General features: G+C 41.8%; 11 protein-coding genes across 41 annotated transcripts in view; 3 read left to right on the top strand and 8 right to left on the bottom strand.

Annotated features, from left to right (window-relative positions):
* LOC311266944 (cullin-3-like) overlaps positions 1-3096 on the bottom strand; it is a 9453-nt gene extending 6357 nt beyond the window's left edge. The window contains exon 1 of the mRNA XM_084369641.1: positions 2840-3096. Coding sequence (XP_084225767.1) covers positions 2840-2899 — 60 coding nt within the window. The 5' untranslated portion in view covers positions 2900-3096. The remainder of the gene's footprint in view (positions 1-2839) is intronic.
* A 240-nt stretch (positions 3097-3336) lies between these two features.
* Positions 3337-3893, bottom strand: LOC311266948 (uncharacterized protein; the record flags this gene model as incomplete). The annotated part of the gene is made up of 2 exons (XM_084369672.1): positions 3337-3508; positions 3671-3893. The coding sequence occupies 2 exons, from the start codon at positions 3891-3893 to the stop codon at positions 3417-3419; spliced, it is 315 nt and encodes a 104-aa protein (XP_084225798.1). The 3' UTR covers positions 3337-3416.
* On the top strand, positions 3811-58179 carry mbnl1 (muscleblind-like splicing regulator 1). Of its 28 annotated transcripts, none has more exons than XM_084369664.1 (17): positions 3811-3902; positions 11336-11430; positions 12288-12402; positions 12760-13004; positions 13475-13615; positions 14173-14331; positions 27207-28196; positions 46058-46273; positions 46453-46680; positions 48263-48502; positions 49538-49591; positions 50744-50897; positions 51775-51810; positions 53149-53240; positions 53628-53672; positions 54383-54454; positions 54648-58179. In XM_084369664.1, exons 7-16 carry the CDS (start codon positions 28023-28025, stop codon positions 54437-54439), a joined length of 1296 nt encoding a protein of 431 aa, XP_084225790.1. In that variant the 5' UTR covers positions 3811-3902; positions 11336-11430; positions 12288-12402; positions 12760-13004; positions 13475-13615; positions 14173-14331; positions 27207-28022; the 3' UTR covers positions 54440-54454; positions 54648-58179. The 28 variants fall into 28 exon arrangements, with proteins under 28 accessions (XP_084225790.1, XP_084225779.1, XP_084225789.1 ...); XM_084369653.1 differs by having other exon boundaries at positions 14114-14331; XM_084369663.1 differs by lacking the exon at positions 13475-13615 and having other exon boundaries at positions 12292-12402; positions 14114-14331.
* A 1724-nt stretch (positions 58180-59903) lies between these two features.
* On the top strand, positions 59904-61259 carry LOC311267014 (ras-related protein Rap-2a-like). The gene has a single exon (XM_084369801.1). It carries the CDS (start codon positions 60320-60322, stop codon positions 60866-60868), a length of 549 nt encoding a protein of 182 aa, XP_084225927.1. The 5' UTR covers positions 59904-60319; the 3' UTR covers positions 60869-61259.
* A 5577-nt stretch (positions 61260-66836) lies between these two features.
* On the bottom strand, positions 66837-68124 carry LOC311266002 (complement C1q-like protein 4). Its single transcript, XM_084368193.1, has 3 exons — positions 67820-68124; positions 67555-67677; positions 66837-67443 (listed from the first exon to the last, which is right to left on the bottom strand). Exons 1-3 carry the CDS (start codon positions 68058-68060, stop codon positions 67160-67162), a joined length of 648 nt encoding a protein of 215 aa, XP_084224319.1. The 5' UTR covers positions 68061-68124; the 3' UTR covers positions 66837-67159.
* Positions 68125-68766: 642 nt separating this feature from the next.
* On the bottom strand, positions 68767-69872 carry LOC311266261 (cerebellin-4-like). Its single transcript, XM_084368546.1, has 3 exons — positions 69593-69872; positions 69331-69453; positions 68767-69218 (listed from the first exon to the last, which is right to left on the bottom strand). Exons 1-3 carry the CDS (start codon positions 69831-69833, stop codon positions 68926-68928), a joined length of 657 nt encoding a protein of 218 aa, XP_084224672.1. The 5' UTR covers positions 69834-69872; the 3' UTR covers positions 68767-68925.
* Positions 69873-71057: 1185 nt separating this feature from the next.
* On the bottom strand, positions 71058-71951 carry LOC311266043 (complement C1q-like protein 2; the record flags this gene model as incomplete). Its single annotated transcript, XM_084368228.1, has 3 exons — positions 71058-71338; positions 71451-71573; positions 71714-71951. The coding sequence occupies 3 exons, from the start codon at positions 71949-71951 to the stop codon at positions 71058-71060; spliced, it is 642 nt and encodes a 213-aa protein (XP_084224354.1).
* A 6879-nt stretch (positions 71952-78830) lies between these two features.
* On the bottom strand, positions 78831-84887 carry LOC311266042 (complement C1q tumor necrosis factor-related protein 4-like; the record flags this gene model as incomplete). The annotated part of the gene is made up of 6 exons (XM_084368227.1): positions 78831-79111; positions 79223-79345; positions 79485-79668; positions 84147-84337; positions 84449-84571; positions 84731-84887. The coding sequence occupies 6 exons, from the start codon at positions 84885-84887 to the stop codon at positions 78831-78833; spliced, it is 1059 nt and encodes a 352-aa protein (XP_084224353.1).
* Positions 84888-90547: 5660 nt separating this feature from the next.
* LOC311266041 (complement C1q-like protein 4) lies at positions 90548-91222 on the bottom strand (the record flags this gene model as incomplete). Its single annotated transcript, XM_084368226.1, has 2 exons — positions 90548-90828; positions 90940-91222. The coding sequence occupies 2 exons, from the start codon at positions 91220-91222 to the stop codon at positions 90548-90550; spliced, it is 564 nt and encodes a 187-aa protein (XP_084224352.1).
* A 3332-nt stretch (positions 91223-94554) lies between these two features.
* On the bottom strand, positions 94555-112441 carry LOC311267113 (complement C1q subcomponent subunit B-like). Of its 2 annotated transcripts, XM_084369974.1 has the most exons (4): positions 112357-112441; positions 95536-95636; positions 95259-95381; positions 94555-95147 (listed from the first exon to the last, which is right to left on the bottom strand). In XM_084369974.1, the coding sequence occupies exons 2-4, from the start codon at positions 95597-95599 to the stop codon at positions 94867-94869; spliced, it is 468 nt and encodes a 155-aa protein (XP_084226100.1). In that variant the 5' UTR covers positions 95600-95636; positions 112357-112441; the 3' UTR covers positions 94555-94866. The 2 variants fall into 2 exon arrangements, with proteins under 2 accessions (XP_084226100.1, XP_084226099.1); XM_084369973.1 differs by lacking the exon at positions 112357-112441 and having other exon boundaries at positions 95536-95966.
* kcnab1b (potassium voltage-gated channel subfamily A regulatory beta subunit 1b) lies at positions 98608-140647 on the top strand. 3 transcript variants are annotated; one of them, XM_084369972.1, is made up of 15 exons: positions 104177-104661; positions 105444-105960; positions 118324-118367; positions 121425-121462; positions 122183-122262; positions 122748-122792; positions 124449-124493; positions 126584-126627; positions 131795-131881; positions 137566-137651; positions 138236-138356; positions 138462-138556; positions 138641-138761; positions 138883-138971; positions 139066-140647. In XM_084369972.1, the coding sequence occupies exons 2-15, from the start codon at positions 105746-105748 to the stop codon at positions 139153-139155; spliced, it is 1200 nt and encodes a 399-aa protein (XP_084226098.1). In that variant the 5' UTR covers positions 104177-104661; positions 105444-105745; the 3' UTR covers positions 139156-140647. The 3 variants fall into 3 exon arrangements, with proteins under 3 accessions (XP_084226096.1, XP_084226097.1, XP_084226098.1); XM_084369971.1 differs by lacking the exons at positions 104177-104661; positions 105444-105960 and adding an exon at positions 98621-99022; XM_084369970.1 differs by lacking the exons at positions 104177-104661; positions 105444-105960 and adding an exon at positions 98608-99022 and having other exon boundaries at positions 138236-138556.
* The last annotated feature ends 2181 nt before the right edge of the window (positions 140648-142828 follow it).

The following is a 142828-nucleotide window of genomic DNA, read 5'->3' as shown; positions in this document are numbered from 1 at the left end:
ATACTACATTTCTGAAGTATTTCTGAAGTCTCTGCTGGTGCTTTCACAAAATAATAACACAATGACATTTTTGATGGACAACCATCAGTAATGTGGATATAATCACTAAGTGGGTAAAGATGTATTAGAAGTAGAACAGTCTGGTAAGTTCTTAAAAATATGTACACTGTAATGCAGCCTTAGAAAACAGGAAAAGACAACACTTTTGCCAGAGTGGTATATAGTGATGGCAAAAATCTAAGATGATATATAGTCTTGTGTCACAATATCAATATCATATTGATATCTTGCTCAGCCCTAGTTCCAATCAATCCAAACTAAGCAAGTACGCCGAAGACAGCTTTTTGAGAGCGCAGATGTTTGACTGATCTATCCATCTATCTATCTTGATGACTTTTACAGCCGAGCTTTGGCACTATGTGTAGAAGCAATGTAAACAAGCTACATTTCTGTGTCTTACAATTCTCTTTTTGATACAATGCAGGCGATGCCTAGTGACCCTGGATGATTCTGTCTGCAGTCAGATAACTTTGCAATCATATAAAAGCAATTTGATCAGGCATTGAAATGCAGCAGCAGCTGCAGCACAGGAGCTGTTTTGCTGAACAATGAGCCATGATCAAATCACCATTTTATAACTCTGTTGTCGTACATCAACAGCACCAGGGAGATCTATCATTGATATAATCTCTGTCAATCATGTGGCAGAAATGGAGCCAAAGTAGTAGCAAGAAGAAAGTGAGATATACACATGGCGTAGTTTAGGTTGTGATCCAAATCAATCACAACATGCCTTTGGTTTGGTTTCTGCAGACAATAAAATAATAGAAGGAGAGTGAGAAACGAGTGTACCGTCAGCATCAAGCATCAGCCAAGAAGCATCACAGCATTTCTGGCAGTGCTGCGATAATTTGGCAATTAATATTCAAGCGAAAACGAAACAATGTGCATTATAAATTTTGTGGAAGACTACCATCGACTTGAGCACGCTGCAAGAAAAGATCTACAATTCCAAAGACAAGCAACTACTGCCAGACTCCAGCAAACAAGTAACTAAACACCCAGGCAACAGATGACTGTCTTTTTCTCTGTGTGTGTCCCTGATAAAGGATTAAAAATGTAATTAAAGTCAGTAAATCAAGAGATTAAGAGCTTGGGTGTTAACATTTCTCTCAAACTGTACCTCCAAAGCTCAGAGAAGGTAGAGAAGAAGCCCAGAAGTGTGTCTAATCTCTCTACAAACCTTTGATGTGTTCAACTGAAAATAAAATACTTGTAACCGCAGTTAATCTTCCACTATATTCAATTTTAATTTGAAGAGCAAAAGGTAAGCAAGACATTCAAATTCTTATCTTGATTATTGCCATTTTCTTGCCAACTGCAAAGCTACTACTAGAGGTCACTTTCTGATAATCTGACTGTATAACTAATGAGGAACAGGAGCTTGATCAGAACCTGTGTTTTCTGCAACTCACAGAAATCTAATAAGAAGTACGGATGCACATATCAGTGGCAATACCAACTTTATGAAGCTGATCAGGTGTCAGCCTGGTGTGACTAATCCACATTAAATACTGTTTATTTGTCAATGGCATTACACAATTCAGTGTTTTATCCAACAGTTACATTCATTGGCTCGCACTGGGATGCCAACTCAGTTTTTGGCCTCATCTTACTTTATATAATAATGATGCTGATTAGTCCTGTGCAGGAGGTATATACAGATTTTTAATTTGTGAAAAACAGAGCGATCAACAAAACCAGTATCAGGAGAGGAAATGTTGGATAGATGATTGTAGAGAAAGGTAACTCTAGCACGACTGCTAACCTGAGTTTTCAGACCACAGGACGAGCATGACTCAATAGCCACACAATACAAGGGCTGTAATATGATCAATTCCTATTAACCTCTTAATTTATGTATCTTACTACATTCACTAATACCACCGGTAGGTTAGACTGTGGACTAACTGGCTGGTCTTGCATTTACATGAAAGACTAACATTTGAGCAAGGGTTAACTGTGTTCACTCACTCATCTGCTCACTGACTCATTCTGGCAGGCAGACACCCACTCATAAACCTGAATATCCAGAAGAAATAGCATTTGTCTGTGTTTCACACTAACAATCCCCACAAGAAATGGAAGGATGCTGCAGAGGCTAACTAACGTAGATAGCATATCCCACAAAAAATGACAACTGTGCTCACAACCACTATTAACCAAGTATATGAGTCCTGTGATCACAGGATGTCATTGAAATCATTGTGTGACAGTAATACCGGTAGCAGGTAGCCGGGTTGTCAACAACATTAAGTAACCCCACTCAAGTTACCCAAGGCTTGTTTACTGGAGTCTCACGTTAGCATGAAGTTGCGTTAGCTCTCGGGCTAACACTAAATGATAATGTGTTAATTGTCATGTACAACAGCCAAGATAGCTTGCCGTCACCATAGCGTAATGATACTTGCTGACTGACTGCAACTTAGCTGGCGTCAAGTCTGCTAACATTACCAGGCCTGCTACCTAGCTAGCTATTTGCTAGTATGTCACTGAGGAAGTTTCCTTACATATGCTAGCATCAACTTAGCTCGTGTCAGCGGACGGCAGCATATTCAATTCAAGAAGATAGCTAAGGTTAAATTAAATTAACTCTGAACATAGCTAATGCGCTCCGGGTTATTTGTCCAGCTAGTACCCGTTTTCATATCACAATGTACATGTTTTTCTCGTTTGACCAGCTAGCTAGCAAGCAGTTGCTAGCATAAAAACCTGTCATCCCCGGTACTCGAGTCTCATAGTTAGCGTCTCAGCGCTCACAGAGCCGGCAAAGACTTACAGGAAAGGCTCGTATCCTCATCTTGGTGTCCTTCTTGGTGCCGACTTTGAGGTTGGACATGATTAGTTAGAACGACTTTCGTTTCTAAGTTGACCTAAAGACTACATGAAAGGCAGCTGCTAGTTTGCTTTCTACGCCAGGAAAGCGGCAGGGAAACTCAGTGACCTCCCCTTTGGGAATTAGGTCGGTCTGTATGTCTGTTATGTTGTTGTCACTGGCTCTCTTCTCAGTGCTTTTTGGCTAATGTTAGCTTGTATGCAGTGATGGCGGACGCCTGTACTACACTGCGCAACGCCGAAATCTCGCGAGAGTTAAGTCACTCGACTGACAGGTGCATTCCACAGGTTGATGACCGCTCACTCATATCACAGCGGTCACATTAGCATCCCTTTTGATTTTTTTAGCTAATATTTCGACGAAAAGCTGTAAGTATACGAGAGCTTTTAGCGACAAAAGAGCTGGTTTAACTCATAAAGAATGAACGAGAGCGCACCGAGGGCAGATAAAAAGACTTTATTTGTTGACAGTGTCAGATACAATTTGACGGAATGCTTTTTATTTTATCCATTTTGTGTTTTCATCTTTGCTGTCGTCCAGTCCACCGCTCACTTTTAGCATTGACCAACGGCTGGAAGATGGAGTATCTCCTCACCGTCATGACGACGCTCTCTGGATGAGAGGAAGAAAAATAAACACAACATCAAATAGGTGAGTGAAAACAAGTGAAATAGAGGTATTAACTACACAGTAAAGCCATAAATAAACTCAAAACTACCTATCGCATGCACACATTTTACCGACTAATTAAGTCTTTTGGTATTATTTGTCTACCTCTGCATTGTGCTGTCATGATGGGAACTGTTGCATTCTTCCGGAGCCGAGCTCCAGCTCTCCTCCTCAGGCCCATGTTCTCCAGCTCCAGCTTTCTGATTTCCAGACGCATCGCGCTGATCACCTGGATGATCCTCTGTTCGCTGTCCATGGTGCTGACCACGCACATCTCCACCCTGCCTGCATCCCCCTCCAAGGCATCTAACCCATCACACGACCCCATCTGACCCCGGTAAACACGCAGTCTGTATGCAGACAGTAGGTCCCCCTTTTTTTGTCCATTCAAGGCTGATTTCAAAGCTCAACTAGTTGGGCCAAGGAGGACATAAAGCAGCCAATCAAGAGAAGCAATCTAGTCTTTCATCAGAGCATTGATAGTCTGGTCACATGATGGGAAGAGTGTTATTTTCTTCTTAGTGATCTGATGCCTACCACTTTCCCTCCTCCTGTTAAATATTCATCTAGTCTGTCAACATAAAGCCACAATAGGTACTTGGGAGAGGCGTAGCATTTGGTCTGACAGCCTGTGTCATGGTGATAGGGTGAACTACTTCTCCTTTAAACTCACACTACTTCTCAATTTGGCTAAATTGCATAAAGAAGATATTTGGTTTAACACCTTTTTTTTAAAAAACAAAACAAAACGTAATATCTAACCCTTCTGCTTCTTCTTTCTTCCCCATATTTGTTTACTACGTGAGCTGAGTCAAAACAGACCTCTCAATTTCACACAGATAGCCGCATTATAAAGGCTATTGCAGACAGCTTTGCTGCATTCACACACACATATTAAATCTGAACACACAAACACATACTCATAAATATTTATTTTATCTCTACTGTAAGAACACTTATACATCATTTATACATATATATAGTATCTTGTGAAGATGCTATGAGTCAGTGAGTGACGGTCGGTGCTGCTCTGCTGCTCTCTAGTGTCCGAGCATCATGTTTAAATAGTCACCTATCTCCAAGCAGAAAAACCTTTTTCTTTTTACTGACCTCTTCTGGTTGAAATTGTCATATCAGTAGGAATGAGTGGCATGGATACTGGTGCAGACTAGCAGACATCAAAAACATAAATAACGTAATAGCAATGATAGTTGATGCACTGAGGGGAATTGCAGATGAAGTTAGTACTGTTGGAAATATAATGCTATATATACAGACAAATGTGAAAGAGCATATTGTTGCAAGGACTCTTGCTAGATCTTCTGGGCAGATGGATAGCATCACACACTAACTGTAGATTCATCTTTCTGAATTCATTTATGAGGCTCAGTGGAACAGGGTTCTCTGTGCATCTTCAAGCAGTATATGCAGCTGAATCAGCTGCTTCTTAGTCGGAGGACAGCAGTCTTTCTGGAGCAAGATCATTTGTTTGCAGTCTTTAATTGTGCAAACAGACGTCCATGTCTTCATCTGAGTCAGAATGAACAAAGACACATACAGTACAGTCAGCCCCGAACTTGTGAACAATTGTCATTGGATAATCGGTTGAACATGATTTCTGATGTATTGGATAGTGGATCCAAAGATGGGAGTAGCAATAGTCAATGTTCAAGTACCACATCGTATGCATTAATACCACATCAGAGACTAAAGAACATTGATTAAGTGAAAAAGATAGTACAGAAAGTACAAGCACCAGAGCAATCATGACAAATTCATTTCTCAGTTCAGGCCAAAGGGCTCCACTGTGTTAAGAGTGTGAAGCTAATATGTCTCTCTGCAGAGCAGTGAGTTGCTAATGTCTCCGCCTGTAGAATAGGGTGAGATTTTTTCTATTCTTCCTGACTTTAATGATGCTGCAGAGCCGTGGTTAGCCTTTGCATAATGCAGAACAATACTGCCCTACAAAACCAGAGCACAGTAACTACAATTTTGGTCTATATTGAGATATGACTGAAATTGAACTTTTAAATGTCTGTTTAGTCTCGTGACTAAGTTTCTAAGTTATTGCTCTCTCTAAAAAGGATGTAAAAATTGGAGTTACAACAAAATCCAACCAAAAACCCAAGCAGACCGCTTTTTACTTTAGTTACTGCACACTGCCTTAGTTTTTATGAGTTTTGGCCACAGTTACTGCAGTCTGTGACAGCTGTCTATGAAGACAGGGACTAGATTGTATCGTATGAGAACATAAAAGTCTACAAACAGGTTTCCATACACTTTACAATGACACTAAATATATTAAGTCATCTTAATGGCTTAAACCTCATAAAATGTTATTTGAGGATTGCTTGAATTTTTCTTAAACATGCAAACATTAAAACAATTAAATGCGGATATAACGTAATAAAAAGTCATATTAAAATAGCAAAACATGTTTTGCATGCATATTGCAGTTTTGTGTACAGACATGCAAATCTTCATGCCTCTTTTAGTTTGTCACTATAAAGCAGACCACAGGGAACATTCCTGCACGCAGACAACATGTACGCTGTTGCAAATTATGAAGGATTTTTATTGTATGTATATGTACCAGTACATGGATGTGTGAAGTACTTAGTGTCTGATGAGTTAGAACATTGTGCACAGCAGCCAGACTAGAAAAACCTTGAGGTTGATTAGACAGCCGGGAGACAGTGATAAAAGTTTTATAGTGTCAAAATGAACCAAAGTATTAGTATGAGAAAATGTTGTGCGTTTCCTTTTTTTGGTGGTTTTGACACCGGAAGTGCTGTGTTCATACGTGTGGAGGGTGACCTCTATGTTGACCTATCACTTTGTAAATTCAGCGTGTCAGTTGTAGTGCATCTAATTGAGCACATTTCATTTCATGTAGAAAGTACACATTAGCTGATCCTATAGAGGCAGGATAAAAAACATCTATATCTTATATTTGGTGATGTGTGGAGTCCTCATTTTGTTTGATGACATTGCAAAAAGACAGCTGTGACACATACGAGCTTAAGTGTAGCATAATATCAAGTCGCCTGCTTGCTTGTGTGGTGTTTTGACTTGGCATTACATACTCTAAGTTCCACCCATTTCACAGTGTGGTATGTCAGCTGTTTGTCTGCTGATAACAACCCGCTCAGCGACGGATAGATAAACTCCACACGCTGCGGTACAGACAGCTACCATGAGACTCTGACAGGCTGCGTGACAGAAATGTATTGTGACTGTGGAAATGGGGTCTCCGCTGGGTCAAAGATGTCCCTGTGAAGTGATGTTAAATTGAATGACTGGGAGGCAGTATGTCTTCCATTTCAACAGCAATAACAAACGCATTAATAAAGAAATATATTAAACATTTACTTTTGTTTACAACATATCATACCCAGGATCCCCAGCAGGTGGCGTGTGCTTTGGTGTGAGTCTAACAAAATTAGGCCTAATGTACTGAAGCTTCACTCCATGTGCAAACACATGACATCCTCCAGCAGCAGGGTAGACCCAAAGGACAACAGTATAAAGTGGTGCATTCGAAAGCAGAGGTAATTGATTTTTTTTTGCAAGTGATTACAGAGGCAGAATTTAATACACTGCTTTTGATTTCAGCTCTTTTCATCGCTGCTACTTGCTTTGCAAACATGACACCAGAGGCTCAGGACAAACGCAGCTCCCTTCAGAATCCCGCACTCATCATTTTAGCCAAGTCGCTGTTGACCCGGCGCCAACACCACAAAACAGGACAAGTAATTTAATTTGCCACTGCTGCCGACCTTGAAGCAGGGAATGTAGGCTACCAGAATCCCAATAGGGAGGCTTGAAGAAAACGTCCTGGGAGCTGAGAGAGGGGTCACACTGTTGTGCCTGTAGCATCACGCAGTCTCCTCACTTCGACAGGAATACTTTTGTCCTTCAGATTTGCATAAACGGACTGAAGAGATTTATCTATTCTGACAGATGGATCAATCAATTACTTATTTTTACTGTAAATATAGTTAGAAGATCCTGTGAATGATATAACCTTATAATAATATTAAGATCCTAATGATACAGTCAAAAAAATCTTGATTTAAAGGTCAGTACTGTGCACTAAATCTGGCCCTTCTCATGGCCTAAAATCTGAAAAATGACAGGTATGCAGTGGAAAAGAGTGCAGCTGTTGTCAGAGAGTTAAAGAAGTATTTTACCACTGGAAGGATGCCCCTTGCTTAAGGCTGGCTGGCTGGCTGTGCAGCAGAAAGACACAAATAATTTTGAAATTGGTGCTACATGACCAGAGAAAAAGGGCTGTGGCGGAAATGGCAGTGTGGTGGTGCTTGATTGTTGTCCATTTTGAAACAGAAAACAGTTTGGCGGCTGGATGGTGACAAAAAATATTGTATTACAGCTAAACAGTCCACTAAAATATGTTTTTGAAAACATAGGAGAAAAATAGATAATGAACAAGATTGTGGTTCATATTTGATCAGCACTGCCTTGTTTCTTGATCAGAATTTTTTTCAAACTCAGTTTTCACAATACAGGAAAAATATGGTGCCTCTTCTAGTTCACAACCTTTTGCTATTGCAGCTAGAGAGTACACTGAAGATATGTTTCTGAAAGCGTTTTAAGCCAGAAATAGGCAGTGCGGTAACAGAATCTTGGTTTATAGTTTGTCAACTCTGCCAAGTTTAGACATTTGATCAGAGTTTAATGAGACGCCCCTCACTCAATCCAAGAGAGAGAGAGAGAGGAGGGCAGCTCCCTATGTTGATCCAACCACACTCTTGGTGTCCCTGGACATACAAAAATCTGGAAGTACAATCTGTACTTGATACAACAGCCCTAAAATCTGTTAGATGACGTCTTTTGTGTCATTTGGCGTTTTTTTTTTCCCGGCAAGAGTGGGGAGCTCTGGGTGCATGCAACGTGGAGAGAAGTATCATTTTTTTATTGCCATGTACTACAAAGGCTGTAGTGATACAAAGCTGGTTGAAAATTGGCAAAGTTCCTGTTTAACACCATCATGGCAACATATAAAATGCCTGGGTGAAACATTCAGTTAAAGGCTAATACTGATCTAATCCCAGTCAAGATGTGCACTGACGTCATCTTTATATTTCACAAACAGGGAAAAGATTATGACTCAGGATATGTCACGCTGAAGTCTAGAAAGTGTCAACTCCCCATAGGAGAGGCGCTAAATAAAACAAATAGCATAGGATCGCAGGAGAAATTAGGTCACATCTGCTTTTATTATGTGATACATGCCAAGGATGTCTCATGGTACTTCTATCAGTCATGTTTACATATCTCTGGAGATATGTAACAAGATGACATATTTTGATTCATTGGCATCTCTGCTGATAAAATCACATACCTTAAAAAACTGAGTGTGTGTGTCAAAAAGCCTTGCTGCTAGATAAAAATGACACTGATGTTTCACAAGCCACTCAGTCATTGTGTACCCATCTTGTCATTGTGACTTGTCACCACAATGACAATGATGAGATGACATTAAAAGGTTAGATAAATTGTCAAATCCCTTAAGTAAAACATGTGCTGTTACTTTCTATCATGTTAGCGATGTCGTCTGTGCAGACACATTCCTAATCCCATCTCTCATCACCCACAGGGAACAAACGTCCTCTTCCAGCCATGTGATGTCATGTGATCTGATCGTAATTGCGCCCATAACTTGTTGCCCCATCGAGGTGACACCTTAAATCACCCTGGTGGAAATATCTTGGGTCAGAATTCAATATTGGTCGTTAAATCTAAATATAAGGCCCTGGAGACTAAGCTGTTTCACAGAGCGCTGCGGTAGCTGTCTGGCAAAAACACACAAGGGGTAATAAGGCTTGAAAGTGGAGCCACTGCCGCTTACAAGGAAGCTTCTGCCATTGAGATTATTAGTGTAATATTTGTGAAATGGTGTAATAACTTTAAAGAAGCCGGTTGAAAGGACTTCCTGCTATGCGTCCTTGTCTTCCAGCATGCCAGCATTTCAAATAGAGACCTGCAGGTTTTCCAGCCACTCGGCACCGTCTCTTAATGACATAGCTCATAGCCACAGTCCCATCCAACAGCCTTCATTATGACTCAGTAATCACAGGCTACATTTGTTTTTCTTTTCCTCTCTCCTCTCTCTATCTCTCTCTCTTTCACTCTGTCTTTTTGTAAACCTATAGGCCGCTCTCTCCTCCCCCACCCTGTTTGTCCCCGTCTGAGCAAGACGAATCCAGTAGTGAGCAAGAAGCGCCGCTACTGGAGAAAGTGTTTGTTGACTTTTCGGCACAGACTGGTGCTCTGTAGGGGAGCAGCCTGTTATTTATGGCTCAGGCTTATGTGATTGGCTGAAGAGAGATATAATTATGTCTGGCGCAGAGCTAAGCTAGTTTTAGAATTACAATAGGTGCCATGTTGAGTTCGCCAGTTGCTATGTTACTAAGTGGATGGTCTTGTACTATATAGAAAATTGTTTTGATTTCGACCTACATGTATACGTCTGGCTGTTGAACCCTTTTTCTGTACTTACTTTCAGCCGAGTGAGCCATAGTTAATGTGATAATACATTACTGATTTTGTAATACGATAATAAACGCTGTCTGGGATTTTGTTTGTGTTCAAGGATGGCTTTTAGTATCACACTGAGCAAGGCCTCTTTGAATTTTTAAGGGATGTTTAAAGGCTAGTAAGAACAGGAGGAATGATGACAGCAGTAAACTATTTTGAATGTTAATTCGGGAGCCAGACGTTTGCTTTAAGACAGACTTGAATAATTGTGAACCTATCCTTTAATGTGTTGATATAGCATAGATGTTTCGTTTAACCCAAAGGGTGCATTGCACACAACAGTTACAGGGGAATTAAATGGCCTACAGTGTACAGTAGCTGTCATTTATCACACCTCAGAATTTGTCAATAAATAACTTTGTCATTCTCAAAATTATTGTCACAGTATAATTTGACTGATATTTAATCAACCCTGCGTATTTGATATTTGACTCATAGTTAAACATGGGACAAAGTAAAACTTTTTTGATGAAAAAAATTGCGATTCACAATATTATCCCGACAATTATCAAAGTACGCTTCAAACTCATAGACTGAAACAAATAGACTGTTTGATGAACAGAGCTGGGTGGTGGTCATGAAGATGGTAGTGCAAATTGGAGATGTTGGTTCGTGCTGCAGACACCTTCCTCTGGAAGGTTCTGCAGGTGAGAACCTCATCTCCCATCTTGATTTAGTTTGCAATCCATCCATTTGGAATGAGTTCAAAGTTGCTGGATCTCCCTTGTGGCAATGACAAATACATCAGGAAACTCTAGGACTGCTTGTGACAAACTAGACAGCTTTTTTTTAGTCACTCGTGTGTAGGATATTCATGATTATCCTATCGCAGTCCCAGATAAAATCTTTCATTGTTCCATCCCTACTCATAGTCCTGCTCTCTTTCATGTATAAAAGCAAACAACTGCAGCTAATAAGACATAATGGAACCCAGGTTTGCATTTGAATATTTAGCAAAGAAGTTGGATGACTGATACAGAGCTAAACAACCCACTTTTGTGAACAACCCACTTGGCTTCCCGATTTGTTGTTTATCATTAATTCACTTGTGTACCACTGAATGACTCACTGAATGACTGGCTGTTATCTGAAGGTGCAACTTAAATACCATGAGAAGACTGTAATTTAATGTTTTATTGATGTCACTTGTCACTTAATTGCCTCTAGTTATGAAGTTCCTTATCTAATTGCATGTTGGGGCGATGACAGACGCTGAGCTCATCGTTCACATAAATGATGTTGAATGCTAGAAGGATTTTCCAAGGAGCTGCGAAGATTTCCAGAGAACTGCACTATATATGGAGGTGAGAAGACTGGAGTCAGATGGAGGCAGGATAAACAAGTCTCAACAGCCATCTTAATAGTTTGTGAAGGGGTTGACTAACAGCCAAAGATTTGTTAAAACATTCAGATGGTTCTTAAAACAGTGCAAGGAGAGATTAATTGAATTAATAGTTGTCCATGACACAAAAAGCATGAATAATTCTCTTTATAAAAACAGTTACTAATGGTAATTGCCCTAGTAGCCTTTATCTCCTCATTATACAGGCTGGTCAGACAGGGACCTTGAATCGACTAATGGGATTATGTCAGTTTGAATCGTTATTCCACACACTTGCAGTAAAGCGGCTGCGATGTATTTGTGTGCTCCCTATAGGAGGTGGGAGGTGAAGATGAGACTTCATCTCTCCACCACAGTTAATCCTATTGTGTGTTCCATACCATGGCTTATGTGATCACTGACTTCAATAATACATGTGCAGTCATATCACAAGTAGAAGACACAAGGATGGGGCGGCTCAATGAGTAATCCTCATCTAATCCATTTATTTTAAATACACTGGCTGCCACGGTTGATAAATAGTGACATGTCTATCATCTTCATGAGTACTGCTGCTTTGCCCAGTGTCTTTTTACTTTTTAGTCCTTAAAGAAAACTCTCACCAACATGTCGAGTTTCAATTTGCTGTTATAATGTGTGTTTTTAAGCATGTCTGGATAATCTTTGAGATTATGTGACAACCAAATGTATTTATTCAAAGATTTATTTATACCAAACAAATGTTTAAACAACTTTAACACACAAAAATATGTATCTTATGTAAGTGAAAGTTGAGCACCTTCTGTCTCTCTCTCTCTCTCTGTGTCACATGAAAATCAGCCAGATCACGATGGAGAAAAAATGCGCTCTTAGCCCGGCAGCATCTAGTTACATCCTGGACCGGGGTTATTAAAGATTGTATGACACAGTGTCAGGGCCTGGCTCAGTGGATAGTGTAAGTATAGACCCTCTGATTAGTCCTATTTTCACACCTTATTACTGGTGTGATTTTATAGCAAGCTATTGTGCCAGTGGGCGATGAGTTTCAGACGTTTACAGCACCAAGCTGCCTTTATATCTACTGAAGGTGGTGTGAAGATAAGATGATTGTAAAAGAGTTCAAACTGGCAGTTTAATATGCTCACGGTGTGAGTAATGTCAATAAATACGAGCTTTGCTCACATATTTACACACTTCCCTCCATGCAAGATTATGACTTTTAGACCTACATCGTCATTTAAATGATGAATTAAAAATCAAAATAATTGACTGTCATCTCTCTCTCTCTCTCTCTCTCTCTCTCTCTGTCCAGCTCCTTAGTGTAGCTAGGAATGCAGTAGTGCCACTTGCAGACTGCAGTGTCAAGAGAGCCCTAAAAAGGGAAGGAGTCTCACTCTGATTCCTGGCAGCTTGTGGAGCAGCGGAGGCTAAATTAGGCCTGGTTTCATTGACTACCAATCCCCCGGGTCCCAGCAGCCCTGCAGCCCAGAGGAGGGGAGGCCGTCTGGTGCTCAGGGCCTCTGATGCTTCCTCAGAGCGTCTGCAGACACTGTTGGGGTAAGTTAAAGTGTCAGATGGAGAGATGATATGTCTAGAAACCTCGAGATGAGAGGCTGCGTCTCTTGGTAAATTATAAGTGAGTGGGAAAAGAAACATGAATAACATTAAAGATTCCGCGATGTTTAACATTTTAACATCAATACATATTTAACAGATTCACTTTAGTCAACATAACAAGCTCTGTTGTTTTTTTTGCATAAATACATCTGATATGATGCTGTATGGCAGTTCCAACTTTTTTGGTCTATGACCCCTTAAAATTAGGTTTGTACTTGTGACCTCACATGACAGACTATGGCCTGAGTGTGGAATAAATATGAATTTGATTTAATTTAAATTATAAGAGATTTGATGGGGAATAAGTATCCAGTAATTCACAAGAAAACATTTAATCAAATTAGTGAAACACACTAAAAACTTTTGTGCTTTTTTTTTTTCTTTTTTTTAATCATCTTGTGATCCTTCAGATTCTTATTGGGGCCCTTCAGGCCTTTCAGACCACTAGATTGGAACCACCGCTTTATGGAACAAAAAGAAAATTGCATCATGGTGGGACAGAAGGAAGTCTGCTAATCTTTCAGGAAATGAAACATCAAAAGATTGTGCAGGTGTTACTTCATTGCAACTATATGTAAATAGATGTTCAACCGCAAATTGAATTGCAAAATATCACTGAATAGTGCAGATGCACTTGTTTAACTACATTTTTATTCTTGTTTTGTGCAAAGAAAGTCACCATAATCCTAGAAATAAGGTTTATGATGTTTCACATGGAAGATCCCTTCATCTTCGTTTTCTCTAAAAAGACTGTATATCCAGTGTATTGTTATTAGTATCTTCAAATATATTTGCAACATCAGGCAACATGCAGACTTTTTGAAATAAGTGGTCTCATATTAGGCTGCTACTTGTCTTGACCTTTTTGTTAATGGCAAATTTGCCAATATATTACAATTAATTTAATAAGGATATATTCTGCTTAACAAATGTAGTTTTCTAATCATCCTGTTATGTGTTGTGCAATGCACATACCATGCAACCTGCTCAGTATGTTTTTTTTTTTCCTGCTGATAAAATGCTTGTCTTCCTCCCACTCTCCTCTGCAGTTTCCCCTTTGCTGTGCTGTCCAGTGTGATTGACCGTGTCTCTTTCTCTGCGCTGGCAGTCGGAGACAGGTGCTGAGTGCTGCTGAGTGTTGCTGTGTGTGTGGGCTCCAGGGGCCTGCTTCAACATTCCAGCGATAGTTTGATAGACACACTCCTTGGGGGAGGAAGAGGAGGAGGCCAAATGCCCGCGCCAACCTCGCAGAAGAAGAACCTAGGGGGTAAGTGAAATGCTTTGACGATGTACCTGCCATGGGAGGATTTAGATAACATAATGAAAGTCGCCTTTCTTTTTTTAAGTCCCTCAACAGCAGTCTTTACAACACCCCTCTTCCTGATTTACAAAAGCGGTTTCACTGCTTATCTCTCAAGCTGCAAACTGGTCTAATGTCACAGTCACTTCCCCTTTTCACTCGCAGCGCGCTCGTGTATACATCAGACACAAAGAGCGTGCGCACCGTTGTGAAAATGGAGGGAAAGAGGAAGTTATAAAAAAAGGGGATGCGGAGAGAGGCGGGGACAATAACAAGGTGACCATATTTGGCTTCAGTAGATAATGCAAGCAGAAGATGCAAATTAGATAAGGAGTGGTTGTCATGGAGACTTGATGTTGCGCAGTGATGGTTCGCTGTAAACCTGACCACATTTGCGGTATGGCCGTTGCCAAGCAGAAGGTGCTATTATGAGAGCGAGAGATGAGAGTGAGAGAAGTAGAGGAAGAGAGATGTGAAGATGTTGGTTCATCCCACAATGCACTGCGGCAGCGTGACCTGCGTTGAAGTGACTTCGTCTACCCCAGTGGCACGTCAGCGATAGACAGACACGCAGGTAAGCTCACTGGTTGTAAAATCGGTCGTAGGTCTATTGATAACTTTAAAAAAGTTTGGTATTATAAAGTGTTTGTTGATTATTTCATAAGACTTTATAATTGTGTGATTGGTGATGATTCTCTCTTTTTCAAGAGTCTCTGATACTTTGAAAAGATGGAAAGCTTCACTGTAACATTTGCAGTGTTTTCCTCTCTATAGAACTTTGTCTGTTTGTCTGTACTGTGAAGTGTTTACAGAAAGTTTGTGGCGTAAGGAGAGTTCATTTAATGCCTGCAGCCGTGTATCTGCAGGCTACATTTCGACAGAAAAAGCTGGAGTGAAAGCCCTCTTTGCAAAGGGTGTTTCCATTCGTTTTCATTTTATCTCCAAGATAAGCTTCGAGCTCGAATGGTGCATACACACACACACTCACGCAGACACGAACACACACACACACACACACACACACACACACACACACACACACACACACACACACACACACAATAGTGTCAGATGGGGACAAGACACTGTGCTATTTCCTCTCTCTATATTTCAAACTCGACAGCTTGAATTGCACCTGCTTCCCCTCACTGCGTCAAAGTGGAAAGTAGTTAAGAGAAAACCACAAAATATGCAGCAGAGACACATGACTGCAGATTCACACCAGAAAAGAGGTATTTGTCAGCATACACACATTTACAACTTGTCCCACTTTCATATACATTTTTAGAAATGCGTAGCATATTTACAACCTCTTTGTTTGAGGGAGAACTTCATGTATTCTAAACTAAATCATAACGCAGATGTTGTTTTTTTAAGCGTAATATAAGCGATAATTAAACAGCCGACATTGAATGCAGCTCCCAGCTGTGGGCCTTTCTGCAAGACTGTGTACCGTTGCTGTTGTTGCTGTGATGGTCTGTAATGGGAGTGTAATGTGTATTTGCGGCCTCGGTGATAGATGAGCCGTCAGAGTTTGGCACACAAAAGCTCTGGGACATTTCCTCAGTGGAGTGAGAGTTCACATCAGCCAGCCAGTGTCATTTACAGAGGGCTGGGAAATAGCAGAGCGCTGAGATGATAGGGAAGCTTAAGGTGGAAAGTTGCGTTCATCAGGGAGGAGGGAGAGTAGAGAGTCGACAAAGGTGAAGGGTTAGGATTTGATGGTTTGACAGAGGCACATGGGGTCACACATGCCAGACTGTGTTGACTTAGGGTTAAAGGGGCTCTATGGAACAATTTGTAGCAATTTACAAGTATCAATCACTTTTTCATTGGCCACATGTGAGCAGATTGTAACTTGACGGGAATAATGAGAACTTCTCTGTGTCTCTCGGTTGCCTATACAAGCCTGTGGACGATTTCTTTAAGTTGTTTAACGCTGTTAGACTGTAGATTTCTTTGTGAAGAACTCACGCCGGATTTTCCGCAACAGTCCAAACGATGTGACTTTATGCACGCTCTTGAGAGCCTCGTCAACATGCTTTTCTCCACATCATTAACAGAGGGCAACAGTAGCTAAAAAATGTAATAATATAAACTAACAACCAGCTTCTCAGACAACACAGAAGTCACACAGAGCCCCTTTAATGTGATTGGTTATTGAAAATTAGACTGGAGGGAGTTTCTAGAATATTCTGCACTTCCTTGTAAAACAGCTTTTTCACTCCGCTCTTTCACAATTTAGTACTTCACTTTCATACATTAGTTGGACTTTCAAAAGACAGATACAAAAAGAAAAAAGAAGAACAAAATCTATCCTGCAGCAGAGAATCCTACAATTCCCATAACGCAACTGGATGATGAAATTACTAGTGTTATTTTCTCAGACTTGACAAAGCTCCCTGCAGGGCCACTGAAGAAGACATTATTATAACTGTTTTCACATGCTGAGTAGCATAAGTAGTTCACTGATCTTAATGTGTAAAATCGGTGGTTTTCCCCTGCAACACGCGCACACACACTCACACACACACACACACACACACAAACACCAACACACACCTCTTCCTGTTTTCAGTTGGTTAACATTAGTATGTGTGTGAACAGTTTGCTCAACCCCAGCACGTTGATTGCTGGTGCTCTTTGCTCATACTTAAACAGCTGTACCGCCTCATTGATCTCCTCGAGCAAACAACGGTCACACGATTCTCTTGTCTATGAGGCATGTGGAGCAGGAAGTTAAAATACACGTCTGATTTCAATTTAGTCCAAAAAAAGAAAAAAAAAATGAACCAGAAAAGGAGAAATAGGCTCCTGTCGTAAATTATATGCAGAATACAATTTCAGTTCTACAACTGAATGAGCAAACCATCTGGCTTGCACTTCTAATTGGACCAAGGGAATATGGATCTGCAAGTTGTGACACAATAGACACGTGGTTGTGGTTGTTTCGGGGGCACCTTTAGGGGAATTAAGCTTTAGTCATAAGTGACAGAAAGTGACGAAAATACAGACTCAAATAAAGAATGATAATGAATAGGAAATATGGCCTTGCAGGGCAGAGGAAGGATGCAGAGACAGAAAGCAGCAGAGGCACTGGCATGCGCTCAGCTGCAGCAGAAGAGGGGAAATTCCACGTCAGTGTCTGAGTTTAGCAGAGAGACCAGATCTTTGGAGGCGCTGCTAATGTGTCTCCTATTGAGTCAGAGCAACACCAATCACCATGTTTCTTCATTATGGGTCAAGAAAATCTCCATGTGGAGGTTGGAGGGACCTGCTGCTTTCATTGATCAGCAGTCAAAACAGATTGCTTGGCTAATCTTAAGGGCGTGCTGTATGTGTTTGAGCAGGGCTGTTTCCATGGTTGGAAATAGATCTCCTTCCATCACTCGTGAATGATGGTTGGAAATGGATGAAGGCATGCACTTTAGTGGTGTAGCTAATAATGCACCGTCTATGAATACTTCATCGTCTCAGAAAAATAGGCATCTACTTTTTGTTTTTACTGAAGCATACAACATGTGTCCTGTTCGCTCTGAGCACATTGGAACAGTGCACTGGAATATTGGCTAGGTAAAGAGGTTAACACTGAAGCTAGGGCTCTACCACAGATTGTCACCTGGGGTTTAAGGGCCGGCTGTGTAAATTAGAGATGACTTATCACCAGCTTTGTATCAAACAGAGCGTTGCAGCAGTAGAAACTGGTCCAGCGAGCGGAGGACGGGGTGGAACAGAAAGACAGGCGTGACAGTTTCACATAGGAGAGCCAGTGGGACAGTATTAGACATGAAACAAGAAAGGGTTTACACATCTCCCTACAAATGTTGGTGCAGGATTTAGCTGCAGTGTATGGAGTTTGCTTTCTCTGTCAGTGATAATACATTTCAAAGCTATTCTTAATATTTCAATAGGCAGCGTTATGAATGCACGATCTCCACGATCACAATCAAATGAAGTGAGTCACAGACAATATGCGAGATCAGTGAGAAAACTTGGCGTCAGCACATGGCTCCAAATCTGTAAAGATTCCTGCAGATGCCAAGGCCACTATCTCCATGGCTACCGGATATTGCAGCATCAGGTCCAAATCAAATTCTTGGAGGCTCCTTTTCGCCTCTCTGGCTTTCCCCTGGATGCAAGGGGTTGTGGCGGCAGAAGCCTTGAGTCAACAACAATACAGGAGAGTTGGCAGCAGCAGTTGCCTCTGTGTTGTCTTAGTTATCTGTTTTTATTATATGTTGCAGACCTGCAACCAAACTGCACTGGTCAGCATCTTTACGAGCAGTCGTATTTACACGCTCTGCGTTGCTCTGGATGTATAATCGCTCACTAGCGTAGTCCAGCTCGATTTAGTGCAGTTCAGTGTGTCCTGCTTTTTTAAGTGTGGGCAAGAGCTGTAAGTGTGAGGCTGAGCTGAGGTGTCTGGGGGTTGCATGCCACGGCAGAAGGGCAGGATGAAAGAGAGAAGGCGATCCACACAGAAGCCAGGCCTAATCTGTCGCAAACTCCCTGTAAATTTCTTTCCACACCCCTCAAACTATTCATTCTTTCCAGCTGCTGTTTTTCTCCTTGTCCTTCCTAACCTCATTAAATCCATTGTTTTATACTCTTTTGCTCTATTCTCTCTGTCTGTGACTTTCCCAGCTTTTACTTCTAAAACCCTTCATCACTCTGCTTGGCCTCTCGTAGTTTCTATGTTAATCATTTTCCCCTTCATTATCTTCTTGCTGTGTTTTCCCAGTGTTTCCTTCCTCCCTCCCTCTCTCCTTCCTCAGCTTCATCGGAAAGGCAAGGGCAGTGTTGCTGTAACTGAAGCAGCACTTCCTGGTGTTGTGTTAGAGGGGGTGGGGGGTGGGGGGCGTGGCCAGCCTTCAGCGAGGAAGAGAGGGAGGGAGGGAGAGGGGACTGCAGGATCTGTATGCCCGGTGCAGTCAGGGCTCCCTCCTCGTCCTCTTCTTCTTCCTCCTCCTCCTCCTCCTCCTCCACCTCCACAGCTGTTGCTACTGCCACCCAGCGAGCGCCACTTTCCTCGGGCAGCAGACAGCCGATCCAGAGGCTGGAGAGTCAGTAGAGACACAGCCCAGCCCGTCTTAGCACAGCTCAGCACAGCCCAGCTCAGCCACTTCAAGAGGCAGGGGAGGGGAGACACTAGCGCACACAGCCAACGCTGCAACACGCACATACACACACACACACAATCACACAGACAAACAGTCCTCCTCTCTCTCTCTCTCTCTCTCTCTCTCTCTCTCTCTCCTTCTCTCTCTCTCTCTCTCTCTCTCTCTCTCTCTCTCTGGTGCTCGGCTCCGCACAGCTCCTCCACTCATTCGCTGCTGATTCACTCGCTCACTCGCTTGCCTCTCTCCTGCCAGTCGCTCTGCCTTGCTGCGCTCTGCCTGCCTGCCTGAGAATGGTCCAGCCGGTGCCTGGGGGTCTGCTGTCGCGGCCTGTCTGAACACACGCATAAACACAAGAGTCAATCGACAGGCGGAAGCGCACGCACACACACACAAACTGGAGAGCAATGTGAGAGGTAAGAGCTTGGTTTCGTAGCCCTCCTCCCTTGTCTCATTGCTTTATCTAGATCTTTCCTCCAGTGTGTGCTGCAGTCTGTACTTTCCAAAGTAAGAGCCCGTGCATGGGAGCATAGGTAGAGAGACGGGGATTGTTTGCCTTAGTGTCTGCTGTGTGTCAGTGTGTGTGTGTTCAGTATGTGGGCCACAGGGTTGACATCTATTTGTTACGTCTTGTTTTATAGATATGGACACACGCATACTTGCACGTACACACACTGACACACACAGTAAGACACATTCTTGGCTCAAAGCAGAGAGTCACACAATAGCTACTTCCTGAGGGTAGCGCTAGTTAGCAAGAAAATTTGCTGGTGTGTGTGCGTGTGTGTGTGTGTGTGTGTGTTTGGAGGGCCGTGGTTGTTCCAGGAAGCAGTGGAGAGGATCAATAGATCGCCCACTCAGCTTTCATTCCGTCCGTCTGACTCAACATTGGACATGTTGGGAGTTATCCTGCAGGGCTTGGTTAACAAGGAGAATGGTAAAATTTGATTCTCTCTTACCTCCTTGCTGCGTCAGCCTAAAGGGGGAAGCATGGCTTTGCATGTGCGTATGTGTGTGTTTCTGTGTGTGTGAGTGCACTGTGTAGGGCAAACTCCCGCCCCGCCGCATGTAAATTACGTGTGACATGTGAAGCTGCTGCTACCTTATATGGTGAGCACAGTATTTCAGTACAGTTGGATCTTGCCAAGCATTCCGGGTCGCGGGAGGAGAGAGTGTGTGTGAGAGGGTGACTCTGTCTGTGGGAGTGTGTGTATGTGTGTCTGACTAAGTGAGTGTTTTCATGCGTCTGACAGAGGGGGAGTAACTGCAAGAGAGGAAGAAAGTTGAAGAGAGAAGGAAAGAGGGGCAAGAACGAGATTGAGACAGGGAGAAGGAGACCCTGTAAATGGAGGGATTTAACTTGTCGATGTTTAAACTGGAGTGAAAGTAAGTAGTTTCTCGCTTAATGAAGGCTTTTGGGAGATAACGCGAGGTTAGCCTGTAATGTTTTTCTTTCTTTCAGGAGTTAAGTTTTTCCCGTGTGGATCATACTAAGGTAAACAGACTGAAAGCGTTTTCTTACGTGCGTTTATATCTGGCTAATTTGTCCGATTCAAATACAGGAAATTCAAAGTTTTTTGCAGGCGTTCATTCTTTCTGAGAGTCCAGAAACTGTCCGAACAACGGCAGGACATGATTCTGATAAAATACATATGGTATGCGAAAGCCAGAGGATCATCAGGGCTTTAAACTCTAGCCTTCTTTCCCTCCTCTCCCCTCTTTGTCCCTCTCCTCACCACCACCTCTGCCCACCCCTCCTCGCCTCGCCTCTCTGGGTTTCCTCTTGGTGGTGTGTCCGTGGTTGGGGCGATGATGAGGAATGTTGTTGTTGTGACTTAGAGGGATTCAGGGTGGCTCAGACAGTAGCACACACACAAGTGTATACACACATGCAAGCATGAGCAACATAGCCAGATGTGGAGCAGATTGCATTGTTGAGACTCTGTAAAATCCCCATGGTGGCACTGCTGCAGGTAGACTGTCAATTTCTGCCTAGCAAAGGTGTGAGGAACATGCTGTTTTTGTCAGTATTATATATATTCTGTGGCTAATTATGTCAAAGGTATCACTTTTTGTGTATTATTGTGTGTGTGTGTGTGTGTGTGTGTGTGTGTGTGTGTGTGTGTGTGTGTGTGTGTGTGTGTGTGTGTGTGTGTGCGCGTGTGTGTGTGTGAGAAGTCAGGTGCAAATTGCTCTGCATTTATTTGCGTTGGTAATGATCTAGGATCTGCCCTACAGACAGGATTATGTGCATGGCTGAATCTGTGCTGACAGGTTAAGCCTTTATTACTAGAGGGCTTCTCTGTATGTTCCTACTGTGTTATGACCACATTTCAACCCCTCTGAGTAACAGTTAGACTCAGCTTCGGTTGAGTAAGACACCATCCACTTAAGCCATCATCCACGCTAAGCTAAACAAATTGATTTCAATGTTCGAGGCGCTGCTGAGTGTCAAATATTTATGTATTTCTGTTCTTTTCAGGTAGCCAGTGATAATTGTTTACTAGAAAACACATCATCTACCTGTATCCTGTATGAACAGTGCTAACAAGCAGTGTGTTAAAGCTGTTGTTGGTGGAGCTAGTAATAAGTATCTAGTTAGTTCTTTATGGTTCTGTCCAGAGGTACACGTATCATCATCATCAACACAAGCCTATCCTTGTTTTTCTTCACCCCAGTTGCATCAGTTCCTGCTTACGGCCTTGACATCTTAAGCCTCCCCATCTCTGGAGCCGAGACAGACGGCTATAACATTTAATAACATACTCCTGCCCCAGTAGTCTCATTCTCTCACTCAGTTTCTTTCTAGCTGCCTCACTACCCAGCTTTTCTTTATTTCATTGTGACAGCGCTGGCTCTGTTTGCCTCGGTATGTTAGAAGCAGGCCTCAACACAAGCCAGTGGACGTTGGTGCATTAGCATGGCCCGTCCTCCATGGAAATGATTGATGAAATGAAAATGATACAGATAAGTAATGCAGAAGATAAAATTGGTCACTGGCATAGAATGTTTGCATGTAATATGCTGATAAAGAAGCTGAACGTGCACCGTGTGCACCTTGTGGAAATACATGATTAGACACTGTATGCATAGAAGTCTGAATGTAAATCTATAAAAGACACTTTACCATGTCAGACAGTTTGTGCAACTTTCAGTTAATTTTAATTACACAAAACGGCTATAATGTTAACATGATGGGTTTTGAAAAGACAGGAAGTCACTGCAATAATTATCTTAAACATATTTTTCATCGGTTTGATGTTTATGTTTAAGTCTGTGCACGTCTTCCTATTTGTTCTAGGGATTACAACAGAGTAAAGCAGTGCCAGTATTCATACATATGTGTGCACATAAAATGCGGGGAAAAAAACTGTAAAGACTGGTAAAGACTTCACTCTAAACTCCGCTGGAGGTTCACCATCATCTAATATACCTGTCCAAAATCTCCCACAGCTGTCCTGTTGGGATTTATTCATACTTTCCTTTATTTTGTCACTGTCTATACGTGCGGAAATCAGCCTGACAATGTCTCAGCACACAGACAACGTAAATGTGAGCCAATGAGCCACTCATTAAACCATAAGGCTAGCCATTATCCTCCTCACTGTCCGTTGACTTCACCACATCCTTACACACACACACACATGCACACACAAAGATGCAGTGTTGCAGACAGTCAGATATTCACCACAGCTTAAGAGCACTCTGTGCCAGGACACATAGCGTTTTTTTTGTGTTTTGTAAGGTTCGCATTTGTGTGTCTTGTCAGTGTGTGTTTGTGTGCTTGCATAGCTCTGTCCATGTATGCTAAACAAGAGATCTAATTGTCTCCAGAGGTTCGCTCTCAGAGGAATCAATAGGCATTGTTTGTTATGCGTTCCTAGCCTAAGACTCACTTTCAGAACCACGTTATTTAATCTGATGACATATAAGCCAGTTAAACCAGTAGTTGTGAGGAGATGATGACTTCATGCTGACGACGATGAGGTCGGTCGGTAACGATACCAGCTATGGTGAGCAAGATTCTTGCTCAGATTAGCAAGAAATTACTATTTTTGCAGTATCCCGTTGAGCATGTGAGCTGTTTTCATCTATAATCACTATTCATAACAAACCAAACTGATGCAAAAAGTATGAATACATTTCATTTCTTTTTAATGCAATGTGCTGTTGCCCTTCAACTCATTTTATGCAGACCTTCCTCTGCGCGATCTCTCAGCCAACATGAAAGGTTCCATCATCAAAAGAAATGCAGTTTACTCAGGGATGCATGTGGTATAGAGCAGTAGCCTGACAGTATGTGTGTGTGTGTGTGTCAGTATGAAACAGATCAAGAGACAGTGAGGAGAACACGCTCACGTGTCCATAAATGCATTAGTGTGTACGTGTTCACGTAAAGGTCAGTGAGGGCAGTATTGACATGCTATATTCTGAGCACATGGAGCCGCAGCAGGAGCGAGGCCTGGGGTGTTGCATTTCCTCCAGCGTCCTCCGCTGTGATGACCTGCCTCAGCACACTGTCACCCTGACTCCACCTCTGTCAATATGCTGAAACCACTCCTTTTAGCGAGCAGCAGCAAACCTAAAGAGATGAACGCCTCTTTCTCTGCAGTCAAAGCTGGAAAAGCAGGAGCTCGGGGCTTACAGCCTCATTTTGTTCTCTAGTTTTTCAGAACAGATGTTCACCAGTTATTTCATAGAGCATCCATTAAGTCCTGTCCTTTGTTGTTGGGCGATGCCAAACTGGGCTTATAATGTGCCATTCACACCCTCTTTTTTGTTGTTTCTAGCAGTTAGTCACAGTGACAACTTCAAGACCAGCCCTGGTTAGCAACATGCTTTAATTGCTCTAAGTTCAGTGAGTTAAGACATGCCTAAATTACAAAACCTCTTTGTGTGTTCAAGAAAACCTCATGACGTGTCCGTTGGGCAAATCATTGGCAGGTTTTAAGCATATTTTGCGCTTTTCGGCAGGGGTGAAGGGTGGTTTCGACAGCATTGAGAACAGATTTGTTTTGTGACTCATAACCAAGAGAAAGTAAAAGATGCACAGGCATGCTTTTCATGTCAGAAACTGTTCTGTTTAGGCATATGCTGGTATCACATGACCATGAGCTGATGGTGATATCGAAGACAGGCTTCCTCTCCTTACAGCCACGTAACACTGCCGCCACGTGTCCAAAAGAGTGATAGGAAGCACGCGGCTTCTCTCGCTCGCGCTCTTTCGCCATCTTTCCTTCCACCAGTGCGATTGACCTTGCACCAGCTCGCAAGACCTTGGAGTCTGGGGGAGTGCTGCTGAGGATGCTGGAAGAGAACGCAAGCCAGACAGTCACATTGAGGGCACAACGGCAGAGGAAAGGATGAAGCTGGGGAGGGACGAGGCGCACCAGAATGGAGGAGGATCCACTGGTTAAAGCAGTATAAATTCTGTGGTTAGAGCAGAGAAGTAGATCATATTAAACGGTCATGAAATGGATGCCTTGGAGAGAAAGAGCACTGACAGTTAAAGTGGAATTAGATAGAAGGAGTGGCATACTGACAAGAAAAACCATAGACATGAAGAAAATCAATAGGGGAAGGACAGCCATGTCCAGACATGATGGATCATAATGAGCGCTCATTATCACTCTGGCACTGTCTTACAGCAGACTACATCGTCTGTCTCTCTTTCTCAGATATGTACTGTAATAGAAACCATAGAAACAGATAAGGCAGCCAGACAGAACGCAGGGGGCGTCAGCTTTTCATGCTTCAAGTCATCACATTCTCTCATTTGACTGAATACGGCCCCTGGCGCCTTCAGTAAAAAAAAAAATTAAAATAGATGCCTCTGTTCATTAGATCACGTCCAGCTGCGACTTGAGTTCAGTGTGATGAGTTCAGAGGTAATCCTCCCTCACCTGAACATAACTTATTGCAAAGTTTATTTTGAGAGTAAAAGTGTGTTGCCATCAGCTACATCAGGCTGAGATGGAGCAATAAATTCATGTAACATCAACGTTATGTGATATGAAGTCTTGGGGCATACAGGGTTACACAGAAATATTAGACTTGGCTGACTTGACATTTTCAAATGCTTGGGAATAAAAACATGCCCTTAGTAATGTAAACAAAAGAATGGCACTGCGTATGTTGGATCAGTTTCATTACAAAACATTTAGTCCAGTCACTCTTGGCCAAAATGTTTTTTGGCATTAAAATAATGAAAAATAAAGAAAGATTACTCATGAAGAAATAGCAGTGTTTAATAAATTGTTAGTATTTGCCATTTGAGCAGTCAGGTAATATATTTTTTTTGTTTGTGTTGTATCGGAAAATTCATTTATCAAAGTCTCCTCTCTAAAGTGCATGATATGGAAGATAATCTGCTGTGTTTGTGAGTGTGTGTGTGTGTGTGTGTGGGGGGGGGGGGGTGTTGAGTGTTATGATTATGCTAGCGCTCCAAAGGTCGTTTTGTAGCAGTAATGCTACTTCTGCTATCGCAGGGGTCATCCAAGGTGAGCCTGAGCAGTTTCCTCCTTCACTCTCTCTTTTCTCTGTAACATATATCCATGTTGCTGGGTCATCATGACCCGGGCTGCACTGCTGCAGCGCTCTGATATGGCGCGTTGCAGTGTTGCAGTGCTGTAAAGTTAGCAGCGGTTCGTGGCATTGCTGAACGTGCACACGCAGTTCTGGGAAAAGCGATTTCTCTACACAGGGTGTGGTGAGCTACCCTGCCTGTGCGATAAGAGCAGAACGGGCCCCCGGGAGCCCAGTCATTCAAATTCCCCGAGCAAACCCCCGTACAATGGATTCACCAAAAATAGAAATCAACTGGCAACGCAACACAACTCTGATAAGAAATAACACTTTGCAACCCTCTGATCTCTTTTGTTTGTCATGAAAGGGGAATTTGGTTTATGAGTTGAATAATAAACATGATGTTATCGCGAGTTCACATCTGTGTGAGATGATAATGGTACTTTTTATTTAGAAATCCGTCAGTTCAGAAAAGAATATTATCTGTGACATTTATCATCTGTTCACAAAAAATCAGGTAGCCATAGAAATAGTGAGCAGAGTTCAGTCTGCCTCTCTCTCTCTCTCTCTCTCTCTCTCTAGCAGCAGGCAGGTCAGCCTCCTCGTTGCTCCTCCCCCCTGCTCTCACCTGGCGCTCAGCCCAGAATGTTGCTGCAACTCTGCTCGCTCTCATTGGTCCCCACTCTCACACCGCTTCGCAAGAAGGGAAATGACTAACCTCTTCTCCCTCATGCCCTGCCTCGACTTCCCCTCCGCTTTCACTCTCTTCCTCTCTTTCACCTCTAAACTCATTTGCAATGGCCGGCTCTGCTGTACTCGACTGTAAGTGATACACGGTTTGATCAGATTTTCCTGCGTCAACCAGAAGAGGTGGAAAGTTGTGAATGGCTGCTTTGTGCATTTGTGTGTGTATGTGTGTGTGTGTGTGTGTGTGTTTGTGTGTGTGTGGCGTGATGACCGTGTGTGCGCACCATGTGTGTTTAGAGCGCAGGGCGGGTGAAAGTTTTATTTGTTTTAGCTGACACCCCTGCATTTCTGACATTTTTACATATTATTCATTCCCACAGCTGCATATCTAAGCAGAGCGCTGCCTACGAAAGAGAAATGAAAGAGAAAAATAAACTTGAAAGTTTTCTTTGGATGTGTTTATCACTAATCTCTCTTTCTGTCTTTCCCTCTCTTCTATCTCTCTCTCCCCAGAGGAAGTGCCTTCCCTGATGTCTGCTGCAGCTTTGACCTGCTTCTACAGCTGAAGCTCCACCCTCCCCCGCCCCCCGCCTCGCTCGCTTGCTGCCACAGTAACACGAGTATAAGGACAGCGACCACACCCTCCTCGTGGCCCACGCTCCGACCTGCTCGTCCATCAACACCATCCACTCCTCGCGGCCTCAGCTCTCCTCAACAGACGCTGCCAACTGCTCTCTACCAGCTGACCAGCCTTACCACAGCAGCCCTACACATCACCAGGCCCACGCAGCATCTCACCCACCTTGCCTTCAACCTTCGCCTTCAACCCTCTAAGCCTCCACTTGGTCTACAGTGTCCTTAACCTTCCTGTAGTGGGCTACACCCAGACTATCACCTTTGTTGCCTGCTTCACTGCATCTAACCAGAGGGCTCTCGGTTCGGCCTGTTCATCTTTTGCCTTCTTGGCTTCTGAATGTTGTAGATGAGACCGCTTGGCAAGCAACAGTGAGGGAGAAAAGTTGAGCCAAGTGCGGTAACTTAACTGTTAGGCTAAGCCGTTTCCTGGATATAAAATCTGTGGAAAATTATCCAATAACATTCACAGCCAAACATCGTCCTGCAACATTTCACTTTGGAAAAGGAGCCCTCTCAATCAATAGGAACTTTATTTTGAATATTTCATTTCAACTTTATGCACACGTATCACAGACTTTAACAACAAATCAACATAAATAATAAGACCTTAAAGTTGTGGATTAAAACACTAGAGGTACTTTACTTGCGCCTGAACAGATTACAGCTCGGAATACTTTTTGCCAAACTGTTGCCATGGCGTTGAACATGGCACACATGCGCGACACAAAGTGGCTGACACTTGAGGTATGCAGGGAGTTCCAGAGGGGCACGTGCTCACGGTCCGACCAGGAGTGCAAGTTTGCACATCCGGCCAAGAGCTGTCAGGTGGACAACGGACGGGTCATCGCATGCTTCGACTCACTCAAGGTAAGAAAGGAGAGGCGGCGAAACAGAAAGTCTGGAGGTCAGATCTCAGGTCACAGATAAGAGGCTGAGCAGCACATTTAGTCTGAGGGAATATATGTAGTTACAAACTACATCATGCTCGAGGGCACCATCTGGCCAAGACATGTGCTCTCTTTTTTGGTCCCACCTATTTCTGGTCAGGTGACTGCATCATGTGAACAAAAGCACAGAGAGGAGGAGGGCCAGGGAGTTTCAGCTTTTTAGATTCAGGAAGCAGAAGTCAGGCCATTTGTAACACTGCACTGTGGAATTTTCTAGAACAGGGCAGTGTTTACTGACCTTATTTCAAACAGGAGTCATTTAGGAGTGAGGAGTCACATTTCCGACTGATTTCGCTGTGCACAAACATTGTTGCATGAATTTACTCCGTCAACACAGTCCTTCTGGAGGTGATAAACGATGCTGTGTGCCAGCTTCTGAATGGGAAAACACATGAATAGGCTGTCACATGTACAGACTCATATGGGTGCTCTGAGCACAACACGTTTCAACAGCTAGAGAGCAACAAGGCGATAGCGTCATCATAGATCTCACTCAGTCAAACCACTTCCTGTGCAGAGGCCTTGGGGCAGTTAGAGGGGGTTTGTGTCTGTGTGTCTGTTTCTGTGTGGTTTAGAGTAAAGTTGGGGGCAGATTTGGGGCACTGTATGCAGTAATTTTCCATTTTTAGGCAGCAACAGGAAAGCAGAAAAGCAAACACCTCTTTTTTCTCTCTCTCATTCTCTCTCTGTCTTTCACAATCTGTCTTTTATCGGAGCAACATGATCTCTAGAGATGGGCGGACCTCAGCCCAAAGTTTCCAGCATTGACACACACCCGCATACGGTTGGCTGTCTGTGCTTTTTTTCTACCCCTGTTTGTGTTCTGCCCCTGCAGACATCGGTGACTCGTGGTCATTGGCAGTGTGTGATCAGGGCAGGGTTAGGATGAGGACAGCGTGTGTGAGTCGACTCACAGAACAGTGTTTATAACCAGATGTGGACAGAGGAACATTGTCAAGCCCAAGCTGAACTCTTCCCAAGTTTCCTCACGATTCGCTAATCCCTGTGTGTGTGTGTGTGTGCGTGCGTGTGTGTGTGTGTGTGTGTGTGTGTGTGTGTGTGTGTGTGTGTGTGTGTGTGTGCGTGCGTGCGTGCGTATGCATGTGCGTGTGAGTGATTGTCAAAACTCCAAGCTAAATTAAATCATCCTTGTTTATTACATCTTGAGTCATAATTTCATAGTTTTGGCCATCATTCCTAGAGATAGAGATTGGCACCATCAATCCCACTAATCTCCTGATGTCTTCCAGTTTAATTGAAATATCTTGGCACATGGCAACTTTGCTAAAAATATGTCAGATATGGCAAGAAACACAAGCAGTCACACATAAAAGCAGGTTTTAAATCTACAGGTTAACTAAACTGATTAGGAAGAGAAAACAAACAAGGAAAATGATTACTCAAACTGTCTGTTGTGATAATCCATCGCAGTTAACGGATCCACTTCCTGGTTCAAGTTTGATGTATCATACTTACCATAGCACGGCTAGCATGTCTGCTGTGCTCATTTATCTCCTCATAAAGAGGTCTACAACTTTGTTGAAGCGATGTCGCCGTGTTCCAAGATCTCAGAAATTATTTGGATGGGTATTAATGCCAGATTGGGTGTTAATACACATTTAGAGCAAATTTACATTTACATAAAACCAGCAGAAATGGTGACCAAGACAACAAAAACACAACCCAAGCTGTAAGAAACTGAAATCCCAGCAACAGCAATGTAACTACTAAAAATATATACATATAATAATGTGACATAATTAGGTTTTTTATATAATGTTGAATTGATATTTCTACAGCAATGCATCGTATTCTATAAGATCATCAGCTTTTTGTAGCGCCGCTGTCCTTTGAGAATCACTTATCTCTAAAATGTCTTTTCATGAGTTTTCAGCTTTTTGACAATTCATTTCACAGCTATTGAGCTTAAGAAGTAGGGAAATTATCTGGACCCATAAAGAAAAAATGTAATCCTTAAGTTTATCAGAAAAATTCATATTCAGAATCATAAAGTTTGTAGATTTATGAGATTTTATTGGAAGTTAATTAAAGTAAAAGTACCTCAAATGTATACAGTACTTGATTAACTGTACTTTGTTGCATTCCACCGCTGCAGACAACACAGTGGAGCTTTTATCTACGGACGGAAGGATCTCGATACCTGAACAAATGTTTAAATTGTCATTTACACTCAGGGAAAGGTCAGCCGCTGGAAAGGAGTAGCTGGCACATATATGGAGGCAGTTTAAAGGAACCGAGGGGCCTATTTTAGTCGTTTGGACTCATTTTCCACTAGGACCTGTGTATTAATGGAGATGGGTGATACTTATTTTAACTCTTCGCCCCATTTTTTCCACTGGTAATGAAAAACAGAGCAGGTCTCTAAAAACCCACAGTGGAAACAGCAGGAGAAAGCTAAAGAGAGAGAGGGAGAGAGCAAAAGAGGATAGAGGAAATCAGAAGCGAAGGTTGTTGATTCGTTTGTCGCATTTCTAATACACATATAGGCGCAGACGCATTCGCCACATTAAGGGTTTCCTCTTACGCCGACCTGCCGAAAAGTCACACGTCCTACTTCACTTTCACTCAGATTGAGTGGTTGAAATAGGGCAAATTCTCAGTTTAGTTGTGTTACATGAAGCCGCACCGCTCCCCAGCACTAGTCTTGCAACCCCTACACCCACACACACACACACACACACGCACACACACACACACACACACTCTTGGACACATGTGCACACACTTTCTGCCCATGAGAGAGGATCGGCCTTCTTCTTGAGAGGTGTATAATTAGAACAGGTCTCACATGATCACCAGTGCATAGCTGAGCAGGTCACACCCAAACCCAGTCATTTTCCCCAACAGCCACTCTCTCTCTCTCTCTCTCTGACCTCCTTTTTACATGGTGCACGCACACACACACACATGCACATACAGACATAGGATCACACACACAAAAAACATGTGTCCTGTGCCAGATCACGCATGTAGAGTCCATGCTGAGGGAATTAGAGCAAGGAATGTATTAGTACCAGAAATAGTAAAAAGATTAAATCGCAGTTTTTCATGGGAAGATGTTCATGGATGATATGCCCCAGAGCAAGACAATCAATCAGAACAGAAGTTTTCATCGAGGCCAAAGAATTAAAACCAAGTCATACTATGTGTGTGTGTGTGAACTTGTACTATACATGCATGCGTGGGTGTTCTCTGGCCTTAGACTTGGCCTTAACCTCAGAGCGCAGCCCTCTCTGTTGCCTGTGTATCTGCCTAGTGCAGCAAAGACAGCTCAGCTATGTGGAAGCAGGGTAAATATTTGGAGAAGGATAATGGCTGCCACAACTCCCTGATTTAAAGTCAGCATTGTAACTTTGGCTATTAATGATTAACTACTGGGCAGGCAGGTTAGCTTCTAAATCTGTATACACGATCCTTATTCGGGACTAAATATTTAGATCTGCTCTATAACTCGACGAGACAGGTGGAGAATTGTAGCAGCTTGTGCTGATGTTCGCTGCACGTTATCTGACAGAAAACGCAGTTTCTAAAACGTGTGTGATATGTAGAGGAAGTAACCTATTTTAACCTTCAGTCGTTAATGCTTCACTTAAGCATTCTTATCAGATTGGAGTATAACAGTCAGCTCAGGTTGCAGAAGCAAGTGAGCTAACGCCGGCTTTGTTATTAGTTTATACTAGAATGAGTCTGAAATAAAGTAGGTTACTCGCTACAGTAAATGAACTGTAATGCCGCAGCTCCACCACACCCACACAGGGGTAATCTGCCAGCTTATTTTGAGTGCGGTACCATCCTACTTTCATTAGATGCAAGCCTATTCTAGTCCACTTCTCCTTCGCTCGTGTTCCCTTACTCCTTACTTGTTTTCATTCTCCTCCCATCTTGGTAACTCCTTTGACTTGATTTCCCGCTTAGTCTGGTTTTTTGACTCATTTACTTCAGGCCACACCCATCGCTGGATGGTTCACATTACACCCTGGTAGCCCCCACTCCACACACGCACGCGCACAAACACACACATAAACCTATGTGGTGTGAGGTGAGGGCGACATCAGCCACGACCTTGTCTAAACCCAAGAGCGGCAGCAGGTCCTGGTTTACCCCCTGACACTGCTGGCCATGTCATAAAAAAAGGAGTGGTAACCGTCTACCATGAGAACAGTTTGAATACACACACACACACACACACACACTTGCACACAGCATAGACCTTGTACTTTGTCTACCTGCCAGCCTGACACACCCACTGTCATCATGTCTGAGTTCTGAGAAAAAGAGACTAAGTGCGCATGCACGTGTGTGTGTGTGTGTGTGTGTGTGTGTGTGTGTGTGTGTGTGTGTGTGTGTATTTGTGTGTGTGCGTGCGTGCGTGCGTGCGTGCGTGCGTGTGTTGTATCTGTATTAGTAGTGCTGTTGCAGCGGGTTTCTTTGTGTTACAACACTGTTGTGAGCCAAGATTACATTCCTGCAGAGCAGAGGGCGGGTAAATACCTCTTATTTATCTCTCTGTCTCTATCGCTCTGACTGCTGTCTGTGTCTCTATCTGTCTTTACTCTGATTTTGCTGACCATATTTTGACAGCATGTTTACATCCAGTGGTTAGATGGAACAGTCAGGTTAAACACGCACACACACACACACACACACTGAGAGGTGCTCGACCAGACAGACATGTGGGGTAAATATTAGCTGCGTTGCTAGTCGACAGTGGGGTTTTTTTTATGATTTCAAACAAATTATCCAGCCAATCTCTGGGCAGTAAAGTCAACATGTCATGCTCTGCATGTCTGTGTGTCAGCATATGAATTCAGAAGGCTAATGTGTATTTAACAGTGCAGTCACACTGCACAGTAACTTAAAAGACACAGCACATGACCATGTGCAGGCAACAGTTTGTGGCTAGTGATGAACTAATAAAAAGCAGAGAAAAGAAGTACCATTAAGCGATGAAACATACTACAAAGAACTTTTAACTGGCTATGAAACAGTCTCGGTTTCATAAAAATGCCTCTAAAGCTGCTCTGTAGTCTGATGATGCATCCTGCAAAAAGCTGTTTTTAATGAAACAATACATAAGAATTTTAATTGAAAACATTCAAAAATGAACTAAAATAGAATTACAGTTTTGATGTGTATGTATTATATTGAACAGATATGTATTGAAGTTACTGTAGCATGCTAACCAGCTAGCCCCAGTCTGTCCCAGTCCAAAGCCACCACGCTAGCAGTGTAAGCCCCCAACACTCCCCCGGTGCTCCAAGCTCACATCTCAAAGCACTACCTCCACTGCTGTCTGAGCTAGCTAACTAACTACCAGCAGCTACATTTAGCAGCAATTAGTGGTTACTCTGGTTATATGCTGTCTCCTATTTGTTTTGAATATAAATTCGACAGGTGGCCAGTTCTTATATATTGTACCTTTTAAAAAAGAATAATAGTGTTAAAAATACATTTCTTTCACTTGCTTCCAGAAGAAATGCACAAGCCAGCCAGATGAAGATCCTCATGACAGAAAGCTGTGGTGTTCATAATGCTTTTGTCCATAGGCTGCCAGTATCAACAAAAAAATGAAAGTTCCTTGTAGCTACTTTAATTCATCATGACATAGTTTTATTTTGATCCTAATTTAAACATATACTATGCAGGATTTTTCCTAAACTCAATACAACATATATCCTCAAAAAATTAATCCTTCCCACTCATCACTTATGAGCCACTAAAAGTACATGGGACTCTGCCCTCTGCCTGCATTTTCTTATTTTCTTAAAATTTTGATTCAAGAGGAAGAAAATTTGCCAAATCTTTCTTACAAGCAGCAAATGACACATCCTGCATACTGTGCCTTTAAAACTTGTTTTTATTCACATGCTGTTACAGTGTGCCTCGTGGTTGCACAGTCTTTATCTAGTTTTTTGTTTTCTCAATGCTGCAAAACATATTAATCATGAGTGTGAATAAACCTGATCTGGTTTGTTAAACCATCTACGTTATTTGACAAAAACATGTCCAGCTCCTCCTTGGATGCTGTCTAAATACATCTGTGTCACATTCAGACACAATCCAAATACACTGTTTATCTGCTCGAAAGCCGCAGATGGGCGTGTGATCCTCACATTGCTTGCTTCACTGGCTCCTCGCCAAAGCCCAAAGAAAGCACTGAGAAGAAAAGGAAATGGGACACCTGTGCGCTGAGTTATAATGTCAGAATCTGACCAAGACAAATGTGTTTTCAGGATGAAGGTTTCAATACACCTGTGATCAGACAGATTTGTTTTCAGTCGTGTGCTAATCTCCAGACAAACGTACTGCAGTGATGCCATAATTCAGACTGTTTTCTGGATCCATATGGCTCTCTCTCCTCTGCAGTCGGCGCGTGGTATCTCCATCCTAATTGGATTTTTAATGGGATATCTGTGGGCGCATCCACAATGAAAATTTCTCTCCTTTAAATTAACAAGGCTGGGATTCAGCCACCCATAGGATCCAGCTTTTACAAGAGGAGAGCTGTTAATAACCCAGCGCCGTCCGACTGGCCATGCTCAATCTTCTGTGTAGCTGATTAAACCAAAGCAGGTTTCACTAGATAAGAGTCACATGACCGGAGCTTTTAGTTTTAGTAAGTGGGATCTTTTACGTCTCCGTCTCCTGCTGTTGATGGTGTTTATTCATACGTCTTTCTCACTTTCATGCCAGAGAGAGATTTGTGTTTGGACCAGTCTAATCCAGGCCAATACACACACACACACACTCACACTTCTACACACACACACACACAGAGACATTCTTCGGTCTGCTCATACCATGGTGTGTGCATTCTTGTCAGATCAGCGCGGCTGTGCGTCTTCTCTGTGAGCTTATGTGACGGAAGATCAGCGACAACAGCCTGTCTTTTCTTCTCAGTGTCAGCCGTCCCTGTCCCTCCATCACACTGGGCCCCTTTATCACACCACTGATACAATGATTACTTCTCTCTCCTCCCTCTCTCTCATTCAGTCTCGCTCTGTCTTCAACATACAGACATACCATAAAACCTCAGATAGCCTGAGGGTTTGTTTGCTTCACCAGTTTACAAATATTGACAGCTCGAAGCCAAGACTGCAGTGTTACAAAATACAATCATATATATTTCTAACAGGTACAGGTGTTGTCTTTTGGCTTGCTTAGTGAATTTATGTCCAGGAGTTTATAGGATCCAGGTATTTATTGGTTAAAATGTACTATTCATGGAAGAAAGCTACATCAGAGCAAACATTTATTCCATATCTGACACTATAAATTATAAAGCTATAGTGAGGAATCAGCCCTTATCGTGCCTTATCTTTTTTTTTTATAAAAGCTTCATACAAACCAGTTTAGAATTGGCCCAGGTATCAACTTTATATGCCTGTGAGAGGAATTTCAAGCTAGAAACATGCCTGATATTTTTCATTAAGATCCATGCATTATTCCCTGAGAAATTAACGTAGATTTGTGTTATACCTGCGGACAAGCCAACCAACCAACAAAACAAACGGACACGGGTGAAAACATGACCTCCTTGGAGGAGGTAATTACTGAATGTGAATTCTTTTGATTGCAGAAACAATGTCGACCCAGATAGTATCAAAAATGAGGCTTGATTTCACCTAAATCTAAGGGATTATAACTTTGAAGCTACTTAAGGGGAAATAAATGGGGAAAATAGGTTTTAATCTGGCTTTTCCTAATTACTGTACCTCTATCCACTCTCTATTTCTCTTTTCCTTCTCAGCATTTTTCAAACTTCTTACTTGCACACAGTCACATATCCAGCTCTGCCATTATCCTCCCATTAGACAGGTGAGCGAGGAGCTTGAGGGCACAGCCACTCACTTAGACTCATCTCTCTCAACACCTTTTTGCGCTCTGTCCCTCCCTCTCGCCAGCTGTTAGGTCCATCAGTCACATTTGCCGTGCCTCTTATCTCTGTGTTTATGCCAAAAAGTGAAAGAGAAGCTGCACCTTGAAATGCCCGCTGGTGGTGGTTGCAGAGGCACGAGAATGTTAGGCAGCAAGGAAAAACATAGTTAATGTCTGTCCATCTGTTTTTCTCTCGCTCAGTTGGTTTCCCAGTCTATCTTGTTTGTGCATTCCTTGCCAGAATCACAGTGTCTGGGCCTCTCAAACCCGTGACATCGGTCTTAATTACTTTCTCCCTTTCTCTGAGTCAGTGTCCCCGATTCCTCTCAATGATCTTGAGAGGACAGCGAAAAACCGTATCACGGAACGTCCCGGACTTCGGCCGCAAAATCGCAAAACGTTTTTTGGTGTGACATTCAGCCAAAACTCTGAGAAGTGAAGCCAACCAGGATCATCAACATCCTCACACATCAGTATCCATCATGTGTCCTTGTTTTTTGACCTGAATCAGTGGCACCACCTGAGGTCCAATTAGTATTAGCCCTGATTAGTTTTGTGTGACACGCACAGACTGCTTGAGTCTATGTTTACACTGCACACTCTACATTGTCTATGACTCATACTGGCAGCAGATACATATTAAACTGCTGTATACCGTAAGGGACAAGACATAAGCATTACTGGCACTGACAATAATGATCACAACTAATCTCCTATCTTTATCTTTATTTTCTCCATATTTTCTTTGTCATGCTGGTTTAGTGCTTTTGCATTTTTTCTGGATTATTTACACTATTCACAATTTCAAAGTCTGGGTTTTTTGACTGGACTTTGTGCTGATTTGTTGGTTGAATAGCCGTCATTGGTTACCATAACTACTCTCAGTTCAGTTATATGGGATTCAGACTATTTATTTATTGAACACTGTACATAGATACAGGTGTGCCACTGCAGAGCTGTTGCCACAGACAATCTACTGTGCTGCAAGATACAGGGAGATTCATCTGGAGGATATAGGCTTAATCAGCAACGTGTGAACTCGTTTGGCAAAGGCTCGAATGTCAAAGACGTTCGTTTGTGTGCTAAAATCCCACAATCCAGCTTTAAGAAGCTTGCAGTACCTTTATAGAATGGAAAATAGTGGAATAGAATCCCACTCGATGCCTTTTCCAGACCATTTATTGCAGGACATCAGCACCTGTACAGAATTTGTGAGACAAATTGAATCATTTTACTCCGCTGTCAATACTGAAATAACTCAAAGTATTCATGAGTGGCAATATCACATTTTTAAACTGCAATAAGAGAGAGAGAAAGAGGCTGAAAGCATCCTGCTTGCGCTCGTGCCAAGTCCAAAGGAGATAATCGCACGCGGAAACAGGATTATGCCAGTTGACAGTGGGATTAGAGCAGTGGATAGGATTACAGTCTGTGAGATCAGATTAGCGTAATACATTCCAGATTAAATCTGTTAGTGCAAACTAAATTAATCATCTGCACTGGTGGTTGTTTCTTGGTGGAGACGTTTCCTGCGTGTTTCTACAATCCAGGTGTCACAGAACCGAGGAGGAATTGAGCCCTGTGCAGATAATGGTGGGTAGCAATGAGGGTTAGAAAGGGAGAATAGACAGACGGGATCAAAGAAAGGTATATAAAAGGGAGAAGGATAAGTGACATATCTCTAAACTTCTTTTTTTCTGCTTTTGAAGTTTTAAGATGCAACACAAAGCTGACACTCTGAAGAGGTCGAAACAAAGATGTAGACTGCATTAAAGAGATGGAAAGACACTTTATTCAGGACTGTTATAGTAGGCCAACCCTTTTCTTATAGCATGCATCTACAATGACTTAACGTATAAACATATGTATGGTAGGGCATCATGAAAGTACATGCAGATGCTCTTTAATGAGAAGTGTCTGCTAAAAAGAGCTAAGGCACTAGAAGCAGTGCTTCCAAGTGTAACCATTCATATCACATGTCACCTAATTACTCATCTCACAAGTTTTGAAATGGCTCATTAAGATAAACGGCAGGCGTTGATCCTCCCCCTGTGAGGCCCGCAGACACTGAGAAAAGAGCACACCTCAGTCATTTCACAAACAACAGTGTCGTTATTGACGCCTCGCTGCCTCGCCTGGACCTTGTGATTTCTGCGCAGTGACTCCTCTTTCTCTCTCCCACTTGGAAGCGTAGCTCGGAGATGATTAAATGAGCGTTCCCGGGCCCGCCTCGCGTACTCACACAGCGAGTACTGGATGACTTTCATAAAGTGCTGCTGCTCAAATCAATACCTGCGTGATTGCTCTGTTATTACTGATAATGAAAAGTACGGGGCTAACCTTGTTAGGCCTTACAGGAGAAGGAGCAGCACCGCAGCGAACAGGGACTTTAGAGAGAAACTGGGGTAAATAAAGTCACATGAAGTCGTGTTTGTGTGAAAACAGATAGAAAGAGATAGCAGGAGAGTGGAGGAAGGGGGCATGTCAGGGAAAACAGAGAGGTCTAAGTTTGGATCCAGGGCTCCTGTGTACGTGACATCTGACCTGAGGCATTTCTGAGAACCAACACCCTCTCAAGTGTGAATAACTCATTGCTGTGTGTGTGTATGTCTTTTTGTGTCTATATAAATCGGCTGCGACTGCATCTGACACATGTGTGTTTATGTTTGAACCAGTCTCAACCCAATTCAGGTGGAATAAGTACTCAGATCTTATGTTTGAGTAAAAGCAGCAACACTACTTCGTAGACATATCTGCTACAAGCAAAAGTCATTTCTTTAATTTGTTACTTTAAAAGTATAAAAGCAACATAATTTACATCGGTGATGTCTATTAACAGCATTTCTCAGATGACGAGCTTTTATTGTGAAGATGCCGACAATATTATCACCATCTTGTTGCTGCCGTTTACAACCCCCTGGATGTAAATTTAAAGAAATGCACTACAGAATTATTTCCTGCTTGTGTACATTTTAATTGTATATCATAAAAAACAAACATGAAAATACACTTAAAGATACATAATGTTGCTTTAAGCTAAATCTGCAAAGTAACTCATAACTAAAGTTGTCCGATAAATGCAGTGAAGTAGAAAGTACAGTGTTCGCCTCTGAATTGTTGTGGAGTCAAAGTAAAAAGTAGCAGAAAATGGAAATGATCAAGTAAAGTACAAATACCTCCAAAGTTCTCCTGAGTAAATGTACAATACTTTAACCACTGTTTAAAATATATACTAAAACTTGTCTAAAATCCTCACAGAAACTCATCTGCCTTACTCTCTGTGTGGTCTGTGTTGTAGCTCGACTTGCAGACTATAATCCCTTTCTCTGCGTCGTTGTTTGGTGAGGTTGGTAATGCGTCACCGGGGGCATATTGTAACTATTATCATAGATTAACACTCCCTCCCTCCTCCATATCTCCGTAAGCTCTGCTGGTCACATCGGCTCCCTGACCGCTAAGCTGTGCGGCGTGTATCACTGTGTACATTGAGTCCCAGCAGGGAGATATAAACATAATCACAAGGGGTGCCCGTGTGTGTTCATGGGCTGATATAGAAATGCAAGCCGCCGTGTAGACCCACAACATCTTCTTCAGTCACTTCAAAAACTTTACTGTTAATTTAATGCTGGGTTAAGTGGCTAAAACAAAAAGAAAATCAATTGTGCTCTACTGTAAAAGGGTACTATTGATTGTGTTGCTGCTTTTTTGGTAGCAAGATAAGACCACACCAGCACTTCTGAATATCCTCCATTTAGGATCAGCTACATTGCCAGTAATTTTGCATGCAGCTTCACTGACCGTCAGAAAAACTCATCATCTCATCATGTAAGAGGATCTGCACACAGTCAGCGTGTTGGCCGAGTTGATACGCTTTATATTTCGTGCCACATTCGAGTGCAAACAGTAGACAAAGAGAACAACCACTGGGCTCGGCCCTTTGAGTCTCCGCTGCCGTCCAGCAAAACAAAGCTTCATTCACAGTGTGTGTGAGGAGAAAGGGCTTTCATCTCTGTGTGTGTTTAGACAGAAGTCACTGGAACGCGGGGCAGAGAACAGCGTAGCGTCACACCAGAAGCCATAACATCACACCACAACTCCGCAGCATCAAAGATAAGAGGGAAAGTAGGTTTGGATTTTTACTGCATTATGACATGCAGGATATATTCACAGGTGATGCTGCAAGTCAGTGATACAAAACAGATATAAAGTAGCTGTGGTTTTCCAAGTTTTTAGTTCCTCAAAATTTAACCGTAACCCTAAACCCCGGGGAGATTTAGATTGCTGGCTTGTTGAAATAATCCCCCAAAGGATCCTAAGATAAAAAGAAAGAGACATAGTATATATACAAGTATATTGACATGCTGACATACAAATGTTTCCCTTTTGTTTAATTTTTTGTAGCGCTGCAAAGATAAGTCAATCAAGAGAAAACTAATTTTGCTAATCGATTAATTAATTGTTTAATTACTTTTTCATGCAAACATGAAGTAAACAATTAATTGTGAATATTATCACCAGGTTAATCAGAAAATAATCGTTAGTTGCAGCCATTCATTTTTGTGTTTTTTTTACACATACTACTACACAGTTTCACCTCTCCAGGCCTCCATAAATAATTCAAATAAAACAATCTGAGATGGAAGGACCCGTTTTTGGCTGGGCTGATCACAACTTGTTGACATTTATGGTAGCTCAAGGCAAGTTTATTTGCATAGCACCTCTCAACACTCATCAAAAAGGCAATTTGAAGTGATTTGCATAATACATAACAGACATTAAGACAAGATATAAAAGCAACACAAGGCAGAGAACAACAGAGAAGTTCAAATAGGACTCTAGTGTTCTGGAGAGTTGTTCCGTGTGGTGCATAAAAGCTGAACGCTGCAACACCATGTTTTGTTTTGGCCCTGTGGACAGTAAACAGACCCGTCCCAGACGACCTGAGAGGTTCGGCGGTTCATAACGTGGCAGCAGATCAGAGATGTATTTGGGCCGTAAACCATCGTGTTTGTTTAACAGACAGTTTTGAGGCGTTGCAGTCAAAAAGTTTAGGGTACAGCAGTTTATAAGATATACCTTTTACTCTAACCTTAAGTAAAAGCTGGATTTTCTTCACCTCTCCACCGTTTCACTCTCCTCTCTCTCTCACACACACGTGCATATTAACACATCTTGCCACATGCTTCGTCGTTTCTCCTCAGAAGGATGAGATGCGGCCCCACCCAGCATTCTTTATAAATTGGTTCACTGTTTGTTTAAGTCCTGCACAGTCACAAAAGCAGGGTGTGTGTCTGCGGGTGAGAGACGGAGAGTTGGAGTGATCAGGGTGGGACGTGTTATTGCAACCTATCATCAATCAGAGTGTACGGTAGCCAATGGGATTATTGTTCCCTGTTTGGCCCGGAGAGTGGCAAGACTGATCTCACCAGGAAAAACACAGAGTCCCCCTTCTAATACAAAAACCGCACTGAAGTTAGAAGAAGGCACAGGAAGTTCATGTTGTGCTGCAGGAGCATGATGAGAAAAACAAGGCTCACTTTGCTGGATGTGTGACAGCATCCCCCATAAAATTAGAGCCCTTTTAAACATGTTGGAGATCTATTGGTATCAGCATATATGTTCCCAATGAACATATGAAATTTATTTTTACAGATCACAGCACAGAAAAAGATGCTTGGGGTATTTTCTTTTTTCCTTTTCTATTTTTGATCATATTTTGGTGATACTTAATACGAAATGAGATCTGAGTTAGTCTGCTATTTACTTAATTATCCAGGAATAAAGTGTATTGTAGAAAAGCAGTTATTATTTTGTTCTTCAGACATTTTGTTCAACTTGTTCACATTAGTAGTCACGTTTATTCAACAAAAATATGCTTGTAATGGCCTAAAGCTGCAGCTCTGGAACAGTTCAAGAAAAACTGATCATCCGAAGTGGAAAAACAAAAACATTCCTGAAATGAACAATAATGATAATAATAATGTGGATGAATCATTCTGAAGCTGCTCACTTCCTAATTTCTGGCATATGCGCAGAGCAGTGACACATCAGTTGACTCACTAATCCCGTTTTCGTCAGATTTTTCTTATTGTGCCATGAAAAATGCAATTTGAAGCCTTCTATGGGTCTCCATAGCACATCCTTTTTTTCTTTTATTTTAAATTTGCATAATTACCTTTGAATTATTTCATTTGGTGAGATAATGTAATTCTCTGCTCCAGTTCTGAATCCCTTAATGGAGACAAAGGAGCCGTTCGGCGATAAGACATGTTAAAGATGATATCTGCAGTGAGAATCAGCTCTTTCATGATGTATTAGCAGTACAGACACATACAAAAAAAAAAAAAGGCCAGAACACAGAAAAGAGAGGGGTGGTGACTGAATGCCCTCTCCTCTTGGAATAGTTGTTGCTTCAGGGCCGGCTGTATCTGTCGTCTTTGCTTTGCTGAGTTCCTGTATCTGCCAGCAGTGGGGAAGCTTCCAGGAATCGCTGTGTTGTTAGAGCAGGAGTGTCTGGCTGCTCTGTTGCTGTGGACACCGTCTCTAGCTGCTCCTCAAGGCCGCTGATGTCACAATAACAGCCACAAACATGATGTGAGAGGGGCGAAGCCTTCCTCCTCCTCCCCCGTCCCTCTCTCCCTGTATCTTCATTTCTCTCCACACACTAATCACTTCTTCTGCAAGTTCTAAAATTTCCCTGACGCAGCGCAGCTTTCGCCATACAGCCACCGTGACTCTCTCTCTCTCTCTCTCTCTCTCTCTCTCTCTCTTTCACTGTGCTGCCTGACGTTTCCTCTCCGGGGACCTGATCTTTTATTCAAAATGGCTGCCGATGCAGGTTGACGGCTATTTTTTTCCTTCACATGATTCGGCAGAATGGCGAATGTATTTGGCTAAAGTCAAAGCCACATTCTCAAACGTTACTCTTTCACCTTCACATGCACCTGCCTAAGCACTGCTGAAGTCGTAAAAGTCCTAGGGGTCGACAGACAGGGTCATACGGGGTGAACGCAACACGATCCTCCGTTGCCTTTGCGACCCCCCTCCGCACACACCCTCGACCTCACGTAACACAAATACACGCTATCTCTCCACACGCTCTCACCCTGCCCAGGCCGCATGCCATTGTCACTCTCTGGATGAGTGCTGTTAGAACCTGCTTTCAGCTCCTCTCGTCTCGCACACACACTCGTCCACTTTCCCCACACACACACACCTCTCAGTGTTGTCAGTGTCAGAAATCTTCTGAATGCCAGCTCAGCTTGTGTGTGCACACTTCAACTCAGCATGGAAAGTTATGTGTCTATTGAAGTAGTCTATAGAGCAGTAGGGAGTCAAACAAAAATAATCTCTCTCAAACGTCTCTTATGACCCACTACAAATGTTTGCCCTTTGCCTGTATTTTATAAATATTTTGCTGCATTTGGGATGTTTCTGGTTGTATCCATGTTGCATGGTCGCCATCTCCCTCCTCTGCTCTCGGCCTGTTATGGATGTATGAAGAGCTGGAGGTCTGTGTGTCTGTTTGTCCGAGGGTGAGCTGAGCTTCACACACATACAGGCAGAGCAGAGAGGTACACAGCGGACATGATCGAGCGTGCGCCCTCAGATAAAATCTGCAGGGTTTTGCCAAGGTTCGGGCACGTTTATTTGTGCTTTAGAAAGTAACCGTCCTTTTAAATGGGATTACAGTAACTTAATGACAAAATTTTACTCCATATTATACCAAAACTGTGTCATATTCCTCCCGCGCTTCTTTATTTGATTATTTTACGGTTTACCGCACACTGCGAGTTGTTTTCATATCCTGGTGTGTCATTTTTATGGCTGTACATCTATGTGTTTGTGTTTGCTTTTGTGATTACGGACATTTTCATCGACAGTATTTTAGCACAGAAATCTTTGAAAACATAAAAATCTCAACTTGCATCTTGGGACAAGGATTTAAAGGAAGCCTAACCTATAAGATGTCCTCTTATTTAATTTCTTGCATCAGTTAGCCCTTCTCTCAAGATTTTATAAAGACGCTGACCACTGACAAACCACGTGCTAAGCAAATAAATGAAACATGGCTTAATCCTGCTCCATTCATTCTATATTCACCTACCTTGTGCAACAAAATCTGAAATGATTTTTAAAAGGCCACCCAATGAGAACTTGAGAGCGCAACTTTAGACAAGTGGACAAAACAAAATATCTTAGAGATCCCCCTCTTGCCATTTAGGTGTCCTCATTTTGTGCCCCTTATCTCCCCCCTTTTCCTTCGCACCTGTCTGGTGCTCCAGTGTCGTTGAAAGTGAAGGAGATGGGAAAGGGGCCTGAAGTCATGTCGGGGTATATGAGATGCATCCCAGCGGGGATAGCTCTGTCAGCGAGGGAAAGCACAAGCTGCAACCATCGGCTCAGCTGTGCCAAAGGGCTGAAAGTAAATACACGTCCTTCCTAAACTGTGGACGTGTTTGCGTGTGCGTGACGCGTATCTGCCACCTGTTATGGGAACATGACCCCGACGTGCGCGCTTTAATGTGTATGCATTCTTGCTTGCATAAGAGTGTGTGTGTGTGTGTGAGTGTGTCAAACTCCTTCTAGACTCCTCCAGACTGAATGTATAATTGGATACTCAGAGCAGGCAGCAAAAAAAGGGATCCCTGTCTTAGATAATGACACAAAGACTTTGACGTGTGACCTCCGGATGACTGCTGATACAATATATAGGGATCATATGAGTGGACAGTATTTATAGCATTAGTCGGACATGTAGCTAAGCGGGACCTCATGACCCCCTTGGGCTAGCACACACACACACACATAGACATGGACACCCTGCTGAGACTGATAAAAATAGCAAGTTGTTAACAATAAGTGTTCGACTCAGCTCAGACCTAATGTCAATTTCAGTATTTACACCAGTCACAACCAGCTACATGGAAATGTTGTAGAGCAGTTCAACTAATTTGAAAAGGTAGATTTTCTGACTTGCTAATGTCGTGGCTAATGATTAAATGCTAACGTCAGCGTGCTAACACGCTCACAATGACAATGATAACATGCTGATGTTTAGCAAGTATTTTTACCATGTTAACTGTCTATGTTTAGCATGCTTATATTCTAATGTTAGCTAATTAGCTCTAAACAGAAAGTGTGTACAGCTAATGGGAATTCGTTTAGCAGGTATTTGGTCATAAATTAAAGTATTGGACATTGAGATTATGATACTAGATGAAAAATCAGGGGATCACCAAAGTTACAGCTCATACTGAAGTAGGGTGACCATATTTTTAAACCCCTAAACCAAGCCTTTACCACATTTTCATGCACACACACTTGTATGCGCATATACATGCACTGTAGAGATGGGGTGCTGGGTAAGCCTCCTGGAGCTCTTTAGAAAAATCATACTCTCTCTTCTGCATGACAGCTAACTGTTAGTATACTGACAGGTTCTGTCAGAAAGAGCTGCAAGCCTCATAGCCTCGACGCTTGCCTATGACTCACAGGCTAGAAACAGCCTTGACAACTCCAAAATGTTTGATTGAAACACATATAAACAAATCGGGATCCCCACTCATCACCCAGTGTCCCGTTTTCAACGCTGTACTGAAGGAATGTCTGTACCAAATTTTGTTTAAAAATTTCATTCAAAACCGCAGATCTCATTGTGGCGCCAGAGGAAAAATCATGATATAACCAAAGTCAGTTGGATTCAGCGTCTGAGAACCATGGATGCTTGCACAAAATGTTTTGCCAATCCATGTAATAGCAGTCGAGTGATTTCAGTGTGTAAAGACACTCTATTTCCAATGTGGATGCAGCCTAACCTACCGTATATGCATCATTCTGACTCTGTTGTTTCATTTTGTCACCTCTTCGTACCTCCTTCAGGGTCGTTGTTCCAGGGAGAACTGCAAGTATCTGCACCCTCCTCCCCACCTAAAGACCCAGCTTGAGATCAATGGCAGGAACAACCTGATCCAGCAGAAGAACATGGCCATGCTGGCCCAGCAGATGCAGCTCGCCAATGCCATGATTCCTGGCACGCAGCTACCACCTATGGTGAGAGGACACACACGTATGAACATACCACAGCTACTGCCCACGGTGAGACCGCATACATGTAAAAGCTCGAACATTTACGTACAGCTCCTTCACTCTCTGTGTGGCTCTTTTCAGTCTTTCCGTCAGTCCCTCTCTTTTCCCGTACAAAAGGCTCACAGTTTGTGGTTCATGTTTTGTCCACAGTCATTTTACCCCTCTGCTTTCTTTTTGCTCTCGTCCAGCCCATGTTCTCGGTGTCGCCAGGCCTGGCCACCAATGCCAGCGCAGCAGCAGCAGCAGCAGCAGCCGCGGCCTTTAATCCCTACCTGAGCCCTGTGTCACCAGGCCTGATGCCCCAAGAGATCATGCCCAGCACCCCTGTCCTCATGGCTTCCAGCCCCAACGTCAGCCAAGTCCCCAACGCTGCTGCTGCTGCAGCCCAGAAACTGCTGAGAACGGACAGACTTGAGGTAATACACTTGCTCCGATGAACAGAAACAGAAACAGTCTCAACATTTTGTTTTGGGGGCGTTGATGCATTATATATCGTGGCATCATCCAGAGTTCCAGGAAAAACTCTACTCTAATAAACTCTACTTCATGATGTGTCTCTTTCTAAGTGGGAGTGGAGTCACCCGGGGTGATAATGAGCCTGTAAGCAAAACAAGCATTGTTAACAAGTGGTTTAACAAGCATATGAATAACGACACCCTTTATTGGACTTGTTTCTGAAGCTGCATTCTAATATTAATAGCAGGTACCATTATGCAAAGTAGAAGCGAAATAAAAGAAAATTTAGAAAAACATCAAAGGTTCATAAACTGTAATATATGATCAGTTTGTGATGTTAAGTGGTTTCCAAGAGTTGTTTTTGTAAGAGTTGTTTCCTTTTCAATGAACCCACTCTCACTCGCTCGCTTAATCTGCCTCGTATAATTCCAGCACACGTTGTGCTTTCGTACAGTACGCTTCACAAACAGCATTAGACAAGCAGCACGGATGAGCCTGAACTTGTTGAATATTTATTTAGGTGGAAAGAGCACTAACAATTTCAATAGCAACGCTGATAGTATTGCAACAGCAAAGGAACACATTCGATCTTGTCAAGAATAACTTTCGTCACGGTAGCTTTGCATTCTGGCGTATCGAGGCTTCTGCCGGATGAGATATCGCATCTTCCTCCTCTACCGTGTCAGGTGGTTTGAAGAAGAACGAGGCCTTTACTCTCTGTTTCTGAGGGACTTCCACCGAAATTAAACTTGAAATATCTGAAATACCTCAATATCACTTTAACTCACCGCATCTTTTAATGTTTATGAATTAAAAAAACACATAATAGACTCAAAAATGCAAGGCACGTCCTTAAAAAAAGCTGTTTGGTAGAGTGTTAATGTTGCAGAGTGAGTTTCCTCTTTGGGAAGTGAGTCAGGGACATTTATAAAAGTGAAGTCAAAATGCAACTGCTATCTTTAACGTCTTTATCTGAGTTCAACCACACACTGCTGATACACTCAGAGCAGAAAAACAGAGTAGATAGCAGATGAGTGTGTTCATGATACCTCAAATGTAAAAGAAGGTGCTGCCCTCTGGTGTCTCACATATAGACTTTTGAAAATACCTGAGACTCACAACGCAGCTCTTTATAAAGAGACTCTTTATCATAAGATTAAAGGTTTATTGTGTTAAAGTGTAAACGCGTCTGCATAACCTGGACCTTCCTCAGTACAATGTGTTTTCAGGAACTCTGTGTCTAACATTTCTAGTAAAACAGGAAGTATGAGAAGGAAGGCTGAGAAAATGTTTTACGCAGCAAGAAACATGATCTGACAGAGCATTTTAATCTATTTATCAGACTGCAGATCTCATGCATTTTTAAGTTTAATGGATGTTTGTAACTATACACCCTCTTTAAAGACGAAGTAAAGGCTTGATGAGTCATACTTGATCTATCCTTTCTGTACATTCCTCTTTCCTGTATATTCTTCCTATATTCTTCTTCCGACTGTTCTTACGCTGTGTTACATTTCTTCGTCCTCTCGTGTTTTACTCCAGGTGTGTCGGGAATATCAGAGAGGCAACTGTTCTCGGGGGGAGAACGACTGCCGCTTCGCCCACCCTGCAGACAGCACCATGATCGACACCAACGACAACACCGTCACCGTGTGCATGGACTACATCAAGGGCCGGTGCTCCCGGGAAAAGTGCAAGTACTTCCACCCGCCGGCCCACCTGCAGGCCAAAATCAAGGCTGCCCAGCACCAGGTGAACCAGGCCACAGCCGCCGCGGCCATGGTGAGCAATCCGTAACGAGCGCGGCCACACTCATTCACACCTACACGGCAGGCTAAAGGAGCAATTTTTGGGGAAGCTATCATGCAGTAGGAAATACAGTATGTTGTTTGAAAGTGTGTCACCATTCTGGTTGGTGTTTTGTAGCTTCTTTCAGTTCTGCTTTTGCCAGGTCACATTTTTAAAGGTCTGCAAGTTTGATTGGGTGAAATCTGCTCTGAACCGGATGATATGAAGAAGGATCGGACAATGGTGCACTATTCTGTGCACTCAGCTGTTTTCTTCCTAATACAAAATATAACAAAATGATTGTCTTGTTCCTTTTTCATCTCAACCAAGAACAAAAAGCAGACAGAGTCAGTTCCTCTCTCTCTCCCTCTCTCTCTCTGTCTCTCTCTCTCTCTGATGGCCTGGTCTTATTTATGACACCATTGTTCCTGTGCTTCCTATCTATTACTTCTCTTCCTCTTGACATTATTATTTAAAAAAAAAAAAAAAAAAAAATCATTGTGCTTTCAGTCCCGTCTCCCAGAAACAGCTCCTGTGAATATGATAGTTCAGCCACACTTGTCTTGTGTTTTCTACATGCTCTTATTGACATACAGCGAGGGCTGTGGGGTGAATCACTGTAATGTGACACTGACTACGATGTGCACAGTGAATTGTGCTCCCATATCATTTTCTGTCCAATACGATTACTGAGACTTCAAGTAATGATTGAATAATATATTCTCATCGCTATTTTCATCCATCTCTGTTCGACGATAACTAATGTAGATTGGTAGTTATCATTGATTATTGATGATCATTTAACTGTGTAGCAGTAGAGCTAGTGTCCATACTGTGCATGCCTTAGTCCTGTTATCCCCTTGTATATTGCATTCCAATGATTTGTTTTTTTATTTGTTTTTGTTTTTTCTCACCTATACCCAAACTGCACTGCTGCCCCCATGATGCACCTCTGCTTGCTGGTTTATGTTAATGCGCTTGAACCCCATTGGCCCATTGCCATCATGTGCTCGCTGCCTGCTAATTAAGACTCAGTCGGCTGTCAAATCACTGAAGCGACCCCTCGACGCAACCTTTGACCTGGTACTATGACCTTTCACCTTTTAGCTTGGCATGTGGCTTTGTTGTAGAGCAGTGTTTTAACCAAAAGATACCTAGCTATTTTTGTTGTCGTTGTCTCAGTGCAATGTCTGTTTTTTTTCCTCCTGTTGATCTGTCATTATTGCCTGTGATAAAATGATTGTGGCTTGCATCGAACACCAAACAACTCATGTAGAAATCACCTCCGACACGAATTCAAAAGTGGAATTTGTGATGAAGGAGCCACAATCAATTCATCACCTATAAGCCTATTTAACAAAAGTCAGTGAGGTCTAGGGAAGTAGAGCTTCTATAACGGTGGCATGGCTTTCAGTCTTACGTCCAGAGTCAGTGTTCAGTGTCGTAAAGCAGCTCAATCAAATGTTTGCATGTGTGTCTGTGTTACTAGTGCATGTCAGATGGATAAGGGTGGGGCTAAGAGGAACAGTCAGGAGTGATCCCGCCATAACAGATGATTACAGTTCAAATGATAGTTCACTCCATCATCAGATCTTGTCACGGATATTCAGACCTCCGGGGTGGCCTCATGCCAAGACAAAATCCCCCTACATAGCGTGTTTTATGGTGAAAATGTTGTGTTATCTGACTCATGTCGCTTGGCCTGAGACCACTCCTGACATTTGTCTGAGAGTGAACCATCACTTAAACATGGCTTACACAGTTTATCATGGAGCTAGCAGTGCAGCCTCCCTTTCTCTGTGCTTCCTACCTGTTCCACCTCTTGTTAGCAGCCTTATTGTTTTAATAGTTAATGCTTGCTTATGTTGCCTTCAGTTAGCCATAGGACTACAGAGTTAATAATCCAAGTGAGCTTCCTGATAAAACAATGTATATATGAATGCTTGTTAGCCAGTAGCTCCAGTAGGCACCATGCTCCTGCTTGTGTAGTACTTGTGTCAGACTGCTGCTTGCTTGCTACTGATGATATGATGATATTGTTGTTGTACACACAAGGATGTTGTGATGCTGTTCATATGATGTCCTCTAACGTATGTATCTTTTTTTGTTTTCTTTCCCGTTTTTTCCAACACACCCTCTCTCTCTCTTCACCACGCACCTCTCTCTCTCTTTCTGTCTCTCTTTTTTTTATTTTATTTTCTGTCTGACTGATCTCCCTCACGTCTGGCTGGGCAGGGCATCGCCCCTAATGTCATGGCTCCCCTGCCCAAGCGGGCAGCCCTGGAGAAGGCCAACGGGGCCTCTGCCATGTTTAACACCGGCATGCTCCAGTACCAACAGGCCCTGGCCAGCATGCAGTTTCAGCAGCAGGCTGCTTTCCTCCCATCAGGTATGGCTCCAAAAGCAACCACCACTAGTGCTCTGAGCACCCAGAGGAGGCCTGGATCAGTGTAACCCGGCTCCTGCTTGGCTGGTGGTAGATTGCAGAACAGAGCAGTTTGGTTGTGGACTATTTATGAACAGTACTTATAGAGATATCCAAACATAAAAGATCTCATTAAATTCATTCTGGGCCAGTGAGGTTCAAACTTTTGTGTCTCAGTGCAAAAAACTGCTACAAATGCTTCAACAAATTTGTGCTTTGTATGGCATTGCATGGCCACTAGGTGTTAAGAATGGGTTAGATTGCTACTAATTGCCTAAATGTAATTGAAAATAGCTACCAGCATGGATGTTTGTCAGAGAAAGGACAGATCTTGTTTACTAGATTCAAGTGTCCTTGGTGTGATCAATCGTATTTTGATGACATACCATTGCTGGGGCTTTGGCTTGGGCTGGGATGATCGGGGCTGGATGGGTTGGTTAAAGGTACCTCACGCCTCGGTTTGGCATCAAACAGCAGGCTGAAGAGTCTGGCTCCTGTACTCTATCTGCTGTTCTCCTCACTTCTGTCTCGAGTGTGTCTACAATGTTTAATACTTGATAGTTACAATCATAACCGCACTATCGCTCTTGTTGTATTAGACATTCATTCGCAATGCACCTCAGACAAAAGTTTAGATTCACTCTCTTCATTTGATTAACAGATTTCCTTACGATAAGTTCACCACTTCGCCTTTTCCAATCACTGATGACTGTGTCCAAGAGATATTAACCTTTTTTTCCCACCTTATCTCTCCCCTACTACTCTAACGAACCTTGTGATGGGCTGTTTTGATTTCTCCTCCCTATCCAATCCACTTCCTGTTGCACTGCATGATGGGCAGGCTCAATATTGTGCATGACACCTGCAGCCAGCGTTGGTAGGTTCCAGCTTTCCTTCTCCAGTTGTCTGTAACCTCATGTCTGTGACTCGTACGTCATCAAAATTGAACCGCTCAGTGAAATTTTACTGTATTGCATTTACAGTATGCTTTATTCATTTTTGTGATTTTTTAAGTGAGATTTTGGTGACCTGGGAGTCGCTGTTTAGGTTGCGTGAAGATACTGTTTGTGATTTGAAGCATAAGCAAGAGTCCACATAAGAAAAGACAAATATTGTGACATTTAAATGTTGTTTGTGATCTGTATGACAGCTGTGATTGTTAATGATATCAATTTAACTGACTTTTATTTTGTTAATTTCTCTGTGAACACCTTCTGTATATTGCTTGAACGCTCTCGTTCTCACGCTCATTCTAAACTTGGCTTCTGGCTGGTCTAACCTGAAACCTATTGAAGCCCTTTTAAAAACATTTAAAAAAACTGAGGGAGTTCAATTATAACCATCCCCTTATCTCCTCTGCCTGAATGACTCTTATTCTTAAATGGACCCTTCAACCTAAAATAAAAAATACATATTTTCCTATACCTGTTGTGCTATTTATCCATTTGAAATGTTTTGATGTGAGTTGATGGGATTTGAAGATATAAGCGGTCAAATGCAACGAGGCAGACAGGTTCAACAATGAAAAAGCGAGCTTTAATGATGAGCTCAGAACAAGAACTAAGGGCAAGAAACAAAAAAGCTGGCAACAAAAAAGCAAAAAGGAGAATCTATGAAACAGTAATACAAAAATGGAGAACACAACAATAAAGCCATGGGGGACAAAGTCCTTGTTGTTACAAACCTTCCATCAGTAGATGCACGCTTCCTTCTGCACGTTTATACAGTCGGTGGGTGCCGACATCTCTGCAGACGATATTTCCAAAACTTTACATCTCACACCAAAATAATCTAGATGGATGAATAGTGCTACACTTAAGAGGATAAATATGTATTTTTGATTCAATGGTGCACTGTCCCCTTAAGACGCATGTGACAGCATTTTTATTTATGTCATTTTTTTTTTAAAACTCTCGATCTGGTGTTTGCCAGGAAAGCTCCATTTTGTTCTTTTTTATGACTAATAATACAGTCAAATGTGGAAGTAAGTCTCCGCTGCACTTTGTGTCACATCAAGCTTTCAAATCACAAGACCTGTAATCAGCGTCGGCAGAGGGAAGAAAGGGAACCAGTTAAATCGAATCCCTCTCTGACTCCCTCTCTCCTCCTCCTCCTCCTCCTCCTCCTCCTCCTCCTCCCCTCATTTGCCTGGTGTGTATGTGGCTCCACTGCTCCTCTGTGTAATTTTGCTTACATGATTTTCCCTCCAAAAAAGTTCCCATGATGCACGGTGGTAGTCCAGCCACTGTGTCTGCAGCCACCACATCTGCCACAAGCGTTCCCTTCGCAACTGCCTCCACCAATCAGGTTTGCACCTACACCACCTATCTCTCTCTCTCTCTCTCTCTCTCTTTCTCTCTCTCTCTCTATCCCTCTCTCTCTCCCTCCCTCTCTCTCTCTCTCTCTCTCTCACACTCTTTCAATGCACCTGGATGATCTGGGGATGCTTGTGTCTTACAGCAGGGGGGTGGGTTGGGTTAAAGGCGGTACTCCCTCTTGTTGGCCTACACTAGAGTCCAACATGTGTACACATATCATACTGTGAGACTTTTACAACATTTATTTCCATTTTAACTATAACTACAACATTACCTTTCTTAGATTATCTATCTGTCTTTCTGAAAAAAATAACTGTATTGCTTTAAAATGTTTGTCCTCATTGTAACCCCGATTTTTGTCCTTTCCCATTTTGAGGACTCTTCCTTATCAAAGTTGACTACCAACGAATACATGCAATTGGTATGTATGAGGTAGTTTTTATCACAGTTTTAGAGCAATTCGCACCGCTTGTGCAACAGTCGCTATCTGTGCCCTTTGGTGCTTTGCTTTTTTTCCCCTTTTTTTTCCTCTTTTTTTTTTCGCTGCTGCTTCAAGCACGTAAAGCAAAGCTTGACCATGTTTTCCTCGTGTTTAAAAATCATCACTAAAGTGAGAAAAAGTTCCAAAACCAGTCTGTAGGAAGATTTTGATTTCAGTTCTGTTGAAAAGCATTTTGTCAGCAGTCAGCTGCAGCGCATTGCACAAATTCATAACACCAGTGAAAAGACTTACGAAAGCGTAGGGTGAATCATCATGTTGCTAGTCTTGACCCAGTTTTCCGCATTGTATCGATGTGTGCAGGTCAACAACATGGAGGACTTAGATTTGCATGGGGGAGCCACCTCACTGACAGTTTCCCTTTGCCCCCCTCATCTGTCCCTTCCCCTCAACCCTCCTCTTCCCCTCCCTTGCTGTCCACAAAGTGTCTGTTAGCGTCACTTCTGAATGAATTCTGCCACAACTGTAGCCAAATTGCTTTTTCTGTCTTCGTCCTTTTCCGGCAATGAGCTCATGTTAATTAACGTGGATAAGAAAAAATGTGTTGATCTGTGTTTTGTCGGCCAGCGTCCTCTTTGAGTGTTTTCAGTTTGGGATGCTTCATCGGATCTCTGTCTGTTTTCTACCCCCAGATTCCAATAATATCTGCAGATCATCTGAGTAGTCACAAGTACTTGACTCAAATGTAGTTCCTCTCGAGAACAGTGAGTTCCTATTTAAATCCTCACATTCCATCTATTCAACACAAAGTTTGTTTACCTCGTCTTAAATCGTTTTAGCTCTGGTTTACCCAATTTTGTGTGCACTTAGATAAGTTTGTATACGCCGTCTGTCTCGTTCAGTAGCAAAAACTTTTAAATGCAGCCTTTTTCAAGTGCAATCCGTCATGTCTTGCAGATCAAATGAATGTGTGCTGGCACCGTCCAAGCCAAAAGAGTTCAGCCTTTATGTACATAACCTTCAGAATGTCAAGCAATGGGACAAGGAGGGTCTGCCATCTCTCAGCCGGTCCACGACGATGGGTCTCATCACACGACTAAACATCAAGGGTGCAACACATGATCTGTGCCATCTTCCCACATATCAACATCAAGGAGAATTTGTTGTCAAATTCAACGTCCAGCCGTGGAGAAGAGGACATCTTGGTGCCGGGGTCAGTGTGTCTCTCCCTCTGCGGGGAACCTTCACATTACACCTCTGTGTCTGACTAAAAATCATCGCACTCAATTTGTTCTAATTATTATCATTACTGCACGCACACAAGGTCAGGAGCGTGGTTGCAATAAGCAACATCCAGTGCTGGTACGTTAGTAGACCAAGATCTTTCTTTCCTTTTTTATTTGTTCTGCTTTATTATTATTATTTTTTTTTAATTGATAGCCATATTTCATAGTTTACAAGTGAAATGCAAACATGCACCTTGAATTTGAATTGAAATCTGAAAGGCACAATGATTTTAACAGGAATTTTATTCGCCAAAAGAATTAGGCATGTACAGTATTGTGTTTTTACGGCTACTAGTGAAACTAGATGTTGAAATGAGGGTCTTGGACATATGAATGTTCTGGGTAAACCAACATACCTGTGTACCTTGAAAGCACAGCCAGGCTAGCTTTTTCTCACCTTGTCATGTGCCATCAAGGCCATACAGCTAAAACCAGAGTGTTATCTCAGCAGTGTTATTTGTTTACCGAAGGTAAAAGTTTTGTATGGCTCTTTTTGTATCGTTTGTTTTCAGAATCTCCATTGTGAGTGTTTTGTTTTTTTTTAACTTTTTTTTTTCTTTTCTCTAATTAATCAGTTTTAGAAGTGGGTTTCTTTGCCAATTTTTTTTGTTAATTCTGATGTTTTTTTCTTTCAAAAATCAAAAATGGAGGGTTTTTTCTAAAGTTTGTCATACCTCTTTTCATAGAGTAGTTGTTTTTTTGTTTGTTGGGATTATGTTGTTGCTCAAGTCCCTTGACTCTAAAGCCTGGTGAAGTAGAGGGTGTAGCTTCAATCGACATTGTGTTACCTTGTTCTCCGTCTTTTAAAGAGGAGCGACTCTAAAACTGTGTCTCCAAGAAGAAGCACTGTTGAGCCATGTGTTGATGGGAATTTAAAAAACAACAGACCCTGAAGGTCTATTAGGTCATTTAAACCACATGTGCACTTGAATGATTGTTTGTCTGGTCACCATGTTTTAATTTCAAAACTCATCTTAGGTGAACTTTCACTTTTGAGGAAAGGCAACGCGTCACGTGTTGGTCTTTCCACGCAAAACATGAAGGTCTTCACTCATTTGTAGATGTGACTACAGAAACCAAAGCACAGTTTTTTCCTCTCAATCACATTCACAAAGGGTTACAGAAGCATCTCTCAAGAGGCTTACACAATTAAGGAATTATCACCTCTCATTCATCAGTCCATTTATGATCACATCCCTTTTCTGTTTTCACAGGTGCGTGTAGTGTGTCTTTACCGATTGTAATGTACCTAACAAAGCCTTAGATTACAATTAATGGGTCTCGGCCCAATCAAATGTACTTCAATCACCATGCAGGTAAAGAACACCAATGATGTTTTATTGTTCTCTCACATGCCGCTTATGATCTTTTTTTTTTGTTCTCTCTCTCTATGTAGAAGTAACAATTACTCTCTTAAATTTCATTGAACTTATGTGTTATGTACTACTTAAGGATTTGAATCTATTTGAGGTATGTAGTTGTAGATTTTTCTTTTTTTGCCTTACTATATATTACTTGACAACATTGATATAGCCGTTGTAGATTTTGAGGTAGTATGACATTCATAACTTTTTCAAACCATATAAATGATAATGTGTTGAGTCAGTTTTAAATATTCACTTCATTCATATAGCTGGATGTCTTTTTTCATTTGATGTTACATTATCAGTTAATTTTGTTGATGAAAGACTTTTGTGATACAAGGAACGAGATCAATTAAATCTCCGAGTAGACAAAGAAAAAACTAATGTTTTAACCAACTTAAATTTTCCTTGTAACATGTAAAGATCATGTTTGAAAATATATTATATTGAAATATAGATCCATGTTTTAGAGTAAAAATTATTTTCTACTGTATCCATTTCAAAAAGATATGTACTTTTGTTTGAATATTTCTTAAGTTTGCCCTGAATGTCAGGCCAAAACGAGCAGTGAGATTGACGGGTGTTCGGATGTTTTCGGAGGATAGCGAGATTAGGAGCGAGAAAGCGAAGACTTTTTTCCGCGCCGGAGAAGTCTGAAATGCTGCAGATGATGAGTTCTAACCTAAGGGACGAAGGTTGACTTTTTGCACTTCTGTATATAGTCAAATGAACAGAGAAAAAAATGTGTATCATATTGAGATATTATTTTGAATAAAAAAAGATCTATAATTATAAGGAATTTTGCTAGATTAATTTAAATTCTTAAATTAGAAGACCAGCTAAAAAAAAAATTGCTTGCAAAGAAGGGCACTAGTTTCTTGGCCAATGCATTCAGAGAAAGCTATGCGCTTTTTGTCTTATTTTATCAGTGGCTAGTATCGCCAGGGAATGTTGTAGGGGAATACATATCCCCATGTCATGCTAACTCCACCTCCTCCTGTAGGATGACGTCTCCAATAATGTCCATATATCATTTGTTGGACTTGGTCATGCAGTATTGCTGCTCCCATGGTACAGTCGATACATAAACCTATCGAAATTTATATTCTATTATAGTTTGATTTGACTGCATGTAAAAGTACAAACATGTAAACAAAAGAAACTGCGTAGTTATGTAAAGAACGATAACACATTCAGATTTACAGAATACACAATAATATGTTCGTTTTCTTTCAAATTATACATACAGTAGATAACATCCACAGTGGGGAGAAATAATACTTCAAAAACAAGTCATCTTACTCTTGTGTGATACAATATTTTCCAAGCAAACATGTTATTTAAAGAATGGTGAAATATTAGCACTCATCCACCCCAGATACTTTCTCATAGCCATATAATAATTACAGTGGACACTGACTCACAGGGAAGCTGTTCCTGCTATCATAGCTGTGCACTCAGCAGGTGAAGGCTCACCAAATGCGTATTTGGCAAATTAGTCTCTCAAATGAATGTAACAGTCACCGGTCAACATGTTTTCTGACTCGAGGCTGCTGTATAGTCGCTACAGAACCAAAGCACCATTTTTCTCCAAACCACATGTTCAGTCTGACGGCTGCAACCGAGGTTTTCTCTTCCCTGCTGAGGGCACATGTACACTTTGACTGCTTTTTACTTGTAAGTGCAACCACCGATTACGTATTTGCTAACAGTTGCCACACGATAATGTACTATTCTGTCTTCAGATTTGTTTATGCACATTTTATTGTTGCCATAATTGACTCTTGCTGTATGGATGAAAAAAATCTGAATAAAACAATATTTGATTTGCTCATGCAACACTTGTGTGGTCATTGCCTCCGTGTGGACTGGGTGTGTGAGTCGAGTTCGGATATATAAGTCGAGATATTCACAGCTTTACTTGATACGTACATTGATGTCCTTGTGCTGTGAAATGTGCCTGACAGCTCAGCGTGCAGAGACATATTTCACCTTGCCGCTTCTGAACTTCAACCTCATGAACAATTATCGTCACCTTGAGGGTTCAGTGTCAGCGAGACTGGAGCAGCTCCACGGAGACTGATGTGTGACAGATGTGCTCAGGGCAATTCTCATGAGATTGTGTGTATTATCTGGGTTAAAATGGATAATAAAAAAGTTAAATGAAGCCTGTAAAACCTCACAGGGTTGGGTCAAAATACTTTGAAATGTAGTCAGTCACTGAATACAAATAACATGGCAATTTTTGTAATTGGGAACAAAACGCAGCCACAAAAATTTGACTTCCACACATTTTCCTTTTTCTCTCTAAATATCTCCAAATATTTGTAATGCAAATAAGATGCTTTTTGCATATTCAGATCTTATATTTGCTCTTGCAACTCCAGAGGAGCTGGAGGCATGTCTGAGAACCTGTTTGTCAAAAGGACAAGTTTAACAAGCATGAAATAAAGATTAATAATCTTAAAAGTACCATATTTTAAACTCATAATCCAAAAATGTAATCAAGTAATCCTTGCAAAGGTTTTTACAGGTATAATCTGGGCTATTTATATTATTATTATATTTCCATTTACTTATTTTTTGTAATCTGACTACATAATCCTTTCCATATTGTTCTATATATGAACATTTTGATGGTGGTGGAAGAAGTTTAAAATCCTTAAAAGTAAAAGTACTAATACCACACTATGAAAATACTTCACTACAAGTGGAATTTCCCTGAAAGTAAAAGTTTCACCAAGATTTATTTCTCAAAAGTAAAACTACTCATTCTGCAGTAGTTTAATCTTAAGAAATTCACCATACTCTATAAGATTTATTTAGCTTTAGACAGAAAAATTAACCCTTTAGAGATACATCTACTGAACAGGAAGGGAATGAAAGGTACAATCTTAAAAGTAACTAGTAACTAAAGCTGTCAGACAAATGTAATGGAGTAAAACAGACCGAATTTGCTGCTGAAATGTAGTGAAGTACAAGTATTTAGTTGCATAAAATGGGAATATTCAAGTAAAGTAGCCTATAAAAGTTCCTCAAATTAGTACTGGAGTAGAGTAATTGAATACATGTACTCAATTACATTCCACCACTGCATTTTGAGGACCCATCTGATGATCTTATTTCCCCCTTTGTTCCATCCAAGCTCCCTGTTCAAACCACTAAGTGCACGGCTAACTGAGCTTACTAGCTAATATTTTAATACAATATCTTTACTTTTACTCAAGTATGACTTTTGGGTACTTGAATGAATTCATGGTAAGTCATGTACCCTTACTATAAAGTACTTTTACTCAAGCACAGGGTGTAAATATGTCCCCCCCACCACTGGACCATTAAGCATGATGAGTTAATGAGTGACCTCATTAACATAAATGCTCGTGTATGATGATAATTAGAGGGGCAGTGAGCGGCTGGATGAGCACTGTTGTTTGCGGGCTACTGACCGTGAGAGTGTACATGAGGCCAGAGGTCAGCACAGACTACAGTCAGTGTGTGTGCTTGTGTGCGTGCGTGTGTGCGCGTGTCTGGTCATCTGACTGCTGCTCTGGGTGACGGCTCCTTTAAGAAAACGGAACTGAAGCCTCTGCGCTTTGACGCGCTGAGGATGTGGGCAGGAAACGCCATGCAAGAGCGCAGAGAGACGATCACGCTTTCCCAGCAGCGTTGCACAATACAGTGCGATCAAAATGCGCTGTAACTCGGCCCGCTGATGTCCAGGAGCGGCCATTCTCCTCGGATCTCCACCCCGCGGCCCACACGCAGCAGCAGGCGAGCAGGAGGATCCGCCGGCGTGGGATTTGTGCGCCATCCGAGCGAGAGGACAGCCTTCCCAGCCTGCTCGGGTTGAAAACATCGGGGCCGGTCAGCGGGTGGGAGAGAGGGAGAGGGAGAGGGAGAGGGAGCAGGCTTCGTCGCGGAAAAAAGGAGGTGTCTGCCTTTTTTTCCCCCCCCTCGTCGTCTCCCCCCCTCCACAGCCATGAGGGAGTACAAAGTGGTTGTTTTGGGGTCGGGCGGAGTCGGCAAATCCGCGCTGACGGTCCAGTTCGTGACGGGCTCCTTCATCGAGAAGTACGACCCGACGATAGAGGATTTCTACAGGAAGGAGATCGAGGTGGACTCGTCGCCGTCCGTGCTGGAGATCCTGGACACGGCGGGGACCGAGCAGTTCGCCTCCATGCGAGACCTGTACATCAAGAACGGCCAGGGCTTCATCCTGGTCTACAGCCTGGTGAACCAGCAGAGCTTCCAGGACATCAAGCCGATGAGAGACCAGATCATCCGGGTGAAGAGGTACGAGAGGGTGCCCATGATCCTGGTGGGGAACAAGGTGGACCTGGAGGGGGAGAGAGAGGTGTCTTCCGGGGAAGGCAAGGCGCTGGCCCAGGACTGGAACTGCCCCTTTATGGAGACCTCAGCCAAAAATAAAGGATCAGTCGACGAACTGTTCGCAGAGATAGTGAGACAGATGAACTACTCGACTGTTCCCAGTGGTGGAGACCAGTGCTGCTCATGTGTCCTGCTCTAAAAGACAACCCATCAGAACCGGTGCCCCCTCACCCAACCCCAGGGCTGATGTGGAGCTTCTTGCAAAACTACCCCCCCCCTCTCTGCTCACACTGTTGTCTTATTGTTGCACACAAGAAATCGACGACGACAACAATCGATTATGTATTATAGTCTGGAAAAAGTGTTTACATGACAAAGTACTTGAATGTTTTTGGGATTTTTTTATAGCTTTGTATATGACACTTCTCTGGAAATGTGCCTCAATGGGAATGTCTTATTGTGAAACCTAAGAGACAGCTGTTTTCTGCTTATTCCTCTCTTCTTTTTTTAAAATTTCTGGTGGTTTTTATTTGTTGAGTTGTACTGTTGCATCTTCTGGGCTGGGTCCATCTGTGTTGGAGAGGAGGAGTGGTGTTGGTGGTGGTGGTGGTGGTGGCGGTGGTGGTGTGGGGGTGGGTGTTGTTATGCCAAATCCCTGTAATCGGTCACCTTGAGGAGACCTGAAAGTGCTTCATAATCGCTCTTAAACGTATCAATCACCACTCAAGCCTTGCACAGGTTCCTCAAGTCCCCACACTTTATGTCGCCATTGATCCAAGACTCGCTCAGATACTGTATTTTGAAGCTGTTGACCGTGTTGGAGTTGTGTTACGCCTACATATTTTTCTTTATTTCCCCCTTCCTCCTCCTCTCCGGTCTGGTGAAAGTGGATTTATCATTGAACTTGCACTTAGCTGACGGTGTCCCTCCTCAGTGTGCACAAACAAGGACCGTGGTGCATTGCTGTCGCTGCATGGGGGGGTGGGAACCCCCCCCCATGTCAAGTGCCTTCCTCATTTAAAAACAAACAAACAAACAAACAAAAAAACTCCTGTGACTGTGCCAACTGATGAGCCCTACTTCCTCTGCAGTGCGTCTTGATGGCAATCAGAACTTTTTCTTTTTGTTTGTTTTTTTTTCAGCAGTTTTTTTTTCAGTTTCGTTTCATTTGGTGTCACAGTGCGGAGAGCCTCTTCCTGTTCTACTGTCAGGAAGCTTGTAAACAGACGACCTGCTGTTTCAGGGTCAGATTCAGGCCGTTTCTTGAGGTACTAGTCCCAACAAGAACAACAGAGTAACTTTAACCTTACTAGGATTTTTGGTTCAGTGAATGGCAAGCCATGTCTGTATTATTGTTATTATTATTATTATTATAATTAATATTATCTAGAGTTTTTTGTTTTCTTTTCTAAAAATGTGACTTTTTTTTTTTTTTTTTTGGACTTACCGTAATTGTTATTCTCCCTTTGGACAAATCTTCTGCCATCCACCTGTCAGTTTAAAAGACTTGTAATACAAAAAAAACGCATTTTACGTACCGCTGTGTGCTGTGCTTGTCTCTGATGATAACATAAAGTGTCTACTTTTTTCTTTAAACGTAGTACAAGAAGTTTTTAACTGGTACTGATGCATCTATTTGACCTACACAAGCAAAATGAGACCGTCAGCGAGAAGATTGGCTGTTTCTGGTTATTCTTAATGTCTGTCACCGGCTCGTATTCTGGCTTATTTGTGCGTGAATGCTGAGGATGAATTTAAGAGTCTCAATGTTAATTTGTTAAACATCTTACATAGCCTCATCGCCATCATTCTGCAAACAGCTGTGTTTATAAATAGTAGTTTTAATAGTATTTAAATTAAAGCACTGTGGTTGCTTTACAATGTTAGCACGGCAACAAGAAGTCGATTGTCTTTGATAATCAATAGTTTAAGTAATATATGAAAGACAATCTCCAAACATTTCCTAGTTTCAGCTTCACTGATTGAATATCTTTGGACTGCACAATATAAAGATGTCACTTTGGGCAGCTCTGGTCTAGGCATGTATGATACTTTTTTTTTTTTAGGAAAAAGAGTCAAAACTCTCTGATTTCAGCTTCTTTCATGTGAATATTACTGTTTGTTTTGGTTTTTTTTTGACTCATCAGTGACAGTAAACTGAATATCTTTGTGTTGAGGAAACACTTATTAACATTCTTGGCTTTTTATTAACCAACCAGCTAATCAATTAATCAAGAAAATAATCAACAGATTAACCGACAATGTAAATAATCGTTAGTCGCAGCCCTAAATCATACTAACTAGGTGTTCATGGATTTTCGTCCTCACATGAACTGTAAACATGTAAAATATGTTAACAAGTGAAATCTGGCATTCCCACAAGCCGCAGCTCAACGGTGGAAGGGTTTTGTTGTCGATTGATCTATTTTCTCGATTAATCGATTGGCTGTTTGGTCTGTAAAATGCCAAAAATGTCAATTAGTGTTTCCGAAAGGCCAAGATAAGATTATCAAATGTTTTGTTTTGTCCACAACCCCAAAAATATCCAGTTCACTGTCACAGAGGAGTAAAGAAAACAGAACATATTCTTATTCAAGAAGCTGGAACTTGGTGGGGATTAATCGATTATTGTCGCGAGTCTCAATAAGTCAGTGGTCATGGCCATCGTGCCCCACGTGAGTAAAAAAAACCATCTCAGTCCAGTTGTTTGGGTAGTGGGTAGGGTTTCCAGTAAGTGTGTTTAGCTGGGGGAGAGCTGTTTCCCCTCTACCCGCCGCATGTTTTCTAGGCTGCAGAGTGGAGGACAGAGAGGGCTTTTTGTGTCTGCAGCCAAGTTCAATCAGCCATACATACTGTAGACTGGTATTTGGTGGGCCATTCCTCAGACGGGCCAATGAGCTGCTGCCTCAAGTGTCCCTCATACCGCAGAGATTCAAGGTCAGATAATAACTAAATTCAATCCAAGGACGAGCTCCCATTATTCAGGTCGGAAAGTAAAGAAAAGGTTTCTCTAATGAGCCGAGCAATTCATACTTTGTTTTCATAATGACTATCTGCAGTAGCTGCAACCGTCAGGGCGTAGTAAATCTATGAAACCATCACCAACTGTATTTATCACTGCAGATGAGTCTTATCTTTATTCTGGTTGTGTTAAACTCCCACATACCAACTTTCTGTGAAACCCCACATCTTAGTTGTTGTTTGGCTCATACACATAAAAAGGTGCTAAACTGGAAAATAAAAATAAAAAAGCACAATTTCTTTCAGAAGAGTTGACCTGTGAAAAAAGTCCCATCTGCTTTTCCCCGGTTAGTAGAGATGTAAACAGAGTCACTGGCAGCGTAAATACAATACACCATCTCAGTGATTACTCGTGAATGAATAGGTGGCAGCGATTTCTTCCTGTTTGGTTGTTTTAACTTTGATGAATGATGCACACAAATGAACAGAAGATGAACTCCTCAAAAACAAAACGATCCTGCAACAACTCCTGTAGATCACTAAACAAGGAACAGACTCACAAAGGTTAATGTTTCTGATTTCGTAAAGTAACTTACATTACCCCAAAAACTGCACTTTTTGAGGTATTTGTACTTTACTTGAGTATTTATTTGCTGTGTTGCTAAATACTTATACCTCAAATCCACAATGTTAGTGTGTTTACAGGTCTTGGGGAGTATACCTGCTCAGTGACAAAAAGTAGTATGAGTATGAGCCTTTTGTGGCTCCAGGGGAAGCTGCACAAATTTCCTCCAATGATGTCATTAAATGGCTGAGTTGCATTGTGGGTAATGAAGGCAGAAGAGTGTGTAATAAAAAGGGCGATATCTCTGCTGCCGCTCTATCTATTTTTGTCAGTGTTGTGGGAGTGCAATGTTCGACCAGTGGGCTGCTTTTCAAAATGGTGCATTTCATTTGGTCGCTGTGATTTCTGGGAGAGAGTCAGAGGAAGGACACTGGTGACTAAACATAACATGAATAAAACTTTAAACTTACATTACCTCGTCTGTCAACATTTCTGCCCAGGTCACGTAGATATGAAGACATCAACTTCCATGATCCCACACGACTGATCTGCTTTGTTTTGGTTTGATTTAGTGACCCGTCGTGGCCGAAATTACGTATCGTGCATTTAAGGGCCCAAAGTGATAATAAGTCAAAATGACGGACTCTTGCAATCACGTCACGACCTCCCAGTGGTTTGTCTGGACCCTGGAAGGTGCCCGACCTCCAACCTGGACTACACTACCGAACTCTGTACAAAGTTTAAACTGAAAACAGTAAAACGTGTCTGAACACATGTTGATCAGTATTAAAAGAGTTTTACAGATACCAGAGAAGATCCTGTCACTATCCAGGACTGCAATTTCAAAAACAGGTTTGCATCCTCACATGTATTTTTCCACTCACACTGGTGTTACGCCTGCAGGGCTTCAGTCATATGACCCGTCAAGTGTGTCACCATGGTGGTTTCCCGAGTTAACCTCGCATTTACGGTCATACACGGTGTTTACATGAGGGCTGCATATAACTCCTGAATGTCTCTACATCTTCAGAGATCACAAAAGTGCCGTGCTGCTGGTTTACAGAAGGATACTTTAACAGGTTTACAGCACACAGAGAATAATAATAATAATAATAATACAAAATAAGTTCTAGTATTACACAAACCCTACACTTAATCCCAAATTTCCCAGGCTGTACGTTGTGCCACACATGTAATAAATGTCAGCTCAAAGCAATTCTTAAACTTTGCTTACATTCTGCAACATTTAACCTGTGAAGTCTAATGCCTCTTCATTTTCACTTCACTGCATGCAGATCTATCGACCGTGTCTTACTGTTACGTTGGGCTGTTTTCGGTGTATGGAGGAAAGGAAGGGTGGTTTATAGGGCACTTCCTGTGTTGCGGTAACATCACCTCACATCTGTGAAATGTTGAAACAGACGCAGTTCCTCTTCACCGTTTAGAAATAAGTGGTTTGCAAAGCCTGTCCTCTGGGGTGACACAGGACATGACCGCAGCTGTGCAACGCTCCAAGGAGTATGTCCTCTATTCTTTTCTACATGAGCCGACCCCCCATACAGAAAACTATCAAAGTAAGAATGAAGCACTTGATAGAGAATGAAGGAGAACGACAGGGAGGGAAGAGGATGAATAGATTTCACTTATGTGGCTGTTCTGCATGCAGTGACTCCATGTGATCTGATTTGAGAAAAGACGCCAGGAGGATCATATGACACTAATTTACAGTAGTTGATGGGGCCGGTTATCTATTAGACAGCCTGAGAAAGAAGCAGCTGCATTCAAAAGATCATCTATATTCCCTCGAAACACTGCAGACACCTCTTCCCATACATTTATTATTGTTAAACCACTGAAGCACATGAGCTCTGACTGCTGACAACACACACTCAGTCTGACTCCGACTGCGAGAAAGGCTTCAACATGTGAGAAAATGTGGAAGTAAGAGGGTCTTCTCTCATCTTATGTCATGTATGTGAAGCTTGACTGGGGCACCCGGCGTTGTGATATTAGAGTCTGTGACTGCAAAGAAGAGAGGGACAAAAAAGCTCAGTTTAAATATGGTAGTGCTTTGCAGGTAAACTCCCCTCCAGTTAGTAAGAACTGAGGAAGCCTCTCAGATGAGAGGTGAAAAGTACAGTTGCCTACGATACAGCACTGGAACTGTTGAACACCATAAACTAAAAATGAAAGGCATCAGCATCATTCTAGTTTTATTCAAGGGAATAACAAAAGGGCAATGAAGGTGCTGTGGTTGTTGGCATTATCAAAAATCTTCCTTGTGCAAGAGGAGAATATGCTCAAAATTGAAATATCATAATGATGTTTATGAGGTGTAATGTTTCCGGTTACTATCTCGGTTAAGTCCAGGGCAACACTGACGTCGATTCATCCTGAGAGGAGCACGATAGTTTGTCTTTGAGACACTTCACTTAAAACCACTCAATGTCAGCCTCATGGTGGAGCAATAGGAACACTTTCACAACTTTTCCTATTGCGTCCCCATGAGGTTGACATTCTCCTGAATCAATCCTATTGTTGGCAATCACACCATAAAGCAACCACCACTGCTAATGAAGATCTATATCATGAGACAGGTAGTGTTTTAAAGTTTGACACAACAAAATATTTCACAAAAGTCTCGCCGTTTTTAGACATTTTAATGCGGAAATCTTTTATCACACGTCTTATCTTTAATGGCAACTGTTTTACAACAATAAAAGCTCAGCTCAAAAGTCTGCCCAGCACCAAACAGCTATCAGAGAAAAGTACAGAGAACACATTCAAGTATCAGACTGCTGAAGATCCGGATACTTTTCTCTGTGAAAAATAAAAGCACAGCTCAATAAGTTAGTGAAGAAGCTCTGTATCTATAAGTTTCTATTTTCCTTTTATTATCACTGTAACATTATTACCTTCAACATTTAAATGACCTATTTCTCTTTTTTGCTTAGTTTTTTTACCTTACGTCAGAGGGAATAACAAATGGCCGACGAAGGTGCTGTGTTTATTGTCATTGTCATAAATCCAGGTGTTTAACCAGAGCCTTATGTACACCTGGTCTCCCACTTCAAGCTGCAGAGTCATGCCATTGGTTGCTGTCTCCCAGCGGTTTCCAGCTGCGTGGTTGTACACAGTAACCATCTGCTCTCCGTTCTTCATCAGCCCCAAACCCATTGATCTAGTTGAGCCATTATGGCCGGAGAAGCTGAAGTAGTAGACTCCTTTGACTGGAGCGGTGAAAATACCTGTGGATGATCAACAGAGAGAATTACATCGAGTACAGTAGCTGCTGTGCTTTCCAATTTCTCCTGATCAACCCAAATATCTATGAATACACATGAATATGTTAAGTTCACCTGTTGCAGGGTTGTATGAGCCTGTGTTTGTGTAGACATCCTTGTAGGTCATAATGATCTCAGTGTTAAAAGGTCCAATATTTCCAACATTGCCGATAGATGCTCCGAATGCCACCCGGTTACCTTGAGAGGTCACATGAAAACTGGAGGTTATTATAATGTTTATTTTGATGAACTAAACGTGAAGCAACCTGAGAACAGTGACAATGATGCATGCACAAACACACAATAAACGTCTTACGGCTTTGTTACAGTATGTTCTTACCTCGGACCTCTCCTCTCAGCTCTTCTAATTGTTTCTCAGTGTTTTGCAGTTTGGCCTCCAGTTCTCTTAAAATGACGACGAGTTGCCAATAATTCTGGCTCCCTGTTACGTCGCCGCCACAGACAGAAGCTCGCTCGACGTTTGTGCCATTGTCCTCCTCTGCCCGTTGATCCAGCTGCTGGACCTCAGCCACACAAAGATAGAAGAGGGACAAAATCAACACAACCAGCGAGGTCTTCATCTTTCAGCTGTTTCTGTTGGTTTTGATCGGCTCTCCCCGCTCGGCTTTATATACGACACGGGGAAGGAAATACCCCTTGAATTTACTTGAGAATGAAAGGCTGTTTTGTTCTGATGGACCAGAACAAAGGAGTTATTATCAGGGATATGATAAGTCACAAGATGACCAAAGGTTTCTGTGATGATTGTTTTATCGGCCTTAGTGAACAAAACCACTGATTTTATAAACTTCTGTTTATTCAGATTAAACATATTTCTTTATTTTCCTTCTTGTCAGCGATTCCCATGAGAAGACTAAGAGTGTAACACAATTTATTAATCCTACTGACAAGTATTACATTACATTTCAGCCAAAACAGGATTTAATTATCCACTTGCATAATGTAGTGTGACGTCTATCTGCTTAACGAACTGCAGGTCCTTTTGCTTCTGGTGCCATTTCAGTACACGTCTATAGTTATCTCAGTGCTTTTTTATCCAACACTTTTCCACTGTTCACTGTGTATATATTGTTAATAGTTTAACATTTACTTCCAACCAGGAGAGTCTTACATTTAACTTTTACAGAGGAGCAATAGAAAGTGTCACAAAGAATAACAATATGTTAAGTGAACTGTGAACTTAAAATTTAACTGTGTTTCGCATTTTTATGAAATGATATGATGATTTTAGCTCGTGTGAAATGAAAAGGGAATATTCTTAATGAGTTTGGGGTCATTGTACTTTTATTGATTTGAAACACTTGAAGGAAGACATACGATCAGTGAATGGACATGTTTCATTTATCACAATCATTGTTAACATGAAATCTTTTATTTACATTGATTCAAATTTCTTGAGTTGTTTTCATCAAGACTTTCTTATTTTTACTTGATTTCACTCAGAGGGAATAACAAATGGCCAATGAAGGTGCTGTGGTTGTTGCCATTATCAAAAATCCAGGTGTTCTCCCTGAGTCTCATGTACACCTGGTCTCCAACTTCAAGTTGTAGAGTCATGCCATTGGTTGCTGTCTCGTGGCGGTTTCCAGCTGGATGGTTGAACACAGTAACCATCTGCTCTCCATTCTTCATCAGCCGCAGCCCCATTGATCTAGTTGAGCCATTATGGCCGGAGAAGCTGAAGTAGTAGACTCCTCTGACTGGAGCGGTGAAAATACCTGTGGATGATCAACAGAGAGAATTACATCATTGAGTACAGTAGCTGTTGTGCTTTGCATTTCATCCTGATTAACCCAAATATCTATAAACACATCAATATGGTTAGATTACCTGTTGCAGGGTTGTATGAGCCTGTGTTTGCGTAGACATTCTTGTATGTCAGTGTGATCTCAGTGTTAAAAGGTCCAATATGTCCACCATTGCCGATAGATGCTCCGAATGCCACCCGGTTACCTTGAGAGGTCACATGAAAACTGGAGGTTATCATAATGTTTGTTTTGTGTAACTAGACCTAAAGCAACCTGAAAAACATAAAACAATACATACACAAAGACAAAGGAAAACCTGCAGCATAGTTACAGTATGTTCTTACCTCGGACCTCTCCTCTCAGATCTTCTAATTGTTTCTCAGTGTTTCTCAGTTTGGCCTCCAGTTCTCTTAAGATGACAATAAGTTGGCAACAATTCTGGCTCCCTGTAACGTCACCACAACCGACAGAAGCTTGCTCAACGTTTGTGCCATTGTCCTCCTCTGCTCGTTGATCCAGCTGCTGAACCTCAGCCACACAATGATAGAAGAGGGACAGAGTCAACACAACCAGTGAGGTCTTCATCTTCCAGCTGCTTCTGTTTGTCTTGATCAGCTCTCCACACTGTGCTTTATATACCACACGGAGGAGGAAATGCCCTTGAATTTAGTGGAGAATGAAAGGCTGTTTTCTTCTGATGAACCAGATGAAGCTATGATAGGGACAAAATAAATGACAGCCAGACCAAAGGTTTCTGTGAAGATTGTGTAATCACCCTTAGTCAACAAAAACATTGATTTTATAATGTTCTCTGGAGAGTCATCACAATCCATCCTGAAAGGAGCACAGATGATTGTACCTGTTTTCATGACAATCCTTTCAATGTTGAGACATTGCACTTAAAACCACAGGTGTCACCCTTATGATGGTGCAATAGGAAAAGTGTCCACATTTCCATCAGGTTGACTTTGAGATAATTCAGTGGATAAGTGAAAATGTTTCCCTTCTGGTGGCACTTGAAGAAAAAGTCAGGGGATCACAAAAGTCATTAGGATTCAACCCTCTGGTCACCACGAATGTCGGTTCATGACAATCCATCCAGAAGTGGTGAGACATTTCACTAAAAACCACAAATGTTAACCTGATTGGTGCAAAAGGAAAAGTCAGAGGATCCAGGCTGACTAACACTGCAAGGCAGCAAAAAAAGGAGTTTGCTTATTTTGTTTGTTTTGGCATAAAAAAAGAAATCAGTCAGATCCAGATATATTTTTTTTTACTGGAACTGTTGGGCACCATGAACTGAAAATGAAAGGCCACTATATGAACCATTCTGACATTATCATCAGCTTCATTCTAGTTTGAACTTTATTCCACTTACAGAGTGAATAAGAAATGGACAATGAAGCTGCTGTGGTCGTTGGCATTTTTTTTGTTTTGTTTATTTTGTATGAAGTCTTTTTAACATTTACTTCCAACCAGGAGAGTCATACATTCAACTTTTACAGAGGAGCAATAGAAAGCATCACAAAGAATAACAATATGTTAAGTGAACTGTGAACTTAAAATCTTTTTATCTGTTTATAAAGTGATATCATGATTTTAGCTCGTGTGAAATGAAAAGGGAATTTTCTTAATGAGTTTGGGGTCATTGTACCTTTATTGATATGAAACACTTGAAGGAAGACATACGATCAGTGAACGTACGTTTCATTTCTCACAATCATTGTTAACATGAAATCTTTTATTTACATTGATTCAAATTTCTTGAGTTGTTTTCATCAAGACTTTCTTATTTTTACTTGATTTCACTCACAGAGGAAATAACAAATGGCCAATGAAGGTGCTGTGGTTGTTGTGATTATCAAAAATCCAGGTGTTCCTAAGGAGTCTCATGTACACCTGGTCTCCAACTTCAAGTTGTAGAGTCATGCCATTGGTTGCTGTCTCACCGCGGTTTCCAGCTGGATGGTTGTACACAGTGACCATCTTCACTCCATTCTTAATCAGCCACAGCGCCATTGTTCTAGTTGAGCCATTATGACCAGAATAGCTGAAGTAGTAGACTCCTCTGACTGGAGCGGTGAAAATACCTGTGGATGATCAACAGAGAGAATTACATCATTGAGTACAGTAGCTGTTGTGCTTTGCATTTCATCCTGATTAACCCAAATATCTATAAACACATCAATATGGTTAGATTACCTGTTGCAGGGTTGTATGAGCCTGTGTTTGCGTAGACATTCTTGTAGGTCAGTGTGATATCAGTGTTAAAAGGTCCAATATGTCCAAAATTGCCAATAGATGCTCCGAATGCCACCCGGTTACCTTGAGAGGTCACATGAAAACTGGAGGTCATTATAATGTTTGTTTTGTGTAACTAGACCTAAAGCAACCTGAAAAACATAAAACAATACATACACAAAGACAAAAGAAAAACCCGCAGCATAGTTACAGTATGTTCTTACCTCGGACCTCTCCTCTCAGATCTTCTAATTGTTTCTCAGTGTTTCTCAGTTTGGCCTCCAGTTCTCTTAAGATGACAATGAGTTGACAATAATTCTGACTCCCTGTAATGTCACCACAACGAACAGAAGCTTGCTCGACGTTTGTACCATTGTCCTCCTCTGCTTGTTGATCCTGCTGGACCTCAGCCACACAATGATAGAAGAGGGACAGAGTCAACACAACCAGTGAGGTCTTCATCTTTCAGCTGCTTCTGTTTGTCTTGATCAGCTCTCCACACTGTGCTTTATATACCACACGGAGGAGGAAATGCCCTTGAATTTAGTGGAGAATGAAAGGCTGTTTTCTTCTGATGAACCAGATGAAGTTATGATAAGGGACATAATAATTCACAGCCAGACCAAAGGTTTCTGTGAAGATTGTGTTATCACCCGTAGTCAACAAAACCACTGATTATTAAGAAGTATTTCTGAAAGGAGCACGGGATGATTGTACCTGATTTCATGACAATCCTTTCAATGTTGAGACATTGCATTTAAAACCACAGGTGTCACCCTTATGATGGTGCAATAGGAAAAGTGTCCACATTTCCATCAGGTAGACTTTGAGATAATTCAGTGGATAAGTGAAAATGTTTACCTTCTGGTGGCACTTGAAGAAAAGTCTGGGGATCACAAAAGTCATTAGGATTCAACCCTCTGGTCACCACGAATGTCAATTCATGACAATCCATCCAGAAGTTGGCGAGACATTTCACTAAAAACCACAAATGTTAACCTGATTGGTGCAAAAGGAAAAGTCAGAGGATCAAGGCTGACTAACACTGCAAGGCAGCCCCTCTGTGCAGTAAAACTACAGCTCCCAGCTGTTTTAGGAACTTATTTAGCTTATTTTTAAAATGTAATCTATATATTCACAACCCATTTTAAAAATGTTGGGCTTCTGTGCAGGAAAAATCCAATGTTAGCTTGGACTTTGGATTTGTTGATAGAAAATACATATAAACAAAGCTGATTCCAACAAAAATTGAAGCACTTTAATACAAAAATAATAAAATGTGATAAAAGCTCATCTTTTTTTGACATATACTCAATAGAAAACAACATATTACTCATTATAAGACAATATATTTAATGTTTTACTTCACCAACTTTATTTATTTTTGTAAATACGTTTATTCTGAATTTGATGCCAGCAACATGTTGAAACAACGAAAAAGAAAGAAAAAAGAAGATTCTAGGAAGATTCCAGGTAAAAAGATTTATTGGTAACAGGTGATTGTATCATGATTGGGTATGAAACTGGGATCCTCGGAAGGCTGTCGCTCACGTGCAAGGACGGGGCGAGGTTCACCACTTTGTGAATGACATGATTGTTAAAGTCATTTAATACACGGGCACAGTAACACTTTTATCACCGGTGTAAACACAGTGTGTTTGCAAATGGTTTTACTGTGTTTTTGTCTACATTTTACACAGTGTGTCATCACAGTTGGTATCAGGCTTGTAGAGAAAGTGCCCACCTTATCCTAATATCGCTTAGAATGACATTATAAAGAGCAAGTTCTTGTATTTTGCGTTCTCTGAAGTTACTGATTAATTAACTTTGATAGCGGTGCTTTATTGTGGCCCTAAGATAACGTAGAACAGAAAAACAAGTTATAAAATATTATAACAATATAATTGAGACATTACAGGATGACAGATGTCAATCTTTAAGACCAAGTGAGGGCATGGGCACGTGACTGGCCAAAGTGTCAAACAATCAGTGTGTCACAATGGACAGGAACAAAGAGGTACATCCCCACTATGTCTAGAAAAACAATGAATGTGGATTAGCATTTTGAGCTTCAAATTAGTAGATAAGATAACTTCAAAGTAAGAAAAATCAAATCTGGTTTTACATTTTAATTACAATTATGTCATAAATGTATCTTATACCAAATTAAGATTTAAGGTAAATGGCAGTTTGTAGTTATATTCAAGAATGGACACCGTAAACTGAAAATGAAAGGACTTTAATCAGGTAGCTAACAACCTTATGAGCCAGTTATGGAGCTGTTTATCCATCACCTGCAGCAATGATTACCACCACCATCCATTACCTGTTCCTCTTAATTTAAAGCCTTCTCTCGTTTACTTATTTTGACTTGATTTCACTTACAGAGGGAATAACAAATGGCCAATGAAGGTACTTTGGTTACTTTCATCATCATAAATCCAGGTGTTTACCCAGAGCTTTATGTACACCTGATCTCCCACTTCAAGCTCAGCCACACAAATGTAGAAGAGGGACAGAATCAACACAACCAGCGAGGTCTTCGTCTTCCAGCTCCTTCCGTTTGTCTTGATCAGCTCTCCACACTTTGCTTTATATGCCACACGAAGAAGGAAATGCCCATGAATTTGCCAGAACATGAATGGCTTTTTATTTTTGAAGGTTCAGAAAAAATAAGTTATTATCACGAATATGATTCATAGGTCGCTGAACAAAAGTTTCTTTGTTTTGTTATATCACCCTTGGTCAGCAAATCACAGATTTACAACATATTGTTTCTTTACTTGAAAGATAAGGCTAGCTAGACATTTCTTTATTTTCCTTATTGTCAGCAAGTCTCCTGACAGACTTGTGGTCTGTTGCACTGGCTGACTTTATTACAAATCAATTTGAGTTGAACGCTAACATCAGCATGGCAATATGCTCAAAATGAACATCAAAATGTTTAGCAGGTAAAATGTTAGCATGTATACATTTTAGTTTAGTCAGTGGATCAGGAAAGTCCTCCTGTGAGGAGCATGAATGATTGTACCTAAATTGCAATCTGTTCAATACTTGTTGAGACATTTCAATTTAAAGCACCAACGTCAGCGTTTTGGTGATGCAATACTGACGCCAAAGCCATTAGGATTCATCCTCTGGGTACCATGAACATCTGTATAAAAGATCATGACAATCCATCCAATAGTTGGCGAGACACTTCACTGCCAACCGGATTGGTGCTCGAGGAAAAGTCTACTTTATTGTAATAATAATTTACATACATTTATATTTGGTTACATATGATGTTCTTCATACTCATTAAAGGAATAGCTCACTCTAAAACAATCCGCTGCACTGGTGATTTGAAACTTTGAAACTCACAGCACCATGTAAATACCGGTGTGTATCTATCGCGAGATTCAAGATCTTCTTGTCCCTCTAGACTTACCTGCAGGTTTGGACGCCCTCATCGTGATCGCCATCCGGATGGACAACAGGCTCGGACAGCTCAGACGACACCGGAGCAGGGGAACCACGACGACAGAAGGAACCCCGCACTCACAGATGCAGAGCTGGCCGGCTCTCCACCGTTCCCCACCGGAGCAGCGTCATCACCTCTCTGTGGAAGGAGAGGGGGATCCCATGCAGCTGGGTAGAGCGCGGCTGATGCAGGAGAAACGACGGAGACGACAGCTGGAAGGAAGGTGCTTCTACTGCGGAGAGGCTGGTCACCTCGTCATCACCTGTCCAGCAAAGCGATCTATGGCGGTGAGTCAAGTCGCGGCTTCAGGTCCCGTTTCACACACTCTCACAAGAGTTAAGGTAATGCACCACACCATCACAGATCTTGGTGTGCTCATTGACTCAGGAGCTGATGAGAGTTTGATGGACTGGGGCTTAGCAGAAGAATTGGGCATCAAGTCTGAAATTTTAGCTAAACCCATCAGGGCCCGAGCACTAGATGGGAAAGAACTATTTTTCATCACACACATCAGTGAACCCTTGACATGCACATTAATGACCACGAAGAGTGCATTCGCTTTTACCTATTCAAATTATCTCGTCTGCCTCGGTCCCTTCGCGTACACCCGACTTTCCATGTAAGCCAGGTGAAACCAGTCAAAGAGTCCTATGGTTCCAGCCGCCGCACCCCCATGCCACCTGAGGTGATTGATGGTGGACCATTTTATAAGGTTAAGCAGTTGTTGGCAGTATGCAACCGGGGCCGGGGCAGACAGTACCTTGTTGATTGGGAGGGTTACGGACCAGAGGAGCGACAGTGGATCCCATCGCGGCACATCGTAGACCCCACCCTCATCGATGGCTTCCATAGAGACCATCCTGAACAGTCTGGGCCATCAGGAGTCAGCCCTAGAGGGAGGGGTACTGTCACACCGCGGTGAGGGGTGTCTCGTCCTGGGTTTTTTTTGTCTTGTGAATTTCATGTTTTATTTTGAAAAGTAACTCTCCTCTCGTTTCAGGTCACTTGCCCTTCCTCATGTGTCACCTGTCTGAAGTCTCCCCTGATCACCTGTTTCCCAATCCCCTCTTGTGTCTTATAGTCCGCGTCTCCCTTTGTTCTGTGCCAGAGTATTTCGTTCATTCGTGTACCTCCAGCCTATGACCACAGTCCTTGCCTTGATCTATGCCAAGCGCTCCCACGTTTGTATTCTCGATTCCTTGTTTCGTCTTAAGAAGAGTGATTTTTTGTTGTAATCTTGTCAGCTCAGTTTTGAAGCTAAGTTTAATTTAGTAGCCGTATTTCTTCCTTCTGTTGGCGTGGTTTTTGTTTCATAATTTTTTCAGCTCAGCCTTGTAGCGTAGTATCATTTTATAGCCTAAGCATCTTTCTCCGTTGGAGCGTTTTTTGTTGTTAAAAAGGCCTGACATTAATGACCCAACTAGTTTGACCACATTGACCCTTAAGTTGTAAGTATTTATGATCCTACTTTGACAAATGACCCATTTTGCTTGATTTTAATTGAGGGTCCCATGTCATTTCTCTAAGATAAAGAATATATGTATATGTTATATATATTTTTTTATTATAAATCAGTGTTTTTTTGGGCCACCTGTTTTGCCCTTTAACTTGTGCAATATCTTTCTTATCTATAAAGGGCAATGTCGTTATCAAAAGCAGAGCCAGCTCTTTTTTATATCCTGACCCCCCCTTTTTTTTTATAGGTCTTCAGTTGGGTCAAATGCAGTGTTTGTTTGGACTTTGCCCGGGATTTGTTGATAGCAAGATATATATATAAATAAAGTGTCAGCCATATCCTTTAATTTCACTTAGAATATCAATATAAAGAGTACATTTGAATATTGAATAATGTTCTCTGAATATTCATTCTTATATAAGTATGTTAGTGCTTTGTGTTAGGGCTAATAAGGGCTGTACTTCAGTGTGTAAAGTACAGCCCTACTCTGACTAGACTCAAGGTCAGAGTGCTTCAGTTTTCATTATAAGACACAGGGTTGCATAATGAAATGAAAGTTTGCAGATCCTTCATGCTACACAGACACAGAAAACACATACAGCTATTTATATTCCGGCTATTTCGTTACATAAACACTTAAACACCCAAGAAATAATTCTGTATAGCATTTTTTTTAATTTGCTTTGGGGACTGCAAACAGCAGCAACACAATAGTGATGTTGTGGTTTTCATTCTCACATTAAAAGTTCCACAAATACTGTCCATCCACCTGGACTGAGTTTGAGCACTAAGCATCAATGACGTAAACACAGAGACCAGTGACTGGACATCAGCCAGGAATGTGGACTGGCATCTAAATTTAAAGGAAATTGGGGCAGGATTTGTGAAAAAATTAACATGCATTTTAGGTTTTTTAATGCCAATGAGTGATGAAGCGTTCAAAACCAAAAAGAATGAGCCCACCCACGTATCTCTCCATTGCCTTGAACAGGCTGTGTGCTGCATAATGCACTGCAATTCGTGGTCCGAATTTCCCGCGCAGTCCTGCGGACGTGACGTCCGATGACGATGAATGCGCGTCCTTGGATACGGGAAGAAGACAAGCACGGTGGACCCAAACTAATGTTTGGGTAGTAATGGATTCTGCTACGGCCAGCAAACGACCCACCACCACACAAAGTCCACTAAAAAGTCATACTAAGAAGAAAACAAAGGTTTTATCAGTGGCATGTCGTGAGTCGAAACGAAATTACGACCAAAGCCGGGCTGGCACCTGAATAAACATCGGATACGCATTCGGCTCATGGAGGCAGCTTCAACTTGAATTAGGACTGAAAACAGATGCTGACATGGCTCATTTCCTAGTAACCAGGTAAGAAAACATTACAGGTCATGTTTAGAGCTTGATTTGAAAATCATATGAGATCACGAGGACTCGGAGTGACCTAATGTGCAAAGTAGTGTTAGCTGCAAACATGTAACACCGCTGTGTAACACTGAATAGTTACAGACTGCGCATTTTCCACGGTCCTTTGGTCTGAAACCGAATAGTTAGTAATATGTCCCTTTATATATGGGACCGAAAGCCCAACCTGTTATCCGAGAGGTGACGTTAGCAGCTGGATGTAGCCACAGGCTACCGGTTTGTTTGCGTCTGTGTAGTAACATTAGCCGCTCACACACAGCAATCCCGTATCAGAGACAATATTTCTGTCCCCCAATTTGCCGTCTTTGCTTTCGCCTGTGCCTTTCAGACCCAAACGGTAAATCGCCGCGCTTGTGTGTCGCTACACACCGGCTGCTTCGTGTGTGTAGGGGATAAGGCATCAGCTGCACTGCTGTGAAGAGTTCATGCGCGCTCCCGCACCGGCTTTGCTGATGGCTGCAGTTACCCTAACGGCCGCAACGGCCCTGGTGTCACTATTGAATCTTATTTCTTGATACTGCCCCAAGTTCCTTTAAGTTGGCAGATACATGTTTGAATTTAAAAGTGAAAATGAAAACCTGGGTTTTGTATTTGATTTACAATTTTGTCATGTTTTTAGCTCGAATTGAATGAAAATGAAAAGAAAAATGGCAGATTGCTCCTTTAAAAAAAGAAAGGCATGGCAGCAATTTTTCATGCTGGAATCAGTGTAGCTTTATTGATTTAAAACACTTTATAAAGGCAAATATAATATGATTGATTATACATTTTTCAAGTATATGTAGAGTATCCCATTTTAAATCATTTAATTAGAGCTAAACTTTTTATACACCTCCATACATTAGGCTTTCTCTCTTTCTCTTTCATTGGCATACGATCAATGAATATGCACGTTTCATTTTTCACAATCATTGTTAACATTAAATCTTTTATTTACATTGATTCAAATTTATTGAGTTGTTTTCATCAAGATGTTATTATTATACTTGATTTCACTTACAGAGCGAATAACAAATGGCCAATGAAGGTGCTGTGGTTGTTTTCATTATCAAAAGTCCAGGTGGGCTGCCTGAGTCTCATGTACACCTGGTCTCCCACTTCAAGCTGTAGAGTCATGCCATTGGTTGCTGTCTCGTGGCGGTTTCCAGCTGCATGGTTGTACACAGTGACCATCTGCTCTCCATTCTTCATCAGACGCAGCCCCATTGATGTAGTTGAGTAATGATGGCCCGAGAAGCTGAAGTAGTAGAATCCTTTGACTGGAGCGGTGAAAATACCTGTGGATGATCAACAGAGAGAATTACATCATTGAGTACAGTTGCTGTTGTGCTTTGCATTTCATCCTGATTAACCCAAATATCTATGACATCATTATGCGGTAAGTTTACCTGTTCCAGGGTTGTATGAGCCTGTGTTTGCGTAGACATTCTTGTAGGTCAGTGTGACCTCAGTCTTAAAAGGTCCAACATTTCCACCAACGCCAATAGATGCTCCAAATCCCACCCGGTTACCTTGAGAGGTCACATGAAAACTGGAGGTTATCATAATGTTTATGTTGTGTAACTAGACCTGAAGCAACCTGAAAAACATAAAACGATACATACACAAAGACAAAAGAAAACCTGCAGCGTAGTTACAGTATGTTCTTACCTCGGACCTCTTCTCTCACATCCTCTAATTGTTTCTCAATGTTGCTCAGTTTGGCCTCCAGTTCTCTTAAGATGACAACAAGTTGGTAATAATTCTGGCTCCCTGCAACGTCACCACAACCGAGAGAAGCTTGCACGACATTTGTGCTACTGTCCTCCTCTGTTTGTTGATCCAGCTGCTGGACCTTAGCCACACAAAGATAGAAGAGGGACAGAATCAACACAACCAGCGAGGTCTTCATCTTTCAGCTGCTTCTGTTTGTCTTGATCAGCTCTCCACACTGTGCTTTATATACCACACGGAGGAGGAAATGCCCTTGGGACATAATAATTCACAGCTGGACCAAAGGTTTCTGTGAAGATTGTTTTATCACCCTCCATGCTAATATGTTTAAAATGAAAATGCTAGCATATTGATGTTCAGTAGGTATAATGTTTACCATGAAAATTGTACCTGATTTCATGACAATCCTTTCAATGTTGAGACATTTCACTTAAAACCACAGGTGTCACCCTTATGATGGTGCAATAGGAAAAGTGTCCACATTTCCATCAGGTTGACTTTGAGATAATTCACTGGATAAGTGAAAATGTTTACCTTCTGGTGGCACTTGAAGAAAAGTCAGGGGATCACAAAATTGATTAGGATTCAACCCTCTGGGGACCACGAATGTCAATTCATGACAATCCATCCAGAAGTTGGCGAGAGATTTCACTAAAAACCACAAGTGTTAACCTAATTGGTGCAAAAATTATTAGTCAGAGGATCAAGGCTGACTAACACTGCAAGGCAGCCCCCTTGTGTAGTAAAAACTACAGCTCCCAGCTGTTTTAGGAACTTAGGAGCTTTTTTTAAAAATTTTATCTATATATTCACAACCCATTTTTAAAAATGTTGGGCTTCTGTGCTGGAAAAATCCAATGTTAGCTTGGACTTTGGATTTGTTGATAAAAAATACATAATATATACAAAGCTGATTCCAACAAAAATTGAAGCACTGTAATACAAAAATAATAAAATGTGATAATTGGTTGATTTTTTTCCACATATACTCAATTGAAAACGATATATTACACATTATAAGACAATATATTTAATGTTTTGCCTCACCAACTTTATTTTTGTAAATACATTTATTCTGAATTTGATGCCAGCAACATGTTTTAAACAATGTGGGACAGGGGCAACGAAAGAAAGAAAAAAAGAAGATTCAAGGAAGATTCCAGGTAAAAAGATTTATTGGTAACAGGTGACTGTTGTCAGGCCTGGGCTGAAAAGAGGACTCAGATGCAGAGCGAGAACAGTTCAAGCAGGCTTTTATTCTGAAATTTCACTTTTCAGCTCTTAAGACAGAGTGATAACAAAACAGGCTATCGACTCTTACAGTAAATACCTGGGCATACAGGAAACCAGAAATAAACAACAAAAAAAACCTCAAAACACAACAGAAAATCACTCCAAAGGGAGGAAACAGAAAAGGCTGAAAACTACTCTACTCTGACGAGGAATAATCACTATGAAAATGTAATTAAAAAAAACCCTCCAACGGAGGAAAGTACAAAGGCTGTAAAATTATGCTACGCTACTACTGAGCTGAAAAATCTATGAAAACAAAACCACTCCAACAGAGGGGAAAAAACGGCTACAAAACAAAACTAGCTTCAAAACTGTGCTGACAAAATTGCAACAAAAAATCACTCTTCTTAAGAGGAGATAAGGAAATGAGAATACAAACTTAGAAGCTCTGAGCATGAACAAGGCAAGGTCTGTGGTCATGGGGCTGGAGGTACACGAACAAACGAGATACTCTGGCACAGAACAAAGGGAGTCGCGGACTATAAGACACAAGAGGAGATTGGGAAACCGGTGGAAACAATCAGGGATCAGGGGAGACTTCAGACCGGTGACACATGAGGAAGGGCAAGTGACCTGAAACGAGAGGAGAGTTACTTTACAAAATAAAACATGAAATTCACGAGACAAAAAACCCCAGGACGAGACCCCCTTCACCGCGGTGTGACAATTGCATCATGATTGGGTATGAAAGTGGTATCCTCGGAAGGCTGTCGTTCACGTGCAAGGACGGGGCGAGGTTCACCACTTTGTGAATCACATGATTATTAAAGTCATTTAATACACGGGCACAGGAACACTTTCATCACCGGTGTAATCAGTGTGTTTGCAACGTAGAACAGACAAACAAGTTATAAAATATTATAACAATATATCTGAGACATTACAGGATGGCAGTTGTCAAGTTACATTCAAGGTAGTTTATTTCAATAGCACATTTAAAAAACAACCAAAGTTGACCAAAGACATACACATACACAAAGACAAAAGAAAAACCTGCAGCGTAGTCACAGTATGTTCTTACCTTGGACCTCTCCTCTCAGATCCTCTAATTGTTTCTCGTTGTTTTTCAATCTGGCCTCCAGTTCTCTTAAGATGACAACAAGTTGGCAATAGTTTTTCTGGCTCCCTGTAACGTCACCAGCACAGACACAAGCTGGGTCAATGTTGGGAATCTGTGTGCTATTGCCCTCCTCTGCCCGGTGATCAGCCACACAAATGTAGAAGAGGGACAGAATCAACACAACCAGTGAGGTCTTCATCTTAGTTTCTTCCGTTTGTCTTGATCAGCTCTCCACACTTTGCTTTATATACCACACAAAGAAGGAAATGCCCTTGCATTTGCCAGAACATGAATGGCTTTTTATTTCTAAAGGTTCAGAACAAAGAAGTTATTATATGTTTATCGGTCGCTGAACAAAGGTTTCTTTGTTTTGTTTTATCACCCTTGGTCAGCAAATCACAGATTATTTACAGCATATTGTTTCTTTACTTAAAAGATAAGGCTAGCTAGACATTTCTTTATTTTCCTTATTGTCAACAAATCTCATGAAGAGGCCTGACAGACTTGTGGCCTGTTTCACTGGATGACTTTAATACAAATCAATTTGAGTTGAACGCTAACATCAGCATGGCAATATGCTCAAAATGAACATCATAATGTTCAGCAGGTAAAATGTTAGCATGTTTACCATTTTAGTTTAGTCAGTGGATCAGGAAAGTCCTCCTGTGAGGAGCATGAACAATTGTACCTAAATTGCAATCTGTTCAATACTTGTTGAGCCATTTCAATTTAAAGCACCAATGTCAGCGTCATGGTGATGCAATACTGACACCAAAGCCATTAGGATTCATCCTCTGGGTACCATGAACATCTGTATAAAAGATCATGACAATCCATCCAATAGTTGGCGAGACACTTCATTGTCAACCTGATTGGTGCTATAGGAAAAGTCTACTTTATTGTAATAGTAATTTACATACATTTGTATTTGGTTACAAATTATGTTCTTCATACTTATTAACGTGAGTTCAGATGGTAAAATACCTAAAATAATTCATTTTGGTTCAAGTGCCTGTTTCATTTGGACAAGTTTTTATGATAGAGGTTAAAATGAGTTGCCAGAACTAATTATAACCTTTCATATGGTATCCTGCAAATCCTGTTTTGCCATTCATTCTCTTTTAATGACCCAACTAGCTCTAAGTTCCACCTTGACCCTTAAGTTGTAAGTATTTATGATCCTACTTTGAAAAACTACCCATTTTGTTTGATTTTAATTGAAGGTCCCATGCTATTTCGCTAAGATAAAGAATATAGGTATATGTTATATATTTTTTTATAATCATAAATGAGTGTTTTTTTAGGCCACCTGTTTTGCCCTTTAACTTGTGCAATATCTTTCTTATCTATAAAGGGCAATGTCGTTATCAAAAGCAGAGCTGGCTCTTTTTTAGATCCTGACTCCCTTGTTTTTTATTGGTCTTCAGTTGGGTCAAATGCAGTGTTTGTTTGGACTTTGCCCAGGATTTGTTGATAGCGAGATATACAAAAAAGTCATGCTACACAGACACAGAACGCACATACAGCTATTTATATTCAGGCTATTTCGTTACATAAACACTTAAAACACCCAAGAAATGATTCTGTATAGCATTTTTTTGAATTTGCTTTGGGGACTGCAAACAGCAACAACACAATAGTGATGTTGTGGTTTTCATTCTCACATTAAAACTTCCACAAATACTGTCCATCCACCTGGACTGAGTTTGAGCACTAAGCATCAATGACATAAACACAGAGACCACCCCCCGCAACCTGGGTTTTGCATTTGATTTACAATTTTGTCATGTGTTTAGCTCGTATTGGCAGATTGCTCCTTTAAATTTTTTTTTAAAAAAAGTCATGGCAGCAATTTTTCATGCTGGAATCAGTGTAGCTTTATTGATTTAAAACACTTTATAAAGGCAAACATAATATGATTGAATAAACATTTTCCAAGTATATGTAGAGTATCCCATTTTATATCATTTAATTAGAGCTCACATTTTTATACACCTCCATACATTAGGCTTTTTCTCTTTCTCTTTCATTGGCATACAATCAATGAATATGCATGTTTCATTTTTTACAATCATTGTTAACAAATCTTTTATTTACATTGATTGAAATTTCTTAAGTTGTTTTCGTCAAGACTTTCTTATTTTACTTGATTTCACTCACACAGGGAATAACAAATGGCCAATGAAGGTGCTGTGGCTGTTGATGTTATCATAAATCCAGGTGTGCTGCCTGAGTCTCATGTACACCTGGTCTCCAACTTCAAGCTGCAGAGTCATGCCATTGGTTGCTGTCTCGAAGCGGTTTCCAGCTACATGGTTGAACACAGTAACCATCTGCACTCCATTCTTCATCAGCCGCAGCCCCATACCTCTAGTTGAGCGATTATGGCCGGAGAAGCTAAAGTAGTAGAATCCTTTGACTGGAGCGGTGAAAATACCTGTGGATGATCAACAGAGAGAATTACATCATTGAGTACAGTAGCTGCTGTGCTTTGCATTTCATCCCGAGTAACCCAAATATCTATGACATCATTATACGGTAAGTTTACCTGTTCCAGGGTTGTATGAGCCTGTGTTTGCGTAGACAGTCTTATAGGTCAGTGTGATCTCAGTGTTAAAATGTCCAACATTTCCAACATTGCCAATAGATGCTCCGAATGCCACCCGGTTACCTTGAGAAAACAAATAAATAAATAAATAAAATACAAGAACAAGAACAGGAACAAGAAAACAAGAGATTATTATCTTAATTTTGAGCCTGAAGCAACCTGAAAATGATACAATACCATAATAATACAAAGACGTTTAGCTTAGTTACACCATGTTCTTACCTCCGACTTCTTTTTTCAGATCATCTAGTTTTTTCTCGGTCTTTTGCAGTTTGTCCTCCAGTTCTCTAAACATGGAGTTGCAGTGTTCCTCCTGCACGGCTTCAGCCACGCTGAGGTAGAAGAGGGACAAAGCCAACACAGCCACTGAGGTCTTCATCTTTCAGCTACATCTGATTGTCTCAACTCTCCCCACTCCGCTTTTTATATCACAAGAAGAAGGAAATGATGGTGATTTTATTTCCCAGAAGATGAAAACCTGTTAATCCTGTTTCGTTTTTCATTTCTTACGCTTGTCCGCTTCAGTTTCAAAAACAATCAAATGCTAAACAACAGGTCATTTACAAGGTCACAAAGACAAAGCAGTCCTTGTACATATATTTACATAAAACGGTATCGCGAACCAAGAGTCAACAGTGATAATTCTTGTTATAAGTAAAATTTAAGATTTAATCCAAGACTATGTGATTTTTGTGTAACAGCAGCCACATGTGTTAGTTACAAAACACCAATTGGTGCACTGTGATTACCTCTTTGTTTGACTTTTGTGATAAAATCACGGACATGATCGGACATCTGTGACATGCTTAAATGAAGCTTAACAATTGCGAAGGAATTTTCCTTCTTTCTCTTTCAAGTTAAAATGTCCCTGTTTCACAACAGGACTGAGAATAACGTAGGTCAACGTAAGTAAGCATAAGTAAGGTGAACCGATTAAATAATATCGGTGACACAGCATTGATTGGAGTAAGGATGTCTTTAATTGGGCAGGCAGGTACAGCTGACCGAGAGAGAAGTGGGTACCCCTATCTAAGTCCATGTATAAGATATACTGTGTGTACATGCTCTTTATAGTAATACATTTTTTGCATTTTGGATCATAAAATAAGGATTCACCCTCTGGGTACCATGAACATCTGTATAAAACTTCATAACAATCCATCCAATAGTAAGCACAGGGTTCGTGCGAGAGGTCCCAGGTTCAAATCCCGGACAAGCCCACAATTGTTACGACCAGGGCCTAGGGGAAACCCTGGCGCAACATGAAAATGAGACTCTCCTCTTCACACCACCAGCAGAGAAGCATTTTTAAAGGTTTTATTTAAAAACACATCTCACACACAAACAGCTATGCTAGCAGTCTGGCTGAGAGAGGAGAGCCCACAGGATCTGGGAAGAGCCGGCCTTTAAACTCCTGGCTTCGAGGCAGGAACCAATCAGCTCCCTGGACAACCTACAATCACTCAAACACACCTGCAACCAACCAACCACACACACACACACACACACACACGCGCGCACACACACACACACACACACACACACACACACACACACACACACACACTCAGGTAACAGAGAGGGTTATTCAAGCAGAGAGACAATAGAAACATATACGACCTCTGGGGTCGAAACAAATGCATTTTCACCTGATTGGCTAAGATAGCAAGCTATTTGTGTGTAAGAATAGAGAGGGACAAAAGAAAGAAGGGACGTTTTCATGTTAGGAAACCTGTGGTTAAAATAAACCAACATATTTATGCTTAACGTTGAAAATAACCATTTGTACCATGTGTGTGCAAAAAATCAATGACAACATTTTAAAGTTAAAAAATCAGTTATTTTACTTTAACTTTGTGTTTTAAAAAAATGTACACTTACCGCCAGAATTTTAAGTCAAAGTCCATCAACAAATAATTTTCAGTGTATTGTGAAGTACAGCCCTACTCTGACTAGAATCAAGGTCATGGTGCTTTAGTTTTCATTATAAGACAAAGGGTTGCATAATGAAATGAAAGTTTGCAGATCCGTCACGCTACACAGACACAGAACACACATACAGCTATTTACATTCAGGCTATTTCGTTACATAAACACTTAAAACACCAAAGAAATAATTCTGTGTAGCATTTTTTTGAATTTGCTTTTGGGACTGCAAACAGTAGCAACACAATAGTGATGTTGTGGTTTTCATTCTCACATTAAAACTTCCACAAACACTGTCCATCCACCTGGACTGAGTTTGAGCATTAAGCATCAATGACATAAACACAGAGACCAATTTTGTCATGTTTTTAGCTCGCATTGAAAGAAAATGGAAAAAAAAATGGCAGATGGCAGAGGCTGATATCATTAAATTTGACCATTTACAACAGGGGGAACGCATCCTGACAGCTTGGAGTATTACTGTCAGATACTGTTCCCCCTCTGTTCAATATGAAAGGAGGCTCACACATCTTTGATATTCATACTGCTGACTTCTTTCCGCACATCAGACACGTCCTGTGATTTTCAGGCTGATATCTTTAAATTTGACCATTTACAACAGGGGGAACGCATCCTGACAGCTTGGAGTATAATACTGTTCCCCCTCTGTTCAATATGAAAGGAGGCTCACACAATTTTCAAATTCATACTGCTGACTTCTTTCCCCACAACAGACAAGTCCTGTGATTTTCAGGCTGATATCATTAAATTTGACCATTTACAACAGGGGTAACGCATCCTGACAGCTTGGAGTATTGCTGTCAGATACTGTTTCTCTCTGTTCAATATGAAAGGAGGCTCACACATCTTTCAAATTCATACTGCTGACTTCTTTCCCCACAACAGACAAGTCCTGTGATTTTCAGGATGATATCTTTAAATTTGACCATTTACAACAGGGGGAACGCATCCTGACAGCTGTATTACTGTCAGATACTGTTTCTCTCTGTTCAATATGAAAGGAGGCTCACACATCTTTCAAATTCATACTGCTGACTTCTTTCCCCACAACAGACAAGTCCTGTGATTTTCAGGATGATATCTTTAAATTTGACCATTTACAACAGGGGGAACGCATCCTGACTGCTTGGAGTATGACTGTCAGATACTGTTCCCCCTCTGTTCAATATGAAAGATGCTCACACATCTTTGATATTCATACTGCTGACTTCTTTCCCCACAACAGACAAGTCCTGTGATTTTCAGGCTGATATCTTTAAATTTGACCATTTACAACATGGGGAACGCATCCTGACAGCTTGTAGTATTACTGTCAGATACTGTTTCTCTCTGTTCAATATGAAAGGAGGCTCACACATCTTTCAAATTCATACTGCTGACTTCTTTCCCCACAACAGACAAGTCCTGTGATTTTCAGGCTGATATCTTTAAATTTGACCATTTACAACATGGGGAACGCATCCTGACAGCTTGGAGTATTGCTGTCAGATACTGTTCCCCCTCTGTTCAATATGAAAGGAGGCTCACACATCTTTCAAATTCATACTGCTGACTTCTTTCCCCACAACAGACAAGTCCTGTGATTTTCAGGCTGATATCTTTAAATTTGACCATTTACAACAGGGGGAACGCATCCTGACAGCTTGGAGTATTGCTGTCAGATATTGTTCCCCCTCTGTTCAATATGAAAGGAGGCTCACACATCTTTCAAATTCATACTGCTGACTTCTTTCCCCACAACAGACAAGTCCTGTGATTTTCAGGCTGATATCTTTAAATTTGACCATTTACAACAGGGGGAACGCATCCTGACTGCTTGGAGTATGACTGTCAGATACTGTTCCCCCTCTGTTCAATATGAAAGATGCTCACACATCTTTGATATTCATACTGCTGACTTCTTTCCCCACAACAGACAAGTCCTGTGATTTTCAGGCTGATATCTTTAAATTTGACCATTTACAACATGGGGAACGCATCCTGACAGCTTGTAGTATTACTGTCAGATACTGTTTCTCTCTGTTCAATATGAAAGGAGGCTCACACATCTTTCAAATTCATACTGCTGACTTCTTTCCCCACAACAGACAAGTCCTGTGATTTTCAGGCTGATATCTTTAAATTTGACCATTTACAACATGGGGAACGCATCCTGACAGCTTGGAGTATTGCTGTCAGATACTGTTCCCCCTCTGTTCAATATGAAAGGAGGCTCACACATCTTTCAAATTCATACTGCTGACTTCTTTCCCCACAACAGACAAGTCCTGTGATTTTCAGGCTGATATCTTTAAATTTGACCATTTACAACAGGGGGAACGCATCCTGACAGCTTGGAGTATTGCTGTCAGATATTGTTCCCCCTCTGTTCAATATGAAAGGAGGCTCACACATCTTTCAAATTCATACTGCTGACTTCTTTCCCCACAACAGACAAGTCCTGTGATTTTCAGGCTGATATCTTTAAATTTGACCATTTACAACAGGGGGAACGCATCCTGACAGCTGTATTACTGTCAGATACTGTTTCTCTCTGTTCAATATGAAAGGAGGCTCACACATCTTTCAAATTCATACTGCTGACTTCTTTCCCCACAACATGTAAGTCCTGTGATTTTCAGGCTGATACCATTAAATTTGACCATTTACAACAGGGGGAACGCATCCTGACAGCTTGGAGTATTACTGTCAGATACTGTTCCCCCTCTGTTCAATATGAAAGGAGGCTCACACATCTTTCAAATTCATACTGCTGACTTCTTTCCCCACAACAGACAAGTCCTGTGATTTTCAGGCTGATATCTTTAAATTTGACCATTTGCAACAGGGGGAACGCATCCTGACAGCTTGGAGTATTGCTGTCAGATACTGTTTCTCTCTGTTCAATATGAAAGGAGGCTCACACATCTTTCAAATTCATACTGCTGACTTCTTTCCCCACATCAGACAAGTCCTGTGATTTTCAGGCTGATATCATTAAATTTGACCATTTGCAACAGGGGGAACGCATCCTGACAGCTTGGAGTATAATACTGTTCCCCCTCTGTTCAATATGAAAGGAGGCTCACACATCTTTCAAATTCATACTGCTGACTTCTTTCCCCACATCAGACAAGTCCTGTGATTTTCAGGCTGATATCATTAAATTTGACCATTTACAACAGGGGGAACGCATCCTGACAGCTTGGAGTATTGCTGTCAGATACTGTTCCCCCTCTGTTCAATATGAAAGATGCTCACACATCTTTCAAATTCATACTGCTGACTTCTTTCCCCACATCAGACAAGTCCTGTGATTTTCAGGCTGATATCATTAAATTTGACCATTTACAACAGGGGTAACGCATCCTGACAGCTTGGAGTATTACTGTCAGATACTGTTCCCCCTCTGTTCAATATGAAAGGAGGCTCACACATCTTTCAAATTCATACTGCTGACTTCTTTCCCCACAACAGACAAGTCCTGTGATTTTCAGGCTGATATCATTAAATTTGACCATTTACAACAGGGGGAACGCATCCTGACAGCTATTGCTGTCAGATACTGTTCCCCCTCTGTTCAATATGAAAGATGCTCACACATCTTTCAAATTCATACTGCTGACTTCTTTCCCCACAACAGACAAGTCCTGTGATTTTCAGGCTGATATCATTAAATTTGACCATTTACAACAGGGGGAACGCATCCTGACAGCTTGGAGTATTGCTGTCAGATACTGTTCCCCCTCTGTTCAATATGAAAGGAGGCTCACACATCTTTCAAATTCATACTGTCATGGCAGCAATTTTTCGTGCTGGAATCAGTGTAGCTTTATTGATTTAAAACATTTTATAAAGGCAAACATAATATGACTGAATATACATTTTCCAAGTATATGTAGAGTATCCCATTTTATATCATTTAATTAGAGCTCACATTTTTATACACCTCCATACATTAGGCTTTTTCTCTTTCTCTTTCATTGACATACAATCAGTGAATATGCATGTTTCATTTTTCACAATCATTGTTAACATGAAATCTTTTATTTACATTGATTGAAATTTCTTAAGTTGTTTTCATCAAGACTTTCTTAGTTTACTTGATTTCACTCACACAGGGAATAACAAATGGCCAATGAAGGTGCTGTGGCTGTTGATGTTATCATAAATCCAGGTGTGCTGCCTGAGTCTCATGTACACCTGGTCTCCAACTTCTAGCTGTAGAGTCATGCCATTGGTTGCTGTCTCCCAGCGGTTTCCAGCTACATGGTTGAACACAGTAACCATCTGCACTCCATTCTTCATCAGCCGCAGCCCCATACCTCTAGTTGAGCGATTATGGCCAGAGAAGCTAAAGTAGTAGAATCCTTTGACTGGAGCGGTGAAAATACCTGTGGATGATCAACAGAGAGAATTACATCATTGAGTACAGTAGCTGCTGTGCTTTGCATTTCCTCCTGAGTAACCCAAATATCTATGACATCATTATACGGTAAGTTTACCTGTTCCAGGGTTGTATGAGCCTGTGTTTGCGTAGACAGTCTTATAGGTCAGTGTGATCTCAGTGTTGAAATGTCCAACAGTTCCAACATTGCCAAGAGATGCTCCGAATGCCACCCGGTTACCTTGAGAAAACAAATCATCAACATCATCTAGTTCTTTCTCGGTCTTTTGCAGTTTGTCCTCCAGTTCTCTAAACATGGAGTTGCAGTGTTCCTCCTGCACGGCTTCAGCCACACTGAGGTAGAAGACGGACAAAGCCAACACAGCCACTGAGGTCTTCATCTTTCAGCTACATCTGCTTGTCTCAACTCTCCCCACTCCACTTTTTATATCACAAGAAGAAGGAAATGATAGTGATTTTATTTCCCAGAAGATGAAAACTTGTTAATCCTGTTTCGTTTTTGTTTTTTAATTTCCTTGTTGTTTGCTTCAAGGTGCTCTCAGTTTATGTTAGTGCTCTGTGTTAGGGCTAATATAAGGTAAAACAGAAAGAACAAGTTCTTAAATAAAAAAAAAAACAGGATTACAAAAAAGAAAAAAAGACAGCATGGGAACATATTTTCTACAAAGATAAAGTGACAGTTGATAATCATTGATAATGCATTTTCACCTGATTGGCTAAGATAGCAAACTATTTGTGTGTAAGAATAAAGAGGGACAAAAGAGAGAAGGGACGTTTTCATGTTAGACAACCTATTGTTAAAATAAACCAACATATTTATGCTAATGATATGGAAGTTTGGAAATGCACGTATTACAATAAAAGTTGAAAATAACCATTTGTACCATGTGTGTGCAAAAAATCAATGACAACATTTTAAAGTTAAAAAATCAGTTCTTTTACTTCTAACTTTGTGGGTTTTTTTTTTAAAAAGTACACTTACCGCCAGAATTTTAAGTCAAAGTCCATCAACAAATAATTTTCAGTGTATTGTGAAGTACAGCCCTACTCTGACTAGAATCAAGGTCATGGTGCTTTAGTTTTCATTATAAGACACAGGGTTGCATAATGAAATGAAAGTTTGCAGATCCGTCATGCTACACAGACACACAACACACATACAGCTATTTATATTCAGGCTATTTCGTTACATAAACACTTAAACACCAAAGAAATAATTCTGTATAGCATTTTTTTTAATTTGCTTTGGGGACTGCAAACAGCAGCAACACAATAGTGATGTTGTGGTTTTCATTCTCACATTAAAACTTCCACAAATACTGTCCATCCACCTGGACTGAGTTTGAGCACTAAGCATCAATGACATAAACACAGAGACCACCCCCCGCAACCTGGGTTTTGCATTTGATTTACAATTTTGTCATGTGTTTAGCTCGTATTGGCAGATTGCTCCTTTAAAATTTTTCAAAAAAAAAGTCATGGCAGCAATTTTTCATGCTGGAATCAGTGTAGCTTTATTGATTTAAAACACTTTATAAAGGCAAACATAATATGATTGAATAAACATTTTCCAAGTATATGTAGAGTATCCCATTTTATATCATTTAATTAGAGCTCACATTTTTATACACCTCCATACATTAGGCTTTTTCTCTTTCTCTTTCATTGGCATACAATCAATGAATATGCATGTTTCATTTTTTACAATCATTGTTAACAAATCTTTTATTTACATTGATTGAAATTTCTTAAGTTGTTTTCGTCAAGACTTTCTTATTTTACTTGATTTCACTCACACAGGGAATAACAAATGGCCAATGAAGGTGCTGTGGCTGTTGATGTTATCATAAATCCAGGTGTGCTGCCTGAGTCTCATGTACACCTGGTCTCCAACTTCAAGCTGCAGAGTCATCCCATTGGTTGCTGTCTCCCAGCGGTTTCCAGCTGGATGGTTGTACACAGTAACCATCTGCACTCCATTCTTCATCAGCCGCAGCCCCATACCTCTAGTTGAGCGATTATGGCCGGAGAAGCTAAAGTAGTAGAATCCTTTGACTGGAGCGGTGAAAATACCTGTGGATGATCAACAGAGAGAATTACATCATTGAGTACAGTAGCTGCTGTGCTTTGCATTTCATCCTGAGTAACCCAAATATATGACATCATTATACGGTAAGTTTACCTGTTCCAGGGTTGTATGAGCCTGTGTTTGCGTAGACAGTCTTATAGGTCAGTGTGATCTCAGTGTTAAAATGTCCAACATTTCCAACATTGCCAATAGATGCTCCGAATGCCACCCGGTTACCTTGAGAAAACAAATAAATAAATAAATAAAATACAAGAACAAGAACAGGAACAAGAAAACAAGAGATTATTATCTTAATTTTGAGCCTGAAGCAACCTGAAAATACAATACCATAATAACACAAAGACGTTTAGCTTAGTTACACTATGTTCTTACCTCCGACTTCTTTTTTCAGATCGTCTAGTTTTTTCTCGGTCTTTTGCAGTTTGTCCTCCAGTTCTCTAAACATGGAGTTGCAGTGTTCCTCCTGCACGGCTTCAGCCACGCTGAGGTAGAAGAGGGACAAAGTCAACACAGCCACTGAGGTCTTCATCTTTCAGCTACATCTGCTTGTCTCAACTCTCCCCACTCCGCTTTTTATATCACAAGAAGAAGGAAATGATGGTGATTTTATTTCCCAGGAGATGAAAACTTGTTAATCCTGTTTCGTTTTTGTTTTTTAATTTCCTTGTTGTTTGCTTCAAGGTGCTCTCAGTTTATGTTAGTGCTCTGTGTTAGGGCTAATATAAGGTAAAACAGAAAGAACAAGTTCTTAAATAAAAAAAAAAACAGGATTACAAAAAAGAAAAAAAGACAGCATGGGAACATATTTTCTACAAAGATAAAGTGACAGTTGATAATCATTGATAATGCATTTTCACCTGATTGGCTAAGATAGCAAACTATTTGTGTGTAAGAATAAAGAGGGACAAAAGAGAGAAGGGACGTTTTCATGTTAGACAACCTATTGTTAAAATAAACCAACATATTTATGCTAATGATATGGAAGTTTGGAAATGCACGTATTACAATAAAAGTTGAAAATAACCATTTGTACCATGTGTGTGCAAAAAATCAATGACAACATTTTAAAGTTAAAAAATCAGTTCTTTTACTTCTAACTTTGTGTTTTTTTTTTAAAAAAGTACACTTACCGCCAGAATTTTAAGTCAAAGTCCATCAACAAATAATTTTCAGTGTATTGTGAAGTACAGCCCCACTCTGACTAGAATCAAGGTCATGGTGCTTTAGTTTTCATTATAAGACACAGGGTTGCATAATGAAATGAAAGTTTGCAGATCCGTCATGCTACACAGACACACAACACACATACAGCTATTCATATTCAGGCTATTTCGTTACATAAACACTTAAACACCAAAGAAATAATTCTGTATAGCATTTTTTTGAATTTGCTTTGGGGACTGCAAACAGCAGCAACACAATAGTGATGTTGTGGTTTTCATTCTCACATTAAAACTTCCACAAATACTGTCCATCCACCTGGACTGAGTTTGAGCACTAAGCATCAATGACATAAACACAGAGACCACCCCCCGCAACCTGGGTTTTGCATTTGATTTACAATTTTGTCATGTGTTTAGCTCGTATTGGCAGATTGCTCCTTTAAAAAAAAAAAAAAGTCATGGCAGCATTTTTTCATGCTGGAATCAGTGTAGCTTTATTGATTTAAAACACTTTATAAAGGCAAACATAATATGATTGAATATACATTTTCCAAGTATATGTAGAGTATCCCATTTTATATCATTTAATTAGAGCTCACATTTTTATACACCTCCATACATTAGGCTTTTTCTCTTTCTCTTTCATTGGCATATGATCAGTGAATATGCATGTTTCATTTTTCACAATCATTGTTAACAAATCTTTTATTTACATTGATTCAAATTTATTGAGTTGTTTTCATCAACAGGTTCTTATTTTACTTGATTTCACTCACACAGGGAATAACAAATGGCCAATGAAGGTGTTGTGGTTGTTGATGTTATCATAAATCCAGGTGTTTAACCAGAGCCTTATGTACACCTGGTCTCCAACTTCAAGCTGTAGAGTCATGCCATTGGTTACTGTCTCGAAGCGGTTTCCAGCTGGATTGTTGTACACAAGAATCATCTGCACTCCATTCTTCATCAGCCGCAGCCCCATTGCTCTAGTTGAGTGACTAAGGCCGGAGAAGCTGAAGTAGTAGAATCCTTTGACTGGAGCGGTGAAAATACCTGTGGATGATCAACAGAGAGAATTACATCATTGAGTACAGTAGCTGTTGTGCTTTGCATTTCATCCTGAGTAACCCAAATATCTATGACATCATTATACGGTAAGTTTACCTGTTCCAGGGTTGTATGAGCCTGTGTTTGCATAGACATTTTTGTAGGTCAGTGTGACCTCAGTGTTAAAAGGTCCAATATGTCCAACATTGCCAATAGATGCTCCGAATGCCACCCGGTTACCTTGAGAAAACAAACAAATAAATAAATAAAATACAAGAACAAGAACAACGAAAAAAAGAGATTATTATCTTAATTTTGAACCTGAAGCAACCTGAAAATAATGCAATACTATAATAATACAAAGACGTTTAGCTTAGTTACACTATGTTCTTACCTCTGACTTCTTTTTTCAGATCATCTAGTTGTTTCTGCAGTTTGTCCTCCAGTTCTCTAAACATGGAGTTGCAGTGTTCCTCCTGCACGGCTTCAGCCACGCTGAGGTAGAAGAGGGACAAAGTCAACACAGCCACTGAGGTCTTCATCTTTCAGCTACATCTGATTGTCTCAACTCTCCCCACTCCGCTTTTTATATCACAAGAAGAAGGAAATGATGATTTTATTTCTCAGAAGATGAAAACCTGGTCATCCTGTTTTGTTTTGTTTTTCATTTCTTACGCTTGTCCGCTTCAGTTTTTGAAAACAATAAAAAGCTAAACAATAGGCCATTAACAAAATCTCAAGGTGACAAGGCAGTCTTGCACATTTATGTACATAAAAGAGTATCGCGAACCAAGAGTGACCACAGTGGCTTCGACTGAGGGTCTGAGTTGTGCAGCAGCGGTGCCTTGCTGCCTGCAGGAGTCAGATTGTGTACAAGTATGGATGAGCCACTCTGGTCTTGTGAAGGGAACAGTGAAGAAAAGACCTCACATATCCAGGGACTGAAATAGACTAAATGCTCTGCGTCTGCCTCTCACAGTGCACACTGAGTGGGAGGACACAGCAGACACACAGAGGTGCTCACAGCTCCCCCACATTCATCCAACATCTTATCTGCGTTTTCAGCCGATAGACACTTAGGCCTGTGAATGAGGGATGCGTGTTCCTGTTGGTTGGTGTTTGCATGTGTGTATCCATTTCCATCTCCATGATTGTTTCTGCCAGGCTGCGTGTCTCCTTTTCTGGGTGAGCGAAGCACAAAATGTACAAAGTCTCTGTAGGCTCGACACTGTGTAAGAATGTAAAACTGAATTTTTCCTTGGATCTGGCTGCTGTATCCTCTCTGTTCACAAGAGGGCAGGCAGGTACAGCTGACCGAGAGAGGAGTGGGTACCCATATCTAAGTCCATGTATAAGATATACTGTGTGTACATGCTCTTTATACTAATATGTTTTTTGGGATCATAAAATGACCTCAAACACTCTCTCACCCTGGATTCATGCAGACAACCGAACAATAAGTAATATAATAGATATAGTATGATTTGATATTTCCTATTAAAAATTAAAACCGTTTAACCTCGTCAGATAAGGCTGTTTGCAAAGCTATTTGAAATGTGTTATCATTAATAATAAAAATACACTTTAAGTGAGGAGAGAGCTCAGAGAAATGCACAAACATTTTAATAACAAGACGTTAGGTTACATGAAAAGACCAGCAAAGAAAGTAACAGCAACATGTGACCCTGCTAAAAAAAGATTTGCAGACCTATGAATAAACTGTGAGTAAAAATACTGTAATCTGGTGCCTTGGTCATGGACGTTATAAGTAAAATTTAAGATTTATTCCAAGACTATCCGACTTTTGTGTAACAGCAGCCACACGTGTTAGTTACAAAACACCAATTGGTGGACTGTGATTACCTCTGTTTGACTTTCGTGATAAAATCACGGACATGATCGGACATCTGTGACATGCTTAAGTGAAGCTTAACAATCGTGAAGGAATTTTCCTTCTTTCAGCGAAAAGGTCTCACAACAGGACTGAGTCTAACGTAGGTCAACAAAAGTAAGCATAAGTAAGGTGAACTGATTAAGGAATATCGGTTACACAGCATTGATTGGAGTGAAGATGTATTTAATTGCTTTTTATTCACCTTTTCATGTAAGAGGAAGAAGTCTCATTTTAATATATAAGAACGGCATCCATTAGAGTATATACTCAGCCTCAATCAGGCCCAGTCCTATTGAACTCGATTGTCTTGTAACCACCCGTAACTGCTGTCCAGATCTGTAACAGCCAACCATTAATACAACAAAACAATGCAGATGGAATAGGAACCTCCATTATGTCGTGTATAGGTTGATTACAAAGAGAAACAATGTGTTGAAAAGAAAAATGCCGTATTAACCGTTTTTAACCACCACAGAGCTCAGATTTTGTCAGAAAGATGCAGGTTCTGACTTGATTTTGGTAGAACTGGATCATATTTTTCTGCAGACAATGTTTTCTGGTTTTCCCTCTAATGGCCTCCGGCTGCTCTGCCTCAACCCTCTGTGACTAGATGGCTTTACTTAACGCTAATGGCAGCTAACTGCTCCAAGTGAACACAGCCAGTGTCGGTACCGAACGCAAACTCCACTTCAACTGCTGCCAGTTTGATGACAGGGAATCCTGTACAGAGTTGCTTTACAGAGTTTAGCTGCTGTTAGACAGTTAATGCTTGCTCATTTAGTCATGCAGCTAACGTTAGCTAGCGATGCTACAAGTCGCCAGGAGTCAAACCAGACAAGAAAACCACCCTGGTACTGTATTCCCTGTTGTCCAATCACTAGAAGTTGTCGTGGTCTATTCTGGGCTAAGACCCATCTTCCATCCAAGTTTCGTAGCATTCGTACCAACAGCTATTACAAGGAATATTTACAACTCCTAGCAAGAGAACCATTGTTCAGCTGGATGTCCTCATTTTATTCTTATTAAAATTGCTGCAAGTTTTCTGGCTCTTGGTATCTGTGTACCATCATTGTTCACACCTGGCTGCCCATCTCTTTTCCTGTCATTTAATCATTTCCTTGAGATAATATCAGCAGAGCAGACTTGTGGGATCAGATTTCTTTCGTCGTGTTTATTTTCCGTACATGCAACACCGGTATGAGGAAGATATTTCTGGACAGAAAGTGGACGGAGATATCTCTGATATTTGCTCGGCTCGCCTCACAGACAAGCGGGCTTCTCTCACTGGAGCCGCCAGGAGCTCAAACAAAAGCTGCCTTTGTCTTTTAATTTGTCAGTCATCTAAGAATAAAGTTGACATCACAGGGTTGGCGCACAGAGATGTTTCTGCCCCCCTCGCTGTTATCTTTAATACTCTTAGTGTGTTCATTTTGTTTGTGTGCATCTGTGTGTGTTTGTCCGGCTGTCTTGGCTTCGTCAATGCACATGTGAACTTTGTTTGATATATATATAGAAAGTGTGTCGGGGTATCGCTCTAAATCACTCTCTCGGCCAAAGGCATGACGAGAACTCTCCAGCACACAAATACGGATATCCTCCGTGGTCCCGCATGACCAGCATTGCACTTACATGGCCAGAGTCTCTCCGCAGGATGACTAAATATATTGAAAAGGATTTGCTAACAAAAGAAGGTGTCCCGTCAGCCTGTGGGAGACGAGGTCGATCCAAACATGTATCTGAAGGCAGCCTGCAGTGATATCCCCGTGCCCAGGCAGAGAGGGGGGCCGAGGCTGGATCGCTGCCTCAGTCTCACCCAGCAGAGGCAGGGGGCAGGAACCAAGTGGTACCCCTCAAGCCCCACCAGCTGCCTTCCAGGAAGCTTTGAGGCCAGCAGACCTCAAGAACAGCAGAGTTTGGAGGAGCTTCTTCATGTTCACAGCCATCTGTTTCAGGCAACCGTGCGACCTTGTGCCAGCATGGTCTACAGGTAGGATATTATGTTCTGCAGACAAGTGCATGTACTTTAAAATGGTATTAGTACATTCAGGCCATGCTATAGTGAAGGAGAGTTTGAGATATGTACATTTTGCCTCATTTTGGCTTATCGTGTTGATTCTGCTGATTGAACTTCTTTCATTCTGCTCAATTTGAATCAAGTCCCATCAGGGTAAACAGGGTTAATTGTTTGTCAATTAACTCCGATGTGAATAATTTATAACCCACTGGAAGTGAGGATTAAAGTTTAACTCTGCTCAGCAGGGCTCTAGTCCTGTTAAATACCCCAATGCTTTCATCATCTCCTGATAAGGAAGAGTCCTTAGCACAGCGAGACCCAGCACCAATTCCCCTCCGCAATTAGACTTGACGTTATAAGGCACACGAGGCCATCATCAGACACACTGCTATGTCTTCAGTGGGCTTCGGCAGGTTTCACTTCTGAGGAAAGACCGAGGATTTGAATAAGCAATGAAGCATGTCGCTGACGTTTGATTGTAATAGCAAAGCAGAAAGAGAGCGAGCTGACAGAGGTAGCGATCAGATATGTCATTAAATGGAGTGTCAAAGTCAAATACATTTTTGGGGTTTTTTTGCTATGGGTTTACAATATGATACCGTTTCCTTATTATGACTAAAGATATTATTGTGTGCACGTGAAGTAAAAAAACTGAGAAATAAGTGCAACGAGCAGTAAGAACCACATTCATGACTGAATACATTTTTAACGATTGTGAGTTTAAAGAACATCTGATTAAGAAAAAGCACTTAATTGATTGCTTATAGCGTTAGATGAGACGAATGGTACCCTGTTCATACCCGAACGCTAAATCTGAAGCGACAATAGTATACGTTAGCTTAATTTAGCATGAGAGCAAGCTGGAACAAAAAGTCACTCAAAAAAAAACTGACCAATAACTCAAGTGTAAGAACCACAAGGGAGGATCAATCACCTGCTGGACAGTATCTTATCTGGGCAGTGTGATTTTCTTGATGTTTCTTTTACGTTTATATACAGACTACATTGCGGTTGACTGACTTCAGCGTCACTCACACTAATATACAGTTAGTATATATACAGTATACACATTTTAAATTGATTGATGGACAAGTTGCAGAGTTCAAGTTAGAATTGTTTGCAACTAAAGTCCAGCTGTAAAGACAGAATACAAAACAAGAGTCTTCGTGTTCGCTGCAATGACGTTTAATGTCCCGGACAACCTCTCTAGTCTCATTTAGCCACTTGTTGGCAACCACCACACGTGAACGCTCCTTTTAATTCACGTGTTGGATGTTAACTGATGTAATTTATGCTGTAGAACAAAAAAGTGAAAATATATCAATCTTGTGTTAACCACAGACCTTATTTCAGGCGGTTAACCGAAAACCCGTTCAAAAAACTCATTGACTTCGAGACAAGAGAAGAGCAAACATGCAAACTGATAGGAGTCACTCCTGCAGCACTCTACACAAGTCCTGTTTGTGAATTTAAAAGATCATAAGGTAAGTCAAAATAGTGTCAGCTTGTCGTAAAACCGCTTAATGAACTACATCGTCTTGCTCAATATACATCACGAACACCATCATGGCCGTCACCTGGGCACTGAAAAAGTGTTTAAAAGGGTAGAAATTAGAATAAATCTAGCAACATTGAGAGCTGCGGTTATGTGAAAGGAGAGTTAGTCAGTTCTGTGAGCTAGCTAATGTACGGCTCAACAGGGTTTCATTCGTGGGTTTTGGTGGGTTTTTACGACAAACTACAACTTTCTCAAGTTAAAAAAAACATCTTTCTAAATTGACAGACATCATGTGTAGATCATGGAACAGTTCTAACTGAATCACAAAATTATTTGTATCTTACTATTCACCATCACACATATTTTGTTTTCTGACATAAAGTCCCCTGATGGTCCACTGGAAGGGGCCTGACTTTTCCTCTCTATGATTATACCAATAACTTCACTAATGATCCCAATAAATGCAGTTGATTTGTACATCGCGTTGCATCGACACGGTAGATAACACTGTTAAACTGTGGCGCCCCTAGAGTATTTTATTAAAGCATTTTATTGGGAACTGAATCTTCTCTTCAGTCCATTTTGTACGAACTGCTCCCAGAGCCAATACATAAAGGCTAACGCTCCAAAGTGAGCTTGTAAACCATTTATCCTGAGGGTGAAACTCTGCAGGTACAGTACATAAACATTTCATCCATACTGAATCCATGAACCACTGAGTGCTTCACCAGTAGAATAAAATTAACTCTGCAGCCATTTCCTTCTATCATTCAATACCTCCGATATGAGGCCATATGCCTGTTGGGCAGACACGTAAGGTCAGTGGGCATCTATAGGAGTTGTGACAATAAAGATGTCAGTATGCATCAGCGTCACCATATGCAGGGGTTTCAGAATGAGATGAGGTCATGGCAGAAGCTGTCCTGATATGAAGTTGATGGTGACACTGGGAAATGACATAATGGTAGTGGTGGAAATGATGATGATAATGGGAATAGTGGGCTTGTTGTGGCGTGATGATGAGGATGACATGAAAGGAGATGACACAATTAAAGGTTTCGGTGCTGATGATGAAGGACAGTTTTGGTGCTGCTCATGACGGTGGTGACCTTGCGTTTTCAGTCCAATCCTCGTCATATTGTCCTGTCAGATTTAGTGTCGAGCCTCATCAGTATTTCATGCATGTAGCGCCTGATAACTGTGACCATTATGTCCACACAGAGTCCGAACCGCCCTATTAAGGCAGATTAAACAAGCAACTCGTCCTCCGTGGTGCTGTACGAGCGGTGCATCACAATGACTTGCGGTCTAATCTGCAGCGTAGGGGACACAGACTTGAAATGAGAGAGCGAGTGCCGTGTTAAATGGTGATTTAGAAAAGCGAGATGGGCGCGGGAAAGGCGATAAGAGACGGAGAGGAGATGAGAACAAAAGGAGGGGGGAATACAGAGGCAAATAAAGACGGATGTGATTAAGCAGCCGAGAGAGCGGGACTGCTCCGGCAGCAGTGACGTCACAGACAGCTTGGAAAGGTTTCCCCCCTTATTATCTCTCATCTTCTCAACAGGAGGTTAGTGCTGATAAGGAAAACTATCTATTAAACGTTGAATAGCCTTTAGAACAAAGAGAGTGAAATGTGGAACCGAAAAATCTCTCAGTCAAGCGGCAGACTGTTTACAGGGCTGTAATTATGTGACATGGGATCTCATGTTGCCGAGAGCTTTTTTTAGACAGCAGTGGTTATTATGGGTAAGACTTATGTTCTCTGTATAAATAGATGAAAGTGTTTTGGAGGCACACAGGCAGTGCTATCAAGCCATGCTGACAGACGTTCCACATTGTGGGAAATCCAGGGTTAGGTTCGAGGGACTCATCAGTCTCCCGAGTGCTGCGTCATGGTCGTTAAATCCATTTCAACATGTCCACCGTATGGAGGTTTGTGTCTCTGCAATAAAAGTTTCAGAACTCTATTATCTGGTTCTCACTGGAGCAATTAAAGCAGAGCGGTTTGCCTCAAGGTAACGGCGGGATCGCCCATTGGGGATTCCAGCCGAGAATGTAAGATCTAGTTGACGCTTTTGACTGACACACTTTTAAATGGGATCGACAGGCAGGAAGTTGTAGCCTTGGAGGCGCTGGTGACATTAGAGGGATGTTTGCAACTTTGTCCAACGGCACAGTTACCTCTCCGGAGCGTCGCGATACAACGTGATCAAGCCAGAACAGGATTTGCTGGAAGGCAGAAGAGAATGGCAGCAAAACAGAGATTAATGTTATGTGATTCAAAGGAGTACATCAAATCAGTTTACCCATCAGTGTTCACGCGCAGTGCTTCTGGGTTTGTGATAACCCTAACCCTGTGGCTCTGGAGGGAGACTTCCAAAGTCTGCTCAAATAACTCCAATGATGTGATCAGGGTTATTTCAGCTTGGGCTTTGAGATCTCAAGTCCCAAACAGAAAACCATAGCTACTCAAGACAGCCATTTACCAACCAAGGAGGGTCCAGCAAAACCCTTGACTCTATCAAATTTCATTATGGGAAATGTAGGATCCAGCATCTTTGGATCTTGACTCATACTGGGGACTAAAAGTCAGGATGTCTCTGTTGCTCCAGTTTTGACCTTTAAACAGACTCTTGTCATACCTTCAACTTAAACTGGCAATCGACACATTTAAGGAAGGTTAACTGGCGAACCAAGCAGGTTAGCATCCTGGCACCATTTCTGTCTGCTTTCACATCTCTATAATACATGAAATGATCGAAGAAAGTAGTCTAGTAAGTAGTCGTCTCATCTCTGAAGGTCATGTGCCAAAAAAGTTTTAGTAGCGTTACACTTCATTGACATCTATGCTATGAGAGTAAACAGGTATATGCAACACTTCGTCACACTACACATAGTTTCACAACATATATTAAAGTTTGACTGAACAACCTCAAACTGCTCCTACTGAGCCACAATTCAACCTCAGCATCAGAAAATGGCAGAGGCCTGTCGAACTGATCTTTACAAGTGTCTGCCGTTATCGAATGCTATCGCAAGGATATAAATACATCCGCGTTGGCCTCGGGGTTCGCGGATGTTCAATGAACCGTGAAATCCTGCATTGTCACATTACTGCTCAGTGGGGGAGGAAAAGAAAAGACGCTGCGCAGCCTGAACGCTGGTTTATGCTTTATCTCACTGTGCCGCTTACAGTAACATCTGCTCTGAGATGTTAGCGTAGGTCTCCACTGGTTCTTCTTTGAGGCTTTAATGAAGTGATGTCATTTTCTTGCAGTGCAAAACATGACTTTGCTGTTTTGCACAGGGGTCAAAGATTAGACGGTAGTACTTGTTGGTTGGTTGTAAAGGTCACTGCGGTGTAAAGAGGACATGCACTGTAACGGCAGATGGGTTAGCAAATGAAACGCCTCACAAGTGAAGCGTGACGTTCACATGAGCCGTGTTCACGGCCAGCCCGAGGTGTTGTAAATGAACACACATCAACTCGGCTCCATTGACTTCCATTCAGAATAAACCTCTATCTCTCTTCCTCTCTCTCCCTCCTTCTCTCTCTCTCTCTCTCCCTCCTTCTCTCTCTCTCTCTCTCGTGTGTGGCGCCATAGTGAAAAACACTGCAGTTCTTGCAGCCAGTCAGTCAGAGCCAGTAGCCTATACACACCGCCTCTCTCCCTCATTCAACGCCTGGCTCACTCTCTCTACGCTCAACACGCGCTGCTCTTCGCCTCCTCACTGCATCTGTCCTCCTCTCCCTGAAGTGAGGTACCATGCATCCTCCTTTCTCCTCCTCCTCCTCCTCCTCCTCCTCTCCGCTTGTCCGTCACCATTCCAGGGTCCCTTTATCAAACAGAGCATTCTTGCTGCAAAGCCGGGGACCATAGAAGCTGTGTTACTGTGCGCCAGGACTTTTTGGAGACGGGACAAGGCTGTTTTTTGCCGGGTCTGAGGACAGCTGCCGGAGACGCCGCCACTTCTGTTGGGATGCGGATCTTTGCGGGACCTCTGCTCGCCGTGTAACACCTCTTGATCCCTCTCAAAGTTGCAGGACGGACACACATCAGTGAAGAATCTGGTCCTGCTTCATCCTTGTTTCTCAGAGAACTCGCTGTGTGTAAGAACACTTGTTTCAGTAAAGATCTCGATGTGTGTGAGTGTACAGTATTTTGTATGCAAAGCGTTTGCTTTTCTGTGAAAGCATGTGCTTATTTATGAAGACGTGTGACGGGAGCGAGAGTGTGTCCGTGATTACGTGTGCGTCTGCATGTGTGTTGGAAGGCACAGTGTGGTGGCGCAGTGTTACTCTCCTCACTCCAGGTGTTTGACTAAAAGGCTTAGCCGTGGTTCGAGGGCGAGAAAGACTCCCCAGGCGCCCACAACTCCTGGCTGCCTGCCTGACAAAAACCTCCCAGACACCCTGAGGAGAAGTGAATTAAAAGAGGCATCAGAGATAGACTTTATAAACAGGAATGGACTAATTAGAAATAAGCAAGAGAGCAGTGTTTGAGTTGGAAATGGGAAAAGTGCACAATACTTTATATAGACTGAGGTGAGGAAGATAAAACAGGACAGAGACAGAAAGAGAAAAACGAGATAGAAACAAGGAAAACTAGGGCATATCGCCACGTCGAAGCAGCTTAGAGATATGCGCAGAAGACGTGATTAAAGTGGAGAAAACTGCACTGAGAAAAGAGAAGGCAAAGACGAGACAGATTTTCTCTCCAGTCAGTCTTCCTTCTGGACATTTTCCTCTTCTCCTCACACCTTTAACCCTCACCCCTCTAACTCCCTGCTCCCAAGTACTCTTCTCAATTGGGCGACTCTTTAAGCGACTCATTCAGAACCTCTTCTCCTTCATCCTTCTCCCTCCATCTCCACCCTCTCTCATATTTCCAGGTGGAGTCAGACCGGCACAGGATCACCGCCTCACCGGGACTGCACCTCTGCTATGTCCGATCTTAACGTACAATCAGCTTGAGATTTTTCTTCCGAAAGAAAGTTCAGAACAATCTCATGCTCCCATTATTCCCGTCTGTGATTTCCATATGAGATTCAGCAGCACCAGGCAGAACTGGCCTGGACCACTGACTTTCAACTTCAAGGACAAAATCTAAGCTCTCGGACAGAAATCAAAAGTACTTTGAGGACGCAAAACAAAGTTTGTCTCGGAGCAGCTCTAGTGGCCTTTCCCATCAGCCATGCAGGTGTCCTTTGCATGTACGGACCACGGGCTGAAGGCCCCGCGCAACGGTGAGCACAGCAAGCAGAACGCCACCAGCCCCAACACAGCAAGCCAGGCCCGAGCCCGCTTCCGCACCGTGGCCCTGATAGCTCGCAGCCTGGGCTCCTTCACCCATCGCTACCACCACAACCTCAAGGAGTCCACCGCCAAGCTCACCGGCATGAAGTATCGGTACGTAGACTGATGGTGGAGACTGTGTGAGGAAGGAGGAGGTCTGTTTAGTTTCAGTCAGATTAGTTTTCTCTCCTCTGAAAAACCTGCCACAAGTCTGAAAGAAACGAATAAATGAATATGAATGACAACTTAATTTAGAGAACGAGAGAAGAGAGGCTGCATAAATTAAAAGAGCCCTGATGGAGACAATGAAGATACATGAGCAGTGACAGGTGATGAGTGGGATGGTATGTGTGTGTGTGTGCGCGTGTGTGTTTGTGTCAAGATACAATACAGACATTTTTCCAAGATGCAGATTTCTTGGCGAGTCTTTATAATTTTTCCACAATGAATAGTGTGTGTTTGCTTAGCGAACGGGGATCTGAGACAGCTTGGGTTGTTTGAAGTGCTTAGAGTTCAAGATATCAACATGGAGATGTAATTGCTCGGGTGCAATTTGAAGAGAGAGAACAGATATTTTAACGTGGTAATGAGGGATGAAAATACAAAAGAGATAAAGTTCTCCAGGCGCAGAGAAGAGTTGTATTAAAAGCCTTTTTAAGCGTATTGGTTCGAAGCGACGATCGGCTTTCTACCTCACGGTGTCTTTGTTACGAAAAAAAATGGTAATGACGGATTATGGACAATACTAGCGCTGCACGATTAATAGAAATATTATTGAAATGGCGATATAGCCAAACAGTGTCCATCACAGGAGCTATTTTTCAAACCAAGTGGGATCAAATCATTATCTGTATAAGCTTCTTGGGCAAGTGTTACCAAATCCTATTATAAATAAAATATTGTAGCGCTACAGAGATCCTCAGGCCTCATTTCTAAAAATTATAATATTCTTAGATTTGTAGTTGGATCATTTCCCAAACTGTGCTTACCTTCGATTCCTCAACCATACTGAGACCTTGTCCACAATCAGATTTGGTCATTACCTTTCATGAATGACACCCAATAAGATTCCCCTGGACCCTAAACGCCCCTTTCCATGACCAACATGTAACATAATCAAGTGAATATCAGCTACATTACCATCTTCACTGTATCCGAGCTGCTGGGCAATGTCAAGCTATGTATTGTCCTTGATTGGTTGAGGTAGTCGTTGTGGGGTTTGTCATTAGTATTGGATGCTGTGAGACCAAATGGGTTTTCTCCCATTTTTAATCGGAAACAAAGGATTTCATTGGTCAAGCCTATATTTCCGCAGGTGAAAATCCACTGACATTGACGTCTGTCCAAATATTTTGTCCCCCGCACCAATGTCAAAATCAGTTTTTATACATTTTACGTGCAAATATTTCTGACGGAAATCAGTACTTGGTGTGAAATGGCTTTAAGAATCCTTTTTGTAACTAACACACCTGTGATCTATAAATCAGAATCAGAATGCCTTTATCGTCACTGTAAGCAAAGCATACAACAAAATTAAGAATGCAACAACAAAATCACAGGATGTAAAATAAAAACAACACAAAAACAATATATAACATGAAAATATCAATTTAAAAACTAAGTATAAAAAGTGATGAATCAGTATTGCACATGAAGGTTGTTTAAGGTGCGAGCAGATAGCATCATGTTTAAGATAAAGAGTGTCAGTGTCATTTTGTGTGTATGTGGTCTTGGGAAAGTAACTGTGTCTGGAGCTTGAGGTGCATCTTGGCTTACATTGGCTGCACCTGCCTTGTGATTTCCTCTTATGTAATGCCAGTACAAATGAGGATTTACTCAGGAATAGGATCAAAAGAGAAGACAAGGATGGTAGAGAAGACTGCAGCCAGACAATGCTTATTATGCGGTGGACTAAATAGTGGGCTGACAAACAAAACCAAACACACAGCCTGGGAGTGTGTCACGGCTGCTCATTGTTCATAAAGCTCACGCAAAGTTCAGCACAGGCTTGGACACACATGTGTCCCCAACTGCAACACCCTGACATAAGCAGCAGGAAAATCACCTCAGTCAGGTCTAGACTGTGTTTAGACATAAGAGCATTTCCAGGTCAGAGTAAGGTTTTGTGGTTTCATGTCGCTGATAACATTTTTTATGAAGCCAAATCTTTTTTTTTTTTAAATAATAATAGATCTTCAGAGCTTGTAGAGAGGTGCAGAATAAATGTATCCTTTCTCCTTAAAATCTCCTTATTATGATGGTGAATTCATAAAGTGTTTATTGGTTCCAAAGAGATTGATTTGTTTCCCCCGCTTGACATTAACGTTAGCTCGCATTAGCAACACATTAGCTAGCTAGGGTTAGCAAGGTTAGGTAGTGCAACAAACTGGCAACTCCTTGAGGAGGCTGATGATTGAAACAACACGTGAATGTGATGTTACGGGGAGATGGACTGCCACATTCAGTAGCTGAATGTTATATATCACCTTTGAGCTCCAAACTGATGGGAGGTCCATTTCATAAATGAGACCACTGTCATTTAAATCATATTCCTTGGACATAAGGGAACATGTTTGTTTGGTACAAACCCCAGAAAAAATCACATCATTTCAAGATATTTTTCAGCAAAAAACTTTTTAAAAAAAATATCATTGAGCTAGATAATACTCTGGAAACAAACATTATTTCACCCCAAAATGAGATGACCAACAAATACAATGAAAACACCTTTTCTGAGAGCTATTACATACTAATACCATGAAATTAGATATTAAACTGAATCATTATCAGCATAGTTATCACATCACATGTGCGAATACGATAGAAACACAAACTCAGAGTCCGAGAATGAAGCTGATGACGCATGAACATCTGTTCCAGCTGTTTATACAAACACAGTCAGCTGTAAAGAGGGGTGCATAAGGGATGCTGCAGGACTGTATGTATTACATAAGGTACAGTATGGGAGAAATAGACACTGATCGATCAGGATGACCTGGAAAAGACGCAGGTTTAATATGATAAGAATAATGTAAACATAATATCACCGATAAAACAGATTAAAATCAATAAATAACTGACATTACAGTGAAGTGCTCTCCACACAGCTAAATAAATCACAGCGCCTCACTGTACCGAAGCTGAGTGTGACCTTTAAGGTTTCTCCTGAGCTCGTTCAATACCACCAGCATCGGTTTGAGATCGTGCCGCGTACACTTCTCAATAACTGGCCGTGACCATACAGTACGTTCTGGAGAGTGTGACAGTAAAGCCGAGCAGAGCTGTGCAGTGGAGCTCTCCATGTGTGTCTGTGTGGGAGTTGTAACAAGGCTGGGCCAAGTAAACAATGCTCTCTTATCTCACTGAGTGGGCTCTTAACCCAGACCGCGGGAGCAAAATAGTAGCGTTCACCTCACACTGTTAACTCACTGGAGAGGCTGACATCATCGCTCACCGTGTCAGGATCAAGAGAGGCACGGGGAAGAGAGAGAAAGAGGGGGATGACGGGAAGAGATGGAGTTGGGAAGAACAGATGAGAGAAAGAGCGAAACAAAAAGAGATCGAGAGAAAGAGAAAATTGGGGCACGCGGGTCAGTTCACAGAGAAGAGGCAATTAGCAGAATCACTGCAGATTGGATGCGGAGCGGCAAAATGTGATAAGTGTCTGCTTGTCACACAATCTCATCTCGTTTCCATAACAACATTGAAATGGCCAACTTCAATCTGTTCCCGGCACCAAACATGCCTGGTGAGTCCATTGTGCTAACTGGTTCGGCATTCGTAAAAGACTTTAAAACAAAAAAACCAACAACATTTTCCATTATTTTTATTTTTTAACTTACAAACTGAACCAAACGAAGAAGCCACTTTTCTCCCTCCTTTCTCAAGTGCCGCTTCTTGATGCAAAGTGCACGGCTTGTTAAAATGTGTCTGTTTACTTTGGTTTGCAACATGAGGATTTGCTCGTCCTTGCAGCTCCCTCTTAAAAAGCAGGTGGAGGATATTAGCTGTAAAGCTTCCTCCAAGCCGTCAGCAAATCCCCTGTTTTCACCACAGAGGAGTAAATATTGGATGAAAAATCTCATCCGTCACATCCCCTCTCTGCTCCCCGTTTGTCTCATGTTTCTTGTTCCTCTCACCCTTTTTGCAAACCTCTGACTCTAACGTTAGAGTACTTGTTTTGCTTTGGGCGCCATCTGACAGGGAATCTCTTTCTGTTGAGGGCGAAGCAAAGTCCGCAATTAAATCTTTGAAGTTTTCAGCCTGCGTTAACAAATGAAGGCGCTCTTTCACAAAGACGAGAGCGCGCGTGTGTGTGTGTGCGTGGGCGTACGCATTGGCACATTGCATTGCATACATGAGTGCATGTATGTGCAATATGATGTGTGAGGCTCCGCACTGAACCTCCGAAGGCGTAGCAAGTCGAAGCAGAAGATGTGAGTGAGCGAGCGAGCATAAACTAATAATACCACCCTCCGCAGCATTTTGGTTGTCATGGCGATCCAAATATAGTATACTTCTACGTGTGGTGTCCCCTTGTTGAAACCTACCGAGGCTGTTTGACCTCAAAAATATGCACAAACCCACAAACAGCATGCACACGGGCCAAAATACGTGATGTAACAAAACACAGCGTTTGTTGCTGGCTTCACAAATCGTGCAGATTATTTCTGGCTGCTGGTAGGGAGCCCCTGGTCGCCTGGATTGGAGTTCATAATGGTCATTAGGCAGCAGACGGCCTTTTGACAGTCCAGGAGGTTTTAGAGGGAAGATTGCGGTTGGTTGGTTGCTTCAGAGCTGCGCTGCAGATGGATGCAAAAAATCCCCCTTCTGTTGGTTCCTTCACATGCAAGCTTATCAGCGTCCAGCAGAGAGGGAGGCACACTCTGCTGTGTATACATCTGTGCGTCGACAGTGTGAGGAATGTACGACGCAGCCATGTTTTAAGTGTGAGCCGGATGAAAGTTTTCCGTCTGTTGAGCAGCCCCCAGAGCGAATGTCATTCTTGCACTCGTGGGTGACTGTTAGCGCCCGTAGCTCGATTCTTTTTAATTAAAAATCTTCTTTTGAGTCTCTCAATTTAATAAACTAATGGGCTATCAGACCTTGAAGCAAAAAATACTGGTGTAAGAGAGATTTGGTAAACACTACAATTCCCCTGATTCAACAAAATCATAGTTAGCGGAGGATGGATTTCTTCTGCTCATATCTCAGGAGAAGGAGAATTCAAATGTGGCTGTTTAATCAGCTTAGTCAAAGATATATATATTTCTTCTTTTTACAATAGTTTGGCAGGAAATACACTGCAGATTTTATTAGCATGAAGTCAGCAAGAAATCTACATTTTCATTCACTTGATATCATTCAGTGGTCCCAGACGAGGTGCACGGAGGCTCGCGTGATTGAAGATTACACAAAAGTCTGCAGTTTCTACCAGCGATAGCGCGGCCTGATGGCGATAAGATGACGCCGTGGCTCTTTGTCAGGATGCGCCGTAAATCATAATTCTCTTCCCGGCTGCTCTCTGTGTGTTTGTATTGCGTGGTGAACTTTGTGTGCAGGTGTCTGTGTGTGCATACATGCGTGTGTGTGTTTGCATGACTGGAGCCCATAATGCTGCTCTCGCTCAGAGACACAATGTTTGGCAGTGCGTATCCCGGCGCTCTCGGTTGCTGTTTTGGGGCTTTTCTTTTTTTGTTGTTGTTGTTTTTGTTTTTCCATCATGCATCAAAAGTCTTCATCACCCCTCAGTAAGATAGATGTATTTTATGTTCCAGCATTATTTACCGCTGTGGTGTGTTCTGCTGTGATGTGTGGTTCTAATAATACGAGCCGGGCTGTTGCACAACAGGAGCCCTGCAGCTACAGCCTAAAGACCAAACAAGCCCCCTCAGGGGTACGAACTGCCCAATCTCTCAGTTAAAGAGCCACAACGTTCGCATGGATTTAGCATTTTAATTAAAGGTCACAACTTAAATGGTTTTCTATAAGCATAATGGGTTTATAATAGTGTTGCCTTGCCTGCCTTTTTCTCCCTTAGCGTCCTGCGTAAACAGACTGTAATCACAAAGATAATAGGAGGTAATAAAATTGAAAAGAAAAACAATGCTGTGTGTGTACAACAGTAATGCTAATGCAATAAAATGTGAATTGCGAAAAACACACTGGAGAAAAAGCCTCTTCAAAAATCAATTGAAAGACAGTGAAAACAAGGTGGTTCTTGCTTGAAAAAAAATCTGCCAACTGAAAAGTGTCAAACAACCGCTCCCTATAAACCTGTGAACTGTTACCTTCTAGATGACTGTGTCTTATATTAAAGCAACATTATGTAGGAATGGTGCCCCCAACGTTTCTGAGTGCAACATCGTGCCAGCTACAAACAAAACTCAGCACTTCGATTACAATGTCGTGTCTTGAAACCTTACGTCTTGAAGTCAACTTGACTTCTGATCAAAAACTAGCAAGTCATTGACTTTGCTAATGGAGCCAAACACAACACAACACAAATACCTTAGCAATCCAGCTAATTGTTGCGTATCACCAACGAAAGCCAGTAGTAGATTAACTCTTTTTCGGCCTCTCGCTCAGTCTCTTTTCCTCTTCTGTTGACGTCCTGTTCGGTCTCTCGATAGAGGCTGCTGAGTCTGATTCTGTTGCTCAACTCGCTGTGGTTCTGCTGCCCATTCCGGCCGTAAACATCCATCTCCCGGCGCTCCGAAGCTCCTCTGATAGCGGGGTAATCATAAACACTCCCCAGTGTCAGCAAACAGACCTGACTTGCAGCTACAGTACGCAGCAGGTGCAGAATGCTTTCAGGAAACTCCGTAAATCACAGAATCACGGTAATCAGAGGCGCAACAGGAACATTTTCTCCGTAAAATGTGATCCAGTTTCACCAACAATTGTAATAGTTGGTGCTGTGTGTGATGTAGTGCGGTAAAGCATTACAATTTTCGACCCGCTACCTGATACAGGGGCGGATTGGCTGTGGCGGAGACACCATTCATCCTATTACAAGTCACTGATGCATTAAAATGATTTTGACGCTGTTATTTTTACGGTGAAAGAGCAACATAATGTTGTGTTGTTTGTCGACTGGGCTGAACATCAATCTATGTCAGTCCTAACTTCTCTTTATTGTTATATTAAACTTGCAGAAATGTGGTCAGAAACGGAGGCTTTGCAAGATACTGTATTGAAATTCGGCGTTATTTTTCTATTATCGTTATCAAACCAGAGCATCACGATCTCCATGTAGTGATACATTAACAAAAAAGCAACTCAGTAATCCAATTTCCTCCATCTCTAAGATCCTCGACAAGGCAGTGAAAAACGCCTGCTCCGTTTCGATGAGTACCAGCGAACAGAAAGACCTAAAAAGAGACTGTGACACACTTTCTATCAGTAATGTATGAAGATTCTCCAGTTATCACGATCTGATATTTTTTATTTTTTATTTTATTTTCCCACATTGCTGAGCTCTCTCTGAAATCGTTCTGAATCAACCACTTCAGATCTGCCCACATGTTTTTCGATACAGGATCAACCCACAGGCCACTAGCTTCAATCATGCGTCCCAGCCTGAAACGCAGTTATTCTGTGTGAGATCTTCTCAGCCCGTCACTCTTTATCTCTCTAGATTACAGTATGGACGCGGTATACTTTGAATGCAGCCTTCCACACAGTGTTTGTGCAGGGTCTGTGTATACAGCGTGAAAAACTAAAAAGAAAAAGTCAAAACAATGTGGCGCCTGTGGTAAAACAGAGCAGAAAGCCCGGGTCCGGACTCGGGCTCTTCATTGCACTCACACTCACTCCAAACAAACATGCGCCGGGCCCTGTGGGGAGCGGGCTGTCATTTCCTATTTCCCATTCTGTGTCATATAGAATGCTTTATCTGTGGAGGGCATTTGATCTGCTTAGACTTGAGGCTTGGACTCTGCAAGCCTCAGTCTGTTGCTTGTGTCTGCATGCCGTCTCCTTCCCCTCTGCATCTTTTCTCCTTCTCCCGTCATTGGTGAAGATTCAACCATGAGTCCTGCAGGCTTCATCAGTGGGTTTTTTTTCTCCTTAGCAACTCCGCTGGAGCTTGTCTTTCATTCTTAATCTATTCATTTTTTTTTTTCCCTGAAAGTGCTTGGTTTAACTTCCCTACTTTCTTCCCACCCACACAGGCCCGGGCTTTGGTATATTTAGAATAAGACCCGCCTTTCTCCCCCTGCGCTGAATTATTTTGATAACAACATTATGGTTGACATCAGGAGAGCGGTGGGAGCCGAGGAGGTGGGTGTTGTCTAATCCCTCCGCCCATGAAGGTTGGCTTGTGTGGGTTTGCTTAGTCTACATTAATCCCCAGCGATGGAGCGAGGAGTTTTATCTGTCTACTCACAACCTTGACAAAAGAGTTAGCTGACAATTACTCATTTGAACAATCCAGTATCAGGAAATAAATCATAAGAGTGTGACTAGAGAACCGTACGTTTCAGTGCTTTCCAGGGAGGAAAAAAAAAACAATAAAGGGTGATTCCTCTGAAGATTTGAGCACGATAAATCAGCCAGATGTTCATTTGTTATTTTTCTTTCGAACGGGGGTCCACTAAGAATAGAATGGGATACATGCAGCAACAGCTCGCAAGGATGTTCATAAGTGGTGACAGGTTTGTGTGAGGGGGCGTCTTCAAATGACTCATTTGTCATTTTACTTCAAGGCTTCTTTTGGGCACCATCCAAGCATGAGGGACCGAGCCACACTCACTGGCTTTCCAAGTTGTTTATGTGCAAGTTTGTATAGACACGTTGTCCTTTCCTCAGCGTGCTCATTTTTTGCCATTTACAAAATAATCAGCCGAGAGTAAAATGTCGGCATCGGACGTTTCTGCGAACCGCAGAGACGTTACATTTGTACAAGTCATACGTAGCTTATGAATGTTTGTGAATGAGCTGATGGTCTTATCACGAGATGGATGAGATGGTGGTGGTGTCAAGCAAGAGACTACTGTTCGATACTGTGTTTCAACATTTGTAAAAACCATCAGATATCTTTAAGGTGACAATAAGATGATCTTGCCTAAACCTAACCAAAGCATTGTCACAACATAAAATTGAAAATAGAACGTCGGTAAATGTAAAGTTGCAACGCAAAGAAACATAAAGTCTCAACATGTCTGTCGTTTGCAGGAACATGCCAACATTTGTTCTGGTGACTGGGTTCCTATATAAAGGACTTGTGCCTCTGCATCCCAGCAGCCCCTATTTTCCTCCACACAAGCGCCAATTTTCTCTTAAATACAGTGTTATTCATTTTCTTTCCTTTGTTGCAAATGACATCCTGTAATCCCCCTAATCATTAGCTTCGCTTTCAGTGTGCCTCTGCTGGCACCCACTTCTGAGACCTGGACAGATCTTTTAATGCACTTTAGCAGGCTGTGTGGTTAATAATCAGGTATGTGGCCGAGCTTCCTGAAACCCCTAGAAAACACTGGGGACGAGGAGGCAGCTTCTCCTCCTGCTGAACTTCGGCTTTGTTTCTCTCCCTTCATTAAGACAGACTCTATGAATTTTAAGCACAAACACTTCTGAATTTAGTTTATGGAGGAGCTCCAAAAACAAAGTTAGCAGTTTTCAAAGCTCAGCCAGCTTTATTTGGAAATGGAACGTGCCTGCAAGCTTGTTTATTGTGGAGGTAGGGTGCATGAATGAGCCACTTTAAAACTTGAAACAGTATCAATGGAAACCCCAGCCAAATGTATGTGCAATTTACAACAATTAAAGGGACAGTTCACCCCAAAATCAAAAATACATATTTTTCCCTTTTACCTGTAGAGCTGGATCGATAACATTGGGAAAACTGACACAGCATCCAGGGCATACAATTTAAGATTTGTATAAAAAGATAAATATAACAAGGCTTTTTAGGCGTATGAAAAATACTTAACATACTAAGTATGTAAGCAGGCGTAGAGAGAGTCTGATGTGAAACCAAAACTGTACAAAGGTTTACAAAACAAGCAATTACTCTTTTCTGTTTTATGGTGGGAAGCGGTGTATAACTGCCACGTACTGTGACAAAGTGAGAACTGAAAGAAACGGAAATGTTTTCAGAGGTGATGTATATTCAGACGATATCATCATGTGAATTATTAACACGTTTAATATTTCATCTTTAACAAATATCGGTATATTGCGATAGTCTAGGGATCAATATTTCTATATTTTTGACAACACTAATCATTAGTTAGCTTATTTAGCTAGCCTCTTTTCCATGAGTAGATGCACACTTCCTTCTGCGTAATGATACAGTTGAAAGAAAATAGTTCCTGCGTAAAACAGCTCACAACAAGGTCGGTGGATTATCTTGAGTAACCCGGCCATGATTTCTGGGAAGAGACATTGCTTTTAAATTTTTCGAATGTATTTTTTGCCGCTTTAGGCAACACAAGCTGTGTGCCATTTAGTTCCATTACATTTGAGAGAAGGCAGACATCTTCACAGCTGTCATCTCGAAAACTCGACAATTCACACCAGAAGAATCTAGATGGATTAATAGCATTTTAGATTTTTGGGTGAACTGTCCCTTTTAAGCTGCTGCTTTACCCTGGATGATTTGCACAGAAATGCAGCAGTGAGCATTCCCTATCATAAACGCCCGTTGTCCTCAAAAAACCCTCGGACCGAACACACACAGATTCCGTCAGTATCGCACTTCTAACCTAAAGTACAGCCCCCTCCCCCACACTTTCATGGATCAGAGCTCCCACTCTATAATACATCAGAGAGACGGAGGATACAATATCCAAACTCCTCCACCATATCAGAAACAAGACTGCATCCCACGATTTGTGACTGTGGAGGGATCTGTCTCTGAGTTTTCTCCTGTCATGTTATTATCACTGCCTTTAATTACGCAATACATCAAAGAATCAAATCATCCAAACACTTTTTTTCATGTTTTTTCTCGTTTGTCTCGGCTCAACTCCTGACTCAATGGCTGATGCTTCCTCATGTTGGACAACTAATTGAATTGGCTGAGGGCACGGGCTCCGATTTGTCTGCCTGCATCTTGACGGGGGCACAGGCCATTAGTTGTCAGACATGTACGAGAAAACAACCGCTGGCAGTTTTTTTTTTTTACAGCCTCGTTTGTTGTAACAAGTAAATGCCTGCAAAACCGAGCAGAAGGCACAATCCCCCAGACCGTAATTTGAGGTTGTTTCTGTGTCAAGAATTTGGGCAAATTCTCCCCGCAAGATGAAGTGTGTTGCTTGTGATAGAGGCTGCGACTGTGTGTGCGTGTGGCCTTGACGGTTGCGCCAAACGAATATGTCTCAATTTCACAGCGTTTGCTCCGACTCATTTCCTCCATCAGATGGCCGTGGCTTCCCTCTGCGGAGGCTGTCGATCCCCCTGTCACAGTTTTCTTGTGCCTAAAGATGCATACATCAGACTGCGGGAAGACACCTGTGGTTGCCGCGGGGAGAACAATCTGCTCTGCGAGTTCTCGTCTCAGCTGGACTCGATTGCTGCACAGATTGTAAAACTAGATGTGAAGCCGAGGGTGGCAAGAACTCTGATGTCTTAAGTTTATCTTCCGTGGTGTTAATGAGAGTTGAAAGTGCTGCATTACATTGCGGCAGATCAGCTGGATGTAAATTAACTGTTATCGAGGAGATATATCTCCGGCGGTGCTCCGTTGCTCAGTTAATAGGTAGAGGGGTGCATTAAGGAAGCAGAGGAGGATGGAGCGTATGTGCGAGGAGCTATCTTGAGAAATGCTGATATGATACAACCTCTGTGCTTGAGAGAGAGAGAGAGCATGCTTGTCTGCATCTAGTGGGGAAGAGAATAACAGTAAAAAGCCTGAGGACTGAAGTGCTCCCTTCTGTAAAAGGATGTCAAAGGCTCCCGGTGTAAGAAAAGGGATTTGAGTGAGGTATGACGAGGGGACGGAGGGCAACGCTTGTCAAAAACAGAAGTGCGGCAAACTTCCCGCTGCTGCAGAACAAACATGTAATTGGATTTTTTCAGTTATGAGCAGAATATTTTTCTGGCTCCTTAGAGGACCTTCCTCCTCTTCTAGAGAATGTGGGATCCATATTGGTGGAATAAATCAAAACGTCCTCCCACCTGTAATCTCTCAATTCTGATTCACGGTTGCAGGTGTGATGGTGATTCTCCTCTCGATCAAACACGAGAAGCTACCAGCGATTGTTATTGTTAATCCCCGCATACTGCAATTACAATTGATTTTTTTTTTTTAGCCTATATTGCGAGCTTCACAACTGAAAAATCATTTAGTTTCAGCCTCTCGAGTTATGATGTGAAAACAACATAGATTTTGTCTTTGTTTGGCCTGGAAGAGCCCAGAATGCAGGAGCGCGGTAACTGCTAATTGGTAATTGGTCAGATCACATCTGACAGATGACATCTCGAGCCTAAACAACTCTGGTTTTGTTAATCATAATCTGTTTTTCTACACAGGAACCTGGGGAAATCTGGGTTGCGTGTCTCCTGTCTGGGGCTCGGTGAGTACTTTTAATTAGCATCAGAGGCAAATGTCTAATGATTTCGTAAGCATCCACGCAGGCTTACCTCATCTGTGTGTGTGTGCCGAGCAGAAGATGGAAATTTCATTATATCATTTCATCTCATGCATCTTTCAAACGTATGGAGAGTCATGAGAGACAACACAAAGCTGTTTGCAGAGTGTTGATATCTTCCAATATTAATATTTAATCAATAGCACCCGTTTCTGCAAACAAGTTGCTCAATTATAGCACATATCCAATGCACGCCAGAGCGTTTAACACTCTCATTCATCTTGATAGGGCTGATCTGTTTAGTAAATCTCTTGTGTGTACCGTGCGTGCAAAGTCACTTGAAGGGGGTGTGTCTCCGAAGACAAAATGACTTGACAAAGCAAATAAATGATGCAGTGCCGCCCAGCAGATCCCGCAGCATATCTACTGATGGAACATCTGCGAACGAGTTAGTTAATCATCTTTGTAATGATTTTTCTTTTAAAGGGTCAGCCGCCGCTCATTCAGCAGCAGGGAGGAATAACGAAAGAGGGAAGCATCCCTCAACTTGAAAGAATTAGTTTCGAGCTTCGTTATTGGCAAGCCTCAGCCGTGCAGTTGTGCCCTTGAGCAAAAACATCGATTCCTCCCTGTACTGGTTTTCAGTCGAGGAGAGAAAAGACAGAGAGGATTTCACTGCGGGGATCAAAACAAGCTACTTTACCATTTGTGTCTACGTGGGTTTCTGTGCTTTATCGTCTCAACTGCATAATCAAATTGTTAAGGATCAGTTCATCATTTTGTGGAATAGGCTCATTTGCTTTCTTGAGACTTAGATTAGAAGATTGATAACACTAATTGAGGAGCTACCGCTTGCAGTCAATTCACTTATCTTAGCACAAAGACAGGAAATGGGGAAAACAGCCTAACTCTGTCTTAGCATCTATATCTCCAGGTTATTTTGTCTGGGCTTAAAGATATAATGTGTAACATTTCAGCTTTAAAAACGACTAAACCTCTGTTATGTACTTTGTTGAATTGTTGACAATATCCCAAATGTTTCCCACAAACCCAGAGAAATCAACAATTTAATTCAAGGTAACAGTTCATTTCTTTTGCTGTTTGTTGCTTTTACTTGTGGGGAAACATCAGACGCTGCCTCAGAGAGCGAGGAAGGAAGTCGACGAGCGTGACTCAACAAAACTTTAACACATCGCCTCGTCTGTGAACATTTCTGCCTGAGTCACATCGGATAATAATTTTATCGGCAATAATGGCCGTTAGACAATGAAGACAACGACTCCCACGATCCCTCGCTACTTAACGACATCAGCAAACTACTTCTTTTGTCATCATTGTTGTGTGACACATTTAATATTCCAATAAACCAATGTTAACATCATTTAACATTTTCCAACTCTAGCATAAAGTGTAAATGATAAAAGTTGTTAAGTACTCTGATTCTATTCAGTACCAACACAAATACTGATTTCTACCGACTGCTTATATTTTTGACATCACGAGTCACTATTAATCTGGAAAGTAAACAACATTTTTGAGGTACACGTTGCCATTTTTCAATGATTAAGACACTTTGGATGTAAATAAGATGCCAGATTGCATTTAAAAAAGCATCAAAACAGAGCTTATTTATCAAAAACAACAAGACACAAATCTCCCGAATTTCGAAAAACGCCCGTGGTCCAAAGTTAATAACATCCGCCTACCAACACCTCTAAAGCTCCTCACTAATTAACACGTTGTATTTCATGTGTTTAATCAGTTCAAAAAACAAAGTGTAAAAGACGGAAAGCTGTGGTTTTACGGGGGCTTATGTGTTATTCTTTGGTTGGGTGCAGCTACTTCCTGGAAGCAAACTCCAGGCAAATTTTTACACCTCTGTATTTGTATGGATTACACAAACACAGTATAGCGTGCTAATTAATGAGTTTTAAGCCTAGAGACATAGCTAGCTGCTTCTCCCCTGTTTCCACTCTTTATGCTAAACTAACCAGCTGCTCTCTCTAATCACATTATAACTGTAGAGACATGAGAGTGGTATCAATCTTCTCCTCTAACTCTCGGCAAGAAGGCAAAGCATATTTCCCAACATGTCAGACTATTCCTTTTCCGAATTGTGCAGCAGGTAATTTAAAAGAAAATATATTGTATTTGACCATTGCAAGCATAGAAAAACTCACCAAAACACCAATCTGCTCCCGCTCCCGCTTCGGATTCAACACCAGATTTTGCATTATTTCTTATTAGTGGGAGATGACAACAAGCAGCATGTGACAGGATCAGGACACAGAAGATTGGCAGGAAGAAATGAAACTTCTCTCTTCAGCCTATGTTGTTTGGAGGAGGAACAGATGCTGCTTCTTTCTATTTAAAGTATGATAATTCAGTACATCACTGCAGTATGTGCCTGTGTATGCAGTCATTTGTGTACTGACTTGTGTGTGGCAACTGTAAGATGACCTTACATGACCCAAGACTAAATCTGACGCCTGATACAAGGGTGTTTATTGATAGCTTCAATACTGCTATTACTTATCAAGTCTCTTTTAGCTTTTGACAGATGACAGGTGTTCACCCTGGTTGAGGCAGGAAGGAGAAAGTGAGGAAAGCGAAGGTTAATCCAAGAGATACAACACGCTTTCTCGAGCTTTATGTTGCGAGGAAAATAAAGAAGAATAAAACATAAACTTGACACTAAGTATCTGTCATCAGAGAGCTACAGAGAGGACACAGTCATCATCATCTCGTCCGTTTACTCAAGCAGCTCAATGAACCAATTGTCCCTTGTATTGTTGAGCTTTAATGCACACAAAATCCTGCAGACATTACATAAAAATTCTGCACACAGGTTTAAAAACAAGGGAAGTCACTGCAGTCAGCCTCAACCCTGACATTTGGCTGTGATGGCTTCAGGACAGGGACGTTTGTCATGTGACCATGCCAAAATGTCACAGTATTAATTAAGGCATTACTGAAATGGCAAAACGTCTTGTACTTTTTTTGTTTGTACCATAACTTTGACTTTGACGTTTCCCTCAACAGGCACATGGGTCACATTTGGAGGTCAGATCTCTGATGAGGTAAGACATCGTGTCAAATTGATAATTCAGCCGTCCCAGGTCACGAGTAGATATTGGCGCACATTACTTAGTGAGCAGTTGGGACAGTTTACGGCACCCATTTGTAGCCCCCATGGGAGCAATTTAGTGCAACTACATGTAAAATGGTGTGAGTACAACACAGTAATGAGGACAGCATCAATTTCCTGATAACGCAGCTGGCTTTTAAGTCCCTGTTGGCTCTACCGAGGCCAAGTGGTCAGATCTTGTTCCACCCTGTCACAAGTTATTAAGCTGAGGGCCTCTTCCAGTGCCTTGATCTGGCCTTGAAGGTGGGAAAACACTGAATCGGGTACAGTTCATCACTGCCTGATGACCACTGGGACTAAGTGACACACACAGACACAAACAAAGTCGCCAAAAACAGGAGGCGAGAATAAAAAGAGAAAGTCATCATGACAATATTGGCATTCCCTTGTTCGGCTCTGAGCAAACTGCAGGCCCAGGAACTAGGTCAAAACAGTCTGGGAAATATATTGAGCAGTAAACAACCTTAGTCAACAAGCAGCCTACAGTTTTCCTGGTGATGTGAGTCTCAGCGGCAAACAGATTTACTCTCCATGAGCTTCTTCGGGGAATTTCCCGGCCCCTTCTTTTTGAAGTGTAATTTGGTTAATATTTATAGTCTTGTATTATACAGCACTGAAGTTGATGAGGGGGGATTCTTCTTGTCTGTGTCAGGTTGCAGAGCAGCTAATGACTATCGCCTACGAGAGCGGGGTCAACCTGTTCGACACGGCGGAAGTCTACTCCGGGGGAAAGTGAGTGATGCCACTGATTTGTTATCTATCACACACCCGCACAGCTTTTTTGCGCTCTTGTCAGCTGTTTTACCCAAAGGACACAAGATTTTAGCCCAGACCAGACCAGGATTTATCCACCTGAAGAGGCCAAAAATGAGAGGAAGCCGTGACTCCAAAAGTGATTTACATAATCTTATTCATCACTGGAGGCTCCACATAATGTTCACGGCTCAATCTAAGTTTATAGGCCTGGACATTGTCTCAGTGAGTAATGTGGGATACGCTGTAGCTGTGCGGGGGTGAATATTAATTTTAAGGTTGCTGGTGATATTATGGCATACAGGACGAGAGGCATTTATCCTTTATCTCATAGTCCCTCTGATTTTTAATCAGCTATTCGTGCTGTAGATTTGTGGCAGATAACAGTCACGCTTACATGCTCTTAGAGGCACGGCATCCTGAGATATAATCTCATCGCCTTTGTTGTGTTTTTCTCTTCGCAGAGCAGAGATAATCCTGGGAAACATCATCAAGAAAAAGTGCTGGAGGTAAAGTACTGCTCCTTAAGATACGAAATGTGTTCCACGGATAGGTTTTAGATGTGCGTATGTGTTATCTACATGGCCAAACGAAATATGGACCTATATGTTCGCATCTTATTCCTAAGACGCCCCTGCTCTTCTGAAAAGGCTGCAGGGATTTGCAAAGCAGCACTGAGGTCAGGCACTGATGTCGGGAGATAAACTCTGGCTCACAGTTCTTGTTCCAATTTATCCCAAAGGTGTTGGATGATGTTGAGGTCAGGGCTCTCTGCAAGCCTGTCAAGTTCCTCCATCCAGAAAACCACTTATTTGTGAGCGTGGGCACAATGATGTTAAAACAGGAAAGTGCCTTGAGGAAACTGTTACCACAATGGTAGAGGCACGCTGTTGTCTAACACAGCTGTCGCAGGTTATCACAGGATAAAGCCGGCACAAGAAGTCGGCACAGGAGGTGTGAAGTTTTACAGCCTAAAGAGCTGAAAGTGTACAGTGTTACAGGAGGAAAAAAGGGGGAAAAATAGAAAAGTCATAAGTGTCTACAGCAGTGTTAGCATCTCTGTGAACCTGAACTTAAGCACAGTGGTGCAAACGTCAGCATGCTAACATTTGCACAATGTCAAATACATGAGGGCTCCCTCACAGATATTTTGAGCCCTTTATGGACATTTTATGTAAAGCCTCATTTCTGCAGACTTTGCATGAAGTAATTACGCACAGTTCGCAGCATTGAACATGGGGTTACCATGGGTTACTAGGGGAATCATTAAAAAAAAAAAACATTAAACGTGATGGAAATTTTCGCCTTAAAACTTCTGACTGAACGCATTTCTATTTGTGGATATGTGTACTATGTGTTTTTTGTTTCTGTTATTATATGTTTTAAAGCGTAAAATAAAAAGTCTCAAACCCACGAGGTAAAGCAAAATGTCCCAAAGTGCTGTCCCACTCCTATTTATACCATTTTCCCCGTGCAGCCTCTCACTCAGACACTTAAAGGTGACGTCAGCTAAGTCTACGAGGACTTGGGGCTGAGGGCCTGAGGGGGGAGACTGTGATTGGGCCTAAAAATATGTTCACATTATGTCTGCTTTCAAGCATTTTGCATGGTGAATTGAGGTGTTGGAGTTGGTAAATAGGTGCTAATTCACTGAAATCTCCCTGTACTCATGTGAGAACATCGAACCTGGTCACATCTATGTTTCACAGGAGGTGCTGATGAGTGTGAGCTTGTATCTGCACCAGATAATATCAGTTCCATGCATCTACTGTATCTTGAATGCGCTGCCACACTGCAGCGATAGACTCAGTGTTTCACCCTTCTCTCAGCAACCCATGCCAGTTCTCTGCCTGGCTGTACCTCGACTCTGGCTCCTCTGGAGATCCTTTTAAATTATTGATTATTCAAGCATGGGGGATTTTATAGTGAGGGAGCTATGTTCTTATAGTTCAGAGAAAAGGGTCCCTCTGTTATCATTCATACTAGATAAGTTACATGTTTGAAAAAGCAGCACATGCCCATCCGCAACTTCAGACTGCAGGATAGGTCACTCGAGGGAAGTATGATAGATATAGATGCACAATCGTGCACACATGCATGCAGCGACATGCATCTTTTTGAGACTCCACAGCCTATTTGATGTGTCTGTCTGTTATGTCCCTCAGGAGATCCAGCCTGGTGATCACCACAAAGCTGTACTGGGGTGGAAAGTAAGTGTGTGTGTATGTGGATGTGTGTGTGTGTCCAGCATTTTCTCCTTAGATGTTTGGGCTATCTCACCAACAACAGGCCACAAATTAAAAACACCCACCTCCAGCTACAGAGCGTGACATTGGATCAAACATTTTGGGAAACCTGCAGGCACACAGACATGTAGGAGACACTCAACAAAAGACAAACATGGCCATGTTCTCACCCCCTCGTGCATCCCTTTATACTCTTCCTCAGCCTTCTTGCCATACTGCCAAGAGTCATATCTGTTTCTTCTGTCATGCTGAACTATTCTGCTCTCAATCTGCATTAGTCACATCATCTCTGTTTCTAAACGTCTTCAGTTTTGTACTGAGGGAAGTGGAAGTACATCCAACATTTTCCTCTGGCTCTCCCTTTGAGCATGATGTAGATCAGTGGAGTAGGACCCTGGCGCGATTGTGTAAATTTAATTTAAGCTCATCCCCTCAGACTATCGTCAAGGTACCAAATCCACGGTCTCCACGGCATTTGGATTTAGAGAACAACTGCTTAACCCCCTGCTGATCAAGCTTTGAGAGTGCCTGAGGAGCCTGTCAAGCATCTCATCATCTAAATATACACTAGATATTTATACACATTACTATCCTCTGCACTTCCTTACCTTCATGCACAAAAGGTAAGAAGACATGACAGTATAGAAGACGGACAGTGTGTGTTTGCAAAACATTATTATAACCTTAAGCAAGCTAGAACGCCACAGGAACGACAGAGATAGAAAGAGAAAGTGTGTAATGAAGCGCGGACTAGACAAATAGCAGGCAACTGAGCAAACATAGAAGAGGAAGAGAAGAGAAAAGAAAGGAATAAAGTGGAAAAGGAAAATGCAGACATCTCAAAGTGACTGAGTGACTCTTTTGGTGACTTGTTTTTTTGACTCTAGCCAATCCATTTGTAATAAACCCACTGTACACAAGTTACGAGTCAGGAGTTAACATAGTGGAGCATTTGGCAGCTACTGAGCCAGATATTTCCCTGAGGTGGTGGTGGAGACCAAAAACAGAGCTAAAAGGAAAGTGAATATTGGACTAAACCCAACTCATTTGTCAGAGAGAAGGCTAATGTTGCTCTGTATCAGCTGGATGTGTAAACAGGCAATTGTTTGCTGACACATTTGCCATAACAACTTCACAAGGTGGATTAATTTTGTGTTCAATCAATGAATGCAGGTTAAAGTAAATGTAAAAAATACCACAAAAACCCAATATATTACAAACTAGAAGAACACTCAGATCTGTTCAGTAGTTTTTGTGTAATCCTGCTGACAAACCAACAAACAAAGAAAACAAAACCTCCTTGGCGAAGGTAATGAAAGTCCCGCATTAAAAACTTTACTTTAGAAAAAGCACAATGTTATAGTATATATAACAAAACGGTGAGGATCCAAAAGCAACGAGACAGCCTGGTAAGAAACAAAAAGCGCGCTTTAATAATGACATCTGAGGTTCATAGATAAACAAAAATTCAAGCACCAAAACTGCAACAAGGAGAATAAAAAAAAACGAGTTGAATGTTAAACATGAAGGAAAAAGACAGACTTGAAAACACGAGGCCTGATGAAATAATGAAACGCAGGTGTATGCAGTTAAACAGCAGGAAAAGACAAGATAGGAAGACACATGAGGATATAAGCTATCTTTACATAAATAAAGTATGCTACTTGAGTAATTGCACATAGTTACACTACATCCCTGAATCTAAAGGTTTTGTAATCAACCGAGTGATTCTCCAGTTTTTGCCTCGATAGATTTTCGCTAACCGGGAGGTCGTTGTCAAATAATAAAAAGGACAGACAATGACAGTAAGCCTTGTGTTTGTCCACTGCACAGACACACCGCACAGTTTGTTCCATAGCTGCAGGCACACTGCGGAGCCTGGAGTGGGTGTACTGCTCTTCAGTGATTTGTTGGTAATTTGTTATGCAGGCGCTTGTTTGGCATGTTTAATGATCTGCTTCAATTCCTGAGAGATGTGTGTTTGCGTATGATTGTGTGCGTTTCGCATGTGTTGTTGACACCCCTGACGTGCACTTCTCTCTCGCCTGTTGCAGAGCGGAGACGGAGAGAGGCCTCAACAGAAAACACATCATTGAAGGTAACAGGTCGATTTCCTCTCCTCTGCTTTGTCCTTCACGTCACCCCATCACACCGAGCCCCGCTGCACTCCTGTAATCTCCCTCTTTTATCTCTTTTCCTCCCCCCTCAGTCTTCCCTCGTCTGTGTGTTTTCTCTCCGTCCTTTGATTTTGCTCAACATGTGCACCAAGCTTGAATTTGAAAGCAGTATTTGCCAATGGTACATCAAACCTTGATAGATGTTTTGTATATTCTGTTGTAAAAGCTTTACAGGTGTCTTTTTTTAGAGACATCAGTGCTCTACAAACTTTCAAGTTTCCTCAAAAGCTTCTTCTTACAACCTGTTATATTTGAAGACTTGTGGCATCGCTCAATTCACAAACCATTGGCCTGAGCCACCCCAATTCCCAAACAACTCGCCATCCGGTCCATAGCGCAATGCACCTCCTGCAGTGACTCAGCTCTCTCCCACATTATTAACATTCACCGCAGCCTCTGCAACTTTCTCCCCCAAACAAGAGAAGGGGAATGAGCTTAGAAAAGGGCTGAAGGATAAGGGCAGAGAATGAAAAAGGAGGAGAAAGCAGAAAGAGAGGTGTCACTGCCAATTAGCTAAATGCAGTTCGCATCTCCAGAATATAGGAAGCATCTGTGAGAGAAAGGTGAAGTGTCCCTGTCTCCACTGGTGTGGCACCTGTCACCAAAGGCTCATTAACTGGGCGAGTCAACCATCTGTTGACACCGGCATCCTTTCCACTGGTGTTATTGCCCACCACAGGCTGGTCAATGAGTCATTTGATGGGTTAAGGGACATTCGCTGGGCATGATGGGGTGTCAAAACTGAAAGCTATTGGTAAGTTACTGTAAAAGGATTTTTTGGTTCTATTTGGAAAATCATCCCAACAGCAATTAATAAATCAGTTGCTCTGACAAATTAAAAAGATCCCGGCCCCGATGAAAAGTTACCTGTCAGTCCACCTAAGCACCTGCCTGCCTTCTCGCACTCTGTTCATGAACTCACAGGGCTAGGTATTGCGAATGCTATTAGCAAGCTAGTCACACAAGAATGGAAGTTTGGAAGCCAACATTTTCCAGTGCTAACATACCAGCTTGACAGCAGTAAGTCATGGACATATAATGAGACCTGGATGCAGCATGGGAGGCGGCGCCTGTTTCATTTTTATAAATCCAAAATACCCAATCTTCCGTGTGTTGCCCACACGGGAGCGTACCTATGTTCCCCGGGTCCTATGTTCCCCGGATCTGGAACCCTAACCCTAACCTTAACCCTAACCCTAACTCTTCACCTAACCCGGTCACATACACAGCGGGGAACATAGGACCCTTTTTTTAAAAAAAGGTTCCTATGTTCCCCGGTTCCATACAAAGCGGGGAACATAGGACCCGGGGAACATAGGGATGATCCCCTAGAGACTTCTGCCGACTGAGCCAGCTTACTTACAGTTTACAACTGGCTAACTTGAATAGAGATACAGTGATATAATCACGGGGCTCTTCTGGATTTTGCGGGCTTTGTAACGCACAAAAAAACCTATCCACCATGTTAGGCCACAGACGCTTGTTTCACTATGTAAGTGTATGAGAAACATACAAGTGACTGAGACGTAGTACACAGCCACTGAGCCTGTCGTTCAGCAGCTAGCTCACTCAGTAGCACAAAGCACACAGCCCCGGAGCCAAAGAACAAGAACAGTTTAGTTCAGTGGCTAACGTTAGCACAAAGCACTCAGCTACAATAGTGAGGAGTAACTGCCGTGCTGGGTAGCCTATTTGGACTGAGGTATGTTCAACACGGCTATTTTACTCATGTTGATATGATCTTGGCATTTAAAAGACTTCTTCATAAATTATAAGTCTACAAAGCTAAGAGAACTTGTGAAACGTAGCAAACTAGCCGCTAACACATCTCCCTTCCGGCTAGCAAGCAGTGTAGTCAGGCATGTTGTTTCGGAGGAGTGACTGGAATTTTTTTTGGTGGGATACTTTCAAAATGTAGCTTACTGTTGCTGGTTTCTACAATCTTACTAACCCCAGCTTAAATGCTCAGAAGCAGAGCTCAACGCTGGGGAATTCTAGGGTGACAGTGCAAGAAAATGTTAAAGTGTCTGAAAAGCAACCAGTGAGGGTTTACCCTTCTCCTCACGGGACAAAGAAATTCCTTGACAATATTATTATTTCAAAGAGACTTTCGTAGAACACATAATTAAATGCATTATTCATCACAGACAGCTTTGTTGTTCAATATCTTTTCTCAGTTCCAAAAATAGACTCCCCTCCAGTAAACTCAGGCTAATCCACGAGACAGTGCAAACTGCTCGTGATGACGGTGCAGGCTCAGATTAGGATCCATGTAATGGGTGTTTCTGGGGTTGCTGGAGCGCAGATGACAGAGGGAGGAATAAGTGGTTGCAACGATGGTGGGGAAAGCATAACTCTCAGATGGGATTAGCGGGCGATGATGAAGCCTCTGGCACTAATCTGCCATGCATGCTGAAGAGCGCAAGAGTGTCTTTTGCCTTGTCTCTCTGTTACTCCGCTGTCCTCCTTTGTGACAGACTCCTGTGTTCGCTTTTCATCTTTCATCTGGTCTGCTCTCTGCGTGCACGAATGGCGACTGATCTGCTCACAATACTTTGTAGCCATCTCTTATCCTCCCTTCAGTTTTTGGTGTTTCACTCCCAACCAGTACTGAAAGCTGAGTGAGAGAGAAAGAAATGAGCCTGACCTTATTCCTGAGTCTTCGTCTTTTTCATCATCCTCTCAGCTTTGAGTTGTGTGGTTCCTTAACCACCTGTCAAAAGTGTATTCATTTATGTAACAAGGATAAAAGATTAGACCGGTGCAGAAGTTTTTCCGCTCAGATCTTCTTACCAGGATGTGGTGGTGTGAACTCAGCTTGACACTGATGAATCTTGAAATTGTTCTTGAAGTCTCTGTTTGACCCGTTACAATTCTCAGTGTGAGTCAAATATGACTATTTATGTCCAGAAAACAACATGTGAACCCTGCTGAAACTACTGTTTTACAGTATTTTTGACAGTGGTATAACAGTGATATTAATCAGAAAAGCTATATTATTTATAATAGAAGTAAGAAGTATCTGATACTACATGTAATTAGGTATCATAAGTAATTTATCTTGTGTTTTGTACAACATTCAGTGGCATCTAGCGAAAGCAATATTTGCAGATTAAAATTCATTGTGTTGGTAAAAGCTAATTAACTTTCATGCTTTCTCAAAGCAGTTGCTGATAAAAAGACATGTGACATTATTTACCCATCAAGTTTCTTGTGCAGAAAAGCATCAAGTCCAGTTGGAGTCCGTTAGGAGCTTGTGGCTCGTAGCTCACATGCACTTACATGCACGCGTGGCCAGTCTGGCTATCAAAGAACAGAGTTTGGATTACAACACCAATAATTGGTTGCAGCTTTATTAATGTTCAAAACCTCATAAATAGAACCTTTAATTTAAACAGGAAGAGAAAAAGCTCTGTAGGCGACTGATGTATCCAATTTTTGTTTCAGTCAAACATAAATGACTTTTTAACATGGTAATAATAAGAAACATAGGTGTAATTTATTACATAACGATGGCTGAATTCCAATCGGGTGTTCAGCTCCTGCTGTGCACGGTCACAGTCGTGCCTTACTGGGACATTTTGATGGAGTGGAGCTTTAATTAATGTCATTACTTACACCTGCTACGACAAGTCAAAATGTCTGCCGTGAAATAGGTCCTGCTTATTCTTATTGAACCATATCTTCCAGCTTAGTAATTTGCCCAATATAAGCCATTAAGGTTTCAGTAATTTAATGTTTCTGCTTCATAAACGAGCACTGAATCAATTATCACTTTAATTACATTTTCAGAAAGAGCACATTATTATAAAGTTGATTATTATATCAGTAAAAAAAAAAATCATAAAAGGCTGTATGTTCTTTGAAAACCATGCAGCATTTTGTTGTCTGGAAATAGTTCCCTAACCATGATCCCTGCAAGGGAAGTTGGGCTGAGTATGACGGCCCAGAGGCGACTGGATCCAAAGATGTGGCAGTCCAGACTGAGCTGGCAGGCCTTGAGTCACATGTGGTCAACTGTCACTTTGCCATGTTTATGAACATTCACCCTGTTTTCCTTTTAACCTTATTTTATGGTTCAGATGTTTAATATCTTGTTTTTGTGCACTGTTATTCTGAGCTAGGCACCATCACAAATCTTTTTTTTCTCAGTTAAAATGGCTATAATAACAAAACAATATGACGAACAAAGAGTGAGGAAAAACACACAGGGACTGATTACGAAACACAGGTGTAAACAGAAAAAGGGCGGAGAAGGACAAAGACAGGAAATGGAAAGTAACACATGGCACAAGAGGATATAATCTACAAAATAAAACAGGAAATGACAACACCAAAAATCCAGACCCCGAGAATTACTATCTGACTTTGCAGTTATTTTGTTTTTTTCTGACAATTTTATTGTTCGGTTCACTCTCATCACTCTAATAACAACTACAGATTGCAGACAGACATGGTTGGCAACTGGATATTTTGGTAGAGACGAAAATAGAGCTAAAAGGAGAGTTAATATTGGACTCACACAACTCCAACAAGTGAATACTCATGTTAATTTGTACCTGCTGGTAAATAGGGAACAGTTCATTATGTTGTGTTTTCCAGCTGGTTTCTGCTGCCCCAAAGTGCCCCCTAAAAGTGTGTTATTGCAGGCTTAAGCATGCTGCCAGCAATCCCATTTTAGTGTGAAGTCTTTTCTGACAGTGTTAAATAAATAGCAATGAGAATTGGAGGGAATCACACGCACAAGGTTATTATCACTCTTCCTCTGCAGATCCAGGCCAACGTGTACATGTCCAAAGGTGTCAGGGGACGAGACTTTCTACTTGCTAACATGTCTGAATGATACTTTAATAAGTCTCCTTGGTCCACTGGTATTAGTGGAGGTATTTATGAGTAGATGGATAATACTCAGAGCTTATGTGGGCTATGATTAGCTTCCTTATTCCAAGTGTGTTAAACCAACCCTCCAATTGGAAATAAAAATGTTCATTGATCGATTATTGTTGAAGCTCTGGTTGGTAACACAGATGCATCTGTTCCAGCACTACAACAAAATTAATCCACATCTTTCTCAACTTCCTCTCAAAGGTTTAAAGGGCTCCCTCCAGAGGATGCAACTTGAGTACGTGGATGTGGTCTTTGCCAACCGGCCAGACAGCAACACACCCATGGAGGGTAAGTGACCTCTGACCAGACTCCAGGGGGCCTCGGGTTGGGACAATGCATGATGTTCTGTAACATGAGAGGGTGAGAAATACTGACAAGACCGCTGCCTGCACCGGACTGGCGACCTTTGCCTCTGGCTTGTCTTTGAGGTCGAGTGCGTGTCTCCCTCTGACACACGAAATACACACAAGAAATCTGACCACCTTGCCTCATCTTTTTTCCTCTATTTTTAGTCAACCACTCTCCCCGTCTTTTTGTTTCTGTCTCTGTGGGATCACCGGTTTCCACAGGGTCTCCGAGCTGCACCCAGCCCTCCCTGTTCTTCAGAAACAGGATTATCTGGACCCCCGGGGGGGAAGCTGGTGTATTTTTGGGCTGGTCTCACTAGATACAAGCCTCACTGTGCGCTCTATTCCTTCAACACTCCAGTGCTTCCTTTCCCACATATCTACCTTATGTCACCATGTATTTCTTTTTACATAGTTCCAGTTCCTTCCTCAATTACTTCTCCCTTGTGGCGCCGATACTTGGGTCCCTCTTCTGTCCTCCAGTATTGGTCGTATTTGGCTGAAAGGATGGAGTCTCGCTGGGCTCAGTAAAATATTTTCCAGTCTCTCCCCTTTGCCCCCCATGCTTCCTCCCCAGTGAGCCAGCAGACTGTGGGAGGCCAATCTGTCATACTTATCGTTCCCGGGGCAATGCTGTCACTGGTAGTACTGGTGACTGGCAGGCAGACCCTGCGGCAAGCTCTGTCAAACCCTTCTAGTAATGTGTCTCTGCAGATAAAGCCATGTCGCTATTGACAGCTGTTGCAGAGAAGTCTAATCTGATTGATGGAATGATTGATCGAGAGTCTGACAGGAGGATAAAAACTGAACGCAGAGAGATGCCAAAGATGAAAAGCAGACGCAGACAAATATAAAGATAGATAGCGTTTTGCTTTCAGCAGCTTTGCAACCCAGTCACAGACATTAATCAGTGTAAAAGATTGGGCACGTTTTCGTCATCCTTCATTACAGTGGAGCAAGGCCACTGCCATAAATCACTGTGTTGGGGGTCAGTCACTTTTAACAACTTGAGGGAGTAGGACTGCATGTACAGACTCACACAAAACTGTGTATCCTCATACATCAGCGCTCAGACGTTTCTTAATAGCTTCTCTGGGTGATGAAACAGCGGTGCTAACATGCAAAAAGTGAGACCTCTACATCTCTGTGGGCTTTCGCGGTTCAGTTTACATGTCAAGATCAAGATATTGATCCACACGCCCACATGTTCGCTGGAACTTCCAACAGGATTAACAGCATCATGCAGTGCACAAAATAACCCCCTCTGAATGTCTTATTAAACAGAAGAGTGTTTACTAACTTGTTTGTGCATGCATCTGTGCGTAACTTGTGTTTGTATTTTGTCCTCGTGACTTTAACTGCTTTAGACTTTGTGTGAGACAACACGTGTCCCCTTGGGGACAAAAGAAGTGATGTCATGGCTGCAGAGTCTGCCTTCGTTACCATCACTGCTTTCCTTCTCCCATCCACTCATCCTTCTCCTTGTGTTTCTCTTTTTTGCCCCTCCTCTACTTGTTCTTGATTTGTTTCGTCTTTTGGCTTGTATCCAGTCTAACAGCATGGACGGGCACAACTTGTGTACAAATATCCAACTCCCTTCTTGGCTCTGACTTGCCCTTTCATTCTGCTCTACTGCTCTTAACTGTTCCAGCTGACACTTGTACAATTTAACACCAAAAGCACATAAATCTGCTAAAAATAGGTGATTGACTTCTTTCCCATTGCCGGTAGACAAGTTTGCCTTTTCTGGGTTTTTTTCCCCTGGTATGTCACAATCAACGTCACAACCACGTCGGACGACAGGGGTCAGTAGAAAGAAGCATGGAGGCCAGTGAGGCTATGAGGGGTGGTTACTGTTTTACATGCTTTGGTTCAGTCGCCCTCTCAAACTCAATGTCGACAGAACAACGTTGGAGTGCTGCTTGAACGGACCCAGATGGAAAAGTATGAAGGCACCAAGCACCACCTGATCGCAAAACCAGAATGACCACCAGGATGTAATGTTATCCCCACTGCAGATCAGAGAACGAGCTGATAAATAACTATGACCAGTGCCTTCTCCACTGGAAGGGCACCCTAAAGGGCACTTTATTATGTTTCAGCTACCATAGGGGCATCCAAGAGGGCACTTTTGCAAGGTTTTTGCAAAGAGAGGGGCACCAGGTGAAGCAATTGTCCCCCGTGCATCACCCAGGAGTCCACCAGTGTCAGGAAATGAATGCCAAGTGTACCCTTCACTGTTTAAGCCTGACGTTATTGTGTTTTTTGTCCAGTGTGAAAGGGGTTTAAAGCCTAGCTGGAATTTCATCTCACATGTTGCCAAATAGTGTAGCAACTAAACGACTCACATTATACCAAATACGATGAGTAGGTGCCTCAAGGAGAAGCATCTGTGCCACTGTGAACTCATTGTTTTAATAGGCACACCATAGCCTGCAGAATAAAACCGCCCAAGTCTCGGCACGATGTTGCTGTCCAGTCCGTCTGCATCATTTTTTTTATTTGACAGAGCAATATGGCAGCAAATTGAATCCATTCAATCAGCTGAATATGAAAATCCCTCGGACAGAGTGCGTAAAGAATAGGATGCACGGGCCGAGGAAAAAGAACCGTCACGGCGGCAATAAATAGACTTTATAACAATCCCTCCAGCCAAGGGTTTTTCACTGGAGAGAAAATGAAATGGTGCTGCCACAGCATACTGAACACAAACACAGAGCCATCCACTCAGGACGAAGTGCCAGGATATCACCTCTCTCCTCAAATGTTCAGCAATAAAGAGCAGCATGCAGGGTGATCACACCCACTCAGTACCGAGGTACTTAGCTTCCTCTTGGCTGCACATTCACAACCTTCTTTCCCACGACCCTAGAAATAAGAAAGAGCTTCATCAAACCATTGAAGATCTCCTGCGGGGTAACATATTGATCACCGCCCATATCATGTATGCATGAGGAGGATAAACATTAGCTTAGAACAAATGTGAATAGCACCTCCCTGTACTCTCACAAAGACACCTAAACATCCACACAGACACCTGTCTAAACAGATATGGATATCAGTGTGTATGCTTTCTTTCACACTGCATGCTGCGCTCTGCAGAAGGCCACTGTCACACCTGCTGGCTGGAGTTGACCAAATGTTCCCGACTCAGTGGCGTGTTGCTGCTGCTCAAGGACAGGCTGATATTGGCTAGCAGCCAGGCAGTTACCGAGCTCATGCATTTATCACACACACAGGAATTTACCCACATTTCACACACGTTAGTTGACTCAACTATAAAAATATGAAACATTAAACGTGAAGTTAGTTAGTTCAAAACAGTATGACAATACAGACAGAACATAAATGACTAAACAACATGGTTGTGTTTCAGCATCTTCAGGCAAGCATGCAACATAACTAAGATTTTTAGTAGTTTGACACTTTGTGAAAGAGGCTTTTTCAGGTTCTTGCTGAGAGATAAGAAGATAAATACCATTCTCATGCCTGTGATATGAGGCTACGGTTATCTTAGCTTAGCATAACAGAGGAAACAGCCAGCTGAGCCCTGTCTAAAGGTAACAAAATCCACTTATCGTTGCCTGTAAAGCAAAAAAATGTGCACGTTACATGTTGTTTTTTTCTGAAATTGAATCACAATGGCACGTGGTTTTACATGGGGGCTATGTGCCTGAGTGACCCCAGGAGATGCGACAGGTATCACATTAAAATGATATTTAGCACGGACCAAGCAGGCCGGGCAGAAAAAAAAGGTGCCAGCTTGCAAAGCTCCGAGAGGGCCCTGGGGGTCTCTGGGGTCGCACTGCAGCACTGACCGGCTCGCTGACAGGTAGAGAGGCCGCATTTAGCGGGTTCTTATCAGCTGTCTGATCGAGGCTGTGGTAGACTTGCAACTCCAATGTTCTGCAAGGCAGAATTACTGTTTTTATCAAAGTAGTCTGGTGGATTTGAAGAGAGCACAGATGGATTTAACAGCTTCAGTATCCCATCGGTAAATCCCACATACTGTATATAACCGCCTGTCTGTGCAGGGAGCAATTGAGGTTATTCATCACAAATTACTTTTCAGCTTTTCTGCTTAACTAAGCTAACCTGGCTTAGTCCTGGCTGTACAGTAGCTACACGTTTACTGTATAGATACAAGAATGGAATTGATCTTCTTATTTAAATTGTATACCAATCCTATAGGTTCAAGGGCTTAATAATACAGTTCAAGCCTTCACACATACACACATCACATGCGCAACTGCCCACAACTTCACCCACATCATCCTCCTTGAAAAACTGCAGTGGGCTATTATGTGAGTGGGGTGTTGATGCTGCACGCTGGATACCTCACCTGAGCACTACGCTCAGCGTGGCATCGGTTGTTGGAGGTGATGAATCACTGCGGCCTTGTGGAAATGTAAGGACTGTCCAGTATGTAAGCACGGTTGTTGCTGTGAATCAAGTTATCATCATCCTCCCCTTCTGGCACTGAGGTGGGTTATTCATATATTCACAAATTCTTATGAATCGTGTGTTGCTCCAAGGTTGCGAATTGGTTCACAGTTTTTCCATCCGTCCTTACATCCCTCCGAATCCCTCACTGCCTCCCTGTTGGTAGCAGATGCACTGTTATTCCTCTACCCTCGCACCTGCTTCACCCACACGCACACTTACTCTCCGTCTCTCACTGAGCTACATTTCGGTCCGGAGAGAGAGCTACTGATGAAAAGGAATCACTCTTTTTTTAATCACACTCCGCCGTGGTCTCATCTCTTCACCCTCATCTCCCCACTTCATATTTGGCCTGCAGAATTTGCGTTGTGCTAACGTAGGAGATGTTCCAATGATGCAGCTACAGAATAAAGCCAGCAATTACAGACCAAAGAAATCACATCAATTACTTTATCACCTTGTAGTTGTTTTCCGGAGTATTTAGAGCGTTTATGCACAGCATTAAGCAGAAACGCATTCAAAGTAATTGCCCCATTTCCTCTCCTGATGTGAGATGTCCTTGGTTTAAAAACTCCTTTGAGAAAGAACTTCACAGCAGTTTTTATGAGATAATATTAATTCAATAAATTACATTTGGATATCCACTATTCCACCTACCATTACTTCCTTTCTTCATCCTCAGGCACAATACACAAACCACTAGAGGCCACTGTGGCTGACCCTACAGTCGTAACTATTGCTGTGTTTTGCTCCTCTGCACAAGCAACATTCTGCCAAGGTTGGCTGATTCTTTTCATTTTTACCGCCTGCAGCGTTTGGCCACATTATGTCCTATATGACCCCAAAAGAATATCTGCTTACACATGGGTTCAAAAGCAAACAAGAGGCACAAAGAGGCTGAATACATTTCAGACATCATCTACTGCTTTTACTGGAGGTGCCAGTATCACCAAAGGCTTTTTTTTAAATATCTTGCCATTTTTCGTTCAGGTCTTTTATGAGAATTATTTTATTCTCTAATAAAAAAATTAAACTCGTCTGTAATGTAGCAAATCAACCTTAATTCATGTGGTTTTAAAAACTGTCTTCCTGCAGGTTATGTAAAAGTTGAAATTGTAGCACCATCCACTGTTTGATTATTGACAATGTGCATATCTGCTCTTTGATATTTTATGTTCACAGAGATAGTGAGAGCAATGACACATGTGATCAACCAGGGCATGTCCATGTACTGGGGCACATCGCGGTGGTCCGCCATGGAGATCATGGTGAGTGATGGGCGACATTTTTGTGCATCTCGTAACAAGCAGCATGCGAAGTAGACCAACTTGACTCAAAAATTAAAGCTTAATATACCGAGAAGTCCTCAAAGGAGACATATAATCCTCATTTTCAGGTTCATCATTTTATTTTGGGGGGACTTTTAGTGCAGGTCTGTTTTAGCTCCTGGTGTCTTTAACGCCGGATTATGGGGACTTTTTCAGTGTAGTGTAGTGAAACACATTCCTAAACTAATTTGCTGTCTAATATGCCGCCACAAAGCAATTACAAAGTCAAACATCTCCCAGAATGCTTTCAGAAAATGAGAAAATGCAGTTGAATGTGGCTGTTACAGTATAGTGGACAGATATAATGACATAGTTAAAATCGGTAGATCTTTTGTTTAGTTACCTGTTTTGCCTTGTCTTCTTCAAACTGAAGAAGGGGGCATGAAATCCAAAATGAGCTGATACTGTATAAAAGTCCATGTAGCAGTGGGATAAGACAATGAAAAAAAGATTATTTGAATGCGTGTCCTTGTCTCATGAACATTTCTCCTCTTTGTTTTTACTCCCTCTTCACATCCAATTAGGAAGCGTACTCTGTGGCCAGGCAGTTTAATCTAATTCCACCCGTGTGTGAGCAGGCAGAGTATCACTTCTTCCAGAGGGACAAAGTGGAAACTCAGCTGCCAGAGCTCTACCATAAGATAGGTAAGTCTGTTTATCCGTTTCTCTTCAAGATGAGCTTTTTTGAAAAGATTCTGTGCCGTGAGAGATTTTCTATCCTGTTTCTCAGTGGTTATTATTCTCTCTCAGGTGTGGGTGTCGTCTCCTGGTCACCTCTGGCCTGTGGAATCATCACTGGGAAGTACGAGAACGGCGTCCCAGAATCCTCCAGGGCCTCAATGAAGGTACAGGTGAAATTTCTTTAAACCACCATCTCTTAGTGATTTTAAGTAATAATTTTGATGCCTATCGTTTTACTGCTCCTCCAGCCATACCAGTGGTTGAAGGACAAAATAATGAGTGAGGACGGGAGGAAACAGCAAGCCAAGCTAAAGGAACTGGCTCATATCGCAGAGAAGCTCGGATGTACCTTGCCGCAGCTAGCCATAGGTAAGGGACGACATGAACACCCTAAGACCTTCTTAGGTCTGAGCGGGTTTCTTTACATACTGTCTGATACATTCATGTCACAATATCAACTGTAAAAACTCTTCCTATCCCTGGTCATTAGCCTGGTGCTTGAGGAATGAGGGAGTGAGCTCGGTGCTCCTTGGATCCTCCAATCCAACCCAGCTAACAGAGAACCTGGGAGCCATACAGGTACCAAGACTATTACCTCATCCTGAATAATTCTGAATGATTACTTCAAACAGCGTTGATCGTGTGCTCTTTCTTTCCTTTGTGTGCACCACAGGTAATTCCAAAGATGACAGCAGGCATTGCAACAGAAGTGGATCATATACTGGGAAATCGTCCTCACAGTAAAAAGGACTACCACCATTAGGATGGACCCTGTTTTAGTGAACTATGCTCAACAAAAGCTTATCAAAGCTCACTTCTCACAGCCATGGCACCACAAGTGCGTGCCCAACTTTGCTTGTGTGCGCGTATGACTGTGTATGTGTGACTGTGTAAAAGTGCTCTGCTTGGCTCCTTGTCCGTACGAAGATCAACCAGTACTCATTATTGTAAAGTGAGCTACTTGACGAAAACATGCATGCTACAGCTATAGCAGCCGGCCACTGGACGGAACAACAGTTTCAGCGAGGTGATTTCTGGGGTGAAATTCTCTGACGCTTCAAAAGAAAACTGTGCAGACAATGCTGAACCACACATTTATATAAGCAGGAAATTAGATCATGGAAGAAATAACGTACTGCAAGATCAATCTCAAGCTGATTGAAACAAGCATGGGCCAGTTAGTGAACTATCATGATTATATGACTAAGAGTTTCCCTGTAATTGTCCACGAACTAACACATAAACTCATGGCAGTGTAGTAAATACATGAACAAAAAGATGTGGTAACCAATGTTACAGAAATCTACATTACTAGATGTTTGTGATGTAAAAAAAAAAAAAAAAAAAAAGAAGGAAAAAAACATTGATGATGTGTTTAATTTGGCCTCATCTCAGCAGACTGGATGATATGCAGCTGGAGCTGACCTGTCAATGTGATGAATCAGTGCTGGATGGACTGAAAATCTGCTCACAATGTTGCCGCTAATACCAGCAGAGCTAAGTTAAACTAAAATAGGTTTCAAAACATCTGTACTGACTGTTATATATTTTCCTTATTAAGCAGCTATGACAGAATGAGCTTCTCATCCCCCCTGTGTTGTATTTTCTTTCTTTTTCACTTATGCAAAAGTACAGCTCGGTGTACTCTCCTGATATGCCCCTTCCACCCCTTTTCGTTTTGGACTATGCGTGACCTTCTGTCAGTAACGATCACGTCTGATTCATTTAATTTCAGTCTGTGTTGTGGCTAAAAACATTTGTCGAGTCGAAGTTGGGGAGATGATCCTCCTGAAGGGGGGAGCTTCTGGATTTTAAAAACAAAGCCATGTAGCTAATGAAGAGACTCAGTTAAAAAAAAAAAAAAAAACATATGGACCCCTGCAGTCACTGCACCTGGAATACACTTACTTAACATTTACCCAACTTCTCCCATCTTTGTTACGTTCTGTCTGTTCAAACTTGTATTTTGGTGTTGTTCAACAGATTTGTATATATAAATAAAGAGCTTATAATTCTCCATGTGATATGTTTTAATAACCCATAGTAATTTTCTATTAATGTTATAGAGGCCTTCTAATTTTTCGCCCCTTACGAATTGAAATGAAGCTAGAGTAGACTTATTGTAATTGTAAACTGCAGTAATAAGAAAACAACCTGTGACTTGAAACACTGACGTAGTTACTGCTGTTTGCTGTTGGGGTTTGTCTGTGTCTTCCTGTTTTATAATAAAATAATGTGTGAATTAATCTACTTTATATACGCCTTTTGACAAATGTCTCTCTTTTTAATGAAAAATGTTGACTTTTGAAGATATTCATGAAAAATACAAATTCCACGAAAATCCAATAAGAGACTGGTGTTTCTCATTCCACCAGCACAGGAGAGGCTGGAGATTAGATCACAGGAGGTTAATAAAGAATCACCATTTTCATGGGTTAGGGGAACCTAAAGCCTGGGGTTAGGGCTAGGGTTAGGGCTAGGGTTTCGGGTTACGGTCGTTTTTGGACCGATTGACTCGAAATTGATCACAAATGTGCGGAAAAATCGCCGCTTTTCTTTAAAATATTCACCAAAAATACAAATACAAAAATACAAATTCCAAATTTTAGTGAAAGTGGGGCATTTTTCATGAAAACCTCGGCCGATTTTTTCAATAGCTTCCAGGTCTTTGGACCGATTGACTCGAAATTTCTCCCAGATGTGGTCCTATACTGGCTGAACGAGACACAGCAGTCCCCATTGGATTCGGGTGAAAACTGTATTTTTGGTGAATATTTTAAAGAAAAGCAGCGATTTTTCATGAAAACCTCGGCCGATTTTTTCAATAGCTTCCAGGTCTTTGGACCGATTGACTCGAAATTTCTCCCAAACGTGGTCCTATACTGGCTGAACGAGACACAGCAGTCCCCATTGGATTCGGGTGAAAACTGTATTTTTGGTGAATATTTTAAAGAAAAGCAGCGATTTTTCATGAAAACCTCGGCCGATTTTTTCAATAGCTTCCCGGTCTTTGGACCGATTGACTCGAAATTTCTCCCAGATGTGGTCCTATACTGGCTGAACGAGACACAGCAGTCCCCATTGGATTCGGGTGAAAACTGTATTTTTGGTGAATATTTTAAAGAAAAGCAGCGATTTTTCATGAAAACCTCGGCCGATTTTTTCAATAGCTTCCAGGTCTTTGGACCGATTGACTCGAAATTTCTCCCAAACGTGGTCCTATACTGGCTGAACGAGACACAGCAGTCCCCATTGGATTCGGGTGGACTCTGTATTTTTGGTGAATATTTTAAAGAAAAGCAGCGATTTTTCATGAAAACCTCGGCCGATTTGTTCAATAGCTTCGAGGTCTTTGGACCGATTGACTCGAAATTTGTCATGAAAACCTCGGCCGATTTTTTCAATAGCTTCCAGGTCTTTGGACTGATTGACTCGAAATTTCTTTCAGATGTGGTCCTATACTGGCTGAACGAGACACAGCAGTCCCCATCGGATTCGGTCGAAATTTGTATTTTTGTTGAATATTTTAAAGAAAAGCGGCCATTTTTCATGAAAACCTCAGCCGATTTTTTCAATAGCTTCCAGGTCTTTGGACCGATTGACTCGAAATTTCTCCCAGATGTGGTCCTATACTGGCTGAACGAGACACAGCAGTCCCCGTTGGATTCGGGTGAAATTTGTATTTTTGGTGAATATTTTAGTGAAAGGGGGCCATTTTTCATGAAAACCTCTGCCGATTTTTTCAATAGCTTCCAGGTCTTTGGACCGATTGACTCAAAATTTCTCCCAAACGTGGTCCTATACTGGCTGAACGAGACACAGCAGTCCCCATCGGATTCGGTCGAAATTTGTGTTTTTGGTGAATATTTTAAAGAAAAGCGGTGATTTTTCATGAAAACCTCAGCCGATTTTTCAATAGCTTCCAGGTCTTTGGACCGATTGACTCGAAATTTCTCCCAAACGTGGTCCTCTACTGGCTGAACGAGACACAGCAGTCCCCATCGGATTTGGGCGAAAACTGTATTTTTGGTGAATATTTTAAAGAAAAACGGCGATTTTTCATGAAAACCTCGGCCGATTTTTTCAATAGCTTCCAGGTCTTTGGACCGATTGACTCGAAATTTCTCCCAAACGTGGTCCTATACTGGCTGAACGAGACACAGCAGTCCCCATTGGATTCGGGTGAAAACTGTATTTTTGGTGAGTATTTTAAAGAAAAGCAGCGATTTTTCATGAAAACCTCGGCCGATTTGTTCAATAGCTTCCAGGTCTTTGGACCGATTGACTCGAAATTTGTCATGAAAACCTCGGCCGATTTTTTCAATAGCTTCCAGGTCTTTGGACTGATTGACTCGAAATTTCTTTCAGATGTGGTCCTCTACTGGCTGAACGAGACACAGCAGTCCCCGTTGGATTCGGGTGAAATTTGTATTTTT

Source organism: Pagrus pagrus (assembly GCF_965226575.1).
Source record: "Pagrus pagrus genome assembly, chromosome: 12".
Taxonomy (NCBI): Eukaryota; Metazoa; Chordata; class Actinopteri; order Spariformes; family Sparidae; genus Pagrus; species Pagrus pagrus.
Note: the sequence above shows the minus strand (reverse complement) of the source record. Positions and strands in the feature narration are given on the sequence as shown.

What these genes read in the sequence shown, in the direction of transcription:
- kcnab1b (XM_084369970.1), top strand. Translation starts at nt 98,766, where the DNA reads ATGTATCTGAAGGCAGCCTGCAGTGATATCCCCGTGCCCAGGCAGAGA. An exon ending in TGTGCCAGCATGGTCTACAG is followed by an intron (nt 99,023 to 118,323) that starts GTAGGATATTAT and finishes TTTTCTACACAG; the next exon opens with GAACCTGGGGAAATCTGGGT. An exon ending in GAAGTCTACTCCGGGGGAAA is followed by an intron (nt 122,263 to 122,747) that starts GTGAGTGATGCC and finishes TTCTCTTCGCAG; the next exon opens with AGCAGAGATAATCCTGGGAA.
- mbnl1 (XM_084369667.1), top strand. Translation starts at nt 28,023, where the DNA reads ATGGCGTTGAACATGGCACACATGCGCGACACAAAGTGGCTGACACTT. An exon ending in CCACAGCCGCCGCGGCCATG is followed by an intron (nt 48,503 to 49,537) that starts GTGAGCAATCCG and finishes CTGCTAATTAAG; the next exon opens with ACTCAGTCGGCTGTCAAATC. An exon ending in TCGACGCAACCTTTGACCTG is followed by an intron (nt 49,592 to 50,743) that starts GTACTATGACCT and finishes CTGGCTGGGCAG; the next exon opens with GGCATCGCCCCTAATGTCAT.
- LOC311267014 (XM_084369801.1), top strand. Translation starts at nt 60,320, where the DNA reads ATGAGGGAGTACAAAGTGGTTGTTTTGGGGTCGGGCGGAGTCGGCAAA.
- LOC311266261 (XM_084368546.1), bottom strand. Translation starts at nt 69,833, where the DNA reads ATGAAGACCTCACTGGTTGTGTTGACTCTGTCCCTCTTCTATCATTGT. An exon ending in TCTGAGAGGAGAGGTCCGAG is followed by an intron (nt 69,454 to 69,592) that starts GTAAGAACATAC and finishes TGACCTCTCAAG; the next exon opens with GTAACCGGGTGGCATTCGGA. An exon ending in CTCATACAACCCTGCAACAG is followed by an intron (nt 69,219 to 69,330) that starts GTAATCTAACCA and finishes GATCATCCACAG; the next exon opens with GTATTTTCACCGCTCCAGTC.
- LOC311266002 (XM_084368193.1), bottom strand. Translation starts at nt 68,060, where the DNA reads ATGAAGACCTCGCTGGTTGTGTTGATTTTGTCCCTCTTCTATCTTTGT. An exon ending in GCTGAGAGGAGAGGTCCGAG is followed by an intron (nt 67,678 to 67,819) that starts GTAAGAACATAC and finishes TGACCTCTCAAG; the next exon opens with GTAACCGGGTGGCATTCGGA. An exon ending in CTCATACAACCCTGCAACAG is followed by an intron (nt 67,444 to 67,554) that starts GTGAACTTAACA and finishes GATCATCCACAG; the next exon opens with GTATTTTCACCGCTCCAGTC.
- LOC311267113 (XM_084369973.1), bottom strand. Translation starts at nt 95,683, where the DNA reads ATGAAGACCTCAGTGGCTGTGTTGACTTTGTCCCTCTTCTACCTCAGC. An exon ending in TCTGAAAAAAGAAGTCAGAG is followed by an intron (nt 95,382 to 95,535) that starts GTAAGAACATAG and finishes TGTTTTCTCAAG; the next exon opens with GTAACCGGGTGGCATTCGGA. An exon ending in CTCATACAACCCTGGAACAG is followed by an intron (nt 95,148 to 95,258) that starts GTAAACTTACCG and finishes GATCATCCACAG; the next exon opens with GTATTTTCACCGCTCCAGTC.